General features: G+C 37.2%; 9 protein-coding genes, 3 long non-coding RNA genes, 1 other non-coding gene and 4 pseudogenes across 17 annotated transcripts; 11 read left to right on the top strand and 6 right to left on the bottom strand.

Moving 5' to 3' along the window:
- The first annotated feature begins 786 nt into the window (after positions 1 to 786).
- On the top strand, positions 787 to 5,229 carry LOC125202931 (uncharacterized). The gene is made up of 3 exons (XR_007173265.2): positions 787 to 920; positions 3,991 to 4,206; positions 4,998 to 5,229. It is a non-coding gene; the product is annotated as an uncharacterized LOC125202931 (long non-coding RNA).
- Positions 5,230 to 7,444: 2,215 nt separating this feature from the next.
- On the bottom strand, positions 7,445 to 10,533 carry LOC125202318 (uncharacterized). Its single transcript, XR_016135271.1, has 2 exons — positions 10,033 to 10,533; positions 7,445 to 7,915 (listed from the first exon to the last, which is right to left on the bottom strand). It is a non-coding gene; the product is annotated as an uncharacterized LOC125202318 (long non-coding RNA).
- LOC148931782 (uncharacterized) lies at positions 7,933 to 9,223 on the top strand (the record flags this gene model as incomplete). The annotated part of the gene is made up of 2 exons (XM_089063680.1): positions 7,933 to 8,535; positions 8,607 to 9,223. Coding segments are annotated over 2 exons (1,143 nt in total), but the record flags the coding sequence as incomplete, so codon positions are not given.
- A 4,976-nt stretch (positions 10,534 to 15,509) lies between the features above and the next one.
- LOC125218731 (polyphenol oxidase I, chloroplastic pseudogene) lies at positions 15,510 to 17,378 on the top strand (annotated as a pseudogene).
- A 1,092-nt stretch (positions 17,379 to 18,470) lies between these two features.
- On the top strand, positions 18,471 to 20,350 carry LOC125189001 (berberine bridge enzyme-like 8 pseudogene; annotated as a pseudogene).
- Positions 20,351 to 20,738: 388 nt separating this feature from the next.
- TRNAM-CAU (transfer RNA methionine (anticodon CAU)) lies at positions 20,739 to 20,810 on the top strand. Its single transcript has one exon. It is a non-coding gene; the product is annotated as a tRNA-Met (tRNA).
- Positions 20,811 to 23,356: 2,546 nt separating this feature from the next.
- LOC125209896 (interactor of constitutive active ROPs 4-like) lies at positions 23,357 to 25,568 on the top strand. 5 transcript variants are annotated; one of them, XM_089063987.1, is made up of 3 exons: positions 23,357 to 23,579; positions 24,126 to 24,205; positions 24,291 to 25,568. In XM_089063987.1, exons 2-3 carry the CDS (start codon positions 24,192 to 24,194, stop codon positions 25,414 to 25,416), a joined length of 1,140 nt encoding a protein of 379 aa, XP_088920113.1. In that variant the 5' UTR covers positions 23,357 to 23,579; positions 24,126 to 24,191; the 3' UTR covers positions 25,417 to 25,568. The 5 variants fall into 5 exon arrangements, with proteins under 5 accessions (XP_088920113.1, XP_047965441.1, XP_047965434.1 ...); XM_048109484.2 differs by having other exon boundaries at positions 23,357 to 23,583; XM_048109477.2 differs by having other exon boundaries at positions 23,358 to 23,579; positions 24,288 to 25,568.
- Positions 25,569 to 25,714: 146 nt separating this feature from the next.
- Positions 25,715 to 27,116, top strand: LOC125188994 (aspartic proteinase CDR1-like). The gene is made up of 2 exons (XM_048086153.2): positions 25,715 to 25,979; positions 26,011 to 27,116. The coding sequence occupies exons 1-2, from the start codon at positions 25,791 to 25,793 to the stop codon at positions 27,094 to 27,096; spliced, it is 1,275 nt and encodes a 424-aa protein (XP_047942110.2). The 5' UTR covers positions 25,715 to 25,790; the 3' UTR covers positions 27,097 to 27,116.
- Positions 27,117 to 28,825: 1,709 nt separating this feature from the next.
- LOC125188987 (aspartic proteinase CDR1-like) lies at positions 28,826 to 30,108 on the top strand (annotated as a pseudogene).
- A 2,555-nt stretch (positions 30,109 to 32,663) lies between these two features.
- LOC125188983 (uncharacterized) lies at positions 32,664 to 34,127 on the bottom strand. The gene is made up of 3 exons (XM_048086125.2): positions 33,267 to 34,127; positions 33,077 to 33,203; positions 32,664 to 32,878 (listed from the first exon to the last, which is right to left on the bottom strand). The coding sequence occupies exons 1-3, from the start codon at positions 34,125 to 34,127 to the stop codon at positions 32,664 to 32,666; spliced, it is 1,203 nt and encodes a 400-aa protein (XP_047942082.2).
- Positions 34,128 to 34,904: 777 nt separating this feature from the next.
- LOC148931781 (uncharacterized) lies at positions 34,905 to 35,841 on the bottom strand. The gene is made up of 2 exons (XR_016135014.1): positions 35,683 to 35,841; positions 34,905 to 35,143 (listed from the first exon to the last, which is right to left on the bottom strand). It is a non-coding gene; the product is annotated as an uncharacterized LOC148931781 (long non-coding RNA).
- Positions 35,842 to 39,608: 3,767 nt separating this feature from the next.
- On the top strand, positions 39,609 to 40,888 carry LOC125188951 (aspartic proteinase CDR1-like). Its single transcript, XM_048086077.2, has one exon. The coding sequence runs from the start codon at positions 39,609 to 39,611 to the stop codon at positions 40,881 to 40,883; it is 1,275 nt and encodes a 424-aa protein (XP_047942034.1). The 3' UTR covers positions 40,884 to 40,888.
- Positions 40,889 to 47,822: 6,934 nt separating this feature from the next.
- LOC125188966 (aspartic proteinase CDR1-like) lies at positions 47,823 to 55,558 on the top strand (the record flags this gene model as incomplete). Its single annotated transcript, XM_089064884.1, has 2 exons — positions 47,823 to 48,751; positions 55,303 to 55,558. Coding segments are annotated over 2 exons (1,185 nt in total), but the record flags the coding sequence as incomplete, so codon positions are not given.
- Positions 55,559 to 60,563: 5,005 nt separating this feature from the next.
- Positions 60,564 to 61,844, bottom strand: LOC148931780 (aspartic proteinase CDR1-like). The gene has a single exon (XM_089064883.1). The coding sequence runs from the start codon at positions 61,842 to 61,844 to the stop codon at positions 60,564 to 60,566; it is 1,281 nt and encodes a 426-aa protein (XP_088921009.1).
- A 2,691-nt stretch (positions 61,845 to 64,535) lies between these two features.
- Positions 64,536 to 65,809, top strand: LOC125188945 (aspartic proteinase CDR1-like; annotated as a pseudogene).
- Positions 65,810 to 65,844: 35 nt separating this feature from the next.
- Positions 65,845 to 68,914, bottom strand: LOC125201455 (tyrosine--tRNA ligase 1, cytoplasmic-like). Its single transcript, XM_048099575.1, has 10 exons — positions 68,757 to 68,914; positions 68,523 to 68,670; positions 67,784 to 68,073; positions 67,611 to 67,707; positions 67,140 to 67,245; positions 66,975 to 67,057; positions 66,683 to 66,828; positions 66,442 to 66,547; positions 66,267 to 66,326; positions 65,845 to 66,067 (listed from the first exon to the last, which is right to left on the bottom strand). The coding sequence occupies exons 1-10, from the start codon at positions 68,840 to 68,842 to the stop codon at positions 66,047 to 66,049; spliced, it is 1,143 nt and encodes a 380-aa protein (XP_047955532.1). The 5' UTR covers positions 68,843 to 68,914; the 3' UTR covers positions 65,845 to 66,046.
- Positions 68,915 to 69,831: 917 nt separating this feature from the next.
- On the bottom strand, positions 69,832 to 72,132 carry LOC125205642 (gibberellin 2-beta-dioxygenase 1-like). Its single transcript, XM_048104704.2, has 3 exons — positions 71,675 to 72,132; positions 70,732 to 71,080; positions 69,832 to 70,277 (listed from the first exon to the last, which is right to left on the bottom strand). The coding sequence occupies exons 1-3, from the start codon at positions 72,061 to 72,063 to the stop codon at positions 70,026 to 70,028; spliced, it is 990 nt and encodes a 329-aa protein (XP_047960661.1). The 5' UTR covers positions 72,064 to 72,132; the 3' UTR covers positions 69,832 to 70,025.
- Positions 72,133 to 117,293: the final 45,161 nt, after the last annotated feature.

The raw sequence follows: 117,293 nt of genomic DNA, 5'->3' as shown, positions 1-117,293 counted from the left end.
AAAGAAGAATGCATGAAGAAAAATAATGTAGAAAATTGATGAAAAATAAAATTACAAAAAAGTACTTGATTCAATTTCATTTTCAGCATCCTCTATATAATGCAGGTTAGCACATTTAGTCAATGGACAAAAATACCTATCAGACAAAATTTTAAAAAGAGAAAAGTATCAAAATTTCAAATGATTATCCTTGTTATATAAGGTTTATGAAATTCGGGTCAAATTCCAATATTTGTTCCACACACTTTACAAAATTTAAATGACAAATCATTAAACCTGAAAATTTCTCAAATATCCCATCATAATTTTGTTGGGAACACATGTAATTTTTTGATGATATCTATAAACAATGACGTAAATGCATATTAATGAGATGATAACGACTAAAGTATATAATTCTAAGTCTAGAAATAGAAAGTTAAAAAGTTAAACGATGTCGAACAAATCAAAATTTGACCAAACTTTGAACTTTACATGCAACTAATCCTAAAAATTCTTGGAAATCACAAATATGCAAACTCTATTATTGAAAGTATTTTTATACAAGTCACTCATTTCTTATCCCCATATACACGATGGTAATTACACTATACCATTCCTTATATGAACCAAACACCAGTGAGTCCGTGACACTAGTACTAAAGGTCATATAGTTTTCACACTATAATTTAGATAAAAAACAAATAAAAAAGGACAATTTTCATGGCCCATTATATTTCTCCTTCCTTCCTTATTTATATAATACAACAACTTATTTCACAACAATTTTCATATCCTCCCCTTCCTCCACCGGCGACTCAATGACCGAATTTAAAAGAATTTCACAATGGACCGACGGCGAGATGAGTCCACTATCATCCGGCCCTCTCCGCCGTCTCCTACGATCTCTATCTCAGACATAATATATTCATTGCATCTAGGTATGTCGATTTGTCGAGATCAACAAATAAAAGTTTAGCTATTAGACCATATTGCCACGTTGTGTGTATAGTCAATCATAGTTGAAGAAATATATTTTGTAGCTTTTTCTTTCTTATGTTCAACAATTGTGATTGTCATAGTACGGATGGATGTTCAAGAGAGAATTATTAGCTCTCTGGGGTTTTCCACATAAAATTCACGTGGATTTTTGAAAGACAACTGAAAAAATGACAAAACAAAATGTTATAGAAAAACGAAGCAATATTCTAAAAATTGTTTTAATACAAAAATATTTTATTTGGTGTGTTTCGTATTTAATGGATTTGAAAAAAAGGAAAAAAATATAGTAGTTTAATTACTTTATAAACCAAAAATGAACCGAGAGATATCAGGAATTTTTTTCAAGAAAATATACTCCGTATTATTTGTCGTAGATCTAATTCTGTATTTAATGAGTTTGCTTTTTCAAAAAATTCGAAATACAAAAAGAAAAATAAAGTCTATATTTATACTTCTATACTAATAATATTTTTTTTCCTCGGTAAACCCCCCCGGGCCCCCTCCAATACCAATTTTTATTATTATTCATATTTCCTTTTTTTATTACTATTCTATTTATTTTTATTCGAAAATTTAATTTTTAAATGTTGTGATGTTGGGAAGACAAAATTGTAGTACTAGGTGACAACTTATGTCAAAAAAACTAGTGTATGGTTGAGTAGTTTACAATTGACAATTTAAAATTTTAACACGGTAGTTGTGCAAAAGAGTGAACGCTTACTACCCCTCTATATTTACTTGCTTCGAAACTTTTACAGTATGACTTTTCATATTTCTTACCATTTCTTATTTCTTTTATTCTTCTAGAACTAATTAGTACTTTACTCCAATTATTGGAAAGATAAAATTGATTTCTTAAAAGTGGTACCGTTAGGGGTGGGTAAAAACTAGAGATGTCAATGTAGCCCGCAATCTGTGGACCGGTCCGAATAGCCCGCCAAATTTATAGGATTAGGGCTGAAAATTTCTAGCCCGATAAAATTACAGCCCGATTAGCTCGCACCCGATTAACCTGCAACCCGTTAGGATCAGACCCGAAAACCAGATTGGTTGGCCCGGAAACCCGATAAAATTTCTATCGTTCTATTTGTTTGACTCTAATTCGACACTTCATTGGTTATTTTATAATGAAGATTACTAAAAAAATAACTTTCAATTTTATATATTAAATATATAAATTAAATTTAAAATTTTATTAACATAAGTAATAGATAAATAAATTAGAAACTTCAAATTCACTAAAAAAATATATTTAAATTTCTAAATCATACTTTAAAATTTCTTGATGTTTATGTTTTATTTTGCATAAATCTCAAATATTAGTATTTGATCATGTTTAAGTTTGAGTTTAAGCATATATCTCAAATTTATCATAATTAAATATTTTACATTTTATAAATACAACTAATTTTCACCATTATTTATTGGATTGATCGCATGTTAATTTTATTGGTAGCAACCCGGTTAACCCGCTGGGCTAGCCCGAAACCCGAGCTTTTAGGGTTAGGGTTGAATTTTTATAGCCCGAAAAAATCACAACCCGATTAGCCCGCACCCGATTGACCCGAAACCCGAATAGGGTTGGCCCGAAACCCGGTGGGCTGGCCCGATTGGCATCCCTAGTAAACACATCAAAACACCGCGTACTTATTGTACTAAAAAATACTCCATCCGTCCACAAAAAATAGGGCAATTGGTGTATGGCACGGGTTTTAATGTAGAATTGATAAAGTAAGAGAGAAGGGAAAAAATAAGAGAGAAGGATAAAAAGTAAGTGAGAAGTAGTGATAGTGGAATGATGTGTAGGGTTATTATTTGTTGATAACTTTCCATTAATGAATGTGCTTTATTTTTTTGTGGACGACCAAAAATAGTAAATGTGCACTATTTTTTGTGGACGGAGGGATATACTGTTATATTCGGTTTCGGTATACCGTAGTATATACCGATATCAATACATACCGAATCTATAATATACACGATACTGATACATACCGATTTTCAAATAATATTTTTAGTATACATGTATAAAAAATGGTATGATAGAACAGTATACACTCTAAAATTGGTCTTAGAGGTTGAACACATGACCTCTAGTCAAGGTACCAACAACTTTACCACTGCATTTCAAATTTTCTTTAAATATTATGAACATTAACTATTCTTATACATTAAATACAAAATATCTATCCAAACAAACTAATTATTAGTTAAGTACATTATTTTGAATTCTTACATCCAGACATAGACATAGTTGTATTTATTTTTTATATTTAGTTAATAGTAATTGATTAATAGGATTGGTTATTCCATAACTAAGTTATATAGTCTCTTGAAGTTTAATATAATTAGGAATAAATATTAAGTGACTCTAAATATTAATAGGAATACTAGTATTTTATAATTAACAAAATACTATAAATTTATAACTTTTTTCACTCACATTCCACTAATTTTTTTTTATAAAATCAAACAAATTGCTTAAACTTGTACCGAGTCAAAACGGCTCTTTAAATGCTAGACGGACGGAGTTATAGATTGGGAAAGTGAGAAAACAAGCATATGAACTTTGGTCGGACTCTGAGGTGAACTAATTTTGTGAATTTGTATACAACTTTTAGAGACGAGGAGAAATACTACTGACCCAATGTTTATGAAAGAACCACTTTACCTCATTACCTGTAACCTTTTTCTAAAAATAAAATCTTTAATTGGGTTTTTCTATAGAGTGGGAAAATTTTAGGGTTTGCACTAAGGATGACGTCATATATGCTGAACCGACTTACTTTTTCATGCATATATATGTGTCCTTATTCATCGGTGAAGTGCCGCTTCCTCTCAAAATCCCAATTCCGATCACATTTCCCACGTGCCTCCTCAGCCCTCCCCCGCCGTCTCCTAATTCTGCACTCGCCATCGAGCTAGCTAACTTGTTCCACCTCCCAATCGATCGATTATGCTGATTGTTGAATTTGCTGTTTTAATTTCTTCTATATATTGATATTTCAGGTTTGGGGCAATGTTGGTACTGGTGATTTTGCATTTGCCGATTCTCTCACAGTGTATAAGACATCATCCAATTGGTATTCCTATATCCGATCAAAGCAAGCTCTCATTTTCTGGAGAAAATGACAATCATCCGACTCCGGTGGACACAGTATTTGAACCGGAATCGGATCCGCCACCAAAGTCACCTCCGCCCTCTTGCCGGCCTTATTGTTGATGGTAAGTGAATATAATCCCCTTTTTTGGTTTTATCTTATCTTTTGGAGAGAGAAAGAGTGTTGAATTATGCCGTGCCATCGAACTGCCTATGTTTTGTTTTTTTTTAAATGCTGGATTTTGTCGAAGAAGAAGGTGATTTTTTGAGAAGATGAACAGTATTCTTGTGGGGTTTGTGGGCGTATTCTTGTTAATATGGGTTTAGGGTATTCTTGGGAAGAAGATGAACAGTATCCTTGTATTTTAATAAAATATTTTTTATCTCCAATTTTGTTGTTCTATTTTTTATGAAAACACCAATAAATTATATGAATTAAAATGAGAGGGTTGTTGGGAGGGCTGAGCTTATTGTGAATGCACAAGTCATACATTTCTTGGATTTGCTGAATAGGCAAATCACAAGATCTAGCGATGATTGAAGGTGAAAAGTTGGATTGGAATTTGGAATTGAATTGTTCCTTTTTATTGTATATTCTCCTTTACTTTGTTACTGAATTTGAAGGGAGGGGAAGGGGAATATAGGGTTTATCAGTGTGTCTGAATTGTTCCTATGAATGTATATATTGATGGTGAAATTGAAAGAAGAGCAAGATGAATTTAGGTGTACCTACCTATTGCATGTATGAGAGTCACAAATTAGCACTGGCATTAGTTTTCTTTCTATCCATTTTAACTAATTATTACTATCATTTTTCCAAAACGAGTGATAAAAATGGAATAGCCCTATTTTTCGTGGACAGAGGGAGTATATTATTTGTATCTTTTATAAATTGTCTTAGTATTTCATTGTGCAGAGTTTTGATGATGCAAGAGAGCTGTTCCAGTTTTGTTTTGGAAGGAATCAAGAGGAAGAAGATACACGCTGAAAACAAGATATAGGTTTCTCTTATATAATTGTTTGGTTGAAAGAGTTTTGATGCTTTAATTATTTTATGCTTTGTTATTTAATGTTATTTGCGTAGAGTCGTCAAAAATTAATAAAAAGAGTCTCGGCGACAGTTTTTTTGCTGAAATTAATCTCGTTAATTGTTCTTTATGTTTCAAACGATTATGTTCGTGTCCAACAATATTATTTATGAAGCTCCACAATATCAATTCAACTGCAACAAGAAATATAGTTTTCCATCATTTCTTAGTTCTCTCTCCCTCTAATGATTCTCTCCATCATTTCCAGCCAAATTTGTCAAAGGCAAAAATCATTTTGTGGAGTATATTTTTAGTTCCTAAGTATAGATCACACACCCTGGATTTAGGAGTAATCATGTTTTGTTTTTTTGCACTATTTTAGCCATATTATATACTCTCAGCCATAAAAGGATAATTTAGTTAATGTACAATTGCATATCATAAAAGCAATAATTATTTAATCGTGTCATTTAATGCTAACTATGTTTACATTATATATAGGTATGAAAGCAAATGAAATTCCACGGTCCATACCTTCACCCACTTTTTCAAACAAAAATCTTTCCACTATCTCAATTGCGTCAATTTTTTAGGTTGTTGTAATTTTAGAATCAGTTATTTTAAATTTTTTCATGTACATTATATAATGTTTACTTAAAGTAATTTCCAATTTATTTTTATTTACACTGCATAATGTATATTTAATAAGCTTCTGATTTCTAGTTATAATCGTATGAGCAATTTGACATGGAAGATAAATAAACAAAATATGATAAGAATACACGTTTTAGGTTATTTTTTCGTCATATATATAACACATGAGTTATCTATCCTAGTATATAATAACATAATAAGTTATAACATGACTATTTATCTTAGTAGTACTAATTAATTAGAAATTTTAATTGATTATAGATTTTAGAATTGATTTTATAGTTGATTAAATTATTTGGAATTCAATACGAAAAATTGATTGATATTCGATTTAATAGTTAGAATTCTCATTCAAATTTGATTGACTGATTGAAAATGAACTATTTCACTAGACTTTATATTCAGCTTATGATTTAATAATTGATACTCCTTTGATTGAATTGACAAATTGAATCTTTCAATTTTTGAACTGATTTTAGTCAATCTAGGATTGTAGTAACACTTATTCATTTTCATAATGTCCAAAACTAATTCCTTATCACAATAAAAAAGCTACATGTGAGATTGTGGCCCTTATGCAGAAGACCCAAGAATGAGTCTCGGGCCCAATATTCACTGCCCATGTTCATCTGGCCCAGCTTGTAACTCTAGCTATATGTTAGTTTATGAGTGGGTGATATCTCTCTCTCTTTTATATTCCAACCTAAATCTAAACCGCCTCACTTTTCACTCTCTCATCTCTCTCGGTGCCTTTGCTTCTTCTCAGCTAATCTAGGGTTTTTTCCCTGAGATAGTTTCTTCATTCTCTCTTTGTAAACTTGAGAGTTCTCATCTCTTCCTTCATCTCTAGTGTGAGTGCAAGGTGTGAGCTGTTGTTAGGCTGCTTGTGGAAATCTCTTGTTTCTAGTCTTGTTTCTTGGACTGGTGGTTGGTTTCGGGTTTGAGGACTCTCCTCTGAGAGTTGAGTTCTGGTGTGGATCAGTTTGATTGAGTGTTGGATGTGCGGTAGTGGATCTAGGGTTGCGGTGTCACTTGTCTTGATTAACTGCGATCGGTCTGTGTTCTCCCTTGGTACAAATCGGAGTTGGCTGGATAATTGAGGGCGGGATATATAGATCTGTGTAGTTGTACGTGGTGCAACTTGAGCCACATCAAAACTTTGTTTTCTTCTCAATCTTTTGATTCTGTTTTTTGCTATTCTACTGCATTCCATTGGTGTTGAAATTACTAACCGTTTACTTAGTGTTTCAGGTTAGATTATCTTCATTGCAGCTATAGCTTTAGTGTCTTGTATCAGATCTATAATCTGAGGGTTGATCTCCTCAGGATTTGTTGTAGATATACTTGGATTATATCAAGCCTTCGGCTAATCAATACCTAACACTACATACATTAAATGGGTCACACAACCAGTGCGTCGCCGTCGATGAGATGTAGTCAATTTCTAGAAGATACTCCCTCCGTCCCCCATATTTTGTCCCCTTTTGACCGGGCACGGGTTTTAAGAAAATGTGTTTGACTTTGTATTAAATGGAGATGTGTAGTGGAGTATAGGTCCCACATTGAAATTTGTGTTTTTGTTGTTAGTTAGTGAATAAACTGAAGTGGTATATTTAACTTTTTTGTGTCATTTTAGTCTCGGTAATTAAAGAAGTTAACAAACATTTAATGTTAAAAAGACTTTATCCATAAAAATAATCTGCCAATTTCATTACAATTGGGATTTTTTGGTGGGAAATCCCAAAACCATTACAATTGGGATTTTTTGGTGGGAAATCCCCAAAACCACAAGTACACGTACTGAAATTTTGGTGGTATGTCCAAAAATTCAAAAGGCAAAAGTACAGAAAATATTGGAGGGAGATTGGAGCTGCCACTATCTATAAAAGCATCAATACATCCAAAAAGAGAACTTTTAAACACTTGCCCTCAGAAAAAATTCATCATTGGGTTATGGAGACAACTCAGAGAGATACACGCACTATAGGAGTGGACACCAAAAATTTGATAGCTCAAAGTCTTCTCCAACAAAGCTATTCAGGTCATCTACGACATGAAGCTCTTATAAAAGCTGCCCAACAGTTTGGAGTATGCAAAAAGACAGTTCACAGAATCTGGGCAGAAGCAAAAGAGCAGATGGAGCGTGGAGTACCTGTAAATGTGTGAGATCGTGTTAGAGGATACAACCACAAAGATAAAATGCAGCTTGATGATAACAAGGTAAGACAACTATCTATGCTTGAAAGATCTACCATACGTAAGATGGCTCGCAAACTTGAAATTAGCAAGAGTACATTAGGAAGGATGAAGAAGGAGGGTCTGATCAGACCACACACAAGTGCAGTTAAGCCAATACTTACTGATTTGAACAAGTTAGCACGGCTCAGATGGAGTCTCAGCCAGATTCAACCAATCAGAATCGATGGTAAGCTCAAATACAACACAATGCACAATGTAGTGCATATTGATGAGAAATGGTTTTACATGACTAAGAGTTCAGATAGATACTACCTGCTGCCAGATGAGGATGAGCCATATAGATCATGTAAGTCAAAGAGATTCATCACAAAGGTTATGTTCATGTGTGCTGTGTGTAGACCACACTTTGCACAAGATGGAGAAACCATTTTTGATGGAAAAATAGGCATATTTCCTTTCACAACTATGGAACCAGCAAAGAGGAATTCAAAGAACAGAGCAAAAGGTACCATGGAGACCAAGCCAATCCAATCAGTCAACAAGGCGATCACGAGAGATTGCATAATCCAAAAGGTACACTGATTTTTTTTATAGATTTTCTATCAGACATGTACAATATCATCACATACAGAATTTTTGAACAGATTATACCAGCTATCAAGTCTAAATGGCCACCGAATGTATGCAAGGAGATACTCATTCAACAAGACAATGCCAAGCCACATATCAGCCCCACTGATTCAGAGTTTCAGGCAATTGCAAACATAGATGGATTCAAATTCCAAATCATTTGCCAACCTCCTAATTTTCCAGACACTAATGTCTTGGATTTGGGTTTTTTCACAGCAATCCAATCTCTGCAGGATGATAAAATTGCTAAAGGGGTGGATGACTTGGTGAACAATGTGTACAGTTCCTTTGAAGAACTTAGCCCACACACCCTCAACAATGTTTTCCTATCACTTCAAGGTTGCTTATCAGAGATAATGAAAGTGCATGGAGGGAATGGATACAAACTTCCACATATGAAGAAGGCTAGGTTATCCAGGTTGGACTCGCTGCCAATCACTTTAGAGGTCGAGGAAGAGCTTGTTAAGGAAGCTCTGGAATACCTCCAACTTCCCGAAAACAACATTGGTGAAGCTTATGACATTTCACGTATCAGTGAAGCTCTAGGATTCTAGTAGATCAAAGAGCAAAGCTTTTTTGTCAGTTGGCTTTATAAGCCTCAAAATTAGGTGTGGCTTAAAATGTGAACTGATTTTTTTGTCTATTTTTGTAAAGCCTCCAAACCTATGTAAGGGGTGACTTATAAAATCCTAATCCCTCAAATATTTTGTCATCATTGGGTAGCCTCCTATCCTGTTTAAGGGGTGGCTTGTAAAGCTCTTTCATTCTCAAATAAGCCTCCTAACCTATTAAAGGGGTGGCTTATAATGTGAAATGAATTTAGTCTACTTTTGTAAGGTTTAATTCCTAATCCCTCAGATAATGTTTCATCATTTGGTAGTCTCCTAACATATTGAAGGGGTGGCTGGTGGTATAAGGCTGCCTCAATCATAGATAAGCCTCCTAACCTATTCAAGGGGTGGCTTATAAGGGTATCCCAATCACATAAACATCACAGAGCACTTACACATACAAGCATCAGATAAGGTATCATCATAGTAAGGAGATACTCATTCAACAATCACATAGCCAAGCCACATATCAGGCCCATTGTCCCAATAACATAATCAACACAGATCAGTTACACATACAATCACAGAGTAATGAAACTCATCATCAACAATAATCAGAGAGCATTCAAGCCCATCAACAACAATAATCAAAGAGCATTCAACAATCACATAGCATTCAACCCATCAACAACCAGTCTCCAAACCCATCGAAAACAACAAGCTCAGCCTCCAAACCCATCGACAACATCACAGAGCATTCAACCCATGAACAGCCACAACCTCCAAACCCAACGACAACCACAAGATCAGCCTCCAAGCCCATCGACAACAACAACCTCCAAACCAATAATGAGAAGACAAAATGCTGGATCAAGAAATAAGAACATACTTAGAGTAGATCTAAAAAATCCAAGCAGCAAAATAGCAAGCATTATCTTTTCATTTTCATTATAGATTTTGACAGGGGCGGCTGGAGGTGGGTCGACGGGGAAGGCTGGAGGAAAGTCGAAGGGGGTGGCTGAAGGCACGTCGATAGGGATTTCAGGGATGAAAGAATCGAAGAGTGTTTCAGGGAAGAATGAGTCGAAGAGTGTTTCAGGGACGAAGTGGTCATCGGGAGTGTCAGGGACGAAGCCGTCGACGAGAGAGTCAGGGACGATGATTTCGATTGGGGAGTCAGGAACGACGAGGTCAACGGCGGAGTAGGGACGACGGGATCGATGGGGGAGTTAGGGACGACGAGATCGATGGGGGTGTCAGGGACGACGAGATCGGCCGCCGAGAACCAAGGAGGTGCGGTGGGGTTACTCATTTAACCAAGGAAAATCGGTCGATCGACAACTCAAGAATGAGAACGGTGAAGAGACGGTGATTTGGAACCAAATATTAGGGATTCTGACTGATTAAATGTGGGAGAGAGAGATAAATGTGGGTGGGTAGGTGACGGGTTGTTGAAGATGAGTAAATGAGAATTCAATTCTCATTAATGGCAGATGGGGTAATTTGGGGGAAAAAATGAAGGGTATTTTGATAGTCTATTTTAGGTAAATTCTAAAGGGGACAAATTTTGTGGGACGGACGAAAAAGGAAATAGGGGACAAATTTTCAGGGACGGAGGGAGTATGAAATTTTTTCCACATATGGTCAAATTGAAAAAAAAAGTCCAGTAGATATTCAATGTACGTATAAGAAATCTCAACTCCTCTGCAATTCAGACTTTCTTGACACGACTATGAAAGAATCGTAAAAGAAAACGATAAGATCACATAAAATCTCATCCAAGGCTCGATAAATTAGAAAGTTAATTATATGATTGTGTAACTACAAATTTTCCACACATTTACTTTCTTTCAAATTTTTATGATTTTTTCATACTCCCTTCTTCCTGCAATAGTAGTCGCATTTGCTGTGACACAGGTTTTAACAAACCTATAAAATAATAGGTTAGAAAAGTTAGTGAAATATGTGGCATATGTTTATAATAAAATGTCAGTGAAGTGAGTTAGTGGAATGTGAGACCTACTTAGTGAGATGTGAATCTATCTGTGAGACGAGTATTTCTTATTACTAGTAATTCCTAAATGCTCTAAATTACATGCTTTCAGGTTTTTTTTTTTTTTTTTTTTTTTTCTGAAAATATATTTTCATTATCTCTTATTTATGCTATGTGCCAAATTGGAATCCTCTTAGTCTCCATTGCAGCTCTGCCTCCGCTCTACCCAAAGCGACAACGGTTTTTAGGTTGGGCTAAGCTTGAGGAAATTCAAAGCTAATTCATAGTTGAATTTAATGTAAGCACAGCTCAACTAAGCCCATGTATATTTCGTTTCGCCTGTAATTGGATTTACGCATATGGTAAAGCCCACATAACAATCGAAACATACCATTGATTATTTTGGCCCATTATATACAATTCCTAATATATCTAATTAACTCAGAGGGAAATGATAGACTACACGTTCTATCAATATTTCATCGTAAAACTATAAATTAATGGAATTTATATTCCACTATTTTTTCTACCCAATTTTATTTTATTTCTTATAAATTCGTGTCGAGTCAAGTAGAAACTCTTAGAGCATCTCCAATGCAAATAGGCCATCCACTCTCTCCCCCTGCCACGTCAGCAGCACTAAAAATCCACCTGCCACATCAGATTTAGAGCATCTCCAATGCAAATAGGCCAGCCATAGGTCAGCCATAGGTCAGCCACTCTCTCTCCCTACCACATCAGATTTAGGCCAGCGATAGGTCAGCCATAGGCCAGCCGCAATAAAAATAAATCAAAATATACTACATTTACGGAATTAAAATTACGATTAAATTACGGAATTAAATTTACGAGACATATACGGGAGAATTCATTAATTGCATTAAAAAAAAGGTACATAGATAAAAAAAAAAATTACATAATAAAGAAAAAAAACTATCGGCGTGCAGTTCTCCGTGCCCACAACTCTTCAATTATATCCTTTTGGAGTTGAATATGAGCTTCCACTTGGCGCATGTCGGCATATTCCTTGAGGCGGCCGACTTCATCGAGAGGTACCCCACGTCGTACGCTAGGGGTGGCCGTTCCGTGGCTTGGACCGGCTTCATCGTCATTGGCCCAACTAGTCAGTTGTACGCCTTCGACTTCGACGATCATGTTGTGCATGATAATGCAGGCGTACATTATTTGGGAAACACATCTGACATTCCACAAACGCGTTGGACCCTTAATTGCCGCCCATCGAGACTGGAGCACACCAAATGCGCGCTCCACGTCCTTGCGCGCCGACTCCTGCCTTTCCGCAAAGTAGGCCTTCCTTTCATCACTTGCGTGCCTGATCGTCTTCACAAAGACATGCCACCTAGGGTATATCCCATCCGCCAAGTAGTAGCCCATATCATGCCGGTTGCCGTTGGCCACAAATGAGACGGCTGGACCGACGCCCTGGCACTTCTCGTTGAAGAGGGGAGACGAGTTCAGGACGTTGAGGTCGTTGTTCGACTCGGCTACCCCAAAATACGCATGCCAGATCCACAACCGGTAATCAGCTACGGCCTCGAGGATCATCGTGGGATTCTTTGACTTGTAGCCGGTCGTGTAGGCCCCCTTCCAGCCAGTCTGACAGTTCTTCCACTCTCAATCCATACAATCTATGCTGCCTAACATCCCGAGGAACCCATGCTTCTTCCCGTGCATCTGCATCAAATTTTGACAATCTTGGGGTGTAGGGCTTCAAAGGTACTCCTCACCGAAAATGTTTATCACGCCCTCACAGAAATACTTCAGACATTCCAGGGCTGTCGACTCACCGATGTGGAGGTACTCATCCCACATGTCTGCCGCGCCTCCGTAGGCCAACTGCCTGATTGCCGCCGTGCACTTTTGAATAGGGGTGTGGCCGGGTCTGCCAACCGCATCGTGCCTGAAGCAGAAACACAGATATCGACGCTCTAAAGCGTCAACGATACGCATAAACAACTCCCTGCGCATTCTAAAACGCCGCCGGAACATGTTTGCGGGAAACCGCAGGTTCTCTGAAAAGTAGTCGTCATACAGCCGCTGATGTGCAGCTACGTGATCCCGATCAATCACTGCTCGGCGGTGGACAACCCGTGGAGGGCGAGGTATCGCCTGCTGTTCCACCCTACGCATGTACCGTCCATCTCGCGATTCATTTAGGCCTCCATAGCCTCGTTCATCCTCCGCAGCATCCCCACCACTACCACCACTGCTACCACCCGCGTTACTCATCGCTCGATGATGCTCTTGTACAGAAAGTTAGAGAGAGAGAAAACTCGTTAAAACAAGTGGTGCAAATGAAAATGAAACTAAAATCGCATTTATATAGGTTTAAAAAAAAATTAAAATTAAAATTCGGCGCTGGCCGATCGGGCCGCCACAATGGCGGCCAGCGCATCGGCCAGCCACACGCGATCGGCTAGCCCTGGCCGGTTTTTTCGCCGATTTGGCGTTAGCCTGCTCCAATGGTTCGGCTAGCCGACCGGCTAGCCACGTGAATCGGCTAGCCGGTTGGCTAGCCGGCATTGGAGATGCTCTTATGCCAGCCATAGGCCAGCCGCAATAAAAATAATTCAAAAAATACAACATTTACGGAATTAAACACAAAATACGGAATTAAATTTACGACACATATACGGAAAAAATTCGTTAATTTTATTTAAATAAAAAAAAGTGCATCAACTAAAAATCAAAAAATTACATAATAAAAAAAATTCGGGCTTCCACACACGAGCCACCGCCCCACTCTACTCCTCATTAATTTATTAAAAAAATACATTAAAAAACGTTAGTATGCCTTGAATCCGTTATAGTTTGCCGCTAGCCGACGCTATGTCATGTTTCTGTTTTAGGTCTTAATTTTGTATTGGGTCTAGCCTGTCGTCTGTGTGCCTATTTAAAAATTACATAATTAAAAAAAATTCATAAAAAAATACATTAAAAATGCAATAAATAAAAAAAGTGCATAAAAAAATACATTAAAAAAATACATCAAAAATAAAAAAAAATAAAAAAATAGCGTTGGCCGATCGCTGGCCGATCGGCACGCCACAATGGCGGCTAGCGCATCGGCCAGCGCCATGCAATCGGCTAGCCCACGCCGTTCTTTATTGCCGATTTCGGTCTGGCCTGCTGCAATGGTTCGGCTAGCCGACCGGGTAGCAACGCGAATCGGCTAGCCGACATTGGAGATGCTCTTATGCTGGGATGGTATATAATTATGAAGTTATATTGAGTGTACACACCCAACAAATCTTACTCCCTCCGTCTTACATTAGGAGTCACTGACTTTTCAATCGTTTTATAAAAATGATAATAATTATTTAAAGTCGAAAAATGGTAAAATAAGAGAGAGGATAATGTAGAGGAGACGATTCTCTATATTATTCTCTCTCTTATTTTACTTTTTTTCCACTTTAAATATTTATTATTCCCTTCGTCCCATAAAAATAGGCCATTAAGGGCTAACACGAGTTTTAATACGTAATTGGTGAAGTAAGAAAGATGGAGAAAAAGTAGTTGAAATTGTGTGGTTATTGGTAGGGCTCATAAGTGATAAAGTAAAATAAAAGGAGAAAAATGTTATAAATGGATATAGATTATTTCTATAGGACGGACGAAAAATGAAATATGACGTATTTCTATGAAATAGAGGAAGTATAATTTTTATAAAACGAGTGCAGAAAAGTCAAAGTGACTCCTAAAGTGGGACGGAGGGAATATTTTCTTATAAAAATACTCCATTAGTATTACATCAAAGATAAACAATCTTTGCAAAGTAAATTAAAAGTGCGTTAACGGATTAATAAAAACTAACAATAATGTGATCATTCACACAAGTCGCAAAGATGTTGATCTAACAGCACATATCAAATACAAGCGGCACCGACATAGCAACTGATACAAACTTCTGACACCGAGATCTGAAGATCAATGGGTGTTTATTGTTATGTCAATGGTTCTGAAATTAGTACTATATATAGCCTTTTCTCAAATTTAAGCCGAACCTAATTTTTAATGGCAATATCTACCACTATTATTGATCCATTTTGTCTTACAATCTGTAACATATGGACACGTATTGCACTCAACCTATACCATTGGCTCTTTACAGTCAATAACTACTAATTTCTTTAACTAATTAACAACATTTACATCCACATTGTTGTATTTTGTACTATTCCAATTTCAAAAGTTCACAGGTAAATAGGAGAGAGGCTTCACGAATTCAATTCATTTAAGAACCTAATTGAATGTTTTCACAAAGAGAAAGAAGACTTTTCACATTCACTCTTAAATTAAAATTCCCTATATAAAGGGGGATGTAGCACACTAAAATATCACACCCAAAAAACATGGCTTCCCTTCAATCTTCCTTAGTGTTGCTCTCCACCAATCACAAACCCCCCTCCACCGCTGCAAGACGCTTCCACGTGTCATGCAGTAGTGGAGGCAGAGGTGGAGGCGGTGTAGACCGCAGAGACATGCTTTTAGGACTAGGAGGTCTCTACGGTGCTACAGCCGCTAACCTCAATGCCCGGGCCGATCCGATCCAGCCGCCGGACATGAAGGTTTGTGGAGTCCCTGAAGTCGGCGGGGTGCCTCTGGACGTGAACTGTTGCCCACCCGTGTCGGACGCGATAAAAGACTACGTCCTCCCGCCAGTGGGGACCCTGCGCGTGAGGCCGGCCGCGCATAGGCTCCACCGGCACCACCATGGACACCTAGCCAAGTACGAGGAAGCCGTAAGACGGATGAGGGCGTTGGACAAGACCGACCCGGACGACCCCCGGGGCTTCACGCAGCAGGCCAACGTCCACTGCGCGTATTGCAACAACGCCTACGACCAGGCCGGGACCGACATCCCCCTCTCCATCCACTTCTCATGGTTGTTCTTCCCTTGGCATAGATGGTACTTGTATTTCTACGAAAGGATCTTGGGGAAGTTGATCCAAGACCCTACCTTCGCCTTGCCCTTCTGGAACTGGGACAACCCGAGGGGCATGCATCTACCGTTGATCTTCGACAACGAGAAATCCCCTCTCTACGACGCCAACCGTAACCCTCTCCACCGACCTCCCGCCGTCGTCGACCTGCAGTACACAAACGACAAGCCGGAACCGATTGACGATGAAAGGCTGGTGAGGAACAATCTAGCTTCAATGTATAAAGAAATGATGAGGGTTCGCAAACCTGAAGACTTTATGGGGCAGAGTTATGTGGCAGGGGATGAGGTCCCACCCCCTGCCAAGGCAGGGACAGTAGAGCGGGGGTCCCACACCAGCATCCACCGCTGGGTGGGGGACCCCAGCAATCCCTACCATGAAGACCTAGGAAACTTCTACTCTGCAGGGCGGGACCCGGCTTTCTACTCCCATCACTCCAACGTTGACCGAATGTGGACTATATGGAGAGGCCTCAGGACCAGAGTCCCGAAAGCCATTTACGACCCGGACTACCTTAATGCGGCCTTCTTGTTCTACGACGAGAACAAGGAGCTTGTGCGTGTCAGGGCCGGGGACGCCCTCGACAACAGGAAAATGGGGTACGAGTACGAGGACGTCGACGTGCCTTGGTTGTACTTCCGGCCTCCCAGGAGGGCGGCCGGGGTTAAAATCAAGGACATCTCGAAAACTGCGCAAAGGCCAGAAAAGGTGTTCCCACTCACACTCAGCAGGATTGCTAGGGTTTTGGTCTCGAAAACCGCCCCCGGCGCAGCTGACGAGGATTTAGTGGTGGAGCACATACACGCCAACCCTGACGAATTTGTGAAGTTCGACGTCTACGTCAACAGCGAAGAAGACGACCCGAAGGACGTCGACAACGCCGAATACGCCGGGACCTTCGCGAAGCTTCCGCATAGGGGCGGCCGCGGTGGCCATCACTCGCATGATAAGGGGAAAGGATCGGTTAGGTTTAGCTTGAAGGAACTGTACGAGGACATTAATATCGATGGCGACGACGAGGAGGTCGTCGTCACCATTGTTCCGCGGGCTAACGGCCGCCACGTCACCATTGGTGGTATCAAAATCGTCAAGGCTTGACGTCGTTGATTGATCGATTTGTGTGTTGTTGGTATGTACTAGTAATAATTTGATTCTTCAATTACTTGTGGTGACAAGTGTTGAGAATTTGTTGTGTGATTTTAGCTTTCTTTATGTTGTAATAATTCCGCTTTTCCGGCGGTTGATGTGTTAAAAATTTGTTTGGTTTTTCTTTTGTTCTATCGTAACCTTTTTTAATTTATTCGATTATTTTAAGCTAATGAAAATAGTATAGTTTTAGAATCATTTTAAATATTCTTCAAGATTTATATTCCCATATTCAAACTCCCAATACGAGAAATTATAAAACTTAGATCATAATTATTTCAATAATCTTAATTCAAGATAACATATTTCTAGGAATAATTTTATCTTTGTCAACTTTACTTTTCGGACAAATAGGGCTTTAAGTTTTACTGTTGCTAATTAATGCAATAAACATAAAGTTAATGTTATTAATCAGGAATTGTTAGACTTATATAATATGACTTGCTTTAAAAAGTTAGCCAATTTACTATTGCAAAAATAAAAATAGACACTTTTGTGTTAAATAAGGAATATACATCAACAAAATAATCTCCCAGCCTAACATTTCCGGTGACTTTCCGGCTACTTTATAGTGGTAAGGTCCACATGATCGCGTGAAATAAACGATTTTGTCTAAAAGTTTTATAATAGGCATTTTGATAATATTTATATATTTTAAATTTCGGTTACTATTTTATAATGACATGCGAACTGAATAATTTAATAAAATGTGAGACTTATTTATCATTTGTAGTAAAAATTAAAATATAAGTTCTATTATCAAACGGATCAAATGTAAAATGGGACTATAATATAGGTCGACATAGAGAATATATTTTCTAATTTTATACAAACGGACAAACAACAAGAAGCAAGGGGAGTAATAATAAACAAATTAACCAAATTATTTATTTCATACGATATACAATCCATAATAACATGTCAACTTGTGATAAAAAAAAAAAAAAGAATGCACCACTTTGTCATGGTCAACTGAGATCATTAAAACGTACTGTAACATTCAAGCTATTTATCCTGAAATAGGCAGCAATTGGCGTTATAAAATTTCTTTTTAAATCATTCGAATCTAGAGTAACATCTTCATCTACACGAGCAATTCAGCTAATTTGAATGTAGTACTAACTTAATTAGCTGGATTCCAAAAATCAAGAAACTAACATGTTGGTGTTAGAATAATTTTGTTGAAGCAATTCTTCTCCTATAAATTAAAACAACACAAAAAATGTTCGACATTAGCTATCAATTATCAAATCATGAACATTTTCACTCTCCCTTTGATTCTTCTTCTTCTCACAATCTCAATCTCACAAGCAGCAGCAGCAGCATCATCAGCAGCAGCAGCAGACAAATTTCTCCATTGTCTCCACAAAAAATTCAGCAACTACTCCTCCGTCTCCAGCAACGTCTACACCCCAATCAACGCCTCCTTCTCCTCCACCGTCAAATACTCCATCCACAATCTCCGATTCGCATCCGACTCCACCCCAAAACCCTCCGTCATTGTCACCCCTGACCACGAATCCCTAATCCCTCCCCTCCTCCGCTGCGCCAAACGGAGCAAGCTCCAGATCAGAACCCGAAGCGGCGGCCATGATTACGAGGGCCTATCCTCCTTCGCAACGCAGGAAGTCCCCTTCCTCATCCTCGACTTGATAAATCTAAGAAAAATTGATATCGATGTTGGCCGGAAAACCGCCTGGGTCGGCGCCGGCGCCACCGTCGGGGAGCTCTACTACCGGATCGCGGAGAAAAGCCCAGTTCTCGGGTTCCCGGCGGGGATCGGCCCCGCCGTCGGCGTCGGCGGCCAGTTCAGCGGCGGCGGCTATGGCACCATGCACCGGAAGTACGGCCTCTCGGCCGACAACGTCGTCGACGCGAGAATAGTCAACGCCCGCGGCAGGATCCTTGACCGGAAGTCGATGGGCGAGGATCTGTTCTGGGCGATCAGAGGCGGCGGTGGGGCCAGCTTCGGCGTGATCACTGCTTGGAAAGTCAAACTGGTGGACGTTCCTGAGACGGTCACTGTTTTCAAAGTCAACAGGGTGCTGGAGCAGAACGCGACTCAGATCGTCCACCGCTGGCAGAGCGTGGCGCCGGAATTGGACAAGGATTTGTTCATTGGCATCATGTTGTATAGATTGAATTCGAGCGCGGGAAACATGACGATCAATGCGAATTTCTATTCGTTGTTTCTCGGTGGGGCCGACCGGTTGTTGGCAATCATGGGGGAGAGCTTCCCCGAGCTAGGGTTGGTGAGAGAAGACTGCTTTGAAGTGAGCTGGCTTCAGTCGACCGTGTTTATGGGCGGGTACTCCGTTGACACTTCGCCCGAAGTTCTGCTGGATAGAGCTCGGGCGAAGGGTTATTGGAAGGGGAAGTCCAACTACGTGCAGGAGCCCATGCCCGAGTCGGGTTTGGAAGGTGTGTGGAAGTTGTTGTTTGGAGCAGAGGCGGAGTTTGTGCTAGTGGCGATGAATGCTTATGGTGGGAAAATGGCAGAGATTTGCGACTCTGCCATTCCATTTCCCCACAGGGCGGGAAATTTATTTAAGTTGTTATTAATGGTGTTGTGGCGGGAAGAGAACAATAAGTATGCGGACAAGTACATAGATTGGAGTAGGGAGTTTGATGAGTACTTGACTCCTTACGTTTCGAGTAATCCGAGGGCAGCATATCTCAACTACAGAGATCTTGATCTCGGAGTCAACAATGTTGTTGGTAAGACAAGCTACGAACAAGCTAGCCGTTGGGGGAAGAGATATTACAAGGGTAATTTCGATCGTCTTGTGAGGATTAAGTCTGTTGTTGATCCTAAAAATTTCTTCAAGAACGAACAGAGCATCCCTCCGGTGCACTCGAGGTTTGGCTGATGGGGACACAAAGACACAACGAACGTATCGTCCCGCGCATGTACTCGAGTTTGAGCCCTGCGGGACGTGCTAGTTTTTCTTATTTTATAAATAACGAGTTGTGCTTTCATTGGTGTTTCATTGGTGCTTTCGTTGAGAAGAAAGATAATTAAGAATTGTATATGAGTTGGTGCTTTCACTACATGTTAAGTGATGCTTTAATTAAAATAAAAAAAAGGTGGTGTAGTATTTAAATCGTGTTCTTCTATTCTACTGAAATTATGGATCTGGCCATGTTAGTAAAAGTATTTTATTAGGAGTCGCATGTTGCAAAGTGAAGAATACGAAGTATGAATGATGTCAAAGGAGGCAGAGGTGGTGTTGTTGGACAAGATTTTGTTTTATGAGGTGCTATCCTCTTCAAGTTTAACATTACAATTTTAGACAAATCATACAAAACATATAAATGCATGTCAAATTGAAGAATTTTAAGATTCCAAAATTGTAATATTGCATATACAATATTTTCAAATGCGTGTTCAATTTAAGGGTTTTAAGATTTTAAAACTAGAATATTGCAGGGACTTATGATTATCGATGAATTAGTATACTAGTAAAATATGCAATCAATAAATTTCAACAAATCAGAGTGGCGCAGCGGAAGCGTGGTGGGCCCATAACCCACAGGTCCCAGGATCGAAACCTGGCTCTGATAATTTCAGTAGAAAGCTTCCAATGTCACCTTTTTCATTTCCTTGAAATGCCTATTTGCAATTGATTTTTTTTATCAATTAAAATTGCATGTATTTACATTTATTTCTAGATTAAAATTTGTGGTGGTTGAATATTATGATTTCATTATATTATTTTCTTCCACTTTTTAATCTTATAAAATTGCTCATAATTTAATCAGTTTCATGATTTAAATTTACTATTATCCCAAAATTTATCAGAATCATTATTTTTGGACCTAAGTTGTACTTGTAAAGTCATAAGTATGAAGGAATAAGAACACATGATCCAATGATTTTCACAAGCTAAATAGATGGCCATGATTGATTTTCACTTGTAAATCACAACAAAACTAACCGTGCATATTAATTGTTAGTGGAGTAAGTCACTACGTGATAAAAATTATTATAGTTTGGTGGTTTGTTTGCATCAAAGTATCCTCAAATTATCTTCTTGGCATTACAATTTGATTATTTATTTAATTTATAGGAGTATATTATATTTTATAAAAATGCAGGTGTGCATCGTCATTTCTTTTCAAGATTCTCTGTGAAAACCATACTACTTTAAAGGCAGAAAATGATAGTTATCCGAACGTGCTAATTTTGTCAAATTATTAATCATTTTTTTGTTTTATAATATGTTTCGACTAGATTTGGTCGTATAAGTTAGGTACAAGTAAATGTGACAAGCTGTAGGAATGGAGTAGTTGAGTTTATACTTAATCTTCACATGCCTTTGTCTACACTTCTATAAAAATAAAAACATACTTCAAACATTTTAATGTATCTGATCGTCATTTCTCTTTGTGGATATGTGATCCTCGTTGCTTGCCTTAATCTTAGGCATTGCTATAGTAAATTTACTAAAAATCTTCTTCTTTTTAAATTCCTAATATTTATAGACTAACGAAACATAAGACACGTTTAAATTCTCGAAAGTGATTGACGACACAATCTAGGGTTATATGATTTGAGTGTCATTACATTTTAGATTCTATGTTTCTTGTTAGTTGTGGTTATCTAATCTCTCTCTAATGGATAGGATGATAAATACATTTACTTCAATTTTGTTATATTTTCTCTTAATTTTCTTTTCTATTGTACTGATTTAGGATAAAATAACATTTGTTTTAGTATAGCCATAAATATTAATTAAGACGACATTAATTGATCTATTTGTTGAGATCTCAAGCAAAACGGAATGTACCCATCTTCAATATACATTAAAAAATTGGTTGGATATATATTATATTCAATTGCATTATATGGCTTAATAAAATAACAACCACGTTTTAATAATTGTCCTATCTAATTAACAATTCTTGAAACAAACTAAATAAACTCGCTTCCTTGCATACTAGTACTAATAATTATTTTCCTCAATTAATAATCCATTAAATTTTTCTTCAAATAATGAATAATTTATAAAGTATCGTTTCATAAATGCGTGTAAATTAATAAAAGTACTTGAAAATAACTATAATTGTATAATGAGTTAAACAACTAAATGAAACTTAAATCTGCACTATCCATAATTCTTTCATTATTAGTATTAGTTTATTACTACTATTATTTTCTCTTTTAGAGCTACACCATTTACTATTGGTTTCAACTTTCAAAGCTTCCATATTAAGTACTACCTCTGTCCTCCAAATTTTAACACAGTTTATTATTCGATCCATCCCTAAAAATTTGACACACTTCTCTTTTTATTATTTTTGATAGTGTACCTCATATTCCAATAACTCATTCCTACTCACATTTTATTATAAAACTAATACTTTAAAAGTAGAACTCACATCCCGCCAACTTTTTCAACTCACTTTCTATTACATTTCTTAAAATCCGTGCCGGGTCAAAGTGTGTCAAAATTTGAAGGACGGAGGTAGTATTAATTATAAAATGTTAAAAATAATTTATTTAAAATAATGCGGCATACATAATTAAATCCACTTAAATTTATAATTCATCAATTAAACATAACCGTAATAGCATTTATAAGTAGTTTTGTACATGTCCCTTTTTTTGTCGGGTCAAAATAATTCCAGTAAATTATTTACTTGCACTTTCATTTGTTTAGACATAAATCCCACGGTTTTTAAGGGGTAATTAAGTTACACGAGTAATATATTTTGGAAAATTCAACTTTGTTGAAAAATCTGAACACATCAAACAAAAAATTTGTAGTATTGTTGGCATCTCAGAATTGTGTTCGATCTTGAAATTATGAATTCAAATCCCACTAGTCATTGGGAGGCTTTTGGCCTTAAGTTTTAATCCGCAAAATTCAGTCGAGCAAGATTAATCAGACTACACCAAAAGCGGGTTCGTCAATCCAGATTAGTTAGATTGCACTAAAGACGGTTTGAAATACCCGTTTTTCCACCCCTAGTCGCAAAAGCCACCACATTATGACCGTTGGATTCCCTCCATCCAATGATTTCGAAATGACTCTCTTGTCCTCACCTTCCAATTATTCCAAATATTCAGTTTTAGGAATTATTTAATTCGAATTTTCAAACTTCAGTCTACCCGTCTCGTGTCCCAAGAAGAGCTGTCACATACACACGAAGAAGGCAAGTGAAGCGCACAATTGCTCTCATAAATGCCGCTCAGCGGTTTCAAATTCAATGCCGCTTTCCATTTCCATTTCTATGCTACTCTGCTCCAAATCTCCATTCACCTCTGCTATTTAACAATCAGCTCCTGACCACACCTTGAAGAAGAATAAGAAGACGACGACACCTTCTGTAGGTGTGATTTTGTTACAGTACTTCAATTTTTGTTCATTTCGATTCACAATTGCGATTCTGTTTTGGAATAGATTAATCAATTCGTTGTGTATGCTTTTTAATTGGGCTATTTCCTCTGCTAATGATTGCTCTTGTTTTCCCCCTTTTTTTGGGGGCATTCAATTTCAATTGAAGCACTGTTTGTAGATCCAGCTGATATGAGTTTAATTAGTTTTACACACGGATGAATTCGTTGAAATCGTGAAGTTATGAATTCTGTAGAGTGGTGAAGATCCGTTGTAAAATTGAAGCTCCTAATAGTTGCATTTTGATCGACTTCAGCTGTTTATTAGAGAAATTTTAGAAATTGGAAATTAGAAATCATAGTGAAATGCTGGTGCTAGTTAGGTTTGATTTGTGGCCAAATTGTTTGAGAAAACTGCAATTTCATTAGCTTGTTGAATCCAATTGATGTATTTTACAGTGTTGAATTTTGCAGTGTGTGAATATGCTGAGCTTCATTTTTCCAGCTGAATTATCTAATGTTCTCATTCGATTAAGCAGATCAAAGTTTGAAGAACAGTTGATTTTGCTGTTAGAGATAATTGAGTTTCCCTGAAGAAGAGAGAAATGCCAAGAACAAGGTATTTGAAATCTAATGCCTAGTGTATTCCCAAGTTATTCTGTTTTGTGTTTGGTTTTGATTTGATCTTGTTATGATCATAGTAGAACAGCAGAAGTAGCTCAACGGCCATCTCTTCGAGGGCCTGCTAATCAGAGGACGTCCAGCGCTGATTCTGATCCAACACATGTTCGTCCGAGGACGGAGAGGAGCCCCAAAATAGCTGATGGTCGGACACAGAGTGGGACGCTGTCTAACCCCTTGCACCAAAAGAAACTAAGAACTCGCATTGCAGATTTGGAATCTCAACTCGGCCTTGCACAGGAGGAGCTCAAGAGTCTGAAGGGTCATTTAGTCTCGACCGCGACTGCCAAAAAGACAGTGCAGGATCAACTCGAAAGGAAACCTAAGAAATCACAGAGGGCTCCCGAGCCATTGGAAATCGAAGAAAAGCATTCCACTTCAGCTGAGGCCCGAAAACTGAGCAAGAAGGATAGTACTAAAATGTATGAAGCATCTGAGGAAATCCAGGAGGAAACTGATGTTTTCGAAGTTCCTAACGAGAAGACAGCATTGGAGCCTAAGGCTGAACTAGAAGATGATGAACTCAAGGCTAAGTCTGTCTCTTTGTCAGCTGAATCACCAGTCACTGCTGAGCCGGAGAGTCCATTGGTTGATGAGTTGGCTTCAAAGGAAGAGGAGATAAACTTGCTGAAAGCCCGTTTAGAAGAGAAGGGGAAAGAAGTGGATGTGCTTCGTCAAGAAAACGAGAGCATGAAGAGCCAGCTCGATGAGAAGTCACTTAAGATATCATCGGCTCAATCTGAGATTGATGGCCTGAACAAAAGGTTAACTTTGGCTAGTGAAGAGCTGGAGAAGAGTAAAATCAGCACTGCCCATACGAACGAGAAGTTAGAAGCGACAGAAAAGGCGAAAGAGTTGCTAGAAAATGAGATGAAGTTGCTTCGTGTACAAACTGAGCAATGGCGAAAAGCAGCGGATGCAGCAGCTACTGTTCTGGCTGGGGATGCGGAGGCGAACGGCAGGAGGATATCGGAGAGATGTGGATCCATGGATAAACTATACGTCAGTACGCTTGATCATGTTGGTGGGTACACGGGTTATGTAGGCTCGCCCGGGCTAATGGACGACAGAGATGACGTTTTTGGAGGTGAAAAGAGGAAAGGCATTAGAATGCTTGGAGATCTGTGGAAGAAGAAGAGCCATAAGTAAGTTTTCAAAAATGCCTCTCTCTTGAAGCTTTATGAAAATGGTTTCTCACCATTTATTAGTATTTGCTTTGTTATCTCTGTGTTCATTCTATGAATTAAATGTGGTTCAACATTTAAGTATTTTATTAATAGATATGTATTTATTATTGTCTATATTATGTTCGTTATATTAAATGTTTAAAGACATAATTAAATGTTAAGACTAATCTCATACGCAATAACCAGTTTCTCATTTGAACCTAAGAAATAAATAAAAGATTACTCACAAGAAGAAAAGAAGCATATCACAATTACTCTAAACAACATCTCGTCCCACATCTCTCCATATAAATAGAACACTCATTCTTCCCTATCCCATCATCATACTAAATCACAATGCCTTCAATCAACATCTTCTTCCTCATCTTCGCGCTCTGGTTGACGTCCTCGTCGGCCTTAACCTTGGAGCTCGTCCATCGCGACTCCCCCGACTCCCCTCTATACCAACCTAACCTCACAACCACGCAACGCTTCCTCAAGCATGCTGAGATCTCCCTGGCCCGCGCCTCCCTTTTCGAGAACCACGTCCACGCCGAGATCCGCCTCCCTTTTCAAGAACCACGTCCACGCCGAGATCCGCCTCCCTGGAAAGCTCTCCGGGCCCGTCTTCACGGTGGATTTATACATCGGCACCCCAGCCGTCAAGAGAACTCTCGTCTTTGACACCGGCAGCCACATAACGTGGATACAATGCAGCCCCTGCACCCGCTGCTTCAAGCAGGACAGCCCCATGTACGAGCCGAAGAAGTCAAGCAGCTTCACACTGATCAACAAAAACCACCCCCTCGCAGGAAGCTTCAAGTGCTCCATGTTCGGCAAAGGCTGCCATTACTCTGTTGGCTACTACAGCGGGCAGTCCTCGTCCGGGCTGGCCTCCACCGAGACTTTCTCCTTCGAAAGCAGTCTGAAAACTCGAGCAACAGTGTCGAACCTCGTCTTCGGCTGCGGGACTTCCAACTCCGGGTCTTTCCCGCCGGCGATCAGCGGAATACTGGGGATGGACAGGGAACCGACGTCCTTGCCCCGGCAGCTCGGCGCTGGGATCAAGAACCGGTTCTCCTACTGCCTCTCCCCGACCACATCCTCATACGTCAGGTTCGGGGACGAGGCGGTGATCCAAGGGAGGAACGTGCAGAGGACGCCGTTCCTCGAGACGAGAAACAAACGGAGCACCACTAGCTACGCCCTCCCGTTGTTGGATCTCAGCATCAACGGGAGGAGGCTTGGGGCGAGATTCCCAGATGGAATCTACATAGATTCCGGATCCTCGTTGAGCCTGCTGGAAACGAGCGTGTATGTTGCTGTGAAAAATTCTCTTGCTAGCTATTTTGCCAGTTTTCACGATGTTAAGAGGAGCAATGCACGGGAGAAGTTTCTCTGCTATAGCTATGCGGCGGCACGGCCGACTTTACCGACAATGTTTTTTCATTTTAATGGGGCTAATTTGGCGGCTCCGCCGGTGAATTTGTTCTTCTTTCCGGGCGGGAATGTGTTCTGTTTGGCGGCGTTGGAGTCGAAAACTATTTCCATTTTGGGGTCGTTTCAGCAGAGGAATGTGAGGTTTGTGTATGATTTGCAGCAGAAGATGCTGTCGTTTGCTCCTGAGGATTGTTCTAGAGACTTCCATCAGCTTGGAGGCTGAGGATTAATGGTTCTTTCTTGTGTCTGTGTGTATGCTGTTGGCTATCTATGGAGATATAGATAAGATTTAATATATTAATATCAAATTATCTAGTTTACTAGTTTTATAAAACTTAAAAACTGAACGAGATATACAATATGAGATAATGACTAAATCATTAATAATTAAGATAAAATATGCTTCTTGCACATATAACTTTAACACGGAAAGGTGGTGTTCGATAAACAAGATAAGAGTATGTAATCATATTCATAGCTTCTCGCCATGAGCAATAGTGAGAATCGAACGGATCCAAATAAATATAAATAAGTATTTAATAATTCACGAAATACTCTCATAGCATCATACTAACCTCCATTATTTAATGACACCACACCATCAACCCCAATGTAGTGATACAGTCTCTTATAAGTCCCTAATTTCAACAAAATTTGTTGCATCTTTCCATCATCCCCAATAACTACTTTGTCATAAAGAGAGAAATTCACAAAAGCCATAAATGCAAACAACCTGATAGTCTGATACAATTACCATCGCTCGAGAGCCCACACGCCCGGCTCTACGCCTGACATCACCACCGTAACACAAGTCGAGTCATCATCGGCCCAAGAGTCACCACCACCCTAAGGCAGTGCCGCCTGTTTCGCGGCCTAAATGAACCAGACGATGGCCATTACATCTTAAAGATATTTCTTACTTTAAGTTCTAAAAATCTCAAAACAACTGAAGACTTCTTCTGGGAAAGTGTTTTAATTTTTTGTTTTTCAAATATGTAAAACACAGTACTCTCTCCGTCCTTACGTAGCTAAGTAGTATTTATATTTGGGTTGTCCCATTGTAGCTGAGTCATTTCCTTTTCTTTTTTTTTGGCAAAAGACAACATTTTTTCTCTCTTATATTATTCTCTCTTCTTACTCTATTTCTTTTCCTTCCCTACTTTATTATCAATTTGCTTAACTCACTTAACACATTTTTTTTCTTAAATCTCGTGTCAAAAGGAAACGACCCTACTGCAGAGGGACGAAAGGAGTACTACTATTATAAATTACTCCATTTAAATGTTTAGATATTACTCCGTTTATAAAATTTTAAATGTTCATTTCTTACAATTAAAATAAAATGCTATATGGATTACCGTTATAATGCCAACTTTTCTTAAATTGCTATTTGGCAAATTCATCAATATACAATATATTAAAAATATCAACACGATGATATTAGTATTGTATATTAAAAATATCAACACGATGATATTAGTATGTCAACACAAATTTAATTGATATACTTATATTATTGTATTGACATCTATTTTAAAAGTCAACATAAAGGCATAATTAAGTATGTCAACTAAATTTGTATTGACATATTAATGTCATCGTGATGATATTTTTCAGATATGTAGTACTCCACTTGTACATATTTGTGAATTCAATGTGGCTCCGCATTTCGCATTTATGTACTTATTATTGCCTAAATTATGTTTCTTGTCATTTGATTATATATTAGCATCCAAGTGTAAACACATAATTCCATGTTAAAGACTAATCAAGTAACGCAATGTCCAATTCATTATTTGAACCTTAGATATAAATAACAGATCACACAAAAAAAGTTAAAAGTAGCAAAATAGGCATATCACAATTACTCAAAACACAATCTCTTCCCTCATTTCATCATATAAGTAGAACACTCATTCGATCTCCCTCTCCCATTATCATACTAAATCACAATGCCTTCAATCAACATCTTTTTCCTCATCTTTGCCCTCTTGTTCCTCCGACGCCCGACGTCCTCGTCCGCCTTCACCTTGAAGCTCGTCCACCGCGACTTCCCCGAATCCCCTCTATACCATCCGAACCTTACAACCGCGCAACGCTTCCTCAAACATGCCGAGATATCCCTTGCCCGCGCCTCCCTTTTCGAGAACCACGTCCACGCCGAGATCGCCTCCCGGCAAAGCTCGACCCCATCTTCACCGCGGACCTATACATCGGCACCCCCGCCATCAAGAGCACTCTTGTCTTCGACACCGGCAGTGGCGTCACATGGATGCAATGCAAGCCCTGCACCCGCTGCTTCAGGCAGAACAACCCTGTTTTCGAGCCGAAGAAGTCGAGCAGCTATAAGCCGATCAGCAAAAAACACCCCCTCGCCAAAGGCTTCGACTGCTCCTTCTTCGGCAGTGGCTGCAGCTACTCTATCAAATACTACAGTGGCCAGTTCTCAAAGGGTCCGGTCGCCACAGAGACATTCACATTCGACAGCACCTTGAAAAGGCCCGCATCTGTAGCAAACCTCGTATTCGGCTGCGGGACCTCCAACGGCGGGCCATACCCGCCGCAGGTCAGCGGGATACTCGGGATGGACAAGAAGCCGACGTCGCTGCCTCGTCAGCTCGGCTCATCGATCAAGTACCGATTCTCGTACTGCCTCTCCCCGACCGCGGCCTCATACGTCCGGTTTGGAGACGAGGCCGTGATCCGGGGGAGGAACGTGCAGAGGACGCCGTTCCTCGAGACGAAAAACAAGCGGAGCACCACTAGCTACGCCCTCCCGTTGATGGATCTCAGCATCAACGGGAGGAGGCTCGGGGCGAGATTCCCCGAGGGAATCTACATAGATTCCGGATCCTCGATGAGCCTGCTGGAGACGAGTGCATTTATAGCTGTGAAAAATTCTCTGATCAGTTATTTTGCGAGGTTTCGGGATGTGAAGAGGTATACAGGGCCGATTGCTTCGGACTTGTATGTGTGTTTTCAATATGCGGGAGCGCAGCCGAGTTTACCGGCGATGGGGTTTCATTTTAACGGGGCGGATATGGTTGTGCCACCGCAGAATTTGTTCTTCTTCACGCATGGGAATGTGTTCTGTTTGAAGGCGTTGGAGTCGAAGACTATTTCGATTTTGGGGGCATTTCAGCAGAGGAATTTCAGGTTTGTATTTGATTTGCAGCAGAAGATGCTGTCCTTTGCTCCTGAGGACTGTTCTAAAGACTTCCAACAGCTTGGCTGAGGATTAATGGTTCTTTGGTGTGTTTGTATGTATGCTGTTGGGCTGTTGGCTATCTGTGGAGATATAAATTATATTTGATATATTAATCATTAATGTTGAATTATCTATTTTACTAGTACTATAAAAATTAAAGAGAGACAAAATTATAATGAGATGTACATTATGAAATAAGTACTAGTAATAACTAAACATGGCGAATAAAGATGCTTCGTGCATGAATAACTATAGCACGGAGAGGTGGTGGTATTTTAAACAAAGATAATATTAAGATATAGTAATATGATATTAGCCATAATAGACTTTTATCTAAGATTAGAGTAACAAATTAATAATTATTGTATCATTTAATTAAACGTGTAATATTTTTTATTCCATGATAATACGTGATTAGAGTAATAAATTAGTTCGATGATAAAATGAAATACTCTCTCCGTCCCTCAAATTTTGTCACCATTTAACCCGGCGCAGGTTTCAAGAAATATAATAGAAAGTGGGTTGAAAAAGTTATTCGCATGTGGGTCCTACTTTTATATATTAGTTTTAAAATTAAATGGGAGTGAGAATGAGTTAGTTCGTGGGGTCCATTGGTAGTTATGTACGTGTGTATATATATATATTAACAAAGAAAATGATAATGATCCTAAGTTATTATAAATAAATAATAGTAGTAGCATCCTTTTCAAAATACAAACATGTTAGTATGTACGTGGTCTTTAGTTGATATTGCCACTATCTTATAGGACAGATGTCAAAATAATAAAATATATAGTATGCATGTTACGACTTATTTTAATTAGTAACTATAACTTACTTATTTTAATTAGTAACTATAAGTTATTAGTTTTTTTGACCGCCTTTGCATACTTATATATAAATACACGTATGGGAAGAAAAAAAAATAAAAGAAGAAGAAGAAGAAAGGAAAAGAGGAGAAGGATAATAGTTAGTAGACAAAGACGAGAGAAATATTAGAAGAAGAAACGAAATCAGAGTCGAAATCAGGAGCTCAATAAGTTTACCTATTATAATTAGGTGTTATAATCAGGTGTGTATAAATCACACTTTTAATTTTACATATTTTATATGATTGTTTGCTATGTGTTAAATTGGAGTGAATATTTGAATTATATTATGTGAGCCCCATAATTTTACCAAGTATTCCATTTTAGTTCGTCCCACATAATTTTACACATTTCAAATTAACCATAAATGGCAAAAAAAAAAAAAAACACTCCTCACACCCACCCCAACACCCACAATTAATCGGTCTGTCCGATTTCACTCTCACCTCTCCACATTCACTCCCACCCACCTATTCACATTCATTCCCACCCACCGACTCTGCCATTTCACCCCCACCCCCAATTTCGTCGAAAACCCTAGATCTTGAGAGATCCATATGCAATGGCTTACTCGGCCGACTCATCTCCTTGTTCTTTATTGTTAGATCTGGAAGATCTCGTCGTTCCAGATACGCCGGAACATCTTTGGCCATCTGACTCCGCCATCGGAGAATCTGTCGTCGTCGGAACCCTAACCGACACTGTTGTTCCCGAAACCCAATTTGATTCATCCATTCCCGAGTATGTTGACTGTGGTTGTGGTTGCCCCTATTACGGTCCACCACCACCAGCCACCCCCTCCGGCTTTCCACCAGCCTCCCCCATCGATCCAGCTCAAGCCACCCCCCACCGTGTGTATTCTGACGTTGAGAGGCAGATGCTTGCTATTCTTCTGCAAAGTTTTTAGATCTTATCTAAGTATGTTGTCTCTCAATTTTGATGTTTTCCGATTGGGTTTGAGGCTATGCTTGTTTGTTGGGTTGGAGGCTGGGTTGGAGGCTTTTTGCATTTGCCCCTATGATTGTTGTTGCTCATGTGTTGCTAATTGAGATGATGCTATTTGTGTTGCTGCTATTGATTTGTGCTTCTAATATTGAGCTTATGCTAATTCAGAAATGTTATTGATCTGTTCCATGTGATGCTTTGCTATGTGTTAGTAAGCCACCCCTCTTATTAGGTTAGGAGGCTTATGTGTGACTTAATTTGCTCCCTATGATGAGTTGCTAGTACTGATCTGTTATGCTTTGCTATGTGTCACTAAGCCACCCCTCTTGTTAGGTTTGGAGGCTTATGTGTGACTTGATCTGCTCCCTATGATGAGTTGCTTGATCTGTTACATGTGATGCTTTGCTATGTGTTAGTAAGCCACCCCTCTTGTTAGGTTAGGAGGCTTATTTTTGAGTTAATATAATCATGCTATCTGAGGAAAAATGCTCTTTACAAAACCATACAAAGTCATTACATAAGCCACCCCTATACAATGGTTAGGAGGCTGTGTTGTTAGTTAAGCAGCCTTATAAGCCACCCCATATACATGTATGGTTTGGAGGCTGCCCTATGATGACAATTTTCTGAGGGATTAGGACTTTAGAAGTCACCCCTACACTTGTAGGTCTGGAGGCCATACAAAAGATGACAAAAAACAGTTGGTAGCATAAACCACACCTAATCCTGAGGCTTACACACCCAACTGACAAAATATGCTTACTGAACTTAGAAGCCTACAGCTCTACTGATACCTGAGATGTCATATGATGTGCTGACATCATTATCAGGTTGTTGAAGGTATGCCACAGCAGGCTTGACAATCTCTTCCTCAACCTCCAAAGTGATTGGAAGTATCCCCAGCCTTGATAACCTTTCTTTTTTCATGTGTGGAGTTTTGTAGCCATTTCCCCCTTCCACCTTCAATATCTCAGTAAGACAACCTTGAAGAGTTAGGAAAACATTATTGAGTGTTTGTGCACTAAGTTCATCAAAAGAGCTTTGCACATTCCTCAGCAAATCATCCACTCCATTAGCCACTTTTTCATATTATATAGACTGGATGGATCTGAAAAAACCTAAATCCAACACAGTACAATCAGGGGAATTAGGTGGTTGGCAAATGATATGGAATTTGAAACCCTCTGTCTTTGCTACTGCTTGAAATTCTGCATCATTGTGGTTTATGTGTGTCCTGGCATTGTCTCGTTGAATGAATATCTCCTTGCTTATATTCTTTGGCCTTTTAGCCTTGATTGCTGGTATGATCTGCACATATATATGTGATGTGTTTTAGTGGAATGCAGAAAAATAGAAACAAAAACAGTGTACCTTTTGAACGAGGCATTCTCTCATGACTTCCTTGTTCACTGATTGAATGGGCTTTGTCTCTAAGGTGCCTCTTGGTCTGTTCTTGGAACCTCTCTTTGCTGGCTCTTTAGTAGTGAATGGAAAAATGCCTATTTTTCCATCAAATATGACTTCTCCATTTTCTGCAATGTATGGTCTACACACAGCACACATAAACATGACCTTCGTGATGAATCCTTTTGACTTACATGATCTATATGGCTCTTCTTCATCTGACAGCAGGTAGTATCTATCCGTAGTCTTAGTCATGAAAAAACACTTCTCATCAATGTGCACTATATTGTGCATTGTGTGATATTTGAGCATACCATTGAACACCACTGGTTGAACATGAGTGAGACCCCATTTCATTCTTGCTAATTTGTTTGGGGCAGTAAGTAGTGGCTTAACTGCATTTGTGTGTGGCCTGAGCCTACCATCTTTCACCATCCTGCCTACGGTAGTCTTGCTTAACTCAAGCTTCACAGCCATCTTACGGATGGTACCTCTTTCAAGGATTGAAAGAGATCTTACCTTGTTAGTATCAAGCTGAATTTCATCTTTGTGCTTGAAGCCTTTAACACGGTCTCTTATGTTGACAGGTAGTCCACCCTGGATCTGTTTTTTGGCCTCTAACCAGATCGTATAGACTGTCTTCCGGGTCACTCCAAACTCCTTTGCTGCCTTCTGAAAACCTCCATATGGCACATTACCTAAATGGCTCGACTGTAGCAGACTTTGAGCTATCAAATTTTTGGTGGTCACTGGTATGACGTGTGACTCTCTGTTTCTGGCTCTGTTTCCGGCGATATCTCCGGCGATGTCTCCGACAGTAGGCTCCATAGCCCAGTGATGAAAATTTTCTGAGGGCAAATGTTTAAAAACTCTCCTTTAGTTGTGTTGGTAGTCCTTTTATAGATGGTGGTAGTTGGAGTTTCCCTCCTAATTTGTGTGTAAAGATGTTGTACTCCCTCCTAGAATTTGTTTTAAGTTTAATGGGATTTGGGATTTCCCTCCAAAAAGCTGCAATTTGTAATGTAATGGAAGTTTTATGAAAATATGCAGCAGCCTATTTATTCAAATTTGATGTTTTATGAGATTATACTGCAACATTTCGGCAGAATATGTTTCTAATTTTGGGCAACAGATTTGTGCGTGGTAGGGATGATTAAAACATTAACTAGAATAAAAAATGGAAGAAAAAAAATTTAATTATACTCCAGCAGCCACAAAATCAATATTTCAACAAAAAGTTAAAAAAAAATCAAAATGAGACACCCCTTTTCACTACATATCTTCATTTAAATCAAAGTCAAACAACATTTCTTAAAACCCGTGCCGGGTCAAAGTGAGTAAAATTATAGGGGACGGAGGGAGTATTTGATATTGATGGTTTAAATGATGTGGGTATGTGATTTGTGCAATGGATATATTTATCTATAGTATTGGAGTTATTGATGGAATATATGGATATGTAATTGGTGCAATGGATATGTTTGATGTATGGCATTGGAATCATTCGAATCATGGGATTAAAGAGGATATGTGACTGTCTTTGTCACACCCCAACCCTATCTGACGTAACTACTTATAGTAAATAAATTCAAAATTTAAAATAAATAATCCACTCGTCATGTAAATAAAACAAACATATTATATCATTTCAAAAACAAACATCTTATCAAATACATATTTTAAAACATTATGAAAAGCAGTGGGACCCTCTGACCACTCTATATACTATAAATTTATCTACAAGCAAAAATGATGAAGAGGAGAAGGTTGCCAAAATGCGTCAGCCGCTGACCCTTATAATAACTGTAACTCACATCAACCCACGAATCATTGATATCTTATTCCTGAAAAATATTAGTGGTTTATATGAGCCACAACTCAGTGCATATAAACCTTACCTTTAATTTCACATCCCAGATATCAATATATTCTTTAACAAATATATAAAACAATAATCAGCAAATATTAAAATTAATTTCATATACGTATGCATATGCCACTCTGTTCAGTTTATTATTCTGTGACAAATCAAGCCTGGTATCTGCCCGGGATTCCTCTATGACCCGAAGGTCCCTCTGTAATTGGACTCATAGGTCCCTCTGTATTTGACCCGAAGATCCCTCTGTAATTGGACTCATAGGTCCCTCTATGACCCGAAGGTCTCTCTATGTTTTTTTTTTCAGATCCAGGGCAAGACCGTCACACATCCTCTTTAATCACATGATTCATGTACTTTCAAAACCACATCATATTCCACCATCAATATCAAATAACATATAACCATTTCAGGCTCACATCATATAACTAAAATATTTATTCCAATTTAACACATGACAATCAACCACATAAAATATGTAAAATTAAAAGTGTGATTTATACACACCTGATTACGGTAGAAAATCTAACCAAGTTCTGAATCTGCCTCCTAATCATTTCTCGATCCTTGAATCTAAATAGTGCAATTCTATTTGATTTTAGTGCATAACTATATAAAATTTTGTTTTTCAATCTACGTCTCCCTCTCTAATTTTCTTCTGTTTTCTTTTTCTTTTTCTTTTTTCCCTCCCTCAAGCTCACTGCCTCTACGCATATATATAAGCATGCAAGGCGGTTATTGAAAAACAATAACTTAAAGCTACTTATATTAATTATAAATATTAAAGCAACATGCATGCTATATATTATACTTTTGTTACACTTGTCCAACAAGATTAGTGGCACTACTAACTACTACCACGTACATACTAACACATTTATATTTTTCAAACTATGCTACTTTTATTATTTATTTATATTAGTTTAGGATCAATGTCATTTTCTATTTAATATACATAAATATGTACGTACATAAATACTAGTACTACATAGTACACATGCACACACATTTACATAACTAATATATATATATGTACTAATTTATACTATAATACAATATATATATATATATACATTCATTTAATGATTTCCGTAAATCAGAACTATCTATATATTCGATTATAGTGAGTCGATCATAACCATAAATACATTCTCTATGACACACTCATATCTCTGTAGTATAAATGACAATAAAATATGTCATGACAATATAATATGATAATATGCAAAATATCGTAGGTTTCGGGTTAGGGATGTCACAGTCTTGCTCTGGATCTGATATACAATGACAATGGACCTACGGGTAATATACAATGATAATGGACCTACGGGTCATATACAATGATAATGGACCTACGGGTCAAAGAAAATATGCAAAGAGGGACATTCGTGGAAAGGTCAAAATGCAAAGAGGAGCCTTCATGGAAAGGTCAAAATGCAAAGAGGGGCCTTCGTGGAAAGGTCAAATCAAAGAGGGGCCTTCGTGGAAAGGTCAAATAATTAAAAGGGACCTGCAGGTCGTATACAATAGAAATCTCGGGCAGATACCAAGCTTGATTAGTAACATAATATTAAAAAGGATCATAAAGGCATATGCATATGGATGTGAAATTGTTTATGATATTTGTTGTTTCTAGTTAAATATATATATATATATATATATAGAGTTGTGATCAATGTCGAACCAATTTTAAAAACCGAACTAGAGACCAAATCTGGGCCATTAGATCTAGTTTTTTTGATGAGATGTGCTGCTGTGAAAAATTTTTCTGCTTCATTACTAGCCCATTTTACTTCATTGTATAGGTTTATTACTTCATTCTGTACATAATACCTTGAAACTACAACATGTTTTTATTTGCTTCCAGTAGATTTTGAAATGATTCAACATATGCTTCATTCAAATTCATTGACGTGGGTTTTTGCTTGATTAACATTTAAATATGCAATTTATTCAAGTTTATTACTTCATTCAGAAACGTTATTACTTCATTGGATAAGATTTTTACTTCATTCTAGTAGGACTTCAAATGCTTCTACACATACTTCATTCCAATAATTTATTATATTATTCTATGTGTTTATTAAACCATATTATCGTCATGGCGGTGGTGATAGATATTGTAGAGAGAAAGAACGGCACGCGACGGCGAAACCACATTTACGTACTGGAATGAAGTAAAAACCTACTAGAATGAAGTAATATATTCTGGACGAAGTTAAATCTTCGTAACATGTTAGTATGACTTATTTACCTTCAGATGAATTAAAATAGGCTCGTGATGAAGGCGAAAATAATTTATAAATTTCTGTATCTTATCCATAAAAAACTAGATCTAAAAGCCCTAATTTGGTAGGGTTCGGTGGTTCGGTCTTTAAGAGTGGATTTGTGGATAAAGAGACTCTCTCTCTCTCTATATATATATTATAGTTAAAGAATATGCTTGACATTTCTGTGACGTGAAATTAAAGGTGAAATTTGTATACACTGAGTTGTGGCTCATATAAACCACTAATATTTTTCAGGCAAAGATATCGGTGATGTTTTGGTTGATATGAGTTTTAGAAACTCCACGTGTCATTTTGCACATACACCAATGTGTAACATATAGAGTGGTGAGAGAGTCTCAATACTGTTCAAAATCTTTTGAAATATGTAACAGATAAATGTTGATTTCTAAGCTTATCTTATATTGGTGTTTTATGAATTTTACATATAGGTTATTTGCTAAAAAAATTCATATTTATATATTATAAGAATATACGACAAAAGGGTTGGTTGGGGTGTGAAAGCTTAGGCTGATACCATTACATAAATATAAGAATATACGACAACAAGGTTGGTCGGGGTATGACATTGTTACCACTAACTAGAATTAGGGGATATAAGAAATTTTTCCTGTACAAATATTGACAAAACTTTAATCACGTATGAAGTACCAGAACTTATTAGGAAATTGCTTAAGAAGTTGCTGACAGAAATGTGACATAATTCATATTTAAGCAAATTTAGGAATTGTCAAAAATGCCCTTCAAGCTATTTGGGCATTTTCGTCCGAAATGTGGCTAAAAAAACTCATTCGTGATTATGTCTAACTTTAGGGTCTTCCGACGCTATTTTTTTGTTAGGAATCTGTGGTGTCACAACCCAAAAAGTTAAGGGCTTTTGAGATAATTCACTTTATAAGATTAAATAAAATTAAAACATATTCCCTCTATTCAAAACAAAGCGAACACTACAACAAATATATTATATAAGGACGCAAAATTAAGGAAGCCGTTCGATTTTTTCTAAAATAATCAAAAGTAAGGATGAAAAAAAAGCGGAATTAAACTAAGCTCGAACTTAGGGACATTTTATTTGTGATTTGTTAAATAAGGAAAAATTAAAATTACAAATCTTTGCCTCTCTATCTCTCTCTCATCTACATTGTTTCACCGGTCTCATCGGAGAATTTCCAGTTGAAAAAATCTAATCAATTCACCGAGGTTTGATTTCTTCACTCATTGTTTCTCCATGTTGATTGAGTTTTGAGGTCTAGGGATTCACAATTTAGGATATTTATATTACAATCAGAGATTGAAATTGCGTCATTGCTTGTTCGCTATTTGGATTCTTCCTTTAGATTTTAATCAAGAACATGTCTGCTAGTCGAAGAGTATTGAATTTTAAAAACTAAGTGGAAATACTTGAATTGTCTTCTCTATAGGTCTGGATTGATAAACATAGATTAAGAAGCTTATCTGGAATTCAAGCTCAATTTGTAATCAATCCGAAACATTTATTTTCAAATTAGAAATAGTGATGTTTCCTTTTTTCAGAAATGTGTAGCTTGGAACGAGACATTCTAATTTCTTGATATTTATTACTAACAAATACTTCATCCGTTCGCTATTAGAAGTGTCATTTTTTGGCAGTACGGTTGTTAAGAAATATTAAGAAAAGTGAATATTAAAAAATTAGTGGAATATAGGTTCCACTTGTATATATTAATTTTAAATTAAATATGAGTGAGAGTTAGTGGAATGTAGGACTTTATTATCTGTTACGGCGAGACTCTTATTTAAAGACAGAATAAAATGGAAAAATGAGACTCCTACTTGCAAATCGAGGAGTAGTATCCTGATCATTCTGTGAATTCAATGTGGTTCCTCATTTATGTACTTATTATAATTGTCTATATTATGTTCCTTGTCGTTTGATTATATATTAGCATCCAAGTGTAAAGACATAATTCCATGTTAAGACTATACACATAACGCAATGTCCAATTTCTCATTTGAACCTAAGAATTAAATAACAGATCACACACAAAAAAGTTAAAAGTAGCAAAATAGGCATATCACAGTTACTCAAAACACAATCTCTTCCCACACCTCTCCATATAAATAGAACACTCATTCTTCCCTCTCCCATCATCATACTAAATCACTATGCCTTCAATCAACATCTTCTTCCTCATCTTCACCCTCTTCTTCCTCCGACGCCCGACGTCCTCGTCGGCCTTCACCCTGAAGCTCGTCCACCGCGACTTCCCGGAATCCCCTCTATACCAACCGAACCTCACAACCGCGCAACGCTTCCTCAAACACGCCGAGATCTCCCTCGCCCGCGCCTCCCTTTTCGAGAACCACGTCCACGCCGAGATCCGCCTCCCGGCAAAGCTCGACCCCATCTTCACCGCGGACCTATACATCGGCACCCCCGCTGTTAAAAGCACCCTCGTCTTCGACACCGGAAGCGGCGTCACGTGGATGCAATGCAAGCCCTGCACCCGCTGCTTCAGGCAGAACAACCCTGTTTTCGAGCCGAAGAAGTCAAGCACCTATAAGCCAATCAGTAAAAGCCACCCTCTTTCCAAAAGCTTCGACTGTTCTTTCTTCGGCAGCGGCTGCAGCTACTCCATCAACTACTACAGCGGCCAGTTCTCAAAAGGCCCGGTCGCCACTGAAACATTCACGTTTGACTCAAGTCTGAAACGTCCCGCATCCGTCGCGAACCTCGTCTTCGGCTGCGGGACATCTAACGGCGGGCCATACCCGCTGCGGGTCAACGGGATACTCGGGATGGACAAGAAACCGACGTCGTTACCCCGACAGCTCGGCGCGTCGATCAAGTACCGATTCTCCTACTGCCTCTCCCCGACCGCGGTCTCGTACGTCCGGTTCGGAGACGAGGCCGTGATCCGGACGACGAATTGGGGGAGGATGCCGATCATCGAGACGGCAAATAAACGGAGTGCCAGTAACTACGCCCTCCCGTTGATCGATATGAGCATCAACGGGAGGAGGCTCGGGGCGAGATTCCCCGAGGGAATCTACATAGATTCCGGATCCTCGATGAGCTTGCTGGAGACGAGTGTGTTTATCGTTGTGAAAAACTCTCTGATTAGTTATTTTGCGAGGTTTCGGGATGTGAAGAGGTATACAGGGCCGATGCTTTCGGACTTGTATGTATGTTTTCAATATGCGGGAGCGCAGCCGAGTTTACCGGCGATGGGGTTTCATTTTAACGGGGCGGATATGGTTGTGCCACCGCAGAATTTGTTCTTCTTCGCGCATGGGAATGTGTTCTGTTTGAAGGCGTTGGAGTCGAAGACTATATCGATTTTGGGGGCTTTTCAACAGAGGAATTTCAGGTTTGTATTTGATTTGCAGCAGAAGATGCTGTCATTTGCTCCTGAGGACTGTTCTAAAGACTTCCAATAGCTTGGCTGAGGATTAATGGTTCTTTGTTGTTGTGTTTGAATGTATGGTGTTGGCTATCTATGAAGATATAAATAAGATTTGAAATAATAATGTTGAATTATCCATTTTACTAGTATTATAAAAATTAAATATAGACAAATTATAGGGAACTAGAAAGTGAAGAACACAAAAGAAAGAAATATTCGTAGTCTAAGTGTATATTAGAAGATGACTCCAAATTGACTTGTTTATTCACTAATATGAGGTGCTATTTATAAGCCCTCTAAGCATGAAGATTACAACGGCAAACTGAAATGAGCTAAAAATCAGCAATAACATAATACAGCTAATGACTAGGAACACTAAACAACTAACTAAGAATGAGTCAAACTAAAGCTGAAACCAATAAAGACTAAGTCACCGTACTTTCAATTAGGAGTCAGCAGTCTTCATTCAACACTCCCCCTTGATTCATAATTGCACACTCCAAGCAGATTTCTGAACATGACGTGCTTCTCCAAAGACAACGACTTGGTGAAAATATCAGCCAAGTTCTCAAGGCTGCTGCAAAACTTCAAAGAGATGACCCATTCATTAATCAAATCTCTTATGAATTGAACTTAATATCGATGTGCTTCGTTCTTCCGTGCATAACTGGACTCTTTGCAATCGCAATAGCCGATCGATTATCACAGAAAATCCCAGTAGCCTCCATTTGCTCCTGCTCGAAATCAGCCAATAACCTTCTCAACCAAGCTGCTTGACATGCCGAAGAAGTAGCAGACACATATTCTGCCTCTGCAATCGAAAGCGTTGTTACTCCTTGCTTCTTCGAACTCTATGTTACAGCTCCTGACCCGAGATTGAACACAAAGCCTGAAGTACTTCGCCTATCGTCCACCGAACCTGCCCAATCACTGTCCGTGAACCCAACCAACTCAAAATCAGCAACATTTGTGTACCAAATACCAAAATTTTGAGTTCCAGCTATGTAGCGAAGCATCATTTTTGCAGCTCCAAAATGTTGACGTATTGGATTGTGCATAAATCTGGAAACCATACCAACGGCGAAGGCAATATCGGGTCTCGTATGTGTTAAATAAATCAAACCTCCAACTAGACTCCGAAAGCTTACTGCATCAGCTTCCTCTGTACCATCTTTGAGCTGCAACTTTTCATTGATATTCATGGGAGTAACTGCAGCTCTGCAATTAATCATGTTGAAGCGTTTGAGAAGATCCTCGGCATACTTTTTCTGGGAGACAAACACTCCATCTTCTCCTTGCTTAATTTCCAATCCAAGAAAATAATTAAACAAACCCAAATCTGTCATCTCAAACATATTCGTCATACTCTCTTTGAACTCAGTAACAAGAGAGTTAGAAGATCACATATATATTATATCATCAACATATACACAAACAAGGAGCAAACTACCGTTACTTTCCTTCTTTGCATATAATGTAGGCTCATTGACACTTCTTTCAAATCCACTTTGCTGGAAAAATGAATCCAACTTGATGTACCACGCACGTGGAGCCTGCTTCAAGCCTTATAAAGCTTTCTTAAACCTATAGACCTTATCCTCCATGCCTTCAACAATGAATCCTTCCGGCTGCACGACATAGACTTCCTCCTCCAAGTCTCCGTTCAGAAACGCAGACTTGACATCAAGTTGATAGATAGGCCACTTAAGATGAGCAACCAACGCCAAAAACATTCTCACGGTTTCAAAGCGAGCAACTGGAGAGAACATTTCCTCATAGTCGATGCCCTGCTGCTGCGCATAGCCCTTGACAACCAAACGAGCCTTGTGTTTCTGCACACTCCCATCTGCATTATACTTTGTCTTGAACACCCACTTCAAGTCAATTGCACTCTTATTTTCCGGCAAGTCTTCCAGCATCCAAGTTCCGTTCTTTTCAATTGCTCCAATCGCCTCATTCATTGCATTCTGCCACTTCTCTTCTCCAGCAGCATCATGGAACCGATTTGGATCCGCAACCATAAGAGCAAAAGTACATCTCTCATAAAGTTCAGTTAGAGACCTATAGCCTCGTGGAGGTAGTGTTTCGAGAGATGAACAACTACTTGATGAAGGTGGTGTATTTAAGTTTGGAGGATTTATAGGGCTGGTATGAGGCGTATTTGGAGTAGTGTTTGGAGTAATATTTGGTGAGTTTATGGGACTGTTTTGTGGTGAATTTGGAGGGCTGATGTGCGGCGAATTCACACCAGAATCTGCATCACTCGAGTTCAGCGGGAAGAGCATATATGAATCATCTTGCTTGCTCTCCCAATCCCAGCCAGCATCTTCATGAAAAATAACGTCTCTGCTGATAATAACTTTGCCACTAAGAGGTATATATAGCTTGTATGCTTTAGATTGAGAAGAGTACCCAATGAAGATACAATTTTCAGATTTCTCGTCAAGCTTTCGACGATGTTGAGAGCTCACCAAAGCATAAGCTACGCATCCAAAAACCTTTAGATGGCTCACCGTCGGCTTCGTACCTCCCCAAGCTTCGTATGGAGTGCGATTTTGAACAGCTTTTGTAGGATATAAATTCAGTAAGAATACGGCATACGGCAGTAGCATCAGCTTCTTCCCACAAAGAGTTTGGGTGATGCTTCGCCTTCAATATGCTTCTCGCCATCTCTACAACGGTGTGATTTTTCCTCTCCGCCACACCATTCTGCTCCAGCGTATATGGTGCCGTCAATTCTCTGCGTATTCCATTAGTCTCGCAAAAATGATTAAATTCATTAGAGCAAAACTCACCACCCCTATCTGTACGAAGAACCTTGATGCTTTTCTCACTTTGTTTCTCCACCATCGCCTTGAAATTCTTGAAGTTCTCAAAGGCTTCGGATTTATTTTTCATAAAATAAACCCAACTCATACGACTATAATCATCAGTAATTAGAAAGAAATACCGACTTCCACCAATTGACTCTGTATTTATAGGCCCGCACAAATCAGCATGAATGAGCTCAAGACAATTAGAAGCTCTCCACGATACACCACTAGGAAAGGATTTCCTCGTCTGTTTCCCATAGATACATCCTTCACATAAATAAAAATCATCAATTTTAGGCAGCCCATGAACCATACCTTTCTCCCGTAGAAGCTTTAATCCATTTGTGTTGAGATGCCCATATCGTAAATGCCACAGGCTCGACGCCTCTTGCGTGCCAGAAACAAGAGCGTATTTCTCCACATTTGACATTCGCAGCGGAAACATTCTATTCTCCAACATGCAAACCTTTGCAATAATTTGACCAGATTTCTTTTCTTTGATGACACAGAAACGATCATCAAACACCACCATATATCCTGTAGATATCAATTGCCCAACACTCAATAAATTATTTGCCAAGTGTGGAATAAAATAGACATCATAAATGAGTTTGGTATTACCATGACCATCCTTTACTGCAACAGTATCTTTCCCCTCAACTTGAATGGACTTGTCATCACCTAGCCTGACTTGAATCTTGCGAGATTCATCGAGCTCTTTGAACATCTCCTTGTTGGAACACATGTGATTTGAGCAACCACTATCCACGAACCACACATCATTCGGCACATCCACGACGTCTGCAACCGCCATGAATAACTTGTTATCATTCGCCTCTTCTTGGACGTAATTTGCTTGTCTTCGATCAACAATCTGCTTTCACGTGCCCATATTTGCCGCAATTATGGCACTGAATATGGCTCTTGTCGCCTTGTTGTCCACTAAAATATTGTTTTGCGTCAGATCGACTGCACGACCTCGACCTTGGCCACGCCCGCGACCACGGAAATCTCCTCTGCCTCGTCCTCTTGCTGTAGAGAACTCCTTCTGATTGGAGAATTCACCTTTCACTTGAAAAGCTTTTTCATCAGACTTTTCAAACGATCGGTTAATCCTCGACTAATGAGGTTGAAGAGATCCCATCAGTTCTTGAAATGAAAAAACTGATAGGTCCTTTGATTCTTCGATTGCAGCTACAGCATGATCAAACTTTGGAGTCAAGCTTCTTAGCACCTTGTAACCGATGGTCTGGTCCGTGATCTTATCTCCGCAAGATCGCATTTGACTGACTGTTTCCCTTGCCCTCGACAAAAAATCAGCAACAGATTCTCCATTCTTCATGATCAGTGTTTCATAGTCACGTCGAAGTGATTGCAATCTCACGACGATGACTTTTGAATCTCCCTTGAATTCTTTCTGCAAGGTTGACCAAGCTTGCTTCGAGGTGGTCGTCCTTGCAATTCTGGAGAAGACGCTATCATGCACGGCTTGCTGGATGATCGCCAACGCCTTCGAGTCTTTCTTCTTGTTCTCCCGCAATCTGTTCGCCTCGTCAGGATCTGCATATCCTTGCTCCACGAAGTCCCATAGATCTTGAGACTTCAGTAGAGTCTGCATCCGGATACTCCAGTATTCATAGACTTCTCCTTTGAAGACTGGAATGAGTGGTTGTGTAGCACTCATCGAACTCCCGTTGCTGGCCATCATAACAGGACCCGGCTCTAGATACCACAAATGTTGGAACTTGAAAGTGAAGAACACAAAAGAAAGAAATATTCATAGTCTAAAAGTGTATATCAGAAGATGACTCCAAATTGACTTGTTTATTCCACTAATATGAGGTGCTATTTATAAGCCCTCTAAGCATGAAGATTACAACGGCAAACTGAAATGAGCTAAAAATCAGCAATAACAGAATATAGCTAATGACTAGGAACACTAAACAACCAACTAAGAATGAGTCAAACTAAAGCTGAAATCAACAAAGACTAAGTCACGATACTTTCAATTATGAGTCAACAGTCTTTATTCAACAATAACAAAATCATGGCCAAAAAAGATGCTGCTTGCATGAATAACTATAACATGGAAAGGTGGTGTTCACTATTTTAAACCAGATAGATAATACTAAGATATAACATGAGATTAGCTATAATAGACTTTTATTTAAAATTAAATTAGTCGTAATAATGGGCTAAGATGGATTATCATGAGACACATGCACTAAAAAAATGCAAATTAGTGACAGAATTAGTTTCAGCAGCGGAAATTTCAAGAATTAGTGACGGATAAGTGACTCTTAAGCGTCAATCACTAATTAGTGATAGGATAGTCCGTCAATGATCCGAATTTACCATAGCAGCCGCCTTTGATTTCCGTAATTGTAAATTTAGTGACGGATTTTTTTACTGACAAGCTTTGTATTGACGGATCCGTCAATACTTAATCTGACACTAAATCTGTTAAGTGCCTAAATTTCTGATTAGTGACAGAATTATCCGTCACTAAATTGCGAGTTTTTTTGTAATGACATTTTGTACTCCATCTTGTAAATATGCCGAGATATATTGTCATTGGTTAAATTATTGAGGGAATGAGTAACCGAACAAGAGACTATTAATCAGTACTTCTAGTCATGACCAATAGTGAGAAAACATCAGATCTGAAAAGATAAATACTTATTAATTTACTAAATACTTTCATTGGCATCACATTTATATTTATCTCCACAATTTAATGACATCTCATCATCACCCCCAATTTAATGATACATCCTCTTATTTCTCCCTAATTTCAACAATATTTGCTTTATCCTGCCATCATCTCTAATTGCTTCTTTGTTACAAAGAGATTTTCACAAAAGCCATGAATGCAAACAACCTTATACATTTACCATCGCTTTAGATCCCTCGCCTTCAGCACACATGCCCGACTCTACCCCGACGTCTACTGAAGAGTCACCACCACCTATTTCCCGACCTAAAGGACCAGACTTTGACCACCACATCTCAAAGATTACTCTTGATATGCATATCATATCTCTAGAAAATTATTAGTTAATTAAATGTAACTATATTGAGGGTAGTTTTGGCGGATCCAGGTATAATTTTGGAGGGGGCGAAATCAGTAGAAGTAGAAGTAAACGAACTTTTTTTTTCTCCAACGAGGCGTAAAATTGTAATTTTATAAAAGAAGCCTAAAAATCTCTAAACAACATTGTTTGATGCATTCTTCCTCCGTCAAAGTAGTAAAAATATTTAACATATCATAACGTATTTTAATCATTTTTTAGATAAGTGAAATAGAAATATTTTAGATGTTCATTTTGCACGCACGCATAAGATAGCAATATGGATAACCAAAAGTTAATACTTTGTAGAATAGGGAAAACATGTATTTAATATACTGATATGATTCACTAATATGTGTTCTGATCATTCTAAGGATTTGGATAGGCATCCTCTGTTGTGATATTTGCTGTTAGACACACCAAATAAGAAATATTAAATATATAAAATAAAATAAATTGAATAATTATATATTATTTTAATGTTGCATTAGAGACAGCATAGGCTGCTGCTGTGCTAAATAGCATAACAGAGGATCCCCCTCTATGATTCAATGTGGTTTCTCATTAAGTATGATAATGTGTACTTATTATTGTGTATATTTTGTTCCTTGTTGTTCGATTATACTCCTCCGTTCTATAGTAATAGAGTCATTCTGCCACTTTGGTACGTTCCATTGTAATAGAGTCATCTCTCTACCTTTTTTATTTTTTACTTTATTCTCTCTTTATTCAACTCACCTAACACAAATTTTCTTAATCTTTGTGCCGAAAAAAAACGCCTCCATTACTATGGAACGGATGGAGTATCAAATAAAGCATCAATGTGTAAATCCATATAATTCCATGTTAAGATTAATTACATAACGCATTTTCCAATTTCTCATTTCAACCTAAGAAATAAATAACAGATCATTCACAAAAGAAAAAAAGTAGCAAAATAGGCATATCACAATTACTCAAAACACCATCTCTTCCCACATATAAGTAGAAAACTCATTCGATCTCCCTCTTCCATCATCATAAAACACAATGCCTTCAATCAACATCCTCTTCCTCATCTTCGCCCTCTTCTTCCTCTGACGCTCGACATCATCGTCAGCCTTCACCTTGAAGCTCGTCCACCGCGGCTCCCCCGACTCCCCTCTATACCAACTGAACCTCACAACCGCGCAACGCTTCCTCAAACACGCCGAGATCTCCCTCTCCCGCGCCTCCCATTTCGAGAACCCCGTCCACGCAGATATCCGCCTTCCAGCAAAGCTCGACCCCATCTCCACCGCGGATTTATACATCGGCACCCCTGCTGTGAAGAGGACTCTCGTCTTTGACACCGGCAGCGGCGTCACGTGGATGCAATGCAAGCCCTGCACCCGCTGCTTCAAGCAGAACGCCCCTGTTTTCGAGCCGAAGAAGTCAAGCACCTACAAACCGATCAGCAAAAAACACCCCCTCTCCAAAAGCTTCGATTGCTCATTATTCGGAAGCGGCTGCAGCTACTCCATCAACTACCACAGCGGCCAGTTCTCCAAGGGTCCGGTCGCCACCGAAACATTCACGTTCGACACTAGCCTGAGAAGTCCCGCAGCCGTAACAAACCTCGTATTCGGCTGCGGGACTTCCAACGGCGGGAAATTCCAGCCGCAGGTCACCGGAATACTCGGGATGGACAGAAGGCCGACGTCGCTGCCCCAGCAGCTCGGCGCGTCGATCAAGTACCGATTCTCGTACTGCCTCTCCCCGACCACGGCCTCGTACGTCAGGTTCGGCGACGAGGCCGTGATTCGCGGGAGGAACGGGCAGAGGACGCTGATTATCGAGATGAGAAACAAACGGAGCGCGGTTAACTACGCCCTCCCGTTGATGGATCTCAGCATCGACGGGAGGAGGCTCGGGGCGAGATTCCCCGAGGGAATCTACATAGATTCCGGATCTTCATTAAGCCTTTTAGAAACAAGTGTGTTTGTTGCTGTGAAAAATTATCTTGTTAGTTATTTTGCGAGGTTTCGGGATGTGGAGAGGTATACAGGGTGTAGGGATCAGATTAGTCTAGATTCACTAATTATCGAGACCTCTTTGTTCTTGTACAAGAGAGCTCAGCCAAACTCTCACCCACGCGGCTGATTTACACAAGTAATACAACTAGGATTACAACGAATATAGTTCTAACTATTACAAGGTCTTGAAGCTGCTAACTCAGCTCCACTCGCTACTCACTTATACCTGCACACTCAAGAAATAAGTTAGCGATACTAAGAGAGATCCTCTCGGATCTAAACACAAGAACTCAACTAAGAACAGAGAGTAAGAACAAGAGATCCAAGAAACTTGGCTCAGAACCCGCCGCAATCAACACCGATCTATTCTTCCAGAACTAGATCCAAGGGAGCACCAATGGATTGGATAGAGTCAACCCTCAGACCACCAATACCTTCACCAGATAAACCCCTCACACCAGATCAAGTTCCACCGAACAAATCTCCACACACGGCCTTCAAGTTCTCACAAACCCTAGATCCTCTCCAGAACTAAGCAATCGAAGAGATTGCTTCACACCAGCACTCACAACTGATCTTACACTCAAAGAACCATGGAAGATCACCAAGAGATGGCCGGAAGTACACCGGAGAAGAGAGGAGAGAAGAGAGAGATGCTCTGAGTCACAAGGAAGAGAGAGAGATGATGATAGAATGAATCGGCTCAACAAACCAACACTCACATAAAACACACAACCCTACATCCAACGGTTAGAAGGCAACATCTGAGTGAGAGGGGCACGTGGCAGCATCTGGAGTGAGGAGGTAAGTAATTGGGCTTAGCCCAATTAATAACATCCGGGCTTAACAAATAACACAGCCCAAATAAGAGTCCATCCAAAAATTATCCAACATACTCCACCTTGGACTTTTATTCTGGAAAACCAATCAAGTGTTGTGGGCTAAGGCATAATCATCACAGCCTACAAGGCAGATCCCTCAGCACCAAAGGACAAAGTCCACTTGCATTTTGGGTACTACTAGGTTGCCTTTAGACACCAGAGGGGCTGACACCCATTAGTCTAAAGGACTTCATGCCTCCAGCCACCTACCACCCTTACCACAGCAGATTAGGTGGCTGCGGTCTTTCCCCTGGGACATGCAACCTATCCTAGATCAAAGTGCAAAAACTTAATGCAGAAAAGAAGTTTTTCCAATGGTAAGGGCTTAGTTCCCATGTCAGCTGGGTTTTTATCAGTATGCACCTTTTGAAGAAACACTTCACCCTTTTCTACAATATCCCTAATGTAATGAAACCTTACATCTATATGCTTTGTTCTATCATGAAAAACAGGGTTTTTACATAACTGAATAGCAGATTGAGAATCAGAGAACAACACAGGAGTGGATTTCACAAACTTGAGTTCAGAAAGTACTCCTTTTAACCATACAGCCTCTTTCATTGCCTCAGTGATGGCAATATACTCTGACTCAGTGGTGGACAAGTCCACAATGTGCTGCAGCTGTGATTTCCAACTTATGCAAGACTTATACACTGAAAATACATAGGAGGTTGTTGACTTACTCTTATCTCTGTCATTGGCATAATTGGAATCCACAAAACCAGTTAATAAGACACCATCATCACATTTAAAATAGCATAAACCATACTTAGCAGTTTGCTTCAAGTATCTAAGAAGCCATTTCAGAGCTTCCCAATGAACAGGACCTGGATTAGACATATATCTACTAAGACAAGACACAGCATAGGCAATATCAGGCCTAGTGCTAACCATCAAGTACATAACAGATCCAATAGCATTAGCATAGGGAATTCTCTTCATAACATCAATTTCAGATTGAGACTTAGGGCATAGATCTTTACTCAACATAAAATGAGCAGCTAAAGGCACAGAAGCAGGCTTAGCATCAAACATGTTAAACTTTTTCAGAATTTTGTACACATATGGTTCTTGATGCAACACAAGGGTGGATATACTTCTATCTCTACAGATATTAATCCCTGAGATTTTCTGAGCATCACCTAGATCCTTCATGTCAAAATTCTCACTCAAAGCAGCTTGCACACCCTTAATGGTTTTCAAACAAGGACCCATAATAAGCATATCATCCACATATAAAAGCAGAAACACAGGCACAGTATCAAGGTTCTTCACATACAAGCATGCATCAAAGGTACTTCTGACAAAACCTAACTTTTGCATACATGTATTAAACTTGATGTTCCACTGCCTAGGGGACTGTTTCAAACCATAAAGGGCCTTTTTCAACAAGCACACATGATTGGAAAACTTGGGATCAACAAAGCCCTCAGGCTGTTTCATGTAAATAGGCTTATCAAGATCACCATGTAAGAAAGCAGTTTTAACATCCATCTGCTTCAATTCCCAATTAAAATGAGCACACAAAGCTAACATCATCCTAACAGTTGTGAATTTAACAACAAGGGCAAAGATTTCTGTGTAATCCACCCCCTCTTGTTGAGTAAAGACTTTTGCCACTAATCTGGCCTTGTACCTAAGGCCCTCCACCTCATTTTTCAGTTTATAAAGCCACCTGCAATCAACCACAGATGCACCAGGAGGCAAAGGTACAAGTATCCACGTAAAAGTAATTTTCAGAGAGTGCATCTCCTCCATCATGGCTTTATGCCACTGACTCCAGAATTTAGACTTAGTAGCCTGCTTATAGGTTTGAGGCTCATCACCATCAGATTCATAAACATTGAAAGCCAAATTTATTAGAACAACTAAACCAACAAAGCCATCATATCTAGAGGGTTTACTGACATTGACCCTTCTAGTTCTATCTCTGGATAACATATAATCCTGCAAGTTAGTATTATCAATAGCATTTTGAATGCCACTAGGGCTATTTATCACATTCTGGACAGGAGCAGAAGGAGAGTTTCTAACAGGACTATCATGCAAGTTGGGCACATTGTCACCAACATATTGGGCAGGGTTATTATGCAACACATTTGGAGTTCCTTCATCAGGTGTCTCATTAGGAGTATAGATTGGATAAGTGTTCCAAAATGGCTGCTCCACCTCACTTGGAGCACCACTAGGATGCTCCACTCCAGTGAGTGTTCCTGTAGACTCCACCTCAGTGAGAGGTTCATTGTCCACATCTATAGGATCTGGGCTCAATGTCAGTCTTAAGCAGGGGAATTCATCTTCATTGAAGACAACATCCCTGCTTATTATGACCTTGAACCCAGGTTCATCCCTTAGCCAGACTCTATACCCTTTGACACCCTCAGGATAACCTAGAAAAACACCTTTCCTAGATCTAGGCTCAAGTTTGTCAGATTTATTATGCACAAAAGCAGTACAGCCAAATACCCTTAGGTGAGAAAAAACAAGAGGCTTGCCATAGAACACATACTCAGGACACTGACCAACCAGAGGCACAGAAGGAAACCTATTTACCAAATAAGTAGCAGTTAACAAAGCCTCACCCCAAAACTTTTTTGACAATCCAGAAAGCATGCATCTCACTTTTTCAAGCAAAGTTCTGTTCATTCTCTCAGCAACCCCATTTTGCTGTGGAGTATAAGGCACAGTTCTATGTCTTTTGATTCCAAAGCTATCACATAAATCATTCATCTGATTATTACAAAACTCCAGGACATTATCAGTTCTAATAGCCTTAATCTTCTTACCAGTTTGAGTTTCAATCAAGGTTTTCCAAGTTTTAAGTTTTTCAAAAACATCAGACTTGTGTCTCATCAAAAAATACCAAACTTTTCTTAAGAAATCATCAATCACAAATATGAAGTAAACACATCCAGAGTGAGAGGACACAGAAGCTGGACCCCAAACATCCATATGCAAATATTCCAAGATACTTTTACTCACATTAGCAGGAGCAGGGGTACTAGGAAAAGAAACTCTATGTTGTTTACCCAGCACACAAGAATCACAGAAAGACAACTCACTATGAACATCATAATCAGAAAGAATGGCATGTTTTTTCAAGATACTCAAACCTTTTGCACTCATATGACCTAGCCTATTATGCCACAACATAGTTCTGTCAGTTTTAACAACATTGACATAAGCTTTTTCACATGCAAGAGGCACAGCATTACAAACATACAAGCCACATTTTTTCTTAGCTTTGAAAAGACACATAGAACCTCTGCAAATTTTCATACAGCCTTCTCCCCACTTCGCCCCCATACCCTCATTTTCAAGAGCAGTACAAGACATCAAATTATAGCACAGATCAGGAACATATCTTACATCCTTTAGGCTGAGCACATAACCATTTTCAAACTTCAAACACACAGTGCCAATACCAAGAATTTCACATTTCTTGTCATCAGCCATTGACACAAAAGTCTTAGTAACAGGTTTTAGCTCAGAAAACACTTCCTTAAAAGGACTCACATGATAAGTACATCCAGAATCACACAGCCAATCATTTGAAGTGAAGGGACATGCAGGAGAGGCATTCACAAATTGCAGGTCATGCACCATGAATACAGAATCATTGACATTGTCATAAGTAGCAACATTAACAAGAGTTTCAACCTGGGAATTGTTGTTAGGGAACTTATTCTTCTTAGGTTTTGTGCACTCTTTCTTATAGTGCCCAACATCACCACAGTTGAAACACTTCCTATAGGTTTTAGGATCCTTGCTTCTAGACCTAGACCTAAACTTTTTCCTAGAGTTTGAGGAATTACCAGAACCACTACTGGGCTCATTGCCCCCCTCTAGATTTAGACCTACCTCTAAGATTCAACACCTTATTGTAAGCATTCTTATCAGCAACCCTTTCCCTAAGCTCAAGTTCTTTGGATTTCAGGGAGCTAATAATCAGGTCTAGAGGAGCAGAGTCTCTATCATACTTAATGGCAGCCTTAACATCACTATAGGAATCAGGTATGGCATTCATCAGGGCTATACTTGTGTATTCATCTATGGTTTTATCACCTGACCTCTTAATGTCTTGAACTAACTTCTGAAACCTATCCACATTGTCATCAATGTCTTTAGCAAGATCAAGTTTAAATTTGAACAATTTTTCAAGCAAATACATTCTGGAAGACACAGAGGTTTCAGTATACAGAGTATCAAGTAATTTCCACATTTCAGCAGCAGATTCCTCATGATCAACTTTCCTAATCACAGATGCAGATAGATTTAACACAATGGTAGCTCTAGCCAGATCATTCATCTCATTAATTTTATCCTGAGTAGTATCCTCAGGTAAAGTACCATCAACAACTTTGAAAACTTTTTGTTGAATCAAAACACTTTTCATTTTCTGTTTCCAAATAGCAAAATCATTTTTACCATTATAAGGAACCAAACCAATAGGTTGAGCCATTTTTGCAAGAAAATTTGCAAGAACACAGGAAGCAAGACAGAAACACACAACCTTACACACCAGAAAGCACAGAGACATACACCAGCAACACAGGAACAAACCAAGAGCTATCACACAACAGAAAGGGACTCAAATCCTTGACTGTAACGAGCAAGACTGGCCAAGGCTATCCCAACTCGCAATCACTCCCTACTGGAGGGCGCAGGGGGTCACTTGGGCAGTACAAGATGCTTGGTGGTCAAGTAACTTGAGATCACAGATCACAGAGCACAAGAACCAGCGGAAGCAACACAGAGAAAAGAAGAGCACAGAAGTCCTAAGTCCTTGCCAGAGACTGTCTACCAGAAACAAAAGCCCAAGCCTATATTTGGCACTAAACAGAAAACTTAAACAAGAAGGATATAGCCAATTTACCAGAGTGAATCCCTTCTCGAAGGAGGATTCCACTTGCCCACCTCCTTAAGTGACTCGGCGTGCTAGACTAATCCCCCCGTGGCTCTGATACCACTGTAGGGATCAGATTAGTCTAGATTCACTAATTACCGAGACCTCTTTGTTCTTGTACAAGAGAGCTCAGCCAAACTCTCACCCACGCGGCTGATTTACACAAGTAATACAATTAAGATTACAACGAATCTAGTTCTAACTATTACAACGTTTTGAAGCTGCTAACTCAGCTCCACTCGCTACTCACTTGTACCTGCACACTCAAGAAACAAGTTAACGATACTAAGAGAGATCCTCTCGGATCTAAACACAAGAACTCAACTAAGAACAGAGAGTAAGAACAAGAGATCCAAGAAACTTGGCTCAGAACCCGCCGCAATCAACACCGATCGAAGAGATTGCTTCACACCAGCACTCACAACTGATCTTACACTCAAAGAACCATGGAAGATCACCAAGAGATGGCCGGAAGTACACCAGAGAAGAGAGGAGAGAAGAGAGAGATGCTCTGAGTCACAAGGAAGAGAGAGAGAGATGATGATGATAGAATGAATCGGCTCAACAAACCAACACTCACATAAAACACACAACCCTACATCCAATGGTTAGAAGGCAACATCTGAGTGAGAGGGGCACGTGGCAGCATCTGGAGTGAGGAGGTAAGTAATTGGGCTTAGCCCAATTAATAACATCCGGGCTTAACAAATAACACAGCTCAAATAAGAGTCCATCCAAAAATTATCCAACACAGGGAGTGATGTTTCGGACGAGTACGTCTGTTTTAGTTATGCGGCGGCACGGCCAAGGTTACCGACGATGGTGTTTCATTTTAAGGAGGCTAATTTGGCGGCTCCGCCGGTGAATTTGTTTGTGTTTATGCAAGGGAATGTGTTCTGTTTGGCGGCAATGGAATCGAAGAGTATATCGATTTTGGGGGCGTATCAGCAGAGGAATGTGAGGTTTGTGTATGATTTGCAGCAGAAGATGCTGTCGTTTGCTCCTGAGGATTGTTCTAGAGACTTCCATCAGCTTGGAGGCTGAGGATTAATGGTTCTTTGTTGTGTCTGTAGACTGTATGTTTGTTGTTGATTATCTATGGAATAATCTATTTTACTAGTGCTATAAAATTAAAAAACTGACAAAACTATAGCGAGATTTACAGTATATGCATGAGAGAAGTTATTAATTAATGACTAAATCATGGAGAAAAAAGATGATTGCATGGTTAACGTGAACACGGAAAGGTGGTGTTCGATATACTACTATTAAACAAGACCATACTCAGATAGAATATGAGTTATACTCCCTCATTCCCACAAAATTTGTCCCATTTTTCCATTTTCGTTCCCACAAAATTTGTCCTATTTCACTTTTTTATCATTTGTGGTAGTGGATCTCATATTCCATTACTTCATTCCTACTCACATTTTATTATAAAACTAATATATAAAAGTATGACTCACATTCCACTAACTTTTTCAACTCAATTTCATTATATTTCTTAAAATCACTGTCCAGTCAAAATGAGACAATCTTTGTGAGACAGATGGAGTAAATGAATTTGTTTGAGACTAAATTAGTCACAGTATTAGGGTGAGATGGATAATCTAGCACCGAGTAAACAAAATTTGTTTACATCTCATATATATCCCTTGTTTCAACTAAATTTGTCATAAAGATAGAAATTCACAAAAGCGCAAACAACTTGATATATACTCCCTCCGTCCCACAAAAGATGTCACACTTTCCTTTTTAGTTTGTCCCACAGAAGATGTGACATTTCCTCTTTTGGAAAAAGTTCCTTCTCACATCAATTATAAAATTATATTTTCTCTCACCACTTAACACACAAAATAACATCTCCTAAAATCTCGTGCTATTTCTCAAGGGTGACATCTTCTCTGGGACGGAGGGAGTAGTTACCATCGCTGTAGAGCCCACGTACCAGTCCACACGCCCGACTCTACTATGACATCACCACTGTAACAGAAGATGGGCCATCGTCGGCCCAAGAGTCACCATCACCCTATGGCAGCGCCGCTTGTTTCCCAACCAAAATGGACCAGATCTTAAAGATTACTCTTGCTATGCATGCGCATATCATATCTAGAATATTTTTAGTTAATTCACGAGTTTGATCCAGAACATTAATTTTGAATTATTGAATCTTGAACAAATGAAAATGGTCGGGATTCGGTCCATTTTTTAACGGAGACGTCTATTTTTTACGGTCAACGGCAATTAAATGGTACTGACTAAATTAGTATTTTCTATTTAATATGCCTTCTCAGTCGAGCTTGGATTTGAAACTCTGCATTATCAGTCGGGCTCGGTCCGGAAGCTTCACAGTCGAGCTCAGATTCGGAAGCTTCCTAGTCTTCTTGTACTCCTCCTCGGCTTCACGCCCTCTTGGATAAGCAGCGTGGTGTAGGTGGAATCAATGGAGGGAACCAATTCTGAAGAAGAAAAGGCTGCTGAGACTGTCGATTTCAGAGAATAGAATGTCATCGGCGATTTCACAGAAGAAAAGATTGTAAAATTCGGAGTAAATTTCACCGCTGAAGGAGAGGAAAGAGAGACCGCTGGAAAGGCGTCGGCCAGCCCATCAGCTGGAAAGGTAGTAATAAATTGCAATTTTGGCTCAAAAGGGATGAACAAACATACAAAATGAAAATGCAGACCAATCAAAAGCAAAACGATCAAGATAACGATGCCCTCAAAATGGAGAAAAAATGGGTAAAGTATGAGAGAGATAAACTTTTTATTTTTAGAAGGGAGAATATTTAATGTGAACATCCTAAAATTGCAAAATAAAACTATTTTTCATAGATTGATGGAGTATAATAAACTTATCCATTTTTTTAAATGTTTAGATATCATAAATTATTAGAAATGTTCAATTTGTACACATAAAATAACATGCTATATGGATCACCAAAATTTAAGTATTTTAAGATAGGTAAAACATACTCCCTCTGTCCTATAATGATTGTCTCATTTTGACCGGGCACGGGTTTTAAGAAATGTAATGAATAATGAGTTGAAAAAGTTAGTGGAATGTGGGTTCTACTTTTATATATTAGTTTTATAATAAAATGTGAATATGAATGAGTTAGTGGAATATAAGGTCCACTATCAAAAATGGTAAAAAGTGAAATGAGACAAACTTTGTGGGACGGGTGGAAATGGAAAAATGGGACAATCTTTGCGGGACGGATGGAAATGGAAAAATGAGACAATCTTTTTTTGGGATGGAAGGAGTACTTTCTATGTCCTATTTAAAGTAACATATTTTTAATTTTGGATGTCTTATTCAAAATGATACTACCTCCGTCCCCCAAAATTTGCTACACTTTGACCCGACACAGATTTTAAGAAATGTAATGGAAAGTGAGTTGAAAAAGTTGGTGGGATGTGGGTCCTACTTTTAAAGTATTAGTTTTATAATAAAATGTGAGTAAGAATGAGTTAGTGAAATATGGGATTCACTACCAAAAATGGTAAAAGTGAAGTGTATCAAATTTTCAGGGACGGATCAAAATAGTAAACTGTATCAAATTTTCAGGGACGGAGGTAGTACTACATTTAAAAAAAAGGAAACATCGGTATCCCTACTTTATTCTGTCTATTAAACTGTTCAGTTTACTTAGTGCACAAAATAACATCACATACAATTTCTGGCCAAAAAAGAAATATTTCGCTGATTGACACAGGTAGTACAGTTATGTCTTGATATTTATAAGTAATAGATATGTTGACAGATATGTCTCCAGATCATTCTGTGAATTTAATGTGGCTCCGCATTTATTATTGTTCATATTATGTTCCTTGTCGTTTGATGATAAATTAGCATCCAAGTGTAAATACATAATTCCATGTTAAGACTATTAACATAAAATTGGAAGAGGAAATGATAAGGATGCAAGAGATTATGAGGCAGTTGATGAGCCAACAACTGTCCCACCAATCAAGTTACTCTGCTGCTCGACTCGATGAGCATTCTGCAGAAACATAAAGGAATATTTTATAACTAACTCTTTAGAATTTCACTAATGCTCTAAACTTTTAGGATTTGCACTAAGTTTTTAAGAGTTTCTCAAGTGTACAAAACTTTTTGAATTTGCAGTAACTTTTAAGAATTTGATGTATAAAGTTTTGATGTTACGTATGATTATCTATTTTTATTTTTACTATAAAAAATATTGATTTGTTGACAAAAATTATTGTGACGGGGTGGGTAAATAATAAATAAATGAAACCACAAATTTCTGAAATTTTTAGTGACGGATTCATTCTGCCACTAAATGGGACTAAACATTACGACGGATTATTGACGGAATGTATAGTGGAGGACAATATTTCGCCACTAGAGGTGGTATTAGTGGCGCGAAAATAAATGCAACAATTCTGCCACTATTTCATTTCTTAGTGGCAGAATTTCTGTGGCAAATTATTCCGTGACTAATCTGCCAGTAAATGTTTAGTGACGGAATATAATCTGCCACTCATATTCTACTGGCAAATAATCTGTGGCTGTTCATTTCTGCCACTAATCGTCACTGGATAGCTTAAGTGGCGGAATTAGATTTAGTGGCGGATTTTTCCGCCACTATTTCGCGATTTTTTTGTAGTGCCCCGACGTCTACCGAAGAGTCGCCACCACCTATTTCCCGACATAATGGACCAGACTTTGACCACCACATCTCAAAGATTACTCTTGATATACATATCATATCTCTAGAATTTTTTTAGTTAATTAAATGTAACTATATTGATGGTAATTTTGGCGGATCCAGGGTAAAATTTTGGAGGGTGCGAAATCAGTAGAAGTAGAAGTAAACGAACTTTTTTTTCTCTAACGAGGCGTAAAATTGTAATTTTATAAAAGAAGCCTAAAAATCTCAAAACAACATTGTTTGATGCCTTCTTCCTCCGTCAACGTAGTAATAATATTTAACATATCATAAAGTATTTTAATCTTTTTTTAGATAAGTAAAACAGAAATATTTTAGATGTTCATTTTGTACGCACGTATAAGATAGCAATATGGATCACCAAAAGTTAATAATTTGTAGAATAGGGAAAACATGTGTATATCTAATGTCTTGAACTGATTCACTTATATGTGTTCTGATCATTCTATGAATTCAATGTGGTTTCTCATTTATGCATGATTTGTGTATTTATTATTGTGTATATTTTGTTCCTTGTTGTTCGATTATATCAAATGAAGCATCAATGTGTAAATACATAATTCCATATTAAGATTAAATTTTTGATGAACATTCCTTTAAATTTTGTTAACAACTTTCATCTACGTCTCTTAAAATCTGCACTGAATTAAAGTGTCACTTTAAATTAAATAATTTATGGACAAATAGAGTATACTCATTGAACATGGAGGCGACAAGGATTAAAATTTGAAACATATATTTAGATTTGTTGTTACTCGACCAAGCAAGATAGTTTTTCTAATAGTACTAGCATTTTACATTTTATTTAATTTTGCTTGAGAAAATATAATTAAATTCGAAAGTTGCTTACCTAAATATGAACCAAATTAAAAATCCAAAAATTTATAAAAAAAAAAATTGTTTAATTATTATGTACTAGTAATAGAATAGAATATTGTGGGAGTATTTGAATAAAATATTTTATTAAAATAAAGTTTTATATATTCCATAAATTTAAAGAACAACTTTAATCGAAAGTCCAGATTAAAAAAATAAAAATTCTGATCTGATCCAAATTTATAAGTCTGGTTTTGGTTAATTCAATTATTTAGATTATGAATATTTTGTTACCCCACTTGTTACAAGCTATAGAGAAATTGCTTGACGAAACTAATAATGAAAGTGCATGACTCCTCCATTGTACTCCCTCCGTTCTATAATAGATGACACACTTAGGGAATGACACGATATTTTAGAAAATGTTAGTATGGTATAAATGACATCAATTTCTTTTAATTCATATATATTTTATAATAATAAAATGGATAATTCCATATTAATATATTAAATCTTATTCAACAACAAAGAACCAATCATCCAAGCTGAAAGTCTCTAGAACAATCCTCAGGAGCAAAGGACAGCATCTTCTGCTGCAAATCAAACACAAACCTGAAATTCCTCTGCTGAAAAGCCCCCAAAATCGATATAGTCTTCGACTCCAACGCCGCCAAACAGAACACATTCCCATTCGTAAAGAAGAACAAATTCTGCGGCGGCACAACCATATCCGCCCCGTTAAAAAGAAACCCCATCCCCGGCAAACTCGGCTGCGCTCCGGTATACTGAAAACATACATACGAGCTCGAAACCATCGGCCCTGCATACCTCTTCACGTCCCGAAACCTTGCAAAATAGCTCATCAGAGAGTTTTTCACAACGATAAACGCGCTCGTCTCCAGCAGGCTCATCGAGGATCCGGAATCTATGTAGATTCCCTCGGGGAATCTCGCCCCGAGCCTCCTCCCGTTGATGCTCATATCGATCAACGGGAGGGCGTAGTTACTGGCACTCCGTTTATTTGCCGTCTCGATGATCGGCATCCTCCCCCAATTCGTCGTCCGGATCACGGCCTCGTCTCCGAACCGGACGTACGAGACCGCGGTCGGGGAGAGGCAGTAGGAGAATCGGTACTTGATCGACGCGCCGAGCTGTCGGGGTAACGACGTCGGTTTCTTGTCCATCCCGAGTATCCCGTTGACCCGCAGCGGGTATGGCCCGCCGTTAGATGTCCCGCAGCCGAAGACGAGGTTCGCGACGGATGCGGGACGTTTCAGACTTGAGTCAAACGTGAATGTTTCAGTGGCGACCGGGCCTTTTGAGAACTGGCCGCTGTAGTAGTTGATGGAGTAGCTGCAGCCGCTGCCGAAGAAAGAACAGTCGAAGCTTTTGGAAAGAGGGTGGCTTTTACTGATTGGCTTATAGGTGCTTGACTTCTTCGGCTCGAAAACAGGGTTGTTCTGCCTGAAGCAGCGGGTGCAGGGCTTGCATTGCATCCACGTGACGCCGCTTCCGGTGTCGAAGACGAGGGTGCTTTTAACAGCGGGGGTGCCGATGTATAGGTCCGCGGTGAAGATGGGGTCGAGCTTTGCCGGGAGGCGGATCTCGGCGTGGACGTGGTTCTCGAAAAGGGAGGCGCGGGCGAGGGAGATCTCGGCGTGTTTGAGGAAGCGTTGCGCGGTTGTGAGGTTCGGTTGGTATAGAGGGGATTCCGGGAAGTCGCGGTGGACGAGCTTCAGGGTGAAGGCCGACGAGGACGTCGGGCGTCGGAGGAAGAAGAGGGTGAAGATGAGGAAGAAGATGTTGATTGAAGGCATAGTGATTTAGTATGATGATGGGAGAGGGAAGAATGAGTGTTCTATTTATATGGAGAGGTGTGGGAAGAGATTGTGTTTTGAGTAATTGTGATATGCCTATTTTGCTACTTTTTACTTTTTGTGTGTGATCTGTTATTTAGTTCTTAGGTTCAAATGAGAAATTGGACATTGCGTTATGTTAATAGTCTTAACATGGAATTATGTATTTACACTTGGATGCTAATTTATCATCAAACAACAAGGAACATAATATTGACAATAATAAGTAGTACTTAAATGAGTAACCACATTGAATTCACAAGGAACATAATGATCAGGATGCTCTTCCCTCGATTCGCAAATAAGAGTCTCATTTTTCCATTTTATTCTGTCTTTAAATAAGAGTTTCGTTTCACTTTTACCGTAACTAGTAATAAAGTCCTATATTCCACTAACTCTCAATCATATTTAATTTAAAATTAATATATACAAGTGGAACCTATATTCCACTAATTTTTTATATTCACTCCTCTTAACATTTCTTAATAACCGTACTGCCAAGAAATGACACTCCTAATAGTGAACGAATGGAGTATTTGTTAGTAATAAATATCAAGACATTAGAATGTCTCGTTCAAAGCTACACATTTCTGAAAAAAGGAAACATCGCTATTTCTAATTTGAAAATAAATGTTTCGGATAGATTACAGATTGAGCTTGAATTCCAGATAAGCTTCTGAATCTATGTTTATCAATCCAGGCCTATAGAGAAGGCAATTCAAGTATTTCAAGGAAGAAACCAAATAGCGAACAAGCAATGACGCAATTTCAATCTCTGATTGTAATATAAATATCCTAAATTGTGAATCCTTAGACCTCAAAACTCAATCAACATGGAGAAACAATGAGTGAAGAAATCGAACCTCAGTGAATTGATTGGATTTTTCAACTGGAAATTCTCCGATGAGACCGGTGAAACAATGTAGAAGAGAGAGATATAGAGGCAGAGATTTATAATTTTAATTTTACCTTATTTAACAAATCACAAATAAAATGTCCATAACTTCAAGGTTAATTTAAGTCCGCTTTTTTTCGTCCTTACTTCTGACTATTTTAGAAAAAATCGAACGACTTCCTTAATTTTGCGTCCTTAAAGAATATATTTGTTGTAGTGTTCGCTTTGTTTTGAATAGAGGGAGAATGTTTTAATTTTATTTAATCTTAAAAAGTGAACTACCTCAAATGTCCCTAACTTTTTGGGTTGTGACACCACAGATTCCTAACAAAAAAATAGCGTCGGAAGACCCTAAAGTTAGACATAATCATGAATGAATTCTGTCACATTTCTGTCAGCAATTTCTTAAGCGATTTCCTAATAAGTTCCGGTACTTCATACGTGATTAAAGTTTTGTCAATATTTGTACAGGAAAAAAAATTATTATATCCCTCTATTTCTAGTTAGTGGTAACAATATACTACTAGTTATATCATGTAGGAAATTCATTTAGAAACAATAAAAAAAATATAAAATGTGAAGTTATTTATGCAATAAAATCTGAATCAATAATTCACAGAATTATTTCACATTTAATTAAATAATACAATAATTATTTTCTTTAAAACATTGACATTTAAAATATTATTTCATTTTATCATCGAACTAATTTGTTACTCTAATCACGTATTATCATCAAATAAAACATATTACACATCTAATTAAATGATTCAATAATTAATTCGTTACTCTAATCTTAGATAAAAGTCTATCATGGCTAATATCATTTACTATATCTTAATATTATCTTTGTTTAAAATACCACCACCTTTCCGTGCTATAGTTATTCATGCACGAAGCATCTTTTTTCGCCATGTTTAGTTATTAGTACTTATTTCATAATATACATCCCATTGAAAGTAACATGTGTCATTAAAGATTTTTTAAAAAATGATAACATTATAACAATGCGTCGAGTGCATTATCTACACTGCTACAAGAAATTATTCAAATGAATCTATAGCGCCCATCAATTATTCGATAACTATAAAAAGATTGATTCCCTAATTTACCCATACAACGTAGTATATAAATGAGTGAGTATGAATTTGCCATATTGTTCAATTTAGGCGATTGATCATCATAGTTTAAATGCTTTAGTTTTGTCTTAATTTTGATATAAAAGTAAGTTTTTGATTCGATCAATTCCCAGTATTGATATGTATTTTCGATATATACGTGTCCCGACTTATGATCATTTATTAGATGTAGCACAGTTGTAGGAGATGGTTCATTTAAGAACTATATATATCTTGAAAATTTTGAGTCAATTGATAAATCAAAATATATCAGTTGCTCCAGCTAATATGTTTTATGCTGCGAATTAATATCAATTGTCAACTGATATAGTATATGCTGCCATTTGATACATTATACGTTTGCTTCTAACTGATAGTTCTCAAAGCTCTCATTGTAAGAAAGTGTTTAATTGAACCCCTTCCTACACGTGTAAATACATAAATTCATGTTGAGACTAATCACATAACCCAATATCCAATTTCTCATTTGAACCTAAGATATAAATAACAGATTACTCACAAAAAGTAAAAGGAAGCAAAATAGGCATATCACAATTACTCAAAACACCATCTCTTCCCACATCTCTCAATATAAGTAGAACACTCGTTAGATTTCCCTCTCTCATCATCATAATCATAATGCCTTCAATCAACATCTTCTTCTTCATCTTCGCCCTCTGGTTCCTCCGACGGCCTACGTCCTCGTCGGCCTTCACCTTGAAGCTTGTCCACCGCGACTCCCCCGACTCCCCTCTATACCAGCCGAACCTCACAACCGCGCAATGCTTCCTCAAGCATGCCAAGATCTCCCTCGCGCGCGCCTCCCATTTCGACATCCACGCCTCCATCCGCCTCCCGGCAAAGCACGATCCCATCTTCACGGCGGATTTATACATCGGCACCCCCGCCGTCAAGAGGACTCTCGTCTTCGACACCGGCAGCAGCCTCACGTGGATGCAATGCAGCCCCTGCACGCGCTGCTTCAAGCAGAACGACCCTGTCTTCGAACCGAAGAAGTCGAGCAGCTACAAGCCGATCAGCAAAAAGCACCCCCTTGCCAAAAGCTTCCAGTGCTCTTTCTTCGGTAGCGGCTGCAGCTACTCCACCAGCTACTACAGTGGCCAGTTCTCAAAGGGCCCTGCCGCAACCGAAACGTTCACGTTCGACAGCAGTTTGAAACGGCCCGCATCCGTGAAAAACCTCGTTTTCGGCTGCGGGACCTCCAACGGCGGGCCTTACCCGCCGGAAGTTAGCGGGATAATTGGGATGGACAAGGATCCAACGTCCTTCCCTCGACAACTCGGTGCATCGATCAAGAACCGGTTCTCCTACTGCCTCTCCCCGAACACAGCCTCGTACGTAAGGTTCGGTGACGAGGCGGTGATCCAGGGGAGGAATGGGCAGAGGACGCCGATCGTCGAGACGAGCAACAAATGGAGCGCCACGAACTACGCCCTCCCGCTGATGGATCTCAGCATCAACGGGAAGAGGCTCGGGGCGAGATTCCCCAAGGGAATCTACATAGATTCTGGATACTCATTAAGCCTACTAGAAACAAGTGTGTTTATTGCAGTGAAAAATTTTCTTGTTAGTTATTTTACCAGGTTTAAGGATGTTAAGAGGTATACAGGGGTGGATGTTCCGAACACATATCTCTGTTTTAGTTATGTGAGGACGCGACCTTACCGACGATGGTGTTTCATTTTAAGGGGGCTGATTTGGAGGCGCCGCCGCCAAATCTGTTCATCTTTTTGGAGAAGAATGTGTTCTGTTTTATGGCGTTGGAGTCGAAAACAATATCCATTTTGGGGGCGTTTCAGCAGAGGAATATCAGGTTTGTGTATGATTTGCAGCAAAAGATGCTGTCATTTGCTCATGAGGACTGTTCTAAAGACTTTCAGCTTGGTGGCTGAGTGAGAATAATTGGTTCTTTGAGATATTAATAAGATGTATGAATAAAATGCTATATTTCTACTCAAATAGTATAAGTTGAAATATAAATCTGATGGAAAATGAATAACAAGAATCTAACATTAAAAAAAAAAAAAGTAATACTATTCCAAGAAAAGCAATACCATTGCTATTGTGATAGTAAAGATCAAAAGTTTGCAATCCTCTTCGGAAGACTGTTGTTTTGCTTTCTCAAGACATCATCTGGTTACCTTGTAACCCTGCAAAGTATATAAGCAAAAAATTATAAAAAATATGGTATAATGATATTAACTAGGAATAAACATAAACTAAGAGAAGCACTTGTTAAAGAGGCAATGGAGTTTAAACTATGGTGTATATAAATAGGGTAACAATCCATATTTGTTTTTCATCTTTTCCATGTAATTCAAACTGGAGAAAGAGGTCAAATGTGCATACCTTGACCCTTTTCAGTAGATCCTTAGCCTTCGGATCGTTGATGAAATGATCACGTACAGGCTGAATAATGTTACAATGGTAAGTAAATGCTTGGGTTGCAAAAAGAGTAATTATATACGTATATGAGTATTTTAGGATCAAACATAGATCAGATGTAAGTCAAATAAATTATTACCTGCAGTATCCGGTTTAGTGCTTTTGCAAGAGCCGGTTTGAGATCTCCAGGATGCAGCTGTCCACTTTCGTAGTCAGCAACTAAATCTTCAAAACTCTTGAAAGTCCTGAAGGGCGTGAATGTGTAAAGAACATAGCTATAAAATGTCCAAACCTAAAATAAAACCAAGGTATACATTTCTGCACTAGAATTGAAAACTATAAAAATTGGGCATGTCGCCAAGTCCTCCAGAATGACTTACTTATCGCCCCCATTCTCTGGTTTCCGCTCAACTGTGAACTCATTGAACCATGGGATAACAATGTATTTGATGTACTCCAAGCACGGGTTCTTTTCAACCACTTTTGGTGGGCAGAAGGCTTTTTTTATCTTCAGGTTTACATCAGCCTGTGACATTCGTTTTAATCAAGCCAACAGAATTTCACAAGTAAAAGAATTCAGAAGGTCCAAAGCATGCCACAACTTAAATCAGAATCGGGGCCAACTATTATAAGAAATTGCTGTCCTTGTAGGAAATTGGAAACAGATAATACCTCTTCATCCTCCATGAAGATAGAAGAAGATGGATCACTCTTCGACATCTTCTCCTGTCCTTCCTGCAGCCCAGGGAGCATATCTGTGTGTAATTAAAAACAGATACAGTTAACATAATTTTTTACAGGACTATAACTTTTATGGAAAGGTAATATTCTGCTTACGATGAGACAATATGATAGGCTTGTTTTTTCTTTTGATGTCATCGCAATACTCTCTAGCCAACATATTTACTTTGCGCTGGTCCATACCCAACTGGCAGATGTCAGCCTGTTCCAATACACAAACTCACAAGTTATATATTAAGACATTAATAAGCTCCATCGGTAGAAAGGTAATGCACAATGCAATAAACCATTTCACTATGCTCTGTAAGTGAAGAATGAGTTGCATTTTTTTCTGGTACCAACAGTGAATATCGTTGTTTCCTTCCTACCTTACTCAAACACAGCGTTATTATCTGGAGTCCTTTTCCTTTAATATTTAAGGTTCATTGTAAATCATTCTTTCACCTCACTGTAGGAAAGTAATGAATTATATTGAAAGCAAAATAAACAAAACATACATATGCAATAGTAGTATTCCTCTAATACTATGTCATTCCCAAATGAATCCAAGCAACAATGAAAACTCACCTTAAGGAAGAATATATCAGCACATTGCATGCACGGATAGAATATCTGGGCTGCTGACAATTCATCTTGCTCGGAGCGGCCCATAATTTGGCAGCACCTAAATGAGGACAAAAGGTACGATATCACATCAGTGATTGGACATTCACTTAGCAGAATGAGAAAATAACACATACCGCAGCACCCTAGGAAGCTTGTTTCTCCTGGCTATATCCATCACAAGGGGCCAGTACTCGTGAGCCCGGGAGTTGATCTCTTCAGAAGACCATAGAAACTCCACCTGGCCTCCTTCAATGTTCATCCCTACAGCTTTCCATATCTCAATCAGGTACTGCCCTATCACTTGTATCTTTTTCAAGTCGCCGCCCATTTTGTTGTTCAGCTGTGCAAACCAATCCGCAATCCATATCTTCACTTTGCATCCCGCGGAAGTCAGTTTATTGACATTAATCGCCTTCATAACTCCCTGCACATATATTGTTTGCACTTTCCATCAAATATCATCACACCTAACCATTTTCACTACGTTACAAAAGTGAAAACCACAACCAAAAAGTTCTATTGCACAATCACATCCAAAAAGAACAAACAGAATCAAATCACTAAGCCTACTATGTCAGATCAAATCTTCAAAATTTAGGTCAGCAACTTAGAATTTTGAGCTGAACTGTTGAAGTTAATTTGAATTTGAAATCAAACTCAAACAAATTAGCAACCACAGATGGAATCAGAGGACGAAAAACTAAATTCATTAACTCTTCAACAAGCCAGATAATTTCCAGAAATACACAATTGAGCATATTTCGATCAGCTGAAACAATAACTAGACAGCATCAAGCTCGGTAAACGCTAGAAAATACCTAAAATAAGACATTTCTGCGAAAACATACAACGAAATGGATTCAATTCAGCTACCTGAGCAATATGCATTCTTCCAGACGGTTCAAATCCATCATAGCAAACAATGTTAGGCTTGTTCGCCAACAATCGCTCCAATTCATCCTCCTGAATGCACTCCTCGCCAATGCTCCTTATCAAATCGTACCTCTCCTTCAAGCTCAATCTGTATTCAATTCAATCCAACAAATTCAGCTTCTAGATACAAAGTGACACACATAATTGCGGTTAGGTGAAATTGAGAGGACTTACTGCGGTTGAGGCGAAATGGAGAGAGACTGTAGCGGCTGAGATGGCGGGACTTCATTGCTGTTGCTGCTGCTTCCTTCGTTCTCCATTGAAAATGTAGGGTTTTGTGTGTATAGACGAAATTCGGAAAGGGAGATTTAACTTTGACTCTGCATTTTTATTCCATCACTCTTTGGCGACTGTTTTTTTATTATTTTCTTGAAATTAGTCAATTACTAGAAATAAACTTGAGTGGTTAGAGTAATTTAATGTGACACCAATTCTAAAATAAGGAGATTAAAAAAAGAAAAAAATCTAAGTATTTTAAAACTATTTTGTCTGTAACTATGCAAATTTGCGAGGATCAAATTAGCAATATTAAGAAAAAGTAATCCACACGAACTATAAATAATTAAAATAACAGATAAATAGGAATAAAATACTACTCCCCCATCCCATAGCACGAGATTTTAGGAGATTTTAGTTGGAATGTTAAATGAAGAGAGAAAATAATATATTTATATTAATATGAGAGATATCTTTTTCTAAAAAAGAAAATTTAATATTTTTTATGGGACAAACTAAAAAGGATAGTGTGATCTCTATTATAAGATGGAGGGAGTATTAACACTCAGTAATAATCTTTCTATCTTACTTTGTGGACATATATATATAATTAAATAAAAGTTACATTCAAAATCCTGTTTTCATGAAAACTATTGTATGTTGAAAATGGTTGTGTAAAGCTTATATGGTAGTAGTAGTAAAGATTAGGCCCATTTTCTAAATTTTATTTTTAAAGCCCATTGCAAAAATGTACTCTAAGTATGTAATTTTCCAAGCCCATTCCTAAATTAATTATGCCTAGTACAATGATTTCCTATCTACACTTTCATCCCTTGATTATTCGAACCCCAAACTTATTACTATATAGTAGTAGTAGTATTGATACTAATTACTAAGTCACCAAAAGAGTGCTAATTGAAGCATATATAATACAATGATAATATACCATGAATTTACAAATGGAAATTTCAAAGTACGAAAATTGTTTTCCTTACATAGTATTTCCATGTCTCAATTAAACGCAACATTGATATTTAGTGATGCAATAATCCTTATATTAATCAACAAGAACATTTACATGACCTATACCACAAGCAAATGAAAAATTACAAGTTTCGTCATTCTAACCCCACTATCACATTTTGAATCTCGTGTTTCGTTTGACAGGAGATGACTCGAAGTTTGTCACCTACATCGAACTAGCTACTACAAACCCTACACACAAGATCATGATGCTACAATCTTCTCAAAGAGACCTAGTCTATTATCAGCTAATTTTGACTTATAAGCCGATTTCTTGTATTCAAACCATGTAAATTCCTTGTACAAGCTATCTTCTTCCCCTTGCATGAGTGATGCCAATGGAGCTATCTTTTCACTCAATGGCGGTCCTCCAAAGTAAATCATCGATAGCCTCGATTTCGATCCGTTGGCCACTACTCTATGTTTCACACTCTTGAACCTTCCGTTAGTCATCACCTACGCCCATAAGAACAAAATAATAATTAAGACGATGGAGTACAACTTATTCAGTAAGACACGTCCCCTACAACTAATACGTCAATGGTACACATAAATAAAACAAACTATCACACATGATTATTAGTCAAAACCTAGGAAACCTTACATCATTTTATCAAAAAATTCTTGCAAAGTACAGCCACGTGGCATAGTGATTTAAATAATAAGGACTAATATTTCGTGGTTGACCAAGTTTACTAAGATTTGAAAATGAAAAGAAGTTTAGTCAAAGAAGAAAGGGAGAAAGAGAAGTTTCTAAGGCAACTAGTGGAGTACTAATTTAATTGAAAAATATTTTTAAATTGCATTTATTTATAATATACAATGTCTTTTATTAAGAAATATGGTCCCACAGATTTGGAGATGAGACATTTCTAATAGGACGATCCAAAAAAAAAACGAGTCACAATACCTGTAATGAGTCGCCGACGTTAATGAAGAAAGAGTTGTGGTCGGGCGGGACGGAGATCCACCGGCCGTCTTTGAGGGAGATTTGGAGGCCGGAAATGTTGTTGGATCGTAGCACGGAGATGATCTGAGGGTCGGTGTGCTCGCCGAATCCGATCAAATTCCGGCCATCGGATTCGAGAAAGCCTGGGATCGGAGGGTAGTGATTCACCCGGAAAACAGAGTCGCTCTGCTCATCCATCAGCAGCTTGCTGAACGCATCCCTCGGCTGAATCCTCAGCCCCTCTGCCACCATTTCGAGAATCTCGCAGGCCATCTTCCTCACCGCAGCGATGTATTTGTTCACCAGACAGCTGCAGCGTTCCAGAAACAACATTGTGTTAGAACTAGCGCAATTTATGCAGCGTTCCAGAAACAACATTGTGTTAGAACTAGCGCAATTTAGTTGGTAAGATGTTTTTCTCGTCTGACTAATAAGTCAGTGTCGTTTAAGGTGTGTGAATAGTAACTTGAGGTAGGGAAATAATGAAAATACAGAACTATTATTGATTCTAAAATGAGTGTGCAGATAAGAGTTGCACGTGAGGAGAAAATTGACCGAAATCGACGTTATGTCAGAACTATGTGGTACTATAAATTTCATGATGGGCTCTAATAAATAAATCTTGTGGTTCGAGTCACTTTTTTTCTAACTTGGACTATTCTACTCATACGTCGACAATTTGAGTCAGTACATAAATTAAATATAAAAAACTATTATTGATTTTCGTAAAAGTAAAATTCATTGCTTATGGGCATGATGATAAATAACAAAATACTAATTTAGTTGGTAAGACGTTTTCATTATAATAATAAATAAGTATGGTTGGAGTTACTTTATTTTTATTTTTTTAATAGATAGATTGACAGAATAAATGAAAAATCATTATTGATAAAGTAACACTGACCGGAATTTATCGGCGGCGCGGCCAAAGATGGCGGAGAATTTATGGTAATCGGAGCTGGAGTTGGTGGTGAGGAGGAGGTATTCGAGCCACCCGACGTCGCCATTGTGGCCGATCTTCTTGTCCCCATAGCCGAAGGGGTCGGGTGGGCCGGCCTGGGCCTTGACGGAGAGGGGGAGGGAGAAGAATCGGAGAGCTTCGGATTCGAGGTCGCGGATGAGGTCGGCGGGGACGCCGTGGTTGATGACTTTGAAGAAGCCGAAGTCCTCGCAGGCTCGGACGAGCTGAGCTTTGGTGTCAGGCTTGGAGAGGTCGATGAGGGGGATGAATGCAGCTCGGTGGTTAGGTTTGGACAACTGTTCCATTGCTGGCGGTTTGGAGTGGACTACCATTGCTGGTGGTGGTGAGGAATGGGGAGGCTTGGGTGGTGAGGTGAGGTGATGTGTTGAGATTGAATAGATTGGGTTTGGGAGAGGTTTGCTATTTATAGGCAGTTTTGAGAGAGAGAGAGGGGGTCATGGGATTAATAATGGAGGGAAAGAAGATACATGAGAAATTGTGGGGTGTGACGTGGAATAGTTTATCCATTGATTTTAGACATGTGAATATTATTTTTATGGTTATAGCATGTGAAATATTTGTTGTGTATTTATCGCGGATCACGAGATTACATAGAAGGTCTACTATTTACTACGTGCTCGTGTTTACGTGTAAGGACATTTGCATTCACGGCTAAAAGGAGTTACGATTGATTTATTTTTTCTTTAAGACCGAAAATTCTTATTCACCCAACTTTGATTCCATCTCCACTTCTCATTATCCCACTCCCCATGGCCTCAATAATGTCGTTTTGTTAGGTTAACAACTTGTCGAATAGCTAGCCCAGAATCTTGTTCGAGCTCCATTCCTGACCTTCAAACAGATACCTTACATGACAACTCCCTATATTTCTTGATTTAACCTTTCGAAATTTGTTATCTGATCCCAACTCTTGATCATGAACGACACTCATCCCTCAGTATAATGTTCCTTCCGTAGAGGTTCCTAGTTGTCTGCGAACTTCCACTATCACTTAAGAAGTAGGGCGACATTCCTAGTAAATATATCCCTGGCTTCTATTCTAACTACCTCGTTAACGGGGTTTTGGATGTTTTTTTCCCAAGCAACGCAATTTCTTCCTATATGTTGTTGGATGATGCACCTAAGCATAACCTTGGACACTAAAATATGACTAAGATGTACATTGATAGATTATCTAATACTGCTTTAATGATTACCAATTTTACGCCAAAGTACTGAAGAAATAGATAGATAGATTATCTTGCATTGCTTTAATGAGTACCAATTTTCGAGTGTTCAAAAGATTCCTCCCCTTCAAAAGAGCAAAAGTCTCTTCTCAATTTTGTCAACAATAGACTTAAAGGCCTAGATTTCCTTTTGGTTAGGCTCAAGGGGATTTCATAATTATATGTGATAGGTAGTTTGAATCTATACATTCACACGCATATAACTCGTTTCATTAATTACTAGTAGGCCCATGTGTCTTAATTAGGAGAAGAAGCACAAACACGCATATAACTCGTTTCATTAATGCTTTTTTCATTTATATCCCAACCATAAAACTTTTCTTAATTTTGCTTCAACATTTTCCTATGTACATTAAGACAATCATTGAAAAAAAAATTTATTCGATCGAATTTCAATTATCAATTATTAATTGGGGATGGTAGGCAACATTGATTCTCTACACCAATCATTGATCAACGAACACAACTAATCCTGAAAAGAAAAATAAAATAGTATAAAATCCATAAGACCATAACCATATAATGTACTTATGCCACCACAAACTTTGATGAAATGTTTTTTTAAATGATCACCAATTATTCTCCATTTATCTATGACCGTAGTGACTTGAACTAATATCGACCTATTAATTGGAGAAAGTCTTACTAATTAAACTGCGCTTCATCGACAAAGATATTTAAAAAAAAAAAGAAAAAATTGAAAATGGGTATTCATCTACCTTCACTCGAACCCTGACTTACTGAATAAAGAGAAAACGTCCTACCAATTCAGTTGCACTTTACGACCAAAGTATTGAAGTTGGGTGCAATGCATTTAAATCGTGATTTGATTATGCAATTGGGTTTTGATGTCTCCGATGAATGGAACAGAAACCGACCAAATTAATTTTCCATGACTGCCCAAAATTGTTAAACAACACATTTCTGGAGTTTGCCTGCCTATTTATTTTTGGTTGATGATTTTCAGGTTCAGATGCCACTCCTCTATTGGTATAAACAATCCATGTGCACAGGGTTTCCATCAATATACCAACTTGCATCGCTCTATCATAGATTCCACTACCCATCTTTACTTTATTTATTAGTACAAGATTAATAATATCATATGTGATTATTAGCAAATACCGATTAATGTTTATAATTGGAGATAGCAAAATAAGGTCGGCCGATGGGTGAGTCGAGCCTGGAATTATCGGGCCGATGAAGTTTCGGGATGAGTCAAGCCCACAAATTTTTTTTTTTTCTCCGGAAAGCTTCACCCACTAACTTGAAGGTTAGGGTTGAAAATTTGTAACCCGAAAAATTTGCAATCTTAATAGTCCGAAGTCCGAGTGGTTGGCCAGATTGACATCCCTAGGAGCATGACTCATTTTACACATTGCTTTTTACATCTTTTAAAATGTAACGAGTTAAAATGAAATATTTAATAAGGGATAGATGAAGTGTTTATTTCTGAATATGAGAAAATTGTATTTTATTTTTTAAATTAGTAAATGAATTAAATTTAAAGGCCGTGCTACGGAGGATTCGAACCAGAGACCTTCGGCCTCATTCACATGATCAAATTGATAGGTTTTGTTTTGGGAAAAGAGTATTTCATATGATCAAATTGATAGATTTTGTTTTGTTATACCTCATGAAATGGTTGACTTAGACTCTACTATGACTTTTCAAACAACAGAACTAAAATATCTTTTAGTCAAAGGATAAGAAAAGAAGAGATAGATTAAAGATAAATTAGAAAAAGAGGAGTTGCTGTAATTCTCCATTTCATTTTATACCATAGTTTGGTCAAGATTAAATTATCTAGAAATTATACAAGATTGAATGGTCCGAGATTCCTAAATATTACTAACATTGTTACTGGAAAAGTCGAACTCATCGGCCAAGATCAAACATGACATTATCTCGAGATTATGTATTAGTTGCTACATTCCTATTCCCGAACAACATATAAAGAATGTAACTTTATTTAATCCATCAAACTGAACACCATATACTTTTGTACATGGTACTTATATTAAAATCACTGGAGTAAAAAGTCTGAAATAACTACGACAACGGAACATCAAATTTTTTAGGAATTACTCCCTCCATCTCGGATAATTCGTTCCAGTTTTCCATTTCGGTCCGTCCCACATAATTTGTCCCATTTCACTTTTACCATTTTTGGTAGTGGACCCCATATTCCACTAACTCATTCCTACTCACACTTTATTATAAAACTAATATATAAAGGTACGGACCCACATTCCACTAACTTTTTCAACCCACTTTTCATTACAATTCTTAAAATCCGTGCCCGATCAAAGTGACCCGAATTATCCGGGACGGAGGGAGTATAATATATCGAGTTAATTTTACTCACACCAATAGATTACACTTGCAATGAAGGTGGGCCCACATAGCGGGGCAACACCTTTGAAGCCGATTTGTGGGCCCATATAAGTTAGTCCAAGTCTTTAGATCTTCAAACTCTCCCATCTTTCTCTCAATTATGATTAGAATTTAATACTTTTATTAATTTATTTTTTGTACAATTTGATCTGACATATATATTAATATATACCTACTTGACCACTGGATCATTATTTAAAAAGGATAACCTAATTTCGTAACCTAAATTACACTGTTTATTAAATACCATCCATTTATATTTTCAAAATGATTTTATAGATAATTCGAAATTAAAACAAATCAGCTTACCATATTATTAGATTGATTAACCTATAAAATATTTCATACCAATTATGTACATAAATTATTGTAGAAAACAACATAATTTGTGGACTTAAATTATTGATTATTTAAATTAGGCATGTTGAGTTCACAGATTGTTCTACGTCTCCTGGGTGGTGGGTGAACACGTATTCAAGACGAGTGGAGGTGACGTGGCAAAAATAGATTCATAAAAATGGAATTATAAAGATTGATGTCGGCGACTAACTTGTAAAGGCCCACAATAATTAATACACTCTTTTTTGTTTTAAAAAAAGACAGCTCGGCCCAAACCCACCGCATTTCTTATTCATCGATGTTCGATTAATGGATTAAATCATATTAATTTTTAAAAATATTATTTGATATAAATGAAACTCGGTGCATAAAGTTGGGATAGTATCACGTAAAATTAATCTTGATTTATGAATTTTAGTAGTTTTTTATATGATAAAATTAATTTTGGATAAAAAACAGAGGGATATTATTGTTCCTAAAGTTGTCGTTCGGATGACATAACTCATATCATACGATTATTCATCTAGGATAAACTTATGAGATTATTTTAAATAGAGAGAGATGATTATGACTTATTATTATATAATTATCCATTTGCTAGGTATTTAGTTTTCACATGATGACAATGATTTATACATATAAATAAGTAATTACCCTTAACTCATCATTCATCTTTGTCTCATCTAATCTATTGTGGGTGTTATTATTGTGATTGAATGTAAGGGTATAAGACATTTGATATGCATGCATGTTTCTATTTGCACACTCTTTACGTTTAAGCTATATATATATAGGGGTGCATTAGGGTGCCATCATAATTAAAATAACATCATACCACCAATATAGTTAGATCTCATCTATGGACGCCTAGGATTAAGTTTCGTGAAAAAACACAGGTTTGCAGTCTACTGTATTAGATATTGCAGTCTACTGTATTAGATATTGCAGTCATGGTAAACTGCAATATTGTTGTGGTAAGACTGCAATATTCAATGAACAGCACTGCAATCTGGTAACGTAAAATTAGAAATTTCTTATTTTACCCCTCCGTGTTTTTACACGTGGCAGCATGACAAGCACACGATTTTCAAATCCAATGGCCTAAAATGGTGGTATGGTGTTACAATAAAGAGGGTTGTCATCTCAGTACATCCCTATATATATATATATATATATATATATATATATTATATATATATATATATATATACATAAAATTTATGTTTGTAAATATGCATATTTCTACGGTGAATGCATTTCCGTCGATTGATGAATACAAAAATGAGATCAAATTCTAAAAGGGTAAATAAAATTTCACTAAACCAACCCATATACTTATATACATTGGGTGGAACATGAAGTTACAAGACTTCACCATGTGAAATTAGTTCATTTTAGTTATTAGATATTACCATGTTAAAATAACAAGTACTTAATTGAGATAACTAGATAAGCATTGTTAGGGGGATTCATTAATTATGCTAGTGAGTTTATGATTTTGTACCACAAATGTCATTTTCAAAGGATTAGAATCAAAATTTGATAGTTAATTATTGAAAAGGATAGATGATATTGGGGATAGTTGGTCTAAATTCAAGAATTGAACCAATAATTGGTGAGACATAGGCATAGTTTCCTATATCTGTGGCAGGATATGGTTGAATGATGAACCATTTTAAATTGTTTCACTTTGAAAGCTACTTTTCATTAGGGCTTAGATAAGGAGGTGTCACACTACCATACTACAAGATATGGCCACACCATTTGCTAGATGCTTCAATTAGATAATATCAATTCATATTATACAATGTACATTTTAAGTATGTCTTGATTTTATTACTTAATATTTCTGATAATATCAATGTGATGTCTATTCTTGAAAGAGACATTGGAGTCAACTCCATCTTGATGTTATATTTTGAGATAAACTCAACTCTTTATTAATGATATTATTATCTATAGATTAAAAAATGAAATTATAAAGAAATGTTAAATTAACTAGTGAGATAAAGAAAAAATAATTGAAAATACTACTAGTTATTATTCTAGTGGTCTCATGTTACTTCCACTTTTCTATTTTAACTCATTTCAAACTGGTTATACTATTTAAATTTTAAGTAAAAATTAAAATATTTAATTAATATATTAGAGTTAATTAAGTATTTATTATTAAGTGATCTTTCATTATTACACTTAAATTACTAATTTAATTATATTAAAAATCAATCTCAAATTTGTGCATCATCCAACTATGGTTTATCAATCCTCAATTAGTGTTTATTAATTCGCATGTAGTTAAAACTTTTATATTAGTCACAATTAGTATTTAGTAACAACAATGCTTTGTGAATCTAAATATACTAAAATAGTGCATCATCCAACTATGGTTTATCAATCCTCAATTAGTGTTTATTAATTCGCATGTAGTTAAAACTTTTATATTAGTCACAATTAGTATTTAGTAACAACAATGCTTTGTGAATCTAAATATACTAAAATATTCCTCTTATAATTACTTTTTTTTTTAATATAGAACAAAACTATCATACTATAGAGGATAGTGAGTAGAGGTTCAACAGGTCAAATAAGGCTCCGCTAAAAAATATCTTTTTTAGTTTCAATTTATGCCAAAAATTTCTTTATTTTAAAATTAAGTAGTGTCTATTTGTCTGATGTCTATTAGTATATAAGGTCATAGAATCATAATCTAGAGAAAGCTAAAGAATTAAAATTGAAGTTTAAATTTTTAATAATAGTCAATAAATAGTACTCTCTCCGTTCCATAAAAGATGTCACACTTGTGGGACGACACGAGATTTTAGGAGGTTTTGTTTTGTGTTTTAAATGGAGAGAGAAAATATAATATTTATATTTATGTGAGATAGAACTTTTTCCAAAAAGGGAAATGTGACATCTTTTGTGGGACAAACTAAAAAGGAAAGTATGACATCTTTTGTGGAATGGTGGGAGTACTGTATTGTGTTATATTTAATAATTTCTATTCTTATAACAATATAATTCATATAAATAGAATAAATTAGAAATATAATAATTTTGGGTTTATGGGTACCTGATTAGTTGGGTTCGAGTACCTGCATTAAGTATTATGGTACCCGAATTTATATACGGATCGGGTATTGGGTATGGTATTTTTGAGATTTCGGGTCCGGGTACCCGAATTTTTGGGTTTGAGTATCCGCGGATACTCGAATTTGCATACCTACCAAGACTCTATAACAACCGTTTTTCCTCGAATTCTCAGTTTTATTTGTAGCCCTAGAATGTGTTCTTATTCTTTATATTTCAAATAGATGAAGATATAAAACATATATCCAACATGTATATTAGTTAGGGGTGGGTAGGTACGGTATACCTTACCGAAATCATCATACCGTATACCTTATCGTAAATACGGTATGCGTAAAAGTCATACCTTTACCTTACCAAAGTTTTCGGCATACCATATACCTTATTTTCGATATAACGAATTTTCATACCGATACCGTACCTCATTTTCGATATACCGTACTGAAGTTCAGTATACCTTACTTTTGCGGTATACCTCACTTTCAACATCAATTAAAATAGAAAATTAGAGTTTTTAGAATATTATTTATATTTTATAATTTTAAAAATAAATTAAATATAATTTATTCATAATTATATTTATATTTCACAATAGATTTTATAATTTAAAAATATATAAAATATATTTTATATATAATTGTGTTTATATTTTTGTGGTATATACCTTAATTTACGGTATATACCGAATTTCGGTATGCAGCGGTATACCGCGATATTTGAAAATTCATACCGTTACCTTACCGGAATTTTTCGGTAAGGTATCATACCGTACCGTAAGTCACGGTATACCGAAAATTCGGTATTTTCGGTATTTTTTCGGTACGATAAGGCCGGTATTTCGATATTTCGGTATTTTTCCCCAGCCCTAATATTAGTTACATATAATTGGAGAACCGATAGAAGTGGGATTAAGCAAATTAATTTTAAAAATATCATAAATTCGCATTTATAGAATCTTCTATAGTGACGTGGCTTCTGATAAGGAAAGATATTTTCCAGTTCATTTATTAATTTTGTTTAATTTGTAATGCATTATTTGGTCAAAAAGATGTGCTTCACCAGTCAGTTTCTAAGTTTCTAATTGGATTGCCTGTCAATTTTAAGCATGAATCTAGATCGTTGACGTACTTGAATTCATCAAATCATTAATTATTTAAATTCTTTTATTTGGACACATATAGCTTTAAATCCTATAGTATATCATTTAATAAAAAATATCTCAATTTTTGAAATAATTATTTAGGGTTATTGGTACGTGATACCATGAATTTTAGCCAAATTTTGGTATTTTCCACGAACTTTAAAATTGGTCTAAAATATCATAAACTTTGCATTTATTTTTGTTAACTTTGCATTTATTTTTGTTATTTCCCAAGACAAGTTAATCACCATGTTTGACGAACTTACGTGCATCTTTTATCCTACTTGTCACTACTAAATCAATGTATTCTACGTGACTTTTTATCGTACTTACCATGAACTTAAAAAGTGGTCTAGATAAAACATTTCACGGTTGCTCACATAGAATAAATTTTTCGCTGATGATATCTTATTTGGGTTGAGTTGGGTTACTTTGGGAAATACTACCAATCAAAATACAAAGTTTGTGATATTTTAGACCAGTTTCAAAGTTTGTATGAAATACCAAAATTTGGCCAAAAGTTCATGATTTTAGGGACCAATAACGCAATTATTTATTTAAATCCCAATTTATTTTATTTTTATAAAAAATGTCTTGGGTCCATTTCCTCATTGTTTTGAGTCACAATACTTAGAAATATGGCGTCATAGTTTTGATGCAAAGGCAATAGTCTAGTTGAAATAAGGAGTCATTTTTAAAGTTCATGTTATTTGTCATAAAACAAGTAATGATATTTACATATTTTTTTTAAATCGTGTGGTTTACAATACAAATAAGAATAATATATATCGAATGCATGTGTTTCTTTAAGAAGATCAATAATAATTTCCTATTTATTTTTGTGATGGTTTGAACTCCTGATTTATTGGATAAGAGAATAACGTTTAAATACCAAGTAAGTTGGGTTTTATCGTAAAATATAATTCTATTTATATGATATTTAATGACTTATACATCAAAACGATATTAATTACTGAGTTTCAATTCAACAGCATCATGAGCCCAAATTGACGAAATTGACTAACTTCTAGCGAATGTTAATGCATGTCATTTCGAGATTTCGAATATGATTACACACTGAAATTTCATAACATATTGCTGGGATCGATAATGAAATTTTATTATTCGTAAAAGGTATGATTGGTAGATTAATAGTCCATTAGTTAAAAGATGTTATTTTGTAATGAGCGGATTTACATTATAATTAAATAGGATAACAACAAACTTAAAAATTTAATACATTGAAGAATTATTAATTGTATTGGTTATTAGATGTTAAAATTGGTTGATGAGTGGAGTTGTGATTGAAAGAATTTAACCAATTAGCCTTAAATGTGCAATGCAACCTTCTTAAATGTTGACATTTACTTTGAATAACAATATAAATTGATAAGAAGAATTCAAACCAATTCAAGTTAAGACAAAACCTTAATATAACTAATTTTAAACTTTAAATGGTGACAAATCTAAATATCAAACTGAAGTGATATTAAATCACTTGCAAACGTTTCCACCTATGTTTAGAAAGAATATATTACTCCTATATCATTTCAAACCTATTCATTTGGGATAAACTCTTCACAAAATCACAAAATTTTTGTGGCAATCAACATATGTTCGCTTCAAATTTGCCTGGTATAAGTATAGTATAACGAGTGATAGATAAACAACTAAATTTTGTACAACCAAAATAAGGTAATATTAATAATTTGATGTATTAATTATATATTAAAATTATAAATATAGTAGGTGGATAAATTAAAAAGACTTATTAGCCTTTAACTTCATTTTTATTTTTATATTTGAATTCTCTTTCTATTATTTTTAAATTTTGAATTAGAGTATGCACTAAATAAAATTAATAGTTCCAAAAAATAAAAGAATATATACATAAATCATAAATATATGACCATAATATTATATACTTTCCATGTACTATATATGTATCCATATATTTTAATAAAATACATAAATAAACCTATTTTTGTACAAATAAATTAGTTTTTGGTTGTACAAAATTTGGTCACATAATGATAAGTATAACCTACTTTACAATAATAAACATAACTAAATAATTAGAAGACAAAAACACAACAATCTTAGACTAGGTGGACTAGAGTCCAGCTGCATCACATGACTCTTACCAACTTAAATCTGTCACATCCATCCCACTAAGAGCATGGGCAACGATGTGCTGAACGGCGTGCAGACACGTGTTCAACATTGAGATCATGGGTTTCACCGTTCCATGAATACACACACGTGAATTCATGGACGGATCTAAGTCGTATAGGGGCTAAAGTCCTTACCAAAGTAGCATTTTTATCTGTACCTATTATTTTAAAAAAAAATAATCGAATTTATCTAATTTAATGCAAATTATAATGTAAACCTTATATAAAAATTTAAATCAATCAGAAATATATAAATATTAACTAAAATTTGAAAAATATAACTCCTATTAATATTATTTTGTGTTCGCCCCGTGAATTTTAATAAATTAATTTGACCGCGAATTTGATAAATTGGTACCATAATAAATAAACTTAAATGTAGATGAATGAATATGTAAAAAATGTCATTGATCTTTTATACACACACATCCCACTACTATTGTACTTCATCTATATCTAAAACCTATTCTTTAGCTTGGCATGATACAAAATTAATCATTAAAACATTGAAGCTAATGTTTTCATCTACTCTATTAAAATTATCATCCTCTGGTAAAAAACAAATAGCAAAATTATCAAATTGAGGCATAGATTCTCAAGTTGTAAGATATTTAGGCATATGATGTCTATATTTTCACGATAGAAATGATTATTGAAGAGTACCCACATTTGATTGATATGGTAGGATAAGATGGATGTCCCATCTATCGACTATAATATCCACTTTTAATGCTTATCTACGAATGATTCTGGACATGTTTGTACTTTGAGTCAATAATGAGTCTAACTCTATAACAGTATAACTTAGTTTAAGTGGCTTTCTTACGGTTGAGATATGCCCTTCTTCCACTTGGATAATTGTTGTTAGCTTTTGGATAAATCCAATCACATACTACCTCCGTCCAACAATAAGTGTCACATTTTGCATTTCAGTCCGTCCCATAGTAAGAATCAAATTTCACTTTTATCATAAAGAGTAAATAGACCCTACATTCCATCAACCAATTGTACTTACATTTTATTATAAAACTAATATATATAAGTGAGACTCATAATCCACTAACTTATTCATTCCACTTTGCCTAAACTAAATGTGGGACTTAATGTTGGACGTAGATAGTAATTTAATTGGGAAAATAGAAAAGTGAAAGTATGTGTACCACCATTCATATCACTAACTATCCTCATTTTAGAGTAGTTAACCATTTAAATTCACAAAAATGTCATGAGCTATTAATATACTCCCTTCATTCTGCTATGCAGGAGTGGAGACATTTTTGGACACGTAGATTATGTAAAAAAAATAAAAATTCTAGAGTAAATAAAGTAGGAGATATATAAAAATAGATAATTGACGAGCGAGTAAAGTAATACTGGTAGAGAGAATAAAATAATATGAATTAAATGTATTGGTTCTGTAACGACCCGCCCATCTAGGGTATAATAAATGCGGCGATCGTTAACTAAACGGACTTAAATGCATCAAAGATCATAGGCTAGGGTTCCATTTAAAAAGGGATTTATCCAAAGCATTAAATGAACAATTAAGTAGAAGAAGAATAATGCCTTAGCAAAGAAATCCAACAAAATGCTATCACCATAAATGCTCCAAAGTAGCAAAGGTTCCAAAATATTTTCAAGTGTTCCATATCCAAAATATACCCACGCAATAAAAGTATTCATCCCAACCAAAAGATAACAATTTTTCATAATGTAGCGAAAGCGATCAAGAGAGAAGTGAGGCTATGTATGGAGACACAACGACACTTTAAGTACTGACAGATCATCTTATTATTTCCTACTCAACACCGCCGCCCGCTCGCCACCGCTCAACCTGCACATAGGGAAAACACATGCAGGGCTGAGTACTATAAACATACTCAGTGGACTCATGCCGAAAACAGTTTTATCACAATTATAGTTATCATGCCATTTTCAAGTGTCCATCGGGGTTTTAACTTTAGAAAGACCCGAGGCACCAAAATATTTCCTTTATCAAATATCACGGTCGCGCAACCATTTTTCTCATCGACGTTTACCATATCCTCATTCTACATGACAAGGAATGCGGCCGCAATCCAGGTCACTAGACCGGCCAACCCGTACGCTGACACTCGGTCTAACATTGGTGTACACTAACCCAAGTAGAGTTTGCGGCTCTACAAGGATCCGAATTCGATTAAATCAATAGTGGCATAGCCACGAGGGATAGGCACGACAAAACAAATCAAGGCATGATAACACATATCTCATTCTCATCAATATCAGTTTAGGACAATGTCCTTATTTTAAAAGAAAGCCCACCTCGTCGGCTTATCTCGCAAGTATTCTCTTCTCCTCGTTTATCACGCTGAGAGCGCGAAGTATCACCTTTAAATTAGGCGTATCTCAAATCAGAATCAATCATTGATTTCAAATCATCCATGTCTCCCATATTTCCCTTTTTCCCCTCGATTATCATCAATCACAACCAAGGTATGATTAGCATAACATTTTTTTTATTCCAATAACAACTCCAATTTCACCATTAAATCGTGTCACGCATGAGTGTTCCACACACACAACATACGCACACGAACACCACACTTGTGCACGCACGCCGAGGCATGCGCGCGCACACACACACACACACGGTCATATACACACACACATCCATGCATCCCCATTTCATCAAATTATTTCCCCTTCACTCAATCTAAATGCATGTGGACTCAAGAACACCGATTAATCGGTAGAAGAAGAGAAGATCAATAATTAAAGTACCTTTTCCAAAAGAACGAACGGTAGAAACAAGGAATTAGTCTTGATTCTTCAATAATCTCTTGAATTTCACTTGAATTCTTCTCAATTGATGAAGAAATCTTGAAGAAAACTTGAAGAAAACTTGGAGAGAGTGGGGAGAGAATTTCGAAAATATTGGGGGAGTGGGAGACGCCGGTTGTTGATCTCTAGGGTTTGATCTCTCTCTTATTTTATAGAGTGCCAAAATAATAATATCCCAATAATTAAGTAAATAAAAGATTTGGGAGAGATATTGGGGAAATGGCGTTGAATTGGTTGAGAAGAAAGAGGATTTAGAAAATTATAGGATTATTTATTTAGCCTATGATTTAATTCAAATATTTCACGGAGTAGAATAATATATCACGGAGCAAGAATAAATAATTAAATCTCCCCAAATATAGCCAAAAGTGGCGTGTATTTCCTTCTTCCAACAAGGAATAAATTCAAATCCTAATTTAATTAGGATATGACAATATCTTCTTAGATTTGGCAAGATATGCTAGGATATTCTAGCATATTTATATTTATTCATGGAATAGAATAAATAAGGGATCAATAAAATAAATAATTCCCTTTTCTCCAATATATGAGATTTTCGAAAATCTCATGGGAAAAATTAAAGTGGAATTCGAAAATTCCATGTAGGAATTATAGAGTATTTGGACTTTGGATTTAATTTGGATAATTATCCCAAACAAATAATTAAATCCAAGAATAATATTATTTCTTCTCCAATAATCATGATGGCCGAAAATTCCACATATTTCAATAATGCTCCTATTTCATTCTCACTCATCCCTTAGGAAAATAATTCACCCACAATTATATTTCTCCGCATCAAAAATTCATACCCAATCAATCATCTCCTTATTTCCTCCTCTTTTCTCATCGCATTGACCTTTCAACGGCCACGTCATATTTTTCCATCTTTTACTATTCAATAGCCACGTCAACATTTCAACAAGTTGACTATTCAACTCAATATCAAATCTCATACGCAATTAGGTCACAAAGACACTATGCAATTAATTACTCATCAAATAATCCACATATCATAGCATTTAAGGCATTTAATGCAAAAACTTTATAACCCGAAAATTAGGGTTTGAAAAAAGTGGAGCGTTACAGGTTCTTTGTCCAAAATTAGAAATAACTCAACTATGATGATATGAAAAACGTTATCGACGTGTGTGGATGGATGCTAGCGTGTATTTTCAATAGATTTTAATAAGAAGCAATGAGAATAAAACGATGTCGCTTTGTGTCATAAGAAACGCTATATGGCATCCGACCATACTGTTAATATTCCGGGTTTTAAAATTAACTTCCAAGATATGTTTGTTGCTTTCCGAATAATTTAGTACTACTTCACTTGATATTTTTGTGAAAATGCTTATTATGGTTTAGGATTTTTAATGGATATTGATAAGTTCTTGTAATATGGATATTGTATATTATAACTTAAGTTCTAAAAAAAACGATTTTTTGATCTGATGATTGAATCCACAAACATGTTTGTTGTGATGTTGTTGTTGTTGTGGAAAATGTTATAGTAATCGTAATAATATAACATGGAGTTGGGCCTATTTGTGACTTAGCTTTAAAGTTCTATTGGACTGCCCAATTCAAAATTGTCCAAAATATTTTTAGGATTAATTAGTTTAAAAATTATCGGTCCATCCACAAAAATTGTCACAATTTTAAATATATCTCATAACAATGGAACTGCAATCCGACCTTTAACCTCATACATATTAAAGGTCAATAGCACACCGCACTTTCGCACAAAAAAAAAAAAAAGAGATTACAAGTGCCCAGAAACTATTCGATGGAATGCTCCAATGAACTGTAGCGAACTGCTTATGTTACTAGAAAAAAAGTGTTTTCTTTGAATGAAAATTAAAATAATTTTTTTTTCAATTAAATTTTATCAAATTTTGGTCTTTCACTTCGAATATAAAAAATTCAGTAAAGGAAAAAACAAATTAAATTTTGATAGTGAATATGCACTCAAACAAATCCAACTGATGAATTGCTGCGACGCCAGACGCTAACGCAATTAATATAATCACAATTCCATTCATGCGACGATGCACAGAAAACATAGTGTGAATATTTTTGTACCGTGTTATATATTGTATCCTTATCGGGTCAACATAACAAGTACATATTACCTCCGTCCCCCAAATATTGTCACACTTTGACTCGACATAAGTTTTAAGAAATATAATGGAAAGTGAATTGAAAAAGTTAGTGGATCGTGGGTCTTACTTATATATTAATTTTATAATAAAATGTGAGTAAGAATGAGTTAATGGAATATATGGTCCACTACCAAAAATGGTAAAAGTGAAATTGGACAAACTTTGAGGACGGACGGAAATGGAAAAATAGGACAAACTTTCAGAGACGGAGGTAGTAATAATTTGTGTTGGATCCTGATAATCCGTTAATAATTCCTATTATTATTCGTAATTATTTTAATTTCTTATTTATTTTATTTTTAATACTTTATTAGATTTAAAAGCAGGTTGTAATTTTCTAACTTTTCATACGTCGTTTTCATATCAAGGCACAACCTTCACTACCGGGCCGTTGTCAGGTCATATCTCACCCTTGACACACCTGAAATATTTTGTGTCATGTTTGGTTCATGTTGTTGTCATATTGTTATTGAATCGTGTGCAGGTTAGTTAGAATGTACAGGTGGGATTCATGTGTGAATTGAGGGTTTCCTTAACATGTCGCGTTTGAGTTAGGCCTTAATTATCGGTTGGATCATGATACGAGTTGACTCGTATCGAGGAATAATAACAAGAGATTGTCGAGATGATATCTGATCATTCATGGGATTGGTCTCGTCGAGCAGCCAAATTATCGTTCAACTAGGGTTTGAGCGTAGAAGAAGACTTGCAAGAAAAGATAAAGGGACAATAAGACATAAATGAATGATAAAGGATAAATTGAGTTGATATTTCTTGAATGAATAATATGAGAGACTCCACACATATTTATAGTATGTGTTGATACATATCAAGCCAAATCCTAGCAGATCATTATCAGGTTGACTCGATAACAATCTAACCTATCCACAAAATAATGATCAATATTTGTTAATCAACAAGTGTAGTACTAGCATCTAAAATTTTAACACACTACTTCATTCCAAATTAAATCAAAGAAATAAAAGATTAAATAAACTACACAAAATATTTATAGTAACAATAAACTATGCTCAACAGCCACCACCACAGCCACCGCCGCCGCAGCCGCCACCGCCTCCACAAGCGCAACCACCGCAGCCTCCTCCTCCGGCGGTTGTTGGGGCCGCCCATAATCCAACAAAAGTCATGCCGCCATCCTTGCCTTCTTTGCTTACGCCTTTCTCGACGTCGCCGGCAGTGGCGGCTCTCTGACTTGCCGAGGAACAACTCATGATCAAGACAAATATTACTAAGATAATAGACCCAAATACAATCACTACAACCGTAGATGCATCCATGCTACGAAAACTATAAATCAAAACAATTAGAAAAGTAATCGAACTAACTCTAATTCTCACGAATTTCTATTGTTGAAAAATTGGCATCTACAATTTGAAATTGAAAGAGGTTTTTAATTTATAGACAATTTTACATTCACATAGAAATAGGTTAGGGATGCTTTGTAAGGAATGAGGATAAGGATTTAATAAAAATTTAGTGGGCTGTTTTCTTATCATAATTGGAGAAGGAGAGATACTTATTATGTGGTCGTATAGTAATTACATTAATTGGGCGTGCATAAAAATTTAGTTGACTAGGTATATTGTCCAAACAATTACAGTTACATAAATATTCTCTCTCCTTTTCCTTGTCTTTATGATATTGTCCAAACAATCACAGTTACATAAATATTCTCTCTCCTTTTTCTTATGCTATTGTCCAAACAATCACAGTTACATAAATATTCTCTCTCCTTTTCCTTGTTTTTATGCTAATTGTGTGCATATCAATAACTAACTAATTTAAAATAATAACTAATTTCAATTTTGTATGTTAAAAATATATATATAACAATTTTTTTTTCCTACTGTATTCCTTTCTCCTATTTTTCAACATAATTTCTTAATCACATTGTCCAAAGTTATGTCTCAACTTAGTTGGGAGGACGAATGGAATAGTTATTACTGTAAATTAATATTACCCTAACACGACCCTTGTAATCTCATATAAATTGTGGGTTATCAAAATATTCAAAGTTGAATATTTAACTCACTAGGGGTGAACAATCCAAAATGGAACTTACGACCCAAGCAGCAGTTGCTGCGAAGCCAGACGCTAACTCATTTACGGGATGTTCGGTTGGCAAGACTAAATCTCATGATTAAATATGTATCATGTTTGGTTTATAAGATTGACCCCCACAACTTAATCCTAGATGGATAGTTTCATGATTATTAGTCATAGCCTCCCCCACCAACTAAAATAATCCCACAACTTAATCCTAGATGGATAGTCTCATGATAATTAGTCATGACAACCGAACGCCACCTTAATATATAGTCACAATTCCGTCCATGTGATCCATGCACGAAAACAAGAAATCAAGACTAGAAAAGTTTTGCAGTGTGATTAATTTTGTACCGTACTATATTTTTGTCCTTATAGGATAATTTTGTGTTGGGTTCGGATAATTAGTTCATAAAATTCATATTATTATCATAATTATTTTATATTCTTAAATCATACTCTCCCCGTCCCTAAAGAATATGCATTTTGACACGTGTTTTAATGCAAAATTGGTAAACAAGAGAGATGTAGAGGGAAAAAGTATTAAGTATTGTTAGTGGATAATGAGTCCCACCTCAATAGAGAAAAAAAACTTTTCAAAATTAAAAAGTGCATATTCTTGTGGGACGAACCAAAAAGAAAAGAGTGCATATTCTTATGGGACGGAGGGAGTAGTAATTATTATCGTAATTATTTTAACTTCTTATTTATTTTATTTTAAATATTTTATTAGATTTAAAAGCAGGTTATGATTTTCTCACTTTTCTTACGTCGTTTTCATATCATGGCACAACCTTCACTACCGTGCCGTTGTCAGGTCATATCTCATCCATGACACGCATGAAACGTTTTGTGTCATGTTTGGTTCATGTCGTTATCATATTGTTATCGTATGTGCACGTGAGAATGTAGCAAATGGGATCCATGTTTGAATTAAGGGTTTCTTTAACATGCCGCATTTGAGTTAAGCCTTATCGGTTGGATCGTTATCAGATTGACTCGATACCAATCAAACCAATCCACAAAATTATGATATGTTGTGACACTATAGAGAATGTGTAATCGAGACAAATAAAAACGTAAAGAGACACGGATTTACATGGTTCACCAACGTTGTGTTGGCTACGTCCATGGGCAGGGAGACAGATTGTATTCAGATTGTTTTCGGATTATAAAGTTGTGTGTCCTACTTCTATATAAATAGGCACACAGACGACGGACTAGGCCCAATATAAAAATTAGGGCATAGAACATAAACATTGCACAACGAGACCCCCGTTTAGTTAGCGGCAAACAGGGGCGGACGCAGAAATTTTTTTGTGTAGGGGCTGAACCATACTGCTAATTTTGACCTTCAATTTTTTTTTTTTTTTTTTTTTTGCTATATTTAAAATCTGTAATGTTCTCAAAATCTCAATTTTTAAGAGGTAAATAAAGTTATAAATCATACAAACTAATTAAAAACACAGTACTCAAAAACTAGTTCAATACTTGTAAAATTATTAAAATTAGGTAGAATTTATGTAAATGATGATTTTTGCCATGCGAACCTATCATTTAGTGTTCAGCTCCCTAAATACGGAGTATAATACAATTATTAAGAAACAACTGTATTAAGCAAAAGTTGATAATTAAAATAAGTGTGAACAACAAATTCTTTTAGGCGGCCAACATTTTCACACATTTTACAATGAGCATTAAAATATTTATACTATAATATTATAGTACACATTTATTGTATGCAACCATTTTTGCTATTCACTCCGTCCCAAGGTATTAGACCAACTTTCCTTTTTGGGATGTCCCAACATATTAGACTCATTTCCTTTTTTAGCAAAAAGCATCTATCTTATTTTATTCTCCACCTACTTTTTTCTCTCTTCTCTCCCCTACTTTTTCCCTCTCTCATACTTTACTCTCTCCACTTTAATTATTTAAATATCAATTCCTTAAATCATGTGCCCAAAAGAAGTGAGTCTAATACTCCGGGACGGAGGGAGTATATTTTACCTATGTAATTTTGTTTCCTTATTCAATTCTGCCCTTTTACCCTTTCAAATTATGATCATATAGCCGTCTACGACACTAATTTAGTGAGGGCTGAAGCTAATTTTTAAAAGTTAAAAAAAAAAATCTGAAGTAGAAAAATGAATAAAATCAAATTTTGGGTAAAGGCTTTAGGCTTCCCCTCTATTCACGTGTTTGCGCCTGGCGGCAAACTATACAGATTCAAGACATACTAACATGATCAATATTTTTAATAAACAAGTGTCGTACGTCATGACTCCCGAAACAATTACTTTAAAATAACTACTAGTATCTAAAAATCTAACACACTACTTCATTCCAAATCTAAGAAACAAAAGATAAAACAAACCACACCCAATATTTATAGTAAAACAATAAACTATCCTCAACAGCCACCTCCACAGCCGCCACCGCAGCCTCCTCCTGTGGAGGTTGTTGGGGCAGCCCATAATCCAACAAAAGTCATGCCACCATCTTGCCTCCTTTGCTTACATCTTTCTCGACGTCGCCGGCAGTGGCGGCTCCCTTCCTTTCCTCGGAACAAAACGTGATCAAGATTGCCATTGCCATTACTCCCATAAAAGACAAAAATACAATCGGTATAACCGAAAAAGCATCCATGTGATGTGAGCCTCGCTACGAAAAATATAAATCAAAATTGATAAAAAGGATTTTCATAGACGGAAATCCACATAGAAATAGGTTAGGGATGCTTTGTAAGGAATACGGATTTTGTTAATGTGTATCCAACTAAATCATACTTGAAGAAGGGGAGATACTTTCCTTTTCATACAACCATATAGTTACATTAATTGGTTGACTAATTAAGACATTATAACTCAATTTTCGGTTAATTGCAACTTTAAAAGATAGCCGATTTAAAAATAATTTGACACTTTCCCAATTGTCTCATCGCCAAAAAATGTTCAATGTTCTATATACGCGTGCGTAAAAATTTAGAAGACTGGGTATATTGACACATAGTGTGTCCAAACAATCATAGTTACATAAATATTATCTCTCCTTTTTTCTGTCTTTATGCTATTTTGTGATTGCATGCGTGTCAATATGTCTTGACAACTAATTTTTACATGTCTTTATTTTTGAATGTATTATTCGTATTTGAGCAAATTTTCTACTAGTTTGTCCAAAAAGATAGATTTTTTGGCCAACAATTAAGAAAATTGTCGAATTTATAATTATGATATAATTGATCACTCTTTAAAACTGTGGGATTAACTAGAAATTAATCAAATGCGGTGAATTTTACTACAATTTTCCCTTAGTTTATATCATGATGAACGACCATGCCTAAAAATTCTAGGATATGCCGACATTAACAGCAGATACATAAGTACTGTGAGCCTGTGAGGCTTCAATACTAATGGAATATAAAAAATATTAATATAAATTAGAAATTAATTTATAACACGAGGTTCTAGAAACAAATATTTATATTTATAAATTTATTTCATGGATTTTTTTAAAAAAATGTGTTTAATTAATTCTGTAGGGTGATAAATGATTATATATTTTTTGTTAATCCGTTCTTCGAAATTCCCACAACTTTAACAATCAATCAAGAAAACCTTAATATTGAATTTTATCTCATTATACCATGATGAAAAGTTGAAGTTAAATTAATCAATGTCGTCTTTTTCATAAATAAAACAAAACAATGGAGTACTATTATTTGATATAAAAAAAACATCGTTAATATATCAATTTAAAGTTAGGCATTTAAAGTCATAGGACAGACCAAAAATTGATCAAACTTCAACGTTTTTCAGCAATATACCCAGATTTATATTTGAAAATAAGGATTTACACAGCCGCCACGGCCTCCTCAGCCTCCACCGTCTAAGCCCTCGCTGTCTCCGCAGCTTCCACAATCACAGCCGCCGCAGCCACAGTCGCCGCAGTCCCCTCCGCCTACGGCAGTGTCAGAATTTGATGTGTCCCCAAAATATCCAAAAAAACAAATGTCACAATTTTTGTCTCCCTTCGCGGCCGCGCCGCCGCCACGGTTCGCTTTGGCGCGCCGCCGCTTCCTTCTATAGAGACATCTGCATAAGAAAAAGAAGCAAACAATTGCTGCCAAAGACAACACCACAATTGCTACAATTGCACCCTTTTCCATATTTGTGAATGTATACAACACATCGAAACACTTGAGCCTTTTTATAGACAATTCAAAAATTGCTACAATCATGCCTGTTTGAACTTTCCATATTGTATTTGTTCATTGGTTAATATTACTATAATATGCGGGGATAAAAAAATAATGTATGAAAATAAAGTAAATCAAATCATAAGTATACATGGAAAGATATGGTAAATAACAAAGATAACTAAGGGTGTCTCCACCGTCGCCCTTCCCGTTCGCCCGTCGGCGACGGGCGACCAGACGTCCACCGTAGTGAGGGGGACGTCCGCCCACGCCCGTCCCGAGTGCCCCTGCGATGGGCTCGCCCCTCGCGTCGACGTTCGACCGGACGTCCACCACTGTGGCGAAGGTCGGACGTCCCGATCGGAAGTCCGACATTTTTAATTTTATTTTAATTTAAAAAAAAATAATCTATAAATAGGGCTCCCCCCAACTTCATTTCGTTCACACCACTTGTGTTGACAAGTTTCTCTCTCTAAATCTACAAATTTCATTTCTACTACAATGGAGTACAATAGAAACTCCCCCACCACGAGCGGAGGAAACACACCCTCGATTCCCATCGGATCGGAGGGAAATTTTGCGGGGATGAATCCCCAAATGGCGGGGATGAATCCCCAAATGGCGGGGATGAATCCCCAGATGGCGGGGACGGCGGGGATAGGCGGTATGCCGACGATGACTCCCCAAATGTTCTACACTATGTACACTTAGATGAGTCAGATGGGTCAGATGATGCCAGGGGCAGCGGGTATACCGACAAATATGTCGGGGATGGGTGGGACGATGCCAGGGGCAGCGGGGATGGGCGATATGCCGCCAAATATGGCGGGGGTGGAAGGGATGATGCCCGGGGCAGTGGGGATGGGCGGTACGCCGCCAAATATGTCGGTGGGTGGGTCGATGGAGAGGCGGAGCCCGAGGACGCCTAGGGAATCTGTGTATCGGCCATATATAGATTTGTTGGCCGATGATTCCCCTAGTACTGTTCCGGAGACTCAGTACGCCGGCATCAAGACTTTCTCTTTTGAGGATTTGGGGCTATCGCCGATCCGTGAGACTCCCGATGAGGCGGAGCCAGCTGCAAGAGGCAGGAGCAAAGGCAAGGGCAAGGCCAGAGGCGGGGGTAGGGGCAAGGGCAAGGGCAAAGTCCCGAGCTCTTCATCGCACACGGGGGCAGAGGAGGAGGAGGGCGAGGATGAGACTGAGAGGAGGACGATCTGGTCCGTGTGGGAAAATGCCGCGCTTGCGAAGGCATGGATCGGTGTTGTAGAGGATCCCTATGTCGGGGCGAACCAGTATGTTGACCGAATGTGGCATCGCATTAGTGCCGCCTACCGCAACGTCAAACCGCCTGGGGCGAAGCCTCGCATACCCGAGCAATGCCGGAAAAAGTGGCTTCGGTTGAGGCCTAAGCTCAGTCGTTTTGCCGCCCTCTACCAAAACAACATGCGCATGTGAAGAGACAACCCTTGGCCCAATACCCCAACCGAGACTTGAACATCACAGAGTTTAACCAGTGGGAGGCCTTTCTCGTGGTCAAGGATTCGCAAAATTTTGCGCTTGGTGTCGAATCAGGCTGGAAGCGGACGAAGATCAACTCTTCCGGTGAGTACAGAAGCAGTGCTGGTTCGCACGAGCTCCCCGAAGCCGAGGAAGAGGCCCCGCTACCACGAACAGACTCTCGCCGTCGTCGGCGCCCGATGGGGCAACAGGCTGCGCAGCGGATGGCGAGGGGAAGCGGCAGCGGCAGCGGGTCCTACGAGGTCGAATCGGAGGCCCCGGGAGGCCCAGAGGACTGCGTCCTCGCCCGCGCGCAGTGAAGGGCCTCTCTTTGGGTCTCTAGATCGGTTTTCGCATGTTTAGGTTGTGTATTCAACTGATCAGGAAGAGATTCCCGACCCAGCTGTGTCGTTGGTACGACAACCGAGACCTGGCTTCAAATAATTTTCCTCAACCCACTTCTACTGATTAGTATAGTGGAGGTAAGGGTCGAATCCCACAAGGATGGACACGTTTAGATAACTGCGGTGACTTTCCTGGGTCTTTTTGGTTAGCTACCACGCTTGGGTTGAGATTTACCTAGGCAAGAAATAAAGGAGGTACTCTACTGACTAGTGGGTGTGAAAATAACAGGCATGTGGTGGTGTTCGTGGAAATAGGGGACAAGGTGTCTCAGATGCATATGAAAAGTAGACAGTTACTAAAAGAGGAAAATTAGACTACAAGGCATATCTGGTGGCTGGGTGGCTCTCTGACAGGTCTGGACAGTACAACTGAAAAGTAGGGAACAAAAGCAAAAGTAACTTAAAAGTAAAGTGGTCCAAACTAAAGTTGATTTTGACGTTTTCTTCTTCACCAGGTATTAACAAAAATCAGATGAGCACAAACACCATAACTAAACTCAGATTCACAACCTCAAACTCAAGATCCATTGATTTAAAACGCGCGAACTTAAAATAAACGGTGAAACTGCAATTTTACTTCTACTGACTAACATGCAAGGCGGTGATTATAATGCAACACGAAGACTCAAGCACGAAGATTAGACTAAAACATAACTACAACCTCAGATCGATAACTCCAGGTAAGAAAACACTTAGAAATTAAAAGCAATAACTAGATCCAACTTTCCTAAGCAGAATGAAGCAAACTCGAACCAAAGCGACATATGAAATAGAAACTTCATAATTTAAGCGTTGGAACTTCACAAGTACTTCAAAAGGCGAACTCGAACCAAAGTGTGTTTTTTTTGAACTGAGAACTTAGAGCTCCTAACCGAACTCTAAGGAACCAACTCTAAAGGCGAACTCTTTTCTCTCTCTCCAAGTGGCTTCTTTTATAGGGAGGCTTGCCCTTCCTTTTAGGGTAGACTTCCTTCACGTTTTGACTTTTCTGCCCTTGTTAATGATCATCCCAGCTATCCTTCTTCTCCATCTCGAGCCTTTTCTTTGGCATGCATCCTGGTCAGTATTGCACCCTTCTAGCGCCCTTTTCACTTGCGTCACCTGAATCGTCTCCTACTGACTTAATCCTGCACACTTGAGCAACTGTTTTGCAGATAATACATGCATTTCACGACATACTGACCAGTAACCAAGGCTTAGAATATGACTTATCACGCAGCAAACGAAGACCCTGATGCAGAGCACTATGAAGTGGTATAACACGCAGGATCCAGTGTTGAAAAGGCTGTGCAAGGAGGTGGTCGACCAATGTCGGCGCGATTTAAGGCTGCCACCCATTGATGATTATGGCGTCGAGATCGGGGGCGGGGACGTCGGAGGCGGCAGCGGCACGGGCGACGGGGACGAGGACGAGGAGGAGGAGTTAGAGCCGAGGGTATTATGTAATTTTATTTTTAAACTATATATTTTTTTTAAATTATGTAATTTTTTTTAATTATGTAATGTAATTTTCGTATTTCCCGTTCGTATTCGTGTCGAATTTTAATTCCGTGAATTTTAATTTTAATTGTGAATTAATTTAATTGTGGGAAGGGCTAGTGGAAGGGCTAGTGGGAAGGGCTAGTGCAGTGGGAAGGGCTAGTGATGTAGGAGTGAATTGGGAAGGGCTAGTGCTGACGTGGCATGCAGTTTTTGTGGGAAGGGCTAGTGGAGGAGCGAGTGGGAGGGGCGCCACCGGAGACACCCTAAGAGCATCTCCAATGCAAATAGGCCAGCCACTCTCTCTCACTGCCACGTCAGCAGCACTAAAAATCCACCTGCCACATCAGATTTAGGCCAGCTATAGGCCAGCCGCAATAAAAATAATTCAAAATATTCTACATTTACGGAATTAAAATTACGATTAAATTACGGAATTAAATTTACGAGACATATACGGGAAAATTCATTAATTGCATTAAAAAAAAGGTACATAGATAAAAAAAAATTACATAATAAAGAAAAAAAACTATCGGCGTGCAATCCTCCGTGCCCACAACTCTTCAATTATATCCTTTTGGAGTTGAATATGAGCTTCCACTTGGCGCATGTCGGCATATTCCTTGAGGCGGCCGGCTTCATCAAGAGGTACCCCACGTCGTACGCTAGGGGTGGCCGTTCCGTGGCTTGGACCGGCTTCATCGTCATTGGCCCAACTAGTCAGTTGTACGCCTTCGTCTTCGACGATCATGATGTGCATGATAATGCAGGCGTACATTATTTGGGAAACGCATCTGACATCCCACAAACGTGTTGGACCCTTAATTGCCGCCCATCGAGACTGGAGCACACCAAATGCGCGCTCCACGTCCTTCCGCGCCGACTCCTGCCTTTCCGCAAAGTAGGCCTTCCTTTCATCACTTGCGTGCCTGATCGTCTTCACAAAGACATGCCACCTAGGGTATATCCCATCCGCCAAGTAGTAGCACATATCATGCCGGTTGCCGTTGGCCACAAATGAGACGGCTGGACCGATGCCCTGACACTTCTCGTTGTATAGGGGCGACGAGTTGAGGACGTTGAGGTTGTTGTTCGACCCGGCTACCCCAAAATATGCATGCCAGATCCACAACCGGTAATCAGCTACAGCCTCGAGGATCATCCGTGGGATTCTTTGACTTGTAGCCGGTCGTGTAGGTCCCCTTCCAGGCAGTCGGACAGTTCTTCCACTCCCAATGCATACAATCTATGCTGCCCAACATCCCGGGGAACCCATGCTGCTCCCCGTGCATCTGCATCAAATGCTGGCAATCTTGGGGAGTAGGGCTTCGAAGGTGCTGCTCACCGAAAATGTTTATCACGCCCTCACAGAAATACTTCAGACATTCCAGGGCTGTCAACTCACCGATGTGAAGGTACTCATCCCACATGTCTGTCGTGCCTTCGTAGGCCAACTGCCTGATTGCCGTCGTGCACTTTTGAATAGGGGTGTGGCCGAGTCTGCCAACCGCATCGTGCCTGAAGCGGAAATACAGATATCGACGCTCCAAAGCGTCAACGATACGCATAAATAACTCTCTGCGCATTCTAAAACGCCGCCTGGACATGTTTGCGGGAAACCGCAGGTTCTCTGAAAAGTAGTCGTCATACAGCCGCTAATGTGCAGCTACGTGATCCCGATCAATCACTGCTCGGCGGTGGACAACCCGTGGAGGGCGAGGTATCGCCCGCTGTTCCACCCTACGCATGTACCGCTCCATCTCGCGGTTCATGTAGGCCTCCATAGCCTCGTTCATCCTCCGTTCGTACTCCTCAGCATCCCCACCACTACCACCACTGCTACCAACCGCGTTACTCATTGCTCGATGATGCTCTTGTACAGAAAGTTAGAGAGAGAGAAAACTCGTTAAAACAAGTGGTGCAAATGAAAATGAAACTAAAATCGCGTTTATATAGGTTTTAAAAAAAAATCAAAATTGGGCGCTGGCCGATCGGCACGCCACAATGGCGGCCAGCGCATCGGCCGGCGCCTCGCAATCGGCCAGCCTACGCCGCTTTTTTCGCCGATTCGGCGCTGGCCTGCTCCAATGGTTCGGCTAGCCGACCGGCTAGCGACGCGAATCAGCTAGCCGGTTGGCTAGCCGGCATTGGAGATGCTCTAAACTAGGGTTTCTCGAATATGGGAGGCTCGTATCACAAGATTCCGATGATTAGTGATATTTAACCCCGGCCCCAAATTAATGTTAAAATTTGTTGAGTGTTTTTTCAGTGTCAACGATGCGGTTGTAGAGAGCCGCGCGAGAGATTAATAATGATATAAATGATTAGAGGGCGAGTAATAAAAATTAGAGATAAAGTGCAATGTTGGTATCAAAATAATTCTAAATAGAATTTTTTAAATAAGAAATTGATTTTAATATGTAATATATTTATGTATTTATGGGATTGAAGAATTATTTTCTATTTTAGATTTTTTATATCATTAAAATTGATTAAATAGTATTTTATGACATATAGACATATTTTTCGCATTAAAGAAATAATTTTTATACTTAAATTGTGAAAATCATTCTTTATGACTACAAAATAAATTATTTATAATTACTAGCTATATAAGAGAAAATAACCAATTGAATGCACTAGGTGGAGTCAAACTCGGGATCTCTTGGTTCGAAGACCACTATTCAAATCAACCGTTCCGTGGAATATTTTACTTATAAGTGCCGTTCGGTTCATCTAGGATAAGTTGTGAGATTAATTTAGTTAGAGTGATGACTATGACTAATTATATAATTAATTCATATTATATAATTAAGTTTGATTCAATCTCATGAGTCAAATACAATACATCTTTAATCTCAACATATAATCTTGCAATCGAACAACATTATAACATATATAGGCAAAGTTGAAATGGCTTTGGTAATATTATTATTTGATTACACTTTAATAATATTCTGTCAACCTTTCCTTTTATATATCGTTGCCTTAATTGGTCGACTAAATAAAGCTTTAATTATTTTTATATTATGATTGCTATCAAGAGCAATTAAGTGGGAGTTTTATTCCTTTTTATATTTAGGAATTCTTTTTCTTGGTTTACTATTCAACAATTGAGGCGTGCAGCGCAACGGTTTTGAGTATTCTACCTAAGCATTATTTTATGGATATAAACTAATGTTGTAGGCTTATTTTTCAAAATTTTTGAAAGAATGGTTTGAAATTATAACAGTCGTTGTTTACATGTTTTGAAGTTGAGTTTTTTTTTTTTATTATTATTTTTTTATTTTTAAATTTTATAGTTTAAAATGTCAAATCTTGATTTTTTTAAATTACCTAAATGTTTGAGATTGTTTATACACTTATAAGTTAATATTTTCTGACTTATGTTATGTGGGTGATGATGACAACTTATGGATACAATCTAATGTTGTACTATTGCTTAGGTAGAATAGGACTACATGAGACATTTCTTCAAATAGGAGATAATGTGGATGAATGACAGTTTAATTGTAATTGATCATCTTAAGAAGCAGTTTAATTCTTTCAAATATACTTTTTTTTATTTTTTTTCTAATGCATTTAATTTTTTTTTGTAAAGTATTTTTTTTATATTTTATCATTTCTCAATAATTTTGTAAAGAATTTTAATTATCTTTTAGTGCATTTGATAGGGATGTATTCATATGCTTTTTACATCTTTTGTTCTTTTTCCTTCTCAATCTCCACCATCTATTTCCAAGATCTAAGGGCCGAAAATAGAGCTTGATTTAATCATTTTTTATCATTAAAAAAATAGAAAAGGGTGTTTAGGGTATTCACATTAACGTCAGTTATGGAAAGTGCTTGATTCTCTCCATTCCAAAATATTACAGCGGTTTTATGAATAAGATTACAAAAATATTTCTTCTTTGTCGCTGATTATTCTCCTATCATTCTCCATTGATGAAATTTCTGGTTCTAAAATATCGGACGAATTTTTGCATAGGTTTTAATTCTCGTTGAAATTATATTTTGTTGGAGCGTATCGGTAATTACTTTTGTACCCGTAATTATTTCTACAATGGAAGAAAGTTGTTCTTCAACAATGGAAGAAGCTTATGATTCAACAATGGAATAAGGTAATCTTGTTTAGTAAAGTCTATGATTATTGTTTCCACGTTTCATTTATTCCCAATGAGAGACACAATCGTTAGGGCTTGGATGTAGTATGTAGGGATTACCGCAACCCGTTTTGTAATTGTGTAAGTGTTGATTGGTGCTAGTTCCACAATCGTTTACAAGGAGCATGAGTTTAGTAATGCTATCGGCTAGGTTTAGAATCGAGGCGGCCAGGGTGTTGTGTTATTAGATAAACATAATGTAGATTTAGTACTGTATAATTTAAATTATTTAATAAATAATGCATGTTTTGTTTGGGCTCGGCTAGGGTTTAGAATCGAGGCAGCCAGGGTGTTGTTTTATTAGATAAACATAATGTAGATTTAGTACTGTGTAATTTAAATTATTAAATAAATAATGCACGTTTTATTTGGGCTCAGATAGGGTTTAGAATCGAGAATTCCAGGGTGTTGTTTTATTAGATAAACATACTGCTTTAGTACTGTGTAATTCAAATTATTAATCAAATAATGCACGTTTTATAATTCGTAATGCTTATGTTAGCTGAGATTTTTTGTTTGTGATTGCATACAGTGGTTGTTGTACCTGGAACTCCTATAACATCCGCCTCTGAGAAGAGGCGAATGATTGAACAGTTTTGTGGAATGGAAAGGCCGGAAGTCGTTGAGGTACATCCTCCCGATGTGGTAAAGACAAAGGGGCACGCGAGCAGCTCCGCTAGTCGTCTGATTTCCAAGAGAGAAAAGGCTATCAAGGAGGCTACTAGGCCCCTTAGATGGGGTAAGGCATGCGATGATCTGTGCCATCACGACTCTAGAAATTGTCCAATGTTTAAGGAGCTGGAAAAGGAGAATGAGCTGCGTAAGGGAAAGAGGAAATGTTGATGTATTTTGACTATCACAACATTAGTTGTTTTTGTTTTGAGGTTTAGGCTTAGTATTGAATTCGATGTCTTACCACTGTCAACAAGTTTTTGGTAATTATTGCTCATTTTAAATTGGTATTTATGCATTATTATTATTATATAAATGTTACATTATTTATTTTTAGTACTTAGAAAATTTTCACCCTTATTAGAAAACACGGGCATTTTGTAGAATTTTTTTAAAAATTAAAGTCAATAATCGTGCATTACTGATTTGGTATAATCCATTATTCATGTAGAATTAGTACATTATTGTGTCATACGCACTGGACTGTGCATGCAATAGTATCCCAGGGAAGTTCATTAGTAAACATATTACTTACATTATTTGTTTACTTACATCCATTATATTTTGAGTTTGTTGTAAAATATTATAAAATTCACTAAATATGTTCTTCATTATCTCCTAAATTTTTTACATTATCAAACAATAAATTGACATTATTAAGTTGTTTGAAGCCATTATAAGTTTCGTGCAGAATACAGTAGTAACAAAATATCTAACGTCTTGTAACAATTTTCAGCACAACGTATATTGTTCCAAAACATTCCAAGCTACAAATCCGCTGTTCCCTCTTCCAACATGAGTTATAAAAAAAAAACATCTAGTTCATATCAAAATAAAAAGAGTTTCCAATTACCCATCAGAATATCACTCGATACCATAATTCTCGACCCACTTTTCGAAGCTGAACTTTGACTGCTTATCCATCCAATGCTTGGTGGCTTGGAGTTATGTGGAGAAGTAAGCAGAGCCGTTGGAAACTTCATTCGCAACATTTCCAGGCTCTTTGTCACTTTGGCGCTTAGTTCACACTCCCAATCTTTGTCCCTTTGGCGCCTTTTAAACAATTGACGAATTCTGTAGTGCTCCGGGTGTATAAGTGGTCATCTTTTTTCCCTCTTTGCTTCTTCTTATCCGCTTCTTCATTTAAGGTACTAGCACCCGCCGTTTTCTGTTCCTTCAGTCTCTCCCTAAATTTTTGTGCTATTGCCAATGGAAGAACATCATCAACTGCCTCGTCTATAGGCAACCTTGGATGCTGGAAAAAAAAAAAGTATTGAATTCTAGTAATGCATAACAATAACTATATAATGTATATAGCTGATCTTATAATAATGTTGATAGAACATATAATAATGCATAATTTCAACCTAATAATGTGTATCTATTATATACAGTAAATGACCTACCCAAATAAAATAATGCAAAAATCAAACACAAACATGTGTGCTGATTGCAATAACCTGTCCACATATACCAAACAACAATTTTCCAATGAAACACACGTCAAAAGCAATAAAAAAGAACAATAATGTACAACAACGCTTACATAATGTACAACAACGCTTACATAATGCACCAACGTCAAAGAAATCGAACTAAAAATCGGGACTTTAGAAGCGCACCGTATATGAAAATCGAAGAAGAATCGTCAACCAACGGCGCGCGAACTGAAATCTGAATTTTGGGACTCGGAATCGTCGACCGACATCGCTTTTCACGGTGAGAATCGATGTCGCGGTAGGTTCAATGCTTTTTCAGCGGCGGCTAGAGTTTGAAGGGGTTTGAAAAAGAAGAGAACTGGTTTGATCGTGGTTTGATGGGATGGAGTGAGAGAGAGAGTAAGAAGTTGGAAGGTCTATGAAATGCCTACTTAATTATCGGACCTTCCGTTTTCAAACGTGTTCCAGCCATTATATGATTACTATTATACCCTTATAATGCACAGAATGGTACCAATAATGTAACACGGGATTAATTATAGAAATCTAATCTTGACCGTTCATTTCTCTAATCTAAGGAATGATATTAAGAAGGAAAAAGTATCTAAGGGTGCAATGCTCCCCGCATTTGATATTCTTATCATTTTTACTTCTATTTTTTTATTTTTCTCAAACAACTAAAAGTTTTAAATAATCCAATAGATGATATATTATTAAAAAGAATACATTGTGCAAAAGCATAAAAAATTGTCCTTGATACATAAATCTAATACCATCCATTTTAGATATTGGAAGTCATTCAAGAAGTAGCAATAGAAAGTACTCTATTACTAGAAAGTAATAATTTAATTAAAAAGATGATGAAATATTAAAGAGAAGATAAAAGATCGATTTTGAAACTCTAAGTCTGTAAAATTACTTATCACACCCCTAGATCGAAGATCCTGGATTCCCCACTAATTTTTAAACATTAAAACAGGCTCCAGAATCGCAATCTCCGCAGCTTCCACAGTCACAGCCGTCGCAGCCGTCTCCATCAGTGTCACAATACACAAAACAACACATGCCACCATTATTGTCTCTCTTCGCGGCCGCGCCATCGCAGTTTGCGTTGGCGTGCCGCTTGATTCTACAGAGACATATGCATAAAAAAGAAATGCATACAATTGCTGCCGCCACAGACAGCAACACAATCTTCCACGTTTCCATTTGGTGTGCCTATTTATGGATTGATCGTCGCCAGAATCTTTCTCATCAAGCAAGACTTGTGTTTGAAAATTGAAACTAGGGTTTTTAGGAAGAAAAACAATACTGTATTTCTTGATTGGTTAATACGAATAAATTTTGCACGTATTTATAATATAAGGGGATACAAAAATATCCTATGAAAATAAGGTAAATCAAATCATATACTCCCTCCGTCCCATAAAGATTGTTCCACTTTGATCGGACACGGGTTTTAAGAAATGTAATGAAAAGTGAATTGAAAAAATTAGTGGGATGTGGATCCTACTTTTATATATTAGTTTTATATATTAGTTTTATAATGCTCTATAACAAGAAGAAGAACGTGCTTGAAATCTAGGGATCGAGGTGGGCTTTATTCTTAAACTCTCTCTTATGTTGCAAATATATGAAAGTTGAGCGATAAGGGTAGATTAAACTGTTATGTCATGCCTATGATTATTTTGGATATTGTGTGTGCCTGATGCCTAGTTTGCGAGTGCGCTCCATTAGGCTATAGGGCTACATAAACGAATTCGGGTCTGAGTAGGGCCGCAAACCCTATCAGGCTAGTGTACACGGGAGATCGAGAGCCGTCCTTGCTAGTCGGCCGGTCTCGTGGGTGAAAGTGTGGCCACACTTCGTCGCACCATGATATTGTTGATTGATGAGAAAATGGGAGGTATTGTTTGACTAGCCAGTCCATGAAATATTTTGTGATACTCGATGCTATTCTTTAAATAAATGCTAAACCTCGAGTTCACTATGGTAAGGGTGGCATAACTATAAAATGTTTTGGCATGATTCACTGAGTATGTTTAAAATACTCAGCCCTGCATGTGTTTTCCCTATGTGCAGGTTGAGCGGCGACGGGCGGTCGGTGGTGTTGAGACAGTTAAATTGAATAAAATGGATGTTTGGAACGTTAAGTGTAATCGTGTCTTCATACATGGCTCCGCTTTCTCTTGGATTGGTCCCGCTGAATATTTGGGAACTATTTATCTTTGGTTGATTCAAACTTATTTCTTTGAATTGGAATATGGTGAATTACTGTGTTTTGTTGGAATTACAATAAACCCTTGACTTTTGAGCTTAGCCTATGATTCTATTAAATCTTGCTTTTCGTGATTAAGCCGTTGACTTATTGCCTTGATAGTTCATTAAACACTTGGTCAAATCTCTTTAAATGAAACCCTAGTCTACGATCTTGTTGCCTTTAAGTTCGCCTAAGTAGCAGTCGCCGTATTTATTATACCCTAGAAATCCGGGCTGTTACAATTAATGTCTACCACAAAACAACAAACATAATTTTATATTGTATTAATAGACAATATAAATTCTTCAATACCATACACGTCAATAAAAGTAGAGATAATTATCAATACTAAAAGAGTCAATAAAATATAGAGATAAAGTAGTTAAGTATGGGGACATAAAAAAATTTACAATACGAAGTTCATAAGGTTTGAAAAATTTATTTGCATCAATCTCCTAGATACAAATTAAATTTTTCAAAACATTCACACAATCTCTCCCACGAAAAAAGACATGTTGCTTATAATAATTATGCATGAAAATTATTTCCAAAGTCAAACATAAAAAATAGTTATAAATTAAACAAACAAATAAATAAATAAAACATTAATCTAACATAAACACATTGTCAAATCTTCTTCTTCACTCATATGTTAATTTCTTCTGCAATATACTTCTGCCGCAACTTACGTATCCATCCCATTTTCTTCTTATTCTCGGTCAATTGGAGATTCGACATTAAATTCATTATCTCAGAAGATATAGTGTTACTTTAAGTTTTAGATTAATAATTAAATAAAGAAAATATTGGTAGCTCAATATCAATTATCGAAATAAACTACAAATCTCAAACTTACATGAAATGATTTAAAATTTATGCTTAAACAATTACCTCTAACACCACAATCCACGTAGTATGTATTATCCCTGGATTTACATAAATAATGATAATTAATCAAATCTATCCAATCGAAAGATGAATCCAAAGAATAAAGTTTATCGAAAATTCAGTGACATGTAATAGAAAATAAAGAGTGAGTGAATTTATAATACCACATGTCATATTTTTATAGTTCAAAAAAAGAATACGGATCTTAATTTAAATGAAAAAAATATCAAAAGAGACGTTATAGATATAACTAATCACAAGATGTTATTTTTGGTTGATTACCTTCTCCACCCAAGCTTCCTTGAACTCGACGATGAAATACAGCCGAGCAATTAGGGTCATCTACACACCCAAAGACCATCATAATAAGCTCTCCATTTACATTTTACATACAAAATTCACCCTCCAACGTATCAAAAAATATGAAATGTAGGGGTTGCTTGAAAATTCTTGTCACACAATTACAATACTCAACTATTGCAATGAGGACAACTTCAACGGCCATTCTCTTTTCCTAAACTTGTGGTAAGAATTTTGTTGAATACAATATGGTATTTGCACCTATGGACCATATATTTATAGCCATGAATTTAAATAGGATAGGTTAATTCTCTAATTATGTAACGGTGCTAAATTTACATTATTCAATGCTAGTTAATTTCTAAAATTAAACGCTAGTTATTTGTATGTAATTTAATATTTTAATTAGTGGAAAACCGTTACAATAATCATTGAGAATTTGAATGAAAATTAGTATTACTTTATTTTATGGTGATTACAATTACGTTGATATCAAATTCATAAGAAACGTTCAATAACAATGAGTATTTAAAATTTCACCCAAAACGTTTAAATATTCAATATTTAATCAAAAACTCGCATTTTATATATGTATAGATAGATACTAATTGATTAGCGGTTACTTTTTTTATCAATCATTTGACCGTTTTCTCTTCTTTTGAATAATAGTGTAACTCATGTTTATATACATGCAACATTGGCATTGTAACATTCATATTAAAAGGCAGTGGATAATCTGGGCATGTATTTTGGTTTTCCTTTTCTTCATGGTAGAGTTACAGGTGCTAATTTCAGGTATATTATTGACAAGGTCCAAAGAAGGCTAAATGGGTGGTCGGCGGCTTCACTATCCTTGGCAGGGAGAGTCACTCTAGCCAAGGTTGTCCTTTCTGCCATTCCAATCTATTGTATGCAAGTAGTCATGTTACCTGCTAATTTAATTGATGAAATTGAGAAGCTGATTCGACGATTTGTATGGGGTGGTTCTGAGCAATAGCCAAAACTCTATTTGGTTAATTGGAAGACCGTTTGCAAACCTACTTAGCTCAGGGGGGCTAGGTATACGCGATCTAAAAACAGATAACCAGACATTCATGATAAAGCTTGGTTTTCGTCTAGTTTCAGAGGAGAAATCACTATGGGCTCGGATTCTTAGAGAAAAATATAAAGTTAGCAGTGCATGCCCAGCAGTGATCCAAAGGAGCTCAAGTTCTTTTGTGTGGCGTTCCTTATCGAAGATTTGGGACCGTGTCTACAACAACATTTGTTGGTCTATTGGCAATGGGGTTCGTACTAATTTCTGGTGTGATACTTTGATCCCGTCTCTTGGGCCTCTCGTCGCCCACAAAGTTAATGATCTTCCAGCAGTTGTGGATGCCTCTATTTCCAATATGGTAAATGATGATGGAGAGTGAGACTGGTCTATGTTTCAAGATCTACTCTCTCATGACACATGCCGTAAAATAGCGAGCATTTGTCCCCCTGTTGCAGAGGCAGGGCCTGATGTGTGCACTTGGCGTTAGGCCTCCAATGGAAAATTTTCAGTTGCAGGCGCTTATGACTTTCTATCTGCCGACCTAATGACTTCCACAGAACAAAAATGGACGGTGGCGTGGAGTTTCAGAGGTCCCCAAAGAGTGAGACTCTTTTTGTGGCTTGTTATGCATGGTCGTCTTCTTACCAATGCTGAGAGATGTCGTAGACATATGGCTGGTGATTTATCTTGCAGCAGCTGTGGTGCTTGTGAAGAAAATATGGAACATATCTTTCGTTCCTGTCCCAATGCAGCAGCAGTTTGGGGCTCTCTCGTTCCCCCCAACAAACGAAACAGGTTTTTCTCCTAGCCTTTTGACATTTGGCTCGTGGAAAACCTTAGTGATAAGAATAAAACTGATGATGGTGATTGGGGCTGCATATTTGGTTTGGTGGTGTGGAAATTATGGTCTTCTAGGAATGATATTGTATTCCAGGATGCGAGCTTTAATGGTTCAACAATTATAGCTCAGTGCCGAGCTTGGGGAAGGGCTGTTAGATCTAATGAGATTAAGAAGCAGGCTGTTAAGAATAGAGTCACTAAGCTTATCCAATGGTTCGCTCCCGCTCCTGGCTGCTGGAAATTGAACACTGATGGAGCAGTTGGACTCTCGACAAAAGAAGCATCCGCTGGTGGTGTCATTAGGAACTCAAACGGAGAGTGGTTTTTGGGATATGCCCGACGCCTTGGGGAAAGCTTTGTGTTGACTGCCGAGTTGTGGGCTATATACGATGGCTTAAAGCTTGCATGGAAGCACAAACTTCAAAATGTTGTTGTGGAATGTGACAATATCACCGTAGTGCTCATGGTTAACTCAAGGAGGAATGAAGGCTGCAACTATAGCATTGTTAGACACATTTGGGCTTTGATTGATAAAGAGTGGCATGTAGAGGTTAAGCATGCCTATCGCGAAGCAAACCGGGTGGCAGACTTTATAGCTAACTGGGGTTTGAAGATGCACGAGATCTTTTGACTGCTAAACGATCCTCCAGGAGGCGTCGATCAGCTACTTCAGCTAGATAAGATAGATGAGTCTGTCTCTCAATCTGTTGCTGCCTAAGCATTTGTATCTCTAGAGTTTTGGCTCTCCTCTTGTAACAAAAATAAAAAGGTAGTGAATGATTAGCTGTTACTTTACGTTCTATTAATTTAATGTTTAATTAAATTAATTATAGGTAGCAAATATTTAAAGTCATACCCTAAATTTATAAATATTCAAATTATACCCAAAATTCATAAATATTTCAAAAAAGGCCAAACTCGGCTTTTATATATGTATAGACATCGTTACCTTAATTGGTAGACTAATTAAAGCCTTTTTTTAGAGTATTATGATTGCTATTAAGAGCAGCACGAAACAAACCTAAAATTTTTGTGATATGCTGTCTAGACTTTGGAAATTCATTGCTCAGTTTCCATGTATAGAGAGAAAAAAATACATCTGGATTGATCGAGTGGGCATAGGCCTATAGGTCAGGTTAATGATCAATGAGGCACATTTTGAACTATGCCAAAAGATTAAAAAAAAAGCAAGAAAAAAAAATAAAAGAATTTTCATTTATTAAGATTTTTGTAAAGGGTGATTGCCTTAAACATACAATTTTTAATAAAAATGCCTCTTAATATATTTCAAAACCATTCCTTGATAACGACGAAACCACATCTCAGTCGGTAAATTTCTCCTCCAACTAATAGATTAATGTTCTGAATCACTTAATGTACGTGTCCGAGTGTGTATGAGTTATATCTAAAAAAATAAACAATTACATAATGAAAAATTTACTTACTTTGTGTCAATAATGTATAGTACCAAAGACTAACAATTAAATAGAGCAACAATTACTACACAAAGCATTTTCAAAGAGTTGATTTGTTGTACATTTACTCAACTAGCACCTCCGCAACCGCCGCCGCCGCAGCCGCCTCCGCCCCCTCCTCCACAGCCCCCTCCGCTGCCCGATGTGCCATCAAAAAATCCAAAAAAACTCCCGCCACCGCCACCGCCACCGCCTCCACTGCCTCCTTTGCGTGAGCAAGAGTAAGCAAAGAGACACAAACACATCACACACAATATTACAATGAATACAATCTCATACGTTTCCATGTCAAAAACAAGAAATTAAAAGCAAGACAATTTCGGTATCAAACTAGACTCTAAATCTAACGAGATTCTATTGTTGAAAGACTTGGCCTCTAAATTAAAATTTCTCAAAGAAGATAGATTAGATGAAGGGGTGACAAATCGTGATTATGAAAGAATAAGATATAGACATGATGGAATCATGGTTATATGTTTTCTTTATGAATCAAGATTATGAATATAATTGTCATTTATATCACATTATTTTATTGACTTCTCATAAGTTTCATAACTTTTTAAATGGTTATAAGTTTCATTTATATCACAAATATAATTATAATTAACTTTATACGTAATATTTTACAATATTTTATAATTTTCATAATTTTTATAACTTCAATAATTCTTTGAAATATTTTATTATTTTAAATTTGGGCATTATTTTATAATAAGTTTCAATATTTATTGGTGTCGTTTTAATCAACATCCAAATTAGAATGGCATTATTTTTTTCTAAAATAACACCGTTTTGTTGTTACATCATATTTGATTTTGTTGTATTATTATTGACGTTTGTGATGGTTGCCAAAAAATTTTAAATGTTACTATGATTTTATGTTTCAGTATAAAATTAGTGGGACTGGCTTGGAATCAAAGAAGTTGTAGTTCTGGATGAACTTGAGAATTTGGATGATTTACGGGATTGAAAATTAATTGCAGTGATTTGAATATAACTTCAAATGATAGAAAATATGTGAGGAGAAAGTTTTGTATCACGAGTACAATAATTGAATTGAGTAATACTGTATTCGTCCCACAAGAATATGCACTCTTTTATTTTTATTCGGTTCTATAAGAATATGCATTTTTAAAAATTTTAAAACTCTCTTTTCTTTAATGAGATGAGACTCATTCTCCACTAATAATATTTAAATTACAATTTTTTTCTATATTTCTCTTACTTGATCAATTATGTGTTAAAATATACATTCAGTAAAGTGCATATTTTTATAGGACGGATGCACTAGTACTACCTAATTTCAGTTACATGCAAATACTTTGTTGATTATCATGTTGGCCCAACTGTTTTAGGGCTTTGGCCCACTATAATCTTGATATAGAATTAAAAAGGCCACTCTTATCTAAGAGAACAATATCCGACGAAAATATATTTTCGGCCCATTATTTGTACAATACACGTTTGTTAACTTTTTTTCATGAAAAATTTGTCACTGTTTTTTTCGATATGTCCATAAAATTATTTGCTACATTTGATTTATTGTAGTATGACAATCACAAACACATTAATATTCTCTCCTTTCTATCTCTATTTATGACAATTTGTGACCGCGTGCGTGTCAATATATTCGGGTCACCAAATTTTTTCTTCTATCTTTATTTTTGGTTGTATAATTCGTCTTTGTTGAAATATGAGGATCAAAAGGAAAATCTGTGGAAAGAGGCGAGAAACCGCCATTGATGAAATTGAAGAAACTGCCGAGAGAAAAAAGAGTAAAAGTGGATATTTCATTAAGGACTACATTTTTGGAGAAGTTACAGCAAAATTACAATTAAAAGCCCTATATAAAATGCTAACTAATTACATTTGATTTTTCTAATTTCAACACCCTCCCTCAAGAAAGCACAAACAAAAGCTACCATCTTGGAAAGAAGCATCAAACTAAGAAGAGAACTACAAACAACTAAGATTTATTCTAACTCAATGTCAAGGAAAGATCCAATTTGATCAATTGCAAACCATCACTTTGCTGAAACTGAGCATCTTCTGCCCCTAAAAGAGTTATTTGCTGTGCAACAACTACAAATGCAACCTTTGAAGCCAACATATCAGTAATTTTTGAATCAGATACATCATATCACAAACCACACAATATGCCAGATGCACACACATCCTTAGATTAGGAGAAAAACTAAATTTGTTCTCAACTCCCCCTTAGCAAGAAATTCATCTTGAGCATCAAGATTAAGAACAATCACTCTCAGTTTCCAATCCCATTCCAGTGCATCAAGCTCAACCATCAAATGATTCAGATCATCCTCATCAAAAAAAAAACTCAGATGCCTTTCCAACACCATCTTTCAAACCAACACCAACACCAAAAAGCCTTTCCTCCTCACCCAAACTAACAACAAATCAGGGCAAATTGACTTCTCAATGAAGATCAAAAACACCTTTCAAACATCCACGAACCAGGCTTGAATCAGATCCAACCGAACAATCGGTGAACAACAAAACAAACATCCGACATACAATCGGAAAACCAGAGATAAATCTGAAAACATATTCAGATTCAACAAAAAATTTGAGAAAACATATTCTCAAACCGAAACACTCAACCGATTTTATTCGGAGGGATACAAACTTGGATCATACAAATCCAATTAACAAAGGATACAAACTTGGATCATAAAGGAAACGAGAGAGAAAACAGAACTGATTCAAACAAACGAGTCGATTCAAATCGATTCAAATCGATTCAAACAACGAACCAATTCAAATTGATTCAAACAATGAACCGGTTCAAACAGACCTTAGATTCAAAGCAGAGACGATCAATTACAATCAGAATTGGAAAAAAAAAGTTTGAAGAGAGAAATCGAAAAACATGGAGCACCGGTGAGAAATCGGAATCCGGTGAGAAGTAATAGACGAAATCTCAGAGAATTGCGGAAAAACTACGGCAGATTATCACCAATCCAAAAAAAAATTAAAATCTATGAACAAACCCTAACTATGAAGATTCAAAAGAAAAATTAGGATAAAGGAGATAGAGGTAATCAGAGGCAATCAGAGGCGCAGCGGATTGCGCTCTGATACCATGTTGAAATATGAGGATCAAAAGGAAAATCTGTGGAAAGAGGCGAGAAACCGCCATTGATGAAATTGAAGAAACTGCCGAGACAAAAAGAGAGATTTCGGAAAAAGGGATTAATTTCGCTAACCTTTCGAAATTAAGGATTCAATTCGCTAACCTTTCGGAATATGGGATCGAGACATGCGAATTTTTCAGAATAAGGGTTTTTTGCCTTTTTCTTGTTTTTCTCTTATTTTTTCTTATTATTTCCTTCACAATATTTATGAAGTGACTAAACTATCCACTTAAAATTTTAACTCCAAAGAAAGAGTATCGAGCAAGCTTCACAAAGTGTGCGGGGACTTGAAGGTGGAAGGGATCTACGTGAGAGGCTCTGTAGTGCTCTCTATTCTCGTCCTATTGAGTACAAGCCTCCGGTATAATACCTACTTTATATGTAGGTCGATTTTGTTGAAAGTTTTCTGCGGTCTCTGCTTTCCGATAAATATTCGATTACATTTCAGGCTGAGTTTCTGTGCATCTTTCAAACACCACAATCATCGTTAAGGCATTTACCCAAATAGGTTAGGCGAACAAAACATAAACAGCAAAAGTTCTGTGTTGTCTCAATATTAATTCAAGCTATTTCTGTTCATACAAACACATTAACTGCATAATATAACTCTCAAAACCTTATCTTCAAGCACATCAGCCGCATGGAGTATAAATCACGAAGCTCCATTAACTGCATAGTATAATAGTATTTCCTATTTCTATAGCCATCTCAATTTCTGTAAAGTCATCACCAGAAATTTCTTCCTATCTCGCCTCCTGTATCATTCGCTTTCTTTTAAGCACTTTTATTTGATACATACTTATTTTAATTTTATGCTTTCTTCTCTATCGGCTGAAAGTTGAAACTCTAATTTTTCCTATGTTGTGTTGGTATCAGAATCGGAGTTAAAATTTTAAGTGGGTAGTTTAGTCACTTCATAAATATTGTGAAGGAAATAATAAGAAAAAATAAGAGAAAAACAAGAAAAAGGCAAAAAATCCTTATTCTGAAAAATTCGCATGCCTTGATCCCATATTCCTAAAGGTCAGCGAATTGAATCCTTAATTTCGAAAGGTCAGCGAAATTAATCCTTTTTTCCGAAATCTCTCAGAGTAAAAGTGGATATTTCATTAAGGACTACATTTTTGGAGAAGTTACAGCAAAATTACAATTAAAAGCCCTATATAAAATGCTAACTAATTACATTTGATTTTTCTAATTTCAACAGTCTTTGAGCAACATTTAATTTTTATACGACCATTCATTCTTAATTTGTTATATTTAATTTTTACTAGTATGATCCACAATTTGCCGTACTTTAATTTCGAGAACAATAGCCAGATAACGAGATTCAAGTCCACGGACACTATTCGATGAAATGCCGCAATAGACAGAGTTATTGATCCAAAATATTTGCCAATTTTTATTGTTAAGGAAAATAAGATAAAAAAAAATATGTGTGTGATAGCCGCTATACATATATTTTTTCTACACCCAGTTTGGTGCACAACCATTGAATAATTGATAATTCTTTTTATTTTTTTGATGCATAAATGAATAAAGATTTAAAATTAGTCACGATAATTTGAGACGTTTGACCCCAGACATTACCACTTTACCGCTTAGCAAACTCATATACACAACAAAATAGTGGATAATGATAAAATGCAAACTCTATATATTGTACAAACTTCAAACTATGATCTGGATCGTTATAAAATGACAATAGATGACAAAATAATAGCAACACAAAATGTCAACACAGCATCAACCGTTGACACCGTGTTGACATTTTTTGTTGCTATTATTTTGTTATCTGTTGACATTTTTTTAATTGTCCAGATCATAGTTTGAAGTTCGTACAATATTTAGAGTTTGTATCTGATTATAGGATTTGACTTGATTTGTTTTATAGGATGTCTTTTTTTTTTATAAATATGTGTAGTACCAATAGGTGAAAATAAAATAGTGCAACAATTAAAACTCAAACATTTTCTCAAAGATGGATTTCTTGTAAATTTACTCAACAAATTCCCTTCCGTCTCCGTCTCAGCGAAAACCGGGGTAGCAACCGAATAAAAGAAATGCGAAAAGAACCAAAAGCGCAGGCGCCGCTATTGCAGTTGCTATAATATCATCCGTTTCCATGTCAAAATCAACAAATAAAAAAACAAGATATATAATTTCGGTATCAAACTAGACTCCAAATCTCATGAGATTCTATTGTTGGAAGACTTGGTTTCTACAATTCGAAACCTAAAGAGCCTTTTTTTAGATGATTTGAAATTTTTCAAAGGTGATCGACTTGGTGAAGGGGATGATTGGGATCATCATAATGGTGATATGATTTCATACAAATCGAGATTATGAATATCATCTAAGAATAAGATAGACTGGATGTGTAACATCCCACTTTTTCGAACCCTAATTTTTGAGACGTGAAAATTTTTGCATTAAATGCCTTTAATGCTATGATATATGTGGATTAAATTATGGGTGATTATTGCATGATTGCTTTGTGACCTAATTGCGTTTTGGAGTTGAGATTTATTTGAATAGTCAAATATATGACGTGGCGTTGAAAAGTCAAAGATGTGGAAAATATGACGTGGTCGTGGAATGGTCAAAGTCGTTGGAAAATGTGAAGTGGAGGTGAAATTCGAATATGTGAATATTTTGATGTGGGGTGAAATAATATTGTGGTGAATTATTTTCCTAAGGGATGAGTGAGAATTAAATAGGAGCATTGTTTATTTATTTGGAATTTTCGACCCATCCCCTTTTATGGAAAAGAAATTCTATTTTCTTGGATTTAATTATTGCTTGGGATAATTATTTAAATTAAATCCAAAGTCCGATTATTCCTTATTTATTCCATGGGATTTTCGACCCCTATGCTTAATTCAAGGAGATTTTCGAAAATCTCCTATAAAATGGGAGAAGGGATTATTTTATTATATTATTTGATCCCTTGTTTATTCTCTTCCATAAATAAATTCAAATATCCTAGCATATCTTACCATATCTAAGGAGATCTTGCCATATCTTATTTTAAATAATATTTTAATTTGAATCCTTGTAGAGAGATTCAAAAATCACGCCTATTCCATATTATTTGGGAAGAATTATTATTTTATTCTGCTTCGTGATATTTCATCCTACTCCGTGAAATATCCAAATTAAATCATATGCTAATAAATAGCATAGAAATTCGAACCCCCCCTATTTCTCAACCATTTTAACGCCAACTACTATCCCATATCTCTTCCAAATCTTTTATTTATTAATTATGGGATTATATTTTGCACTCTATAAATAAGAGTGAGAACCTAAACCCTAGACCACAAGAAAACCGCCCCCACCCTCTCACTCTCGTCGATCTCTCTCCCACTCTCTCTCAAAATTTTCTTCTACTTTTCTCCATTATTTCTTTATCTTTTGGAGAAGAATTGAAGTTCAAATTCAAGAATCTTTGAAGAATCAAGGCTACTACTTTGTTTCTACCGTTCGTTCTATTGAAAAAGGTATTTTCTATATTAATCTTTCTTCATCTACCGATTAATCGGTGTTCTTGAGTCCACATGCATTTAGATTGAGTGAAGGGGAGATCAATTGATGAATTTGGGATGAATAGGTGTGTGTGTGACCGTGTGTGTGTGTATGTGCATGCCTCGGTATGTGCGTTGTGTGTGTGCGTGTGTTGTGTGAAAAACACTCATGCGTGACACGTTTTGATCTGGAGTTGTTGTGTGAATAAAAGCGATATGATAATCATATTTTGATTTTGAACGGTGATATTAAAACGAATTAATGGGAAAAGGGAAATGTGGAAACATGCATGATTTCTGAATCAATGTTCGAAACTGATTTGTGATACACCTAAATTTAAAGGTGATAATTCGCGCTCTCAGCGTGATAACAAGGAGAAGAGAATACTTTCGAGCTAAGCCGACGAGGTGGGCTTTTCTTTTAAAATAAGGACATCGTCCTAAATCTTTATTGATGAGAATGAGATCTGTGTTATCATGCCTTGATTTGTTTTGTCGTGCCTATCCCTTGTGGCTATGCCACTATTGATTTATTCGAATTCGGATCCTCGTAGAGCCGCAAACTCTACTTGGATTAGTGTACACCAATGTTAGACCGAGTGTTGGCGTACGGGTCGGCCGGTCTAGTGACCTGGATTGCGGCCGCATTCCTTGTCATGTAGAATGAGGATATGGTAAACGTCGATGTGAAAAATGGTTGCGCGACCGTGATATTTGATAAAGAATATATTTTGGTGCCTCGAGCCTTTCTAAAGATAAAACCCCGATGGACACTTGAAAATGGCA

Source organism: Salvia hispanica, chromosome 2, assembly GCF_029641045.1.
Source record: "Salvia hispanica isolate PSC_SH4W2 chromosome 2, Shi_PSC_v1, whole genome shotgun sequence".
Lineage (NCBI taxonomy): Eukaryota > Viridiplantae > Streptophyta > Magnoliopsida > Lamiales > Lamiaceae > Salvia > Salvia hispanica.
The sequence above is the reverse complement of the archived record's forward strand: the minus strand, read 5'-3'. Positions and strand labels throughout refer to the sequence as shown.

Bases quoted from the DNA above. Each gene is read 5' to 3' on its own strand.
- LOC125188994 (XM_048086153.2), top strand. From the start codon at position 25,791: ATGCCTTCAATCAACATCTTCTTCCTCATCTTCGCGCTCTGGTTGACG. The intron at 25,980-26,010 runs GTCCACGCCGAG...TCCCTTTTCAAG, and splicing joins CCTCCCTTTTCGAGAACCAC to AACCACGTCCACGCCGAGAT.
- LOC125188983 (XM_048086125.2), bottom strand. From the start codon at position 34,127: ATGGAGCCTACTGTCGGAGACATCGCCGGAGATATCGCCGGAAACAGA. The intron at 33,204-33,266 runs GTACACTGTTTT...ATATATGTGCAG, and splicing joins GAGAATGCCTCGTTCAAAAG to ATCATACCAGCAATCAAGGC. The intron at 32,879-33,076 runs GTTTCAAATTCC...TAACTCTTCAAG, and splicing joins AGCAGTAGCAAAGACAGAGG to GTTGTCTTACTGAGATATTG.
- LOC125188951 (XM_048086077.2), top strand. From the start codon at position 39,609: ATGCCTTCAATCAACATCTTCTTCCTCATCTTCACCCTCTTCTTCCTC.
- LOC148931780 (XM_089064883.1), bottom strand. From the start codon at position 61,844: ATGCCTTCAATCAACATCTTCTTCCTCATCTTCACCCTCTTCTTCCTC.
- LOC125201455 (XM_048099575.1), bottom strand. From the start codon at position 68,842: ATGGAGAACGAAGGAAGCAGCAGCAACAGCAATGAAGTCCCGCCATCT. The intron at 68,671-68,756 runs GTAAGTCCTCTC...AATTGAATACAG, and splicing joins TCCATTTCGCCTCAACCGCA to ATTGAGCTTGAAGGAGAGGT. The intron at 66,327-66,441 runs GTAATAATTTAT...AACATTATTCAG, and splicing joins CACTAAACCGGATACTGCAG to CCTGTACGTGATCATTTCAT.
- LOC125205642 (XM_048104704.2), bottom strand. From the start codon at position 72,063: ATGGTAGTCCACTCCAAACCGCCAGCAATGGAACAGTTGTCCAAACCT. The intron at 71,081-71,674 runs GTCAGTGTTACT...GGAACGCTGCAG, and splicing joins CGCGCCGCCGATAAATTCCG to CTGTCTGGTGAACAAATACA. The intron at 70,278-70,731 runs GTATTGTGACTC...TTATGGGCGTAG, and splicing joins ACGTCGGCGACTCATTACAG to GTGATGACTAACGGAAGGTT.